The sequence below is a fragment of the Podarcis melisellensis genome (assembly GCF_964234715.1).
Source record: "Podarcis melisellensis genome assembly, chromosome: 6".
Classification (NCBI taxonomy): Eukaryota; Metazoa; Chordata; class Lepidosauria; order Squamata; family Lacertidae; genus Podarcis; species Podarcis melisellensis.
In genome coordinates, this window is record NC_138538.1 from 14,996,945 (window position 1) to 15,107,658 (window position 110,714).

A 110,714-nucleotide genomic window follows, 5' to 3' on the forward strand; every position below is an offset into this window, starting at 1 on the left:
ATTACAGAAAGGAGATAAATCCTAAAAAAATATGCATCTCAGGTGTCAAAAGCCAGGGTAAACAGGTGCCTCTTCAGCATTCACTGAAACCTGTACGGTGAAGATACCAGAGGCACCAATGTGGAGAGGGAGTTGCAGAACCTAGGAGCTGCTGCAGAGGAGCCCCTCCAAATGAGCATTTGGTAACTTCATCTTTAAATGCAAACAAAATTAAATTTCTCTCCCTTCCTCCATCCCTAATGATCCATGCGCTTGGCCAAAACTCAACAAGAGCCAGAGAATTGGAGACATCTTCTCCCACCCTTGCTTGAGAATCTTGCTCCTTTATTTTGCAAAGATTCTGCAGCTTCAACAGCAGCATAAATCAAACCCCACCGAATTTAAAGGATAGAGCAGGGTGATCTATAGGGTCTGGGCAATGCATTTGTCTTCCTGACCTGATACATGTTGAGCACCCTGGTTTTCTTCTTGTTGTTTTCGTTTCAATTATGCATATGCAAACGTCGGAAGCAAGCAACTGTTCCTCGAGTCATTACAAATGTCGTTCTGATCATATTCTTCTCACCAAGCAAATTCATAATGTCAAGCCCCTCGCAGAGCGATGTTGCTGATCATGCACAGCATCCTGATATGGAAAAAAAAAATCACCCCAAGTCATTAGCAATTAGTTAATTAATCCCAACATAAATTATTAGAACAAAGTCACTGGGCACCGCTCAGCCAGAAGCCATGTGGAACGGCGGGGGTGGGTGGGAGAGGCTTCTTTTCCAACTGCCCCCAAACAAGAAACCCATCAAGCAGAAGAAAAGACTGAAGTGGGAATGGAAATGGAAATTTTCAAGAAAGCAAGCATGTTGCTAAAGCATGGATGAGCTAAAAGGAACCCAAGGGTTGCATGAGGTCCTCCCTACTTTCCAGTTTGCCACAGTTGCCTGGGGGGTTCGTATGTTGCAGTCGTCCTCACAACAATAACATTTTCACTAAGGGAGATGAAACTAACCCACTTGAGGAGACAGAAGAAGAATCAACTTAACCACGGATGCATTGAAATACCCGAGAAGGCTTCCAGCAGGGATGCAAGGAGGCAGCAATTTCTTATCCTGTCCTGGGTTCATTGCAATCCACGCTATTTTCTTTCTGCTGCAATTCTGCTTCTGCTAAAACCTACACTGTTGGTGTGCTATGGACTATGTAATTAATTACACAATTAATTTCAACAAAAGGGAAACATTGAAAGCAATGCAGAAAACAATTATTTACACAACGTTTGCAGACTAGAACACAACGAAAGTATCGCTCCTATTTTGCTTGCACGTTTTCCAGGATTTTCTGCTCCCATTTCTGGAAAAATTCTTTAACATCCCTAGTATCCAGTATATAGTTTGGAAGAGACCTGATGCCTGGGCTTCAAATGTATTGTCATGCTCTCCCGACTACTTTGAGAAGTGAGAAGTTTCAGGAGTGACGGTACTAACCCAGGTGCCATTTCCTTTGGAAGGAGGGTCCACCCAAGACACTAAACACATTTCTGTAATATTTGGGTTTATTCACAGGTATGCAGGTTGAGCACAGAAGAAGGCACAGCTTAGCTGCCAAATCCAGTGCCTCACATCAGATCACCAAAGATACAGCACCACATAAACACTGTCCGATCTACCTCACAGGGTTGTTTTAAGGAAAGAATGGGAGAAGAACCATGCACACCTCCTTGGAGGAATGTCTCCTTTTGGAGGGGAAAAATGGGTTAGAAATGTGGTACATAATTTTTGGTTATTCCAATGAGACTTTCTTCATGTGTTTTTATTGCCTTTAAAAGGAAATGCACCAAGTTCTTTACTGAGATAAATGGGAGAGCCCTAACCCTGACCTGCCTCAGCACCTTGAGGACCAGATGTCATCCTGCAGGTATGTGGCTGTACATGTCTATTAAATGCCTTGCCAAAAAAAGAGGGGGGAATACACATGGCTTTGGGGAGCTGCTGTACAATAAATGTTAAACTGGCCATTATTTGCTCTATAGGTGTTATTGTAGTATAATCCCTTCCCCTGTGGGGTGATGAAAAGATTCCTACAATAACTCACTCTTGTCATTTCAAGTGCACTGTAATCATCCTCTCTCTCTCTCTCTCTCTCTCTCTCTCCCATGTTGCTCTCCTCTTTTTCTGAAGGATGGCAGCATTCCTTAAGATGCCCATAAATTTCAACATAAAGCCACGGTTCCAGCATTAATTATATTAGCTGCCGCAGAGATTTGCAGGTGTTCTTTTAGACACTCGAACCCGCTGTATTTATATCTGCCTGCCTCAGTTGTTGGACTGTTGTAAACTTTATATCATGCAAGGTATATAATTACACTCCGTCTTAAAACTCCTGCACAGCAAACAACTGCACACCTGGCCTGTTTGTAAAAAGCCACATTCTTGTCCAAAAGGATTGAGGCACTAGCAAATACTGCCTCTCCGGTAGCAAGAACGAAGTGAGGCCCTTTTGTCAGCAGCAGGGATCCCCAACTTTTCCAGGACCAGGGATACATTTGGAAACCCTAGAAACTGTCACAGACACCACAGAAATACCCATTTCACAGAAGGAAAAAAGTCTGAACTCCAGTAAGCAGGGAAGGATCACATAGCATAAGCCTGCTATCTAACTTCCAGGCTGTTAATATTTTGTTGTGGGATTCAATTGCATTTGGAAAATTCAGGTTCTGCCATTGTAGTTTATAAGCAACAGACCCACCTCCCTCCAAAGATCAGACTTTTTGCAATAAGGAAAGTGAGAGGGAAAGTGTGGATAGCACTTGCATTGACATAATGCCATCTAACCGCCCTGCAAACAACTCAGAGTGAATGTACTTTATTATGTTGCCCAATCACAACAAATTGAATTACTCACACCCAAAAACATATTTTTAAGATCCCTCACTGAAGAAATTTGCAAAACTTAAATTTCACCCCCAGCCCTAAAAAGGCATGCCCTAGCACATTAAATAACCAATCTTGTCTAATCTCCCTGCAAACAAATCAGAACGAATTCTCAGCTAGAAGTGCCCATAGTCTGAGAGTCCATGTTCCTATTTCTCAGCATCCCAGGCCTCTGAACACAACTATCCCCCAAACTAAGTCACATAATTAAAAAGTAGGCACGCAACACCCAAAACAAAGCAAACAAAAATCAGACAATGTTCTCATTTTTTCAGGGCTCCTGTTTGGACAGCCCTGCTCAAGGAAGCCCTGCGAGGCTGGAATCCTCTCGGAAAAGATCAAGAATAAGAATGGGGCTTCCCCTGCCAATATATGAAACAAAATGAAAAGATTCATATGCCGCCTCATTCAGCTTCCTAAGGTAAATACACATACCCTATCCCTCACTGTGGTAAGCAGGGGGTGTGAGATTATTGTCTAAGATCCTGGCCTTTCTCAACGATGCTTCAATGGAGATTTCCCTGGTTGGTTGCTGCATATGACGAAGGATGAGGGATGGTGCTTCATGTACACATAAAAGAGCCAAGCATATCTTGACTTGTTAAAGCAAGAAATTATCAGTCACATGTGGTCACTGTGTTCAGCTGAACAATATTTGTTGCACACACACACACACATCAAATATTGGTGTAAGAAAAAGTCTCAATTAAAAGCTGATATTGTAATACCTTCCCTACAACAAGGTGAAACCATTATTTACAGCAAGGTGAAACATTAAATCTACTCCTTTCCCCAAAAGCCTGAAAACACTTTGCCTAAGGACATTCCTTCACTGGAAACGTAAGCAACCAGCTATGGAGCGGCAAAAGAAAAGCTGTCTTTCACCTGAGAAATATAACAGTGGGCTCCATAATGAAATGTTTGATTCATACCAAATTATTCACATGGTTTCCATGCTGTTCTTGCAGACTGTATGGGACTGTAAGAAGAGGAAATGGTTTCAGACTAGTAAGTGTCTGCAATAACAAAGGGAAATGTCTTTCTTCTTCTTTAGAGATCTCCCATCCTTTTTTTCAGTTTCACGTTTACCTTTCTGAGAAAGACTGAAACACAGATCTGTGAAGCAGAAGCAGGAGTTCTGTTTTGGTACTAACAGATGGGGGGAAGGTAAAGGTGAAGGACCCCTGGACCATTAAGTCCAGTCAAAGGTGACTATAGGGTTGCCGCATTCATCTCGTTTCAGGCCGAGGGAGCTGGCGTTTGTCCACAGACAGCTTTCCGGATCATGTGGCCAGCACAGTGGCGTAGCGTGGGGGGTGCAGGGGGGGCCAGCCGCACCAGGCGCAACATCTGGGGGTTAGGGAAATCTACGGGTTAGGGGGCGCAAATCCACGGGTTAGGGGGCACAAATCCATGGGTTAGGGGGCGCAAATTACTTGCCTTGCCCCGGGTGCTGATATCCCACGCTACGCCGCTGGGCCAGCATAATGAAACCACTTCTGGTGCAACAGAACACAGTGACGGAAAGCAGAGCGCAGGGAAATGTTGTTTACCTTCCCACCACAGCGGTACCTATTTATCTACTTGCACTGGTGTGCTTTCAAGCCTCTAGGCTGGCAGGAGCTGGGACAGAGCAATGGGAGCTCACTCCATCATGGGGGTTTGAACTGCCGACCTTCCGATCAACAAGCCCAAGAGGCTCAGTGGTTTAGACCACAGCACCACCCGCATACCTTTTACCTAAACAGATGTACCAGAAAGGGATGGCCACTTATGCATCACCCCTCACAAAAACAGGACAAAGTAGGACACATTTTTGAATAAAGTTTGCATGTGCTCATTTAGCTACCTTGATGCAAATTTTAAAATAAATACTATAATTTAAGGAGAAAGACTAGACATCTCAGCATACTGAGGAAAACTGTGATCAGTTGACCTGATCTGCTGTCTAGGTGCAAAATTTTCTTTATCACAATTATAAGTAGTTTGTTGAAGGGTTTTCAAACCTGCTGCATGCAAAACTCGCAGAACCAAGATTCAAAGGCAGCGAAATCTGAGACTAGCTGATGGGCTTCAGGTATAAACATCACACCCTGAGGTGTCCTGGGAACAGACTCTGAAGCGGGGATCTCTTAGCCAAAACCTGAGGCCACTGAAGTGGTCAAATGATGCTTATAGCTGCTGAAGCTTAGCATGGAAGGAAACCACGGCCGACTCTGAATGTAGTAAGAACGCCAGCTACGAGCTAACTCTCCTCCTCCCCTGCATATTTTTCTGTCAGCTGGCCTTCCCCCAAAGTCCGTTGCAACTGTCAACGCTGCAGCTTGCAGAACTGCAACGCTGTTGAGTATTGACACAGCAAGTGCTGTAAAGATTACAATGCAGTGTCAGCAGGAGGTTCTGTGTGTCTCCCTGAGCCAACATCACTGCGAATGAAGCAGACATTGAAGGTCATAGAGCCGCCACAATAAGCAGGAGCAGACCTAGTGCTCTGTAGGAGAGTGCAAGTTGGGGTGTGTGTGGTGGAAGCTTTGTTGTTGCTGCTGCTGTTGCTGAAGACTCCTTTTGTTTCATCACATATTTGTTAAAACCACATTTGTGTGTTATTCCTCTGCTGCAATCTCTCTCTCTCCCTTCCTTCCTTCCTTCCTTCCTTCCTTCCTTCCTTCCTTCCTTCCTTCCTTCCTTCCTTCCTTCCCCTCTCTCTCTCTCTCTCTCTCTCTCTCTCTCTCTCTCTCTCTCTCTCTCTCTCTCTCTCTTTCTCCCTCCTCCTCCTCCTCCTCCTCCTCCTCCTCCTCCTCCTCCTCCTCCTCCTCTTCTTCTTCTTCTTCTTCTTCTTCTTCTTCTTCTTCTTCTTCTTCTTCTTCTTCTTCTTCTTCTTCTTCTTCTTCTTCTTCTTCTCTGCTTCCTGCAATGGCAGAAGAATTTATTTCATCAGCTGCTGCTTACCACCACCATTTTATTCTCCCCACATGCCTTGGATGTGCCTCTTCTCTGAACAGTACACAGGCAGGTTTTCAGACATCCGCAGAGGGGGAAATGTTTCCTTGGGAGAAAAAGGCTTGAATCCAGGCCACTTCCTTCAGATTATCTTCAGTGGGCCTTCAAGCCACCCTGAAGGCCTGCTCCCAGGGTCAACCACCTGAATGGTGCTGCAAGCACACCAGCTGATCAGCAGTTACAGTGACCTCCTTCAAACTTTGACAGGTGAATCTGTAGAACTGTCCTTTGTGAAGGGTGCTGGGAATCCCCAGGATCTTTGGGAAAATCCATGTGCTTTGAATGTGCTTTAAATGGATGGTGTGGGTGTGAACAAAAATGAAAGCATAGTCTCTGCAGACGTCCATGCTGGTGCCAGGGGGAGGAGTTTACTCTGCATGAATGACATCCATTTTCTAATTATTATTATCGATTCCATCCTTCATCCCAAAGGAGCCCAGGGCAGCATACAACAAGTGATAAAAACATTGCAATAAAATCATGCCAGGGGCCAAGATTCCAAACTTGTGATTGGGGGGGAAATTGATTCAGTTCACATTTCAAGGTGAACTTAGCTAATTCACACTTTCTTTTTTTAAAAAAATCAATTTAAAACATCAATTGTTCAGTCTTTGCATTTCTCAGAATTCTGAAATGCAATTCTCCAGCCAAACAATGTGCATAAAAATGCACCAGCTGGGGTTAAGCATCACAGAGCGATGCACAGAGTAGTGAAAACGAACATTCACAAATGCATTATATGGGGTGGGGGTGGGGAATTGCCATGCACAAATGTGTATGTCGGGCAAAACTGCATAGGAAAACATGTACATTCGTCCATAAAGGCAGATGAAGCTTTATGGGGACTTTTAAAAATTAAAAATTGCCAACTGATGTGGAAATTTAGAGAGCCAAACTTAAGACGAGAAAAGGATGAGAAACTGAGAAGTCACTGAAATTGCCATATTTGCCCATTCCTGTTCCAAACCCTGGAACATCAACACCTCTTGTTCATTGTCCATAGGTATGGGCTGATTGGACCAGACTGCTGTCCCAGATAGATGGCAGGGAAGGTCCACACACACACACACACACACACACATTGTTGTTGTTGTTGTTTTGGGGGGTGAGGTGAATTAGTGCTAAATAACCAAGGATGATACTGATTGAGGGGCATGAAAGGCAGGAGGCTGAGAGACGAACTGGATTGGCTCGTCCAACTTGTTTTCCATCCAAAGAGCAATCATCTTTCCTTCCTTTCTTTTTTTAAAGGAGGGGGTTAAGCTGCGCTTTTCAGTCTTCCTTTAATTTGTTTGACATGACCTTATCAGGACTCTGCTAGTTGCGTTCTGCTTCCCTTATGTAGTTGTTCTCAACAAAGTGAAGCTGCATATACTTGTCTCCTTCTGTTAGGCATTTGCTGTTGCCCAGCCGAAAAGCTAAAGCAGTTTGAAAGATATGACAGCAAAGTTCCTCAGTACAGTGAGCACACGGATTGATCGGTTTTGATTTTTTTTCTGGAGAGAACAAGACTCGTCAGCGCTCGGCTCGAAACACTGCCAAGTACATCATCATCAGGATGACCCAGGTGCTGTCAGCCCAAACTGAATGGTTTCCCACCCCCTTTAAAAGTGGGGAGGGGTCATAATCTTGGGGAAATTTCATAAATCTCTCTGGGGAGGTGTTGGTTAGCAAGTATTTTTTTAAAACGTAGAGTTTACCCTAAATCATATGAGTTCTACAGCAATTGTATGTTTCTGGGTTTTCCAGAGTACAATATGTTTCCATATTTCATTTTGGGATACACAAGAAAGGCTGTCCTTTGCATTTGCAAGTTTTCCATTTTTTTGCATAGTATTTACAGTGTTTTGCTTCATCGCCACACTGGGAGGAAGGTCACTGCTGTGCCCATTTCACAGATGGGAAAATAAGAGAAAGGGATGCTAATTTGCCCAAATCTCAATTACAGAAATCACGCTTGGGATATAAACATTGTACAAACTATAGCTCCCAAAGCAACTTGGAAATTGTTTGGAGAGGATGCTAGCAATAGAAACATATAGCTACCCCCCAATGTTTACTTGGAAGAGGAAATATGTAGATGTACCCTTAAAATGCAGTTTCTCATATCTGTGTACCATTCTCTAGCTGCAGTCCCAAGACCCCTTCAGACCCTCAAGGTGTCCCTATTTTCCAGGGACATCCCTGATTTAGAGAAGCCGTCCCAGTTTCTCATTTGAGCCCAGAATGTCCCACTTTTCCTTAGGATGTCCCTATTTTCATGGGAGAAATGTTGGAGGGTATGGAGTTATCTGACCCCTAAGCCATCTGAAGGCTCATATAGGGAAGTTTAAAAAATAGTTTTGTGTTTTATTATGTTTTTATATATGTTGGAAGCTGCCCAGAGTGGTCGGGGCAACCCAGTAAGAAGTGTGGGGTATAAATAGTAAAATTATCATGATGGAATAGGACGTCCCTATTTTCGCCAGAGACATGTTAGAGGGTGTGCACTTTAAAAAAGTCATCGTACCACTTTAAACATCATGGCTTCTCCCAAAGAATGATGGGAAGTCTAGTTTGTTAAAGATACTGAGAGTTGTGAAGAAAGTCCAGTTCCCCTTGGAGAACTGCAGTTCCCAGAGGGGTTTAACAGGCAATCCCTCTTCCCAGGGAGTTCTGGGGATTTTAGCTTTCTGGGGGAATTAGGGGCCTACACCTCAAAAAGGATATGGCAGAGTTGAAAACGTTTCAGAAAAGGGCAACCAAAATGATCAAGGGCTGGAACAAGTCCCCTGTGAGGAATGGTTACAGCATTTGGGCCTTCTTAGGAATGAAAAAAGAATGAGTAAAAGGGGAAATGACAAAGGTGTACAGTGGTACCCCGCAAGACGAACGCCTCGCGAGACGAAAAACTCGCAAAACGAAAGGTTTTTTCGTTTTCGAGTTGCCTCGCAAGACGAATTTCCCTATGGGCTTGCTTCGCAAAACGAAGCTTGCCCAGGGGACAGCGGGTCTTCTCTTTTGAAGCAAGGGGCAGCGGGGAGAAGCGATCTTCTCCCCGCAGCCCCAGGTCCGGGGACAGCGGGAAGCGCTTCGCGCTGCCCCCGGACCTCTTTTGAAGCAAGGGGCTGCGGGGAGATCGCTTCTCCCCACCGCCCCTTGCTTCAAAAGAGGTCCGGGGACAGCGGGAAGCGCTTCGCGCTGCCCCCGGACCTCTTTTGAAGCAAGGGGCTGCGGGGAGATCGCTTCTCCCGGTGCTCCGAAGCCGGGCGGGGGGGAGGGAACACCTGCCCCCACCGCCCGGCTTCGGAACGCTGCTCCGAAGTGGGGCGGGGGGGCGGGAACACCTGCCCCAGCCGCCCCGCTTCGGAACGCTGCTCCGAAGCGGGGCGGGAACACCTGCCCCCACCGCCCGGCTTCGGAACGCTGCTCCGAAGCGGGGCGGGGGGGCGGGAACACCTGCCCCCGCCGCCCGGCTTCGGAACGCTGCTCCGAAGCGGGGCGGGGGGGCGGGAACACCTGCCCCAGCCGCCCCGCTTCGGAACGCTGCTCCGAAGCGGGGCGGGGGGGCGGGAACACCTGCCCCAGCCGCCCCGCTTCGGAACGCTGCTCCGAAGCGGGGCGGGGGGCGGGAACACCTGCCCCAGCCGCCCCGCTTCGGAACGCTGCTCCGAAGCGGGGCGGGAACCTCGCACCCCGCCGCCGGGCATCGGAACGATGCCCCGATGCCGGGCGGTGGGGCGGGAACCTCTCCCCCCGCCGCCAGGCATCGGAACGAGGTCCTGGACCTCTTCTGAAGGCAGGCGGGGGCAAAAGTCTTTGCTCCCCCCGCCTGCCTTCCCGGGACAGCGGAGACTTCTCCGCTGCCCCGGGCGATCTTAAAATGCTGGCGGGCGGGAGCGAAGCGTTCGCTGCCGACCCCCAGCATTTTAAAATCTCCTCGGGGCAGCGGAGACTTCGCTCCCGCCCGCCAGCATTTTAAAATCGCCCCGGGACAGCAGGGGCTTTTAAAATGCTGGCGGTCGGCAGCAAAGCCCTCCTGTCCCCGGAGCTTGCGGGGCGGGAGGTGGGAAGAAGGGCTTTTCTTCCCACCGCCAGCCTTCAGAACAGCCTTCTGAAGGCTGGCAGTGGGAAGAAAAGCCCTTGTGTCCCCCCCCCCAGCCTTCAGAAGAGGTCGGGGGACAGACTGTCCCCGGACCTGGTCTGAAGGCGGTTTCCCTAGGAACGCATTAATTGATTTTCAATGCATTCCTATGGGAAACCGTGCATCGCAAGACGAAAAAACCGCAAGACGAAGAGACTTGCGGAACGAATTAATTTCGTCTTGCGAGGCACCACTGTATAAAATAATTCCCGGTGTGGACAAAGTAGATAGAGAAATTGGATCCTCCCTTAAAGAGGGCACGTATTGTGGTGAGATCTGGAAAACCAACACCCTGTGTTGTGGGTGGGTACGACTGGTCAGCCTCAACACCTGATTGGTAGGTCGCTCGAAGCTTTGTGAAATCTGGCCAATGGGATGCAGCCCAAATGGTTTGAGGGACCTATTTATGCCCATGCACATGATCCAGAGCTTCCTCTTTCGGTGCGTGCATTTGGAACACCCGCCCACCTCTCCCTACTTTTAGGGCTTTGTGCTTGACCTTGCTATGCCATTGTGTGTCGTCTGTCGGGACAGTGGCATGGCAGGAATTTTCCCCACTTGGCTGATTGGCTGTTGCCATTTGGGTTTTGCCTGCCACATAGCAAATCGTCAGAACTTGTAAGGTTGCGGATAGGCTCTGGTTCAGGTGATAGGGATGGGGGAACACTCTCGGTATCCCTAAGTGAAGGGTATTCTGTTAGAGGAATCCAGGGACTCGATGGTTTGGTCAACCCCTGAGAGGGGGTTGTGCCCGTGCCTGAGTCCAGGGGGGACATTTGGGTGGCAGAGTTAGCCCATTCCCAGCTTTCAACTTATCCAGGTGTTCATCCTTGGCTTACCTTAGCTGGAACCCTGGGTCAGAGCTACCTGCATGGCAGGGAGCTAGTCGAACCAGAGCCAATGCAACCAGTCACTTTCTGTAATCAATGATGTTGTGGCCTAAATTCTGCCGAAAACCAAAATTTTGAGTCAAGTGTGAATTTATTTAGGGGGAAGGTTTCTGGGTCTGAACACGCAATAATTGAAATTCCTCTCTCATAAGACTAGATCCTGGGGTCACCCAAGGAAGCTGAATGTTAGATGATTCAGAAAGAAGTACTTCTTCGCACGTTGCATAGTTAAATTGCGGGATTTGTTCCCACACAACCTGCATGGCTTTAAAAGGGATCTAGACAAATTCACAGAGGATAAAGCTATCAATGGCTACTAGACATGTTTTATGCTAGCTCCAGTATTGGAAGCAATTTGCCTCCGAATCACAATTGTTGCATTCATTTCCAGGATGTGGGCTTTCTATAGCCCTCTGGTTGACCACCATGAGAACAGGATACTGGACTAGATGGGCCTTTGATCTGATTCAGTGGCCCGACTCTTCTTATGGCTAGGTACTTCCTCCTCCCACACTGTCCTCCCATTCATGATTGCTCACTCGCCTGCTGCAGTGGGGAGTTTATGGGGTGGGAAAGAAAAATAAATCTGGATATAAAGACAATATGATCTGGAAAGGAAAGGGTTCGGGTGACAGAGCTGATTCCTAGAGAGAATATATGGCTCACGGAGAAGGAAATGGTGAGAGCAATTTACAGGACATAACCAGCCAAACAATCTACAGAACAGCGGTGTGATTATAGGTCCTGTCCATGTGGGGGGCCTTGTGCAGCTGTTCCGTTGTGTTTGTAGAAGTCACAATTTTCTACTCTCTGAAGGAAAATGGAAGTAGACCAGGGGAAACATGAGAGGAGTATGTTTCGATCACAACGTAGTGCAGATGTCCCTGTAAAAAAATGAGTGAACAAAGTGGGACAACTCCACAGTTAATGCCCAATATGGAAGCAGCACTAGTGGTGGGAGAACGGGTGAACAATTTCTCCCTGTCCACACTATCCATAATATTATAAACAGTGATTCTGTGCCCTCCCTCCTCCTCTGCCCTAACACAGGTGAGTCAAGAAGTCACATTCGAATGCTCAATTTGCTATGACTAGCAAAAAGAGGGGGATTAATGACGGCTAAAATGATAACATGGCTCAGAGAATGCCTTCATGCTATTCACCATTCATTATGATCATCATGAGGCTGCTCTCCATCACGAGCAGTTTGAGGGAAGCAAACCAAATAGAAAGCCCGCTCCATTCAAAGGATCTGCTCCTAAAGGGATTAAAGTGTACGGTTCATAGAGAACCTGCTGAATGATCTGATTTGTTCAGCTCATGTCTGTTTGTTTTCGGTCCAGGTTTTTGGTAGTAAACCTCATTATGCTGCAACGGGGACTTTTGTTGCTTTTAGCAGAAATGAAAGATATTTGTATAATACAAGGGGGTGCGGTGAGAAGCAGAAGAGACTGGGCTCTGTTACATTTTCTCCATCTTAAGGCAGATGGAATAGTTGCCCTCCCTAGCTAGTCTGAATATTGCACGTTTCACAGTGATTTCCACATTCGTTTGGAGCTAAGAGTTTGTAGATATGAAAACATACAAACATGTTTTAGCTGGGGCGGGTAGAGATTGAAGTAATTAAACAATTGCTTGAATTAATTCCTTGTACTAGCCCTTTCGAGCTCTGCTCAGGCTAGGTATAATAATAACACTATAACAGCAGCCATCTTGGTTGTTTTGAATGGACCTAGACTGTGGCTTCTTGCGGCGCCTTACAATCAAACACAGAACATTGCGTAAAATTGCTAACATGAGTCATAAATCTGTGTTGAAGGCGGAGGATGTGGATAATGTAACAAAACTGGAACAAGCAAACCAAAAGAACAATAATAAAAGCACAAACAATCCAAAGTAGCAGAATGAACACCACGAGTGTCTACTTTGTTAGGGTCTTGTTTTATATGTGTGCTTTTCACTGTTTTTATTTATATTGGGTATAAATCTCCTTGAGATGCTTGCTTAGAAGGTGTTTAATAAATCAGTGATAATTATAAAAATGAAATTAAAAACCTATATGGTCTCTGCAATCAAAAGCTCTCCTGATTTCCTAATTGGCAACAGGAAATTGACCAGGCATGTCTCTCTTCTGAAGGCAAGAGTATAACCATTTATATTACAACAGCCTTCTCTAAAAAATGGTCACAGACCCTCCAAGTGTCCTTATTTTCCAGGGATGTCCTTGATTTAGAGAAGCCATCTTGGTTTCTGATTTTATCCCGGAATGTCCCACTTTTCCTTAGGACGTCCCTATTTTCATGGGAGAAATGTTGGAGGGTAAGGAGTTATCCAACCCCCGAGCCGTCTGAAGGCAATCCTGTATAGGGAAGGGGTTTTCTTATTCGTTAATGTTTTGTTGTGTTTTTATATATGTTGGAAGCCGCCCAGAGTGGCTAGGGCAACCCAGTAAGATGTGTGGGGTATAAATAGTAAAATTATCATAATGGAATGGGACGTCCCTATTTTCATTGGGGAAATGTTGGAGGGTATGTGGTCACCTTAGGTAAAGGTAAAGGGACCCCTGACCATTACGTCCAGTCGTGGCCAACCCTGGGGTTGCGGCGCTCATCTCGCTTTACACCGAGGGAGCCGGTGTACAGCTTCTGGGTCATGTGACCAGCATGACTAAGCCACTTCTGGTGAACCAGAGCAGCGCACGGAAACACTGTTTATCTTCCCGCCAGAGCAGTACCTATTTATCTACTTGTACTTTGACATGCTTTCGAACTGCTAGGTTGGCAGGAGCAGGGAGGGAGCAATGGGAGCTCACCCCGTCCCGGGGATTCGAACCGCCAACCTTCTGATCGGCAAGTTCTAGGCCCTGTGGTTTAACCCACAGCGCCACCCGTGTCCCGTGGTCACCTTAGGTTACCTTTAAACATGAAGAGTAATCTTCAGCAGCTGATGTTCTTTTATACATTCTGCTCCCGGACTATTTGGGACTTGAAAGATCTAAACCAGGGGTAGGCAACCTAAGGCCCGTGGTCCAGATGCGGCCCAATCGCCTTCTCAATCCGGCCCATGGGTGGTCCGGGAATCACTGTGTTTTAAAATGAGCAGAATGTGTCCTTTTATTTAAAATGCATCTCTGGGTTATTTGTGGGGCATAGGAATTCATTCGTTTCCCCCCCCTCAAAAAAATATAATCCAGCCCACCACATGGTCTGAGGGATGGTGGACCGGCCCACGACTGAAAAAGGTTGCTGACCCCTGATCTAAAGTAACCAGTAAACTGCACATTGGTTCTTTAAGAATTTTATACTATACAGAATTGTATGATCTTAAATGGTCCCTACAGTTAAAAACCTAGCAGGCAGTGATGCAGTTTGGACTTGTTGCAGCTGCTGGGTGCTCTTCAAAGTCAACCGCATGTAGAGAACATCACAGTAGCCCAATTTCAAAGTTAATCCTGTCTGGTAGCCAAATCAATTTATTTCTGCCATGAAACATCAGAAAAAGTATTAGGCTTCTTTGGCCTGGTCCTAAGAGTTGACGAGAAGGAAACCCTCAGTTGTTCTGGATGGTATTAGTCTTTCATTTTCCTTAGATTCAATAGTCACATGGGAGGCAGACAGAGCCCAAGTGTGTGGATTATATACATCTGATTTGGCTTAGATTGTTTATCTTTTAAACACCATTAACCACAAATTAGCAGGCTCTTCTGTGGCCATAAATTAATAGATTCCATTAGCAAACAGTCAATTAAGGGATGATTACATTTCTGCAATGCATGTTTTAGGCCATTTGTGTGGCATTTACCTCTTTTGGTGCCCCCCCTTTCCCCCAGCGTCTGCTTTGTGGAGAAGGATGAAAACCATCGAAAGCTGAACATCTGGCACCTGATCATGCACTCATATAAAATGCAATAATACATGCCTGTACTTGGGAATGTGGGACAGAGGTGGCAATCCTGTACAGTGGTACCTCGGGCTACATACACTTCAGGTTACAGATGTTTCAGGTTACAGACTCCACTAACCCAGAAATAGTACCTTGGGTTAAGAACTTTGCTTCAGGGTGAGAACAGAAATTGCACAGCAGCAGCGCAGTGGCAGCGGGAGGCCCCATTAGCTAAAGTGGTGCTTCAGGTTAAGAACAGTTTCAGGTTAAGAACGGACCTCCAGAACGAATTAAGTTCTTAAACCGAGGTACCACTGTACATACTTTCCTGGGAGTAACCCCCACAAAATTCAATAAGACTTATTTCTGAGCAGACATGTCTCAGAATGCACTTTGCTAGCATCTCTCATTATACACATGGATATATTTATTAAATTACTCAGCTGATAGTCTGGACCTTTTTATTTATTTCTAAATACTAGACTGGATCTATGTGGGGCTTTTTCAGGTGGAACTCACCGGAACTCAGTTCTGGCACCTCTCAGGGGGGTACCATTGCATTATAAGAGAACGGGGGAGGCAGTCATGGTGTGTTCCAGCACCTCTTTTTCTAGAAAAATAGCACTGCATCCATGATTATTCCAGGAGTGACGGAGATCAAAGGCTTTTGGACACAGGTTGCTCCTCAGCATATGCAAGCATTATGAAAATCAGTACCCACTTTGCCTTTGCTTTTGGGGTGTAAGGGGCCATTGTGTGGTGAAGGGCTGCTAAGCCAGCCTCCAATATACTCTGCCAATGCTCAGTGAAGCCATGGCAGATGCTCAGGGGCTCCTTGGCAGAGATGTTGATATGGGAAGAGTTCCCTGGAGGTAGAGAAAGTTTGAAAACCGCCAATTGTGATAATTACCTTTAGTTACTGCTTAGTTAAGTTATAACCACTGTGGTGAGATGAAGCGTGTTTTCAATAGAAAAAAAAGGAATGAGATCAGCTGTTAGGCGATGGGATAAATCATCCACAAAACGCAACTTAAACATATACAGAAACTGGATCTCCCCCTGTCTGTGGCACAATTAGAAACGGCACAGGGTGTGCACAGATAAAGCTTCCTTAAATCTTTGCTTTTCAAGCATTTAATGGGTTGACAGCAACATTTTAATAACAGTCGACTAGGCCTGGTTTTGGCATGCAGCACACACGGAAATGGCTCCTGGAATCGGTCCATAAAACAGCAAATTCCATTTCTGTGGGCTAAAGGCTTAAGAAAACTTAACATTCATGTGGCAAAGCAGTGCTTTGCTGCAGGATGCCTAGAAAAACCCAGTGGTCTAGGATTGTACACCCTCCCACAGCAGAGTTAAAAGACTGCAGCAGTCATCTCTTTCTAAGAATTGGGACTTTGGAAGCTGCCTAGATGAGCCTTGTTGTCCCTGTAACCCAGTGTGGTCCACTCTGGCTGGCAGCAGCTTTCCAGGAGCTCTTCACAGAAGTCTTTCATATCATCTGCTACCAGATGCCCTCTTCACTGAAGATGCCAGAGATCCAACTTGGGACTTCTACATATGATCTGCCACTGAGGTACTGGTTCACAGAGCAACTGTTGAAGGACAGGCATTTCTGGGTGTAAGCCTCCCTTCATACGCTCTGAGCACTTTCAGTCCAAAGAATGCCAACTGAGATGATGCTCCAGGCACCACAGGACCTCGCTTTCCAAAGAACACTTTCTATGCTTCCTTTTTGGACTTCATGTATTTCCTGTGTGATCTAATTGTTCTACAGACAACAACCGATTTATGCGAGTCCAAATGACGCACAACCATGCAACCATGCATCGCGGCAACTTGAAAATGGCTGGAAAAAGGGGCAGGGGGCGGGGTGGAGTGGGTTTATGCATGCTCCACTAACACATGTAATGACCCAGAATGCAACCCCTGTGCAAATAACAGCCTGTACAGATAACAGTGAAACATTAGGAACTCTGGGATTCCACTCTCCTCAAGGCCAGATTACCAACTGGAGCAATTGCCCTAGGCCCCAGACAATGAACTTTCATTTTGAAAAAAGTATGACAATCAACCTCCTACTAATTAGGAAGTGAAAAGTTCAGACAGATGAGCCAGCCTGGCTTCCCTCACTTTTCACTGATTTTAGTCAATGAGTGAAGTCAGAGCTGTGATTGACAAACGAGTTGTTTCAATACTAGGAGATAGGAATCTCTGACTCCTATAGAGTTCATATTTTGTCCATGGAATCACCATAGTTTGCCCTGGCTCAGTGGCAATGGTCAGTCAGGTCAGAGAAAACCATACATTTGTAATGAAAGTAGTGCAGACTTATCTGTCCTAAATACTTTGGGTATCTACTCCCACACCAAGCAATCTAATAAACGGGGAATAAGTTTAGAGGTTTGGGGATAGGAAGTGATTGATACTGTTCTATGTGAACAAAGTTAAGAGTTTGGCTAAGTGTAATCTGAACAGGGTTAAGTCTTGGCATGCTAAGGTTTGTGTTCAACTTCTGTGCCAAGTGATAATGGCACTGGCAGAGGAAGAGGAGTGGGGGGGTGAGTGCACTGCCCCCAGCAGCACGATCCTGGTGGGGTGCCATTGTGGCTGCCCCCACACCCGCTGGGTGCCACGTCCCCACAGGTGGTGTGCCACGCCACAGGACGCGCGTCACATCCCTGTGGGTGGCGCGCCCCACCTGCTCTCTGCCCCCTGGTGCCAGAGCATGAAGTTCCGCCACTGGATAATGGTGAGAAGTCTGTGGAAAAGAGATGGATGGTTTTAAATACAGTCATACTTCGAGTTAGAGACGCTTCAGGTTGCGAGTTTTCGGGTTGCGCATCGTGCCGAACCCGGAAGTACCAGAACAGGTTACTTCCGGGTTTCAGCATTCGCGCATGCACAGAAGTGCTAAATTGCACTTTGCGCATGCACAGAAGGGCCAAATCATGACCCGCGTGTGTGCAGACACGGCGCTGTGGGTCACAAACACTGCGGGTTGCAAACGTGCCTCCTGCACGGATCACGGTCGCAACCCAAGCATCCACTGGAAATGTAAAGTTTTATCCTTGATTCTGATTTGTTTTATTACAGATATTTGGAAGCCACTCTGAAAGCCCCCCCTTTTTTGGCTTAAAAGTAGCGGGGGTGCTTCTGCCACTCGTATAGTATGCATAATAGAAATACTGTTGCTGCCAGAGAGTGGATTTTTGAAACAAGAAGATGTGTCCACAGATTAGTAAAACAGGAGACTCATGAAACCAGAAGCAACCATTTCTTTAAAAGCTGGGGGGGTCCCAACTTTCTACTTCCGTTCTGTGTACTTTTCAAGGGAGAAAAAGGTAACTACCCTCACCAAGGGGGCAGTGAGAGGGTGTCCACAGAGACCTCATGGGCACCACAGAAGACCTTAAGTGCCAATTGGCACCACATCAGTGACCCCTTTCTCTAACCGAGGCTGATAACCATGGATGAAGAAACCTGAAGGACTTACTGTACAGAGCCATTCTTTATTTGTTTAGATTGCAATGCAATGCATTTTGTGTCCTGCTCTTCATTTCTCCAGCAAACCATGCTTATCTGTCATCTGCTCGGCTGCTCTTCTCTTCTGGCTCATGCAGCAGGCGAGCAGCTGCCACTGGCCACAGCGAGCCATGCCAGCGAGGATTGGCTGCCAGGCCTGGTCTCTTGTGGGCCTTGAACGCCACGTCCACAACAAGCGCAGCCACCAGACTGAGTTTGAATTAGGAAATCTTCCTGATGAAACAAATGAGTAAATGATGGAAACGAAACAGCTGGACCTTCCACTGGCCTGACCTTGCCTGCGAGGATACAGCCCGTGAAAATGTGTAGCTTTCATAATGTTAGAATGAAAATACATTCAGCTGATGGTTTGGGGTTTCATGCTGTCAGATTCCTTCTTCTGGAAAGGTGAAAAACGGGGTTAACTGTTTGGAGATGGCAACAGTTCTAGCAGGGCCATCCTAAAGAGGCATGGGTAACAAACAAAGAAGAGGCAAGAACCTCACTGACTCAGGTTCCTCATAGGTGATGTCGCTGGACTACAATTGCCACTGTCAAAGCCATGATTCTTCAACAGCAACTTCATTGGACTGGTCATGTTGTGCGGATGCCAGATTATCATCTTTGAAAGCAACTGCTCTATTCTGAACTTAAAAATGGAAAGTGCAATGCTAGTGGTCAACAAATGAGGTTTAAAGACTCTCTCAAGGCAAACCTTTAAAAATGTAGTATGAACACCGACAACCGGGAAACACTGGCCTGCAAGTGCTCCAGTTGGAGAACAGCCTTTACCAAAGGTGTCATGGGCTTTGAAGATGCTTGAACTCAGGACGCAAGGGAGAAACATGCTAAGAGGAAGGCATGCCTGGCTAATTTTGACCGTGTTCAGCTCCTGCCCAGTATTGGCCTCCACAGTCACTTACGGACTCACTGTTAAAACCATGTTTATAGAAGACAGTCTTACTTGACTACGAGTGATTTCCAAAGAAGACAATTGCCATCATCCTTGACCCTTGGTCAAGCTTGCTGGAGCTGATGGGAACTGCAGTTCATCGGAATCTGGAGGTTCCCTGTTCCTGCTTTAATAGGTTAGGAAGAAGGGTACCCACAGTCCCTCTCCTCCAAATCAGTGCAATTAATTCCATGCATCAGTCATCAGCACATTAAAACACTTGTAAATAGCTTTTGGATGCAGAGGAAACTGTATTCATCTGCATACTGAGTCCAAAAAGAGCACCATGACATGTTCTTAAAAACTTAGTAAGTAGAAACGATGCCCTCCTAGAACATAGGAATCCTTAAAAACTGATGGGAAACATTTGAAGGGCACACCAGGATGTTTCCTGAGAAGCCCCCAGAGAGCCCCCTGCCCATGTTCCTGTCAAATCTGGTGATGACCCTGAACCCGAGTGAATGCACAGAGCAAAGAAACAAACTCACAAGAACGATCAGAACAGAGTGAACAAGCATCATTCTCTGAATAGTCTGTTGCTACCAGTGGGAAGTGATTGTGCATTTCATCTAGTCTTCAAGCTCCATTGCAGATGAAGGGGCACAGCTGTAATGAGCATTAACCTCTTCACTCCTTCCCTGGTGTCAAGAACCTGCTTTATATAAACACGTGAAGTGGGGACATCAGTTCAGTATCTGACCTTTCTTTCAACTCACAGCAGTACACTGGGGGACACTGCAGAGTGTAAAGGCCACATTATTTTGTACTAGGTTTATAAGCATGGGTCTTAACTGCATCCAGATTCTGCCATGTTCAATAGGCAAAGTGATGCCACTTACGCTGGGCTCAGTTTTGCCATCTCAGGACTATGTGGCTGTGCTATTGTTGTATTTTAGATGACATATGTAAGGTTTTCATTTTTGCTGTGTGTTCTCTTTTGCAGGTGTATCCAGTTTAGTGCTATATACATCATTTTGTTGGAGTGATGATTTCTGTCTGTGCAACAGAACTAAATCTGTTCCAGGAGTTCCCCTACCCATCCAGAGAAGATCTGAGGAGGTCACAGGTGGGAGAGACATTTCATTGAGCAAACATACATCCTTGCGTTTCCGAGCACAATTCAAAGTGTTGGTACTGACCTTTAAAACCCTAAACAGCCTCGGTCCAGTATATCTGAAGGAGCATCTCCTCCCCCATCGTTCTGTCCGGACACTGAGGTCCAGCTCCGAGGGCCTTCTGGCGGTTCCCTCACTGCGAGAGGCCAAGTTACAGGGAACCAGGCAGAGGGCCCTCTTGGTAGTGGCGCCCGCCCTGTGGAACGCCCTCCCATCAGATGTCAAAGCGATAAACATCTACCTGACATTCAGAAGACATCTGAAGGCAGCCCTGTTCAGGGAAGTTTTTAATATGTGACATTTTAGTGTATCTTTCATCTTTGTTGGAAGCCGCCCCCAGAGTGGCTGGGGAAACCCAGCCAGATGGGCGGGGTACAAATAATAAATTATTATTATTATATTATTATTATTGCATTGGTGGGGCACATTAGTTGGATACCAACCGTGGCTATTTGTAAACTGTTTACAAATTGTTACCATTTTGGTATTAAGTAGTACAGTGGTACCTCGGGTTCCATTTGCTTCAGGTTACACACTCCACTAACCTAGAAACAGTGCTTCAGGTTAAAAACTTTGCTTCAGGATAAGAACAGAAATCATGGTCTGGCGGTGCGGCGGCAGCAGGAGGCCCCATTAGCTAAAGTGGTGCTTCAGGTTAAGAACAGTTTCAGGTTAAGTACAGACCTCAGGAATGAATTAAGTACTTAACCTGAGGTACCACTGTATATATATATATATATACACTGTATATATATATACACTGTATATATGAAATAAGTAACTCATATATCTGGCTGCTTGAAGATTGCTTTCATTTAAGATGTTTTTGTTAAGACGTTTCCCCACTCTTAGGGTCAGATTCTTACATCCTTACATTGCCAAGGATGCAAACTTACATTGCCAAGGATGAGAGAAGGGGGAAGCTTCACTTCTCAAAATTATCCATGGTTTTCTTTTTCAAAGCCATGATAGCTAAATGGAACTCCCATGGCCAGAGGCACTATACCTCTGAATATCAGCTGCTGAGAACAAGGCCATCACATCCATGCCTACTTGGGGCTTTCAAAGGAATCATATTGGACAATGTTGGGAACAAACTCCTGGAGTATGTGTGCCTTTGGCCTAATCCGATTCATCAGGAATCACGGTGATTCTTGTATTCTGAAAAAGTACTTCTACCAATTAAATCCTTCAAGATGAAATTGGGTGCATCTGAAGACACTCGTTTCCTTTGTAAGATTGAGCCTATGGAGGAATGAAACAATTGGCTCTTGAAAACCTTTGAGTCTCGGAGTGCAGAATCCTAAATTCAGATGTTCTCTTGAATTAAAACAAAAATTAACCCCTCCGTTTTTCATTTGCAGCCATTCACTTCATTGACCCTTAAAGGAATCAACCTGACCTGCTTCTCCGTGGCCAAGTCAGAAAGCAGATGAGAGACTACGGAAAGAAGCAGACTTTTAGCCCCAGAGGCTGGCAAAGAAGGCAGAAAGGGCTTCATTTGCAAACTGTCTAGGTCAACCCCAGAAGTCCTTGGCTGTCACACAACATTCTTTCCATAAAACGAGTTGAATGGGGACATCCTGATAGAACCATGACAGCAAATGCTACACTCCTTGAAAGGCAAAAGTCACACCTACTGCATGTATATTGGTGTTGCCTTGGAAAGAGAGCTGCGGTTCTCAGGAGTGGTTTAACAATCAATTGCTCTTCCCAAAGAACTCCGGGAGTTGTAGCTCTGGGAGGAGAACAGGGCTCCCTTAACAACTATCAGCACCCTTAACAAACTACATTTCCCAGAATACTTCAGGGGAAGTCATCTCTGTTTAAAGTGCCGTCATAGTGCTTTAAATGCATGATTTGGATGTGGCCAAAAAGTGGGCAGTGTGAAGGGGACTTCGCATTACTTGGGGCCCAGGCAGCACCTTGCTTAGGGGCCACTCAAACCTGAGAGAACTTCTGCTCCAAGCTGGAGCAGGCCCTGGTTGGATTGTCCATGTAGAAGAAGGGATATGCAGCTCAATCGTGGGGCCTTTACTTTGATGCAGAAGGCCTCAGATTCAATCCTCAGCATCTCCAGCTAGGGCTGGGAGACCAACTACCTGTCTGGTATCCTGGAGAGCCACTGGCAGTCAGTGTAGACCAGAGGTGAGTGGGGAACTTGTGGTTCTCCAGACCCTGTTGCACTCCAACTCCCATCAGCCCTAGCCAGCAAGGCCAATAGTCAGGGATGATGGGAGTTGTAGTCCCTCAACATCTGGTTAATCACCCTTGGAGTACATGATATTGAGCTAGATGGACCAATAGGTTCTGGATTAATATAGGGCTGCTTCCTATATTCCTATGTGCATTCTCCATCTGTAAACCCATGGCAAACGTGATCAGACATGTGGTGCCACTTTTTCAGGGCGGGGGGTGGGATTGCAAGGGCAGAGCAAAACCAGGCAAGCGAGGGACCCAGGGAAATTAGTCAGGCAGTCCTGTTTCTATGTCACAAAGGGGGAAATCCTCCTCACCTTGCAGAATCAAATTCTTTGCAAGCTCCACCGAAGAATTAAACATTTACAAAAGCAGTGCAAAATAAACATATACTGGTATCTGAATCTCCCTGCTTGAAAGATAACAATGTTTGGAGCAATTTTTATTGAGGCAGACTTTGGCAAAATGACAAAAAAGAAAGAATGGCTCTGCTCCTCCCCCCCCTTGCAAAAGTTTTATATGCATAATGACAAAGCCGAATCCACTTTCGAAATGCACCTGTCAGAGTTGTCACTTATCAACGGCGCTCTTTTGTTGCCGAGTTCTGTCGTGGGGATATCTGATCATGTTTTCACAGAGAGTAAGAGGTGTAACTTCCATCTGAAAATGGCAGAGGCACAAAATAAGACTCTGGCACGGAAGCGTCTTGCAGGCATCGCACTTTGGAATGAGGCATAAGAGCCACAGAGACAATAAGTAATTGTAGACTTTCTTGAGTTCAACAAAGCAAGAGGCAGAGGTGGCTTTTAGCTCCTACAGAGTTGGATATTTGGGGTTTCTTCACTGCTGGGTTCCTCCCCCCCCCCAAGCTGAAGGTACCCTAGTTATATCTTCTGTGAAAGAGGAATTACCAGTTATGGTATGCATTTTCATCTCACAGTCATATCAAGTAAATAGGTTTCAAAGGGTTTTGAATTGGTTCAGAAAACCTGCAAGGTTAACAATGGGGCAAAAGCAATATCTTTGAGCAGCATAAAGAGGTGATGCCTCTTTATCAATCTACTTTAAACTCCCTTGGGTGGGGAAAATCTGCCAATGTGATGCATCTGAATCAAAACTTCTTTCTGCATTGGATGTGATGGCGAAGCTCGTGTTGGTGTTATGTCAGTTGATGTACATCTGGTGGGAGCTAGAGAGCCACTTCAGGCACATCCAAAAACCAACCTTGTGCATATTGCATGGGATTTAAGTATGGGATCCCCTTACCATATTACAAACTGGCCCCTGACTGCATTTTTTAAAAAAGGATCTGCAGGAAAAATGACCAATCATATGCCTAAAGGAAACCAATAGCTAAAGCCTGAGCACAACAATGCTCTTCTCACTTGTAATTCCCAGCAGCCTCCAAAACTAGAGAAAGTACAGAGCCATCATGACTGGGAGTAGATAGTGCTACTCTCCATCTATATGCCTAATCTTCTTGTTAAGCCCTCCAAAGTGGTGGTCATCCCCATCTCTTGAGGGAGCTAATTTCATAATTTAAGCAGTATGTGCTGTTTGAAAAAGTGCCTCCTATTCTCCACCTTAAATCTCCCAATACAGTTGTACCTTGGAAGTCAAACAAAAACTGTTCCGGAAGTCTGTTTGACTTCCAAAACATTTGAAAATCAAGGCACGGCTTCCCATTGGCTGCAGGAAACTCCTGCAGCCAATCGGAAGCCACGGAAGCCATGTCAGATGTTCAGGTTCCAAAGAATGTTCACAAACGGGAACACTCACTTCCTGTTCACCTCACAAGGCTTTTGTCAACCAAGGTACGACTGTATTCAGATTTGTTGGAGGATCCCATATTATAAGGGGGGTGGGAGGCAATCTTGTATCCTGAAAGAACTTCTCTCTATCCATTTTCTCCTGGGCAGTACCATGCTGGATCAGTATGGCACCACTGATGGGCCTCCAACCCCCCAATCCCCCCCCCAATGTGGCCACCATGTGTTTTTCTTTCTTTCTCTGCCACACAGTAGCAACACAACTTGTGAGTGTCCCTGTTGGACCCCAGGTGACCATTTCAATAGTGAGATGAGAGAGAGGAACAGGAAGTACTATATGTTCCTTCCTCTCCAGGAAACGAGGGGAAATGACATCACACAGAGCCCTCTCTATCAATTGTACTTCTTTGTGCTGAGTATCTGCCTGCCAACAATACAGCTCTGTGGTGTTGACCCCTTCTCATGCTAACTATCAAGAATATGCATTTGTTAGGTTTGGCTGCTGATCTCTCACACAGCAGTGTTTAGCCAGTGTGTGAGCTGGCTGACCGCTTGTGCTAGGCCTGACTTCCTCCACACTGGGCATAATTTTATATCCCCTTATTTTGCTTCCTTTACCCCCTCCTTTCCCTAAACTATAATGCTCCAAACATTGCAACGGATTCATTCCAGTTACAGTGGTACATCAGGTTACATACCCTTTAGGTTACATACGCTTCAGGTTACAGACTCCGCTAATCCAAAAATAGTACCTCGGGTTAAGAACTTTGCTTCAGATGAGAACAGAAATTGTGCTCCAGCGGTGCGGCAGCAGCAGGAGGCCCCATTAGCTAAAGTGGTGCTTCAGGTTAAGAACAGTTTCATGTTAAGAACGGACCTCCAGAATGAATTAAGTACTTAACCTGAGGTACCACTGTACAGTGTTTGTGGTTTTGCTTGCTCTTTTCTGCTCTTCATTTGTCGTTTGTGTGAACTAGGTCTGAGTATCCCCTCTAGTTAGAATTATGCAGCACATTATGAAGATGGGCACCCTTATACAAAACAGGGTATGAGGAATATGGAGGGGTCAGAAAGCCCTAGCCTACCTCAGGTGCGATGGATGTTGCTAGGCTCTTTCTGGAATTGCCAAGCATTCTCCACATCTTGCCTTAAAATGCTCTCACATCGTAGCCAATCTGTATGGTCATTTGTAGGGTATAAACTAGGCAGCTGCACCAGCCAAGTGCCAAATGTCTGTGCTTCTTTCCCCCCACTCTCCGTCATCAGTGAAGCCAACAATGGCATCTGGGTCTATGGGCAGAATTCCTTGTTGGCGTTAATTCAGCATTCCTTCTGCCTTGATTCCTGGTCACAGTTTTGCACAACAGTCTATAGATCAAGGAGATCTGCTGGGCTAATAGAGGCCATCCCCCCCCCTCTCTCTCTCTCTCCCTCTCTCTCTCTCCCTCTCCCTCTCCCTCTCTCTCTCCCTCTCCCTCTCCCTCTCCCTCTCTCTCCAGATCTGGGTTCTAAAGTGGCTTGATGGGACTCAAGATAGCTGGATCCCCTTGCAGTTGCTATTGTTACTGGATGTGTATCCATCACAAATGTTACTTCGGTCACACCCACACCATGCATTTAAAGCACATTTCCTTGTCCTGTCCGTACTGCGCCTCTTTCCCTTTGCATAGCTCGCTTCCAAGGAACAGGAGCACCAAAGCAAGGCACAACATATCTTTGCACCAGGTTTGGAGGCGTGAAACATTTCTCCCTATGACTCTAATACAGATGCACCCAGGAATGCCAGTATGCCGGACTCATGCAAGCTTGAGCAAGCCTGTTAAAACTTGTAGTTGAGTTTTCCAACTCAGCATAAGGTGTTTTAAGCCCATTTTCCCCCTGCAATGTCTAAAATGCAGTTTCTAAAGAGCAACTGGCCTTTGCTTCTCCCATCAGTGCTTCATTTCCATGTGCATTTTCTTTTACTCTAAACAATTAAGTATAAGTTCAGAGCAGTGCCATTTTTTGTAACTGGCAGTCAATTCTGGAAATCATATTCAGCTTTTGCTGCTGCCGCCGCCACCACACCTAGTACATTGCAAAAGCTTTTCCCTTTAGAAAGAAGACTGGATATTTTCTAGAATATGTGCAATGGGCAAACAACACCTCGTGTGAACTGAGGCTGCACCCTAGAAAATCTCCAAGAATCCTCTGCAAAATGCTAGGGTTCTGTGGGAGACATAGTGTTCCCTGCAGATAAAAACCCACCGATACCATTTCATGTCATAAATAAATGCTACACACCATTGCATGGCAACCCTAGCAAAAAATATCGACTCTTAGATAGAAAATATTTTGTGAATCTATCTGAAGACTATTCAACATCAAACTCGTAAAGGAGAGTTTGCAGGAACAAATTTGTCTGAGCTCCACGGCAGAATTTTGACTATTTTCTTTGTGTACGTACATACTGCCCTGCCTACAAATCAAACACTAGTCATGTGGGCAAGAAATACCCAGGAACTAGTACATAAAAATAATTTGATGACAGAAGCATGACTGAGCTAGGAAAGTGATTTTAATGAAGCCTTTTTAAAAGGTATGCTGTCAAAGCATCTGTCTGTTTCCCTTAATGACACAAGGGAATCATTCTACTTAAATTCTTTATCATTCTTGGCTTCTTCAGGCTTCATGGCACTTAGGCAAACACTGTGTGGTTTATGTAAATAGAAGTGAATGAATTTTCATCAGCTGCCACACCCAGGGATCCTAAACCACAGATGTGGAGCGGAGCAAACAACCTCTACTTTTGTGTATGAATAATTTTAAGTGCTCCAATCTGTAAGCCACTTCCAACAAGGGAAAGCAGTTCTTCGATAGGAAAGAGGTTAGCATTCGGTAAAGCTGCACGATATCTGGAAGTGCGGTGGTGATGCTATGAAACACTAATATTCCAAAGCAAAGTAGACTTTGAATTCCAAGTTGGTCATCTCCATGTTAATAACCCTAGGCTCATTTTGCAGGAAAGGTAACACATGTTAAAAGTACCACAGGTTCTCAAGTGGAGCAGGAGGAAGTGAAAGGATCTATGATACGTTGGGCCCAGGACCTGGAGTATAATATCTGCATGAGTCAGTGGGGGAAATTGTGGAGAGTTGAGATCAAATTTATGGTATGTACTAACCTAAGACATAATGTAATGAAAATGATATGCAGATGGCATTTAACACTAGCCAAGTTAGCCAAAATGTACAAGAGTAGATCAGAGCAGTGCTGGAGATGCAAAAAAGGGATTGGAACATAATTGCATATGTGGTGAGAGTGCAAAAAGATTAAAGAATTTTGGGATATCATTTATAATGTTCAAGTTCCCTTGAATGTTCAAGCTCCCTTTCACTAAAAGAACCGAGGTTTTCCCATTAGGAATCATGACAACAGAAATCAAGAAGGTTAGACCACTATTCATGTACTCCACAACTGCACCCAGGATTCTAATTGCGAAAAATTGGAAAAGTGAAACCGTCCCCTCAAAAATTGAATGGCAGGCCAAACTGATAGAATACCTACATTTAGCAAGGATAACCGGGTTAGTAAGAGGAAATTCGATACAAGATGTTAATAAAGAATAGATAGTAATCAAAGAATATCTCAAAGGTTACTGTGATAACAAAAGCTTTTTCGCAGATATTGAAGGAGTCTTGTAACATAAGGTGATATCGGAGGAAACTAGAATAAAAAAGGAGAAAAATATTTTTAGGAAACTGTGTAAAAAAATTAATTTCAAAATAGTACAAAGGGTATAGTCAGAAGGTTACCTTTTTATTGTAAATGAAATCTTCTATCTCTTTTTCTATTACTTTCACTTTTTCTTTTTCTTTCTTTTTCTGTGTATTTATAATTTGTAATTTCTGAAATGCAATGTCTATATTGTATGTATTTTAAGATTTCTGCATACTAAAGGAAACTTTAAAAATAAATAAAATAAAGTGCCAGATATTCTCAATGTGCAACAGTTCTGATGAAGAGTATGGTGAGGAATAAGGCATTAGGGGAAATGCCGCCAACTGTTCGGAGCCTTCCTGGTGACTTTGCCCACAGAAAGTCACAGCTTCAGTCCTCAGCATCTCCACCAATGCCCCACGTTGGGCAAAAGATTCCTGCATTGCAGGGGGTTGGGCTAGATGATCCTCATGGTCCCTTCCAACTTATAGATAGGTAGCCGTGTAGGTCTGCCATAGTCAAAACAAAAAAATTTCCTTCCAGTAGCACCTTAAAGACCAACTAAGTTAGTTCTTGGTATGAGCTTTCGTGTGCATGCACACTTCTTCAGATACACTGAAACAGAAGTCACCAGACCCTTCTATATAGTGAGAAGGTGGGGAGGGGTATTACTCAGAAGGGTGGTGGGAATGGGTGATTGGCAGATAGCTGTGATGAGCCTGTTGACGACTCTTAACGACTGCAATAGGTCTTACAGGAAAAAGCAAGGAGTGAGAAGGTGAAAAATGGCTTTGTCATGTATAATGAGATAAGAATCCAATGTCTTTGTTCAGACCAGGTCTCTCCATGGTTTTAAGTTTGGTAATAAGTTGCAATTCAGCAGCTTCTCTTTCCAGTCTATTTCTGAAATTCCTTTGTAGTAAAACAGCTACTTTGAGATCTTGTATAGAATGTCCTGGGAGATTGAAGTGTTCTCCTACTGGTCTTGTGATTTCTGATGTCAGATTTATGTCTGTTTATTCTTTGGCGTAAGGGTTGGCCTGTTTGTCCAATATAGAGAGCTGAAGGACACTGTTGGCATTTGATGGCATACACAATGTTAGATGATGAGCAATTAAATAGTCCCGAGATGGTATGTGTGATGTTGTTGGGGCCAGTAATGGTCCTTCCAACTTATATTTTCTTTGTAAGATGCAAGAAGATGTTGCATAAGAGAGTCAATTCCACTATTAAATTAGATATCCCTCGTTCGGTTGCTTTTTTTTAATGAATCATTCACATTTTAGGAACTGTCAGTAACGAGTACCAAATTTGATATGTGTGTGGAGACAAAATTGTATGTGCAAACAAACCTTTGCTAGTTTGCCTTCAGTTTCCAAAATACGTGTGCGTGAGAGAAAGAGAGACGGGAGATGAAGAATTTCTGAAGACAGCAAAGCCCAAAACCACAGTTGTAAAATAATGGAAGAAATGAGACCAGGCTGTTCTACAAAAGTATAATGCTATTGTGTTGTTTCGTACGCCGTCCCCACTCTGAAAACAGAAATTGCCCTGCAAGTATATTAAGAGGCTGTAATGACCATTAGGCTTGAGTAGCCTGCGTTCTCATCCCATCATTTACTAATTAAAATAATTAAAATACTGTGTCTAGATAACTGGTGATGATCCTTGGTTTCTAGTAACTAAGCCCCATGATGTCCTCTTTATTTTTCTACCTCCCCCACCGACTGATGCTGTGAACAGCTGGACTATTCATAATTTGCCAGGTTAAAAGGGGCTGAAAAACCAGCCTTTGCCAATCTGGTGTTCTCCAAAAGATTTTAGACTATGACTCCCATCAGCATGGAGTCAGAGATTCTTGTACTACTTCTGAAAATGCACCCTGGGAGAATGGCAAACCCATTCAAGACGGAGGCCCCTTTTTTAACATTAACTCAAAAGAGAGGGAGAGAAAGGAGGAATGAGAGAGAGAGAGAAGGTCCTTTAGTGGAAGCTTTTAACACACATACAAAAGAGGTTGACTTAGATATGTTGACTATTTCATGATGGAGGTTTCTGGTATGTAGCTACGCGATGGGGAGTTGGCACAAGATGGAAAACAATTGATGTGATACATAAATCCCCGCCATGCTGATTGAACACACCCAATTGAAAAATGTAAGTCAACAATAAATCCTGTTCTTTAAACACACACACACACACACACACATACACACATATATATGTCTAATGTATATGAGCACCCTCAAGCTGTAGCATGTCTTAATCCTCCATTTTATTTGGTATCATTTACCTTATCCAGCACATTATAAAGGATATGTTCTGACTCTCAGACTACACTAAACTTTCCGTGAAAGTAGCTTTAAGGAACAAGCCAATATTTGTACAGCAGATAATACCAAGACAACAGAACTAGCCTTTAAGTAAGCAAGGGAAAGGTGGAGGGAAGTCTCCATTTTATATGCTTAAATGGGCTGTATATTCAGAAACACAAGAGGATGCTTCTGTTAAGGAACAGGCACTGTAAAATTATTTTGTCTTGCAAACACTGAGATCTCTTTCTTCTTCTTCTTTTATGGTGCTTATTGTTTTATTTATAAAACATCCCCTACCCTAAATCATCACAGAGGGCGCCGTACAAAAGGTCACTCGGGAAAATGTTTATAAAACAGAAAGCATCATAAAGCTGAGCTCATAAAAGCTCGAGTGACGTCAGACAGATAGACTGATGTGGAAATTAAGGGGCAAAGGAGAAAAAGTGGGAGGGTTGATTAGAAGATGCTTGTTGGAACGGACTCATGGAGATAGATCAAGATTGTTAGGGTTGTTGTTGTTGTTGTTTAGTCATTTAGTCGTGTCTGACTCTTTGTGACCCCATGGACCAGAGCACGCCAGGCACTTCTGTCTTCCACTGCCTCCCGCAGTTTGGTCAGACTCATGTTTGTAGCTTCGAAGACACTATCCAACCATCTCGTCCTCTGTCGTCCCCTTCTCCTTGTGCCCTCCATCTTTCCCAACATCAGGGCCTTTTCCAGGGAGTCTTCTCTTCTCGTGAGGTGGCCAAAGTATTGGAGCCTCAGCTTCACGATCTGTCCTTCCAGTGAGCACTCATGGCTGATTTCCTTAAGAATGGATCGGTTTGTTCTTCTTGCAGTCCATGGGACTCTCAAGAGTCTCCTCCAGCACCATAATTCAAAAGCATCTATTCTTCGGCGATCTGCCTTCATTATGGTCCAGCTCTCACTTCCATATTGTTAGGGTACCTCCCCTAATATTGAAATTTATTTTATATGCAAGGGATGCCAGGATCACTTTGAAAAAAACTTTCTCTCAAATTAATGTGAAAGAAGGGTACCCCCAGAATGGTCAAGGTAGTAGAGGTAAAGTAAAGGGACCCCTGACCATTAAGTCCAGTCACGGATGACTCTGGGGTTGCGGTGCTCATCTCGCTTTAGTGGCCAAGGGAGCCGGCGTTTGTCCTCAGACAGCTTCCGGGTCATGTGGCCAGCATGACTAAGCCGCTTCTGGTGAACCAGACCAGCGTACGGAAACGCCGTTTACCTTCTCGCTGGAGCAGTACCTGTTTATCTACTTGCACTTTGATGTGCTTTCGAACTACTAGGTTGGCAGGAGCAGGGACCGAGAAACGGGAGCTCACCCCGCCGCGGGGATTCGAACCACCGACCTTCTGATCGGCAAGTCCTAGGCTCTGTGGTTTAACCCACAGCGCCACCTGCGTCTCCCACTGCCATCCTATAGCTGCTATGTGCATTAATTTTTAAGTGCAGCTTCTTGCATTTATGTCACAACCACTTTGGCCCTTAGCCAGAGTCTTTCCCATCACCTGCTACCCTTTACTGACTATGCCCAGGATTGATCCTGAGAGCATGTGCTCTACCACCCAGACACAGCTTCTCCCCTGTTGCCTGATGCTTCCTTGCCTGCCTACAACATTACCCCCCATCCTTTTTTTTTTGCTGTATCTAAGTGCAGAAATATCCCTTCCAATCAGATGAGCCTCTTTTCTGTTTGTAGCTGCAGAACAAGTCATTACATCAGGCTGCATTAGTGGAAGGATGAAAAAGTTTCACTCCACTTCTCATCCGGGAGACCAACTGCTTTTGCCTCCCCACCCTCCTTGATTTTTTTCCCATGCCAGCTAGTTATTAACTTATACGTGAGTTTGCTTATTTCCTTCTCCCTCCCGATCCATTTTCCTTTTGTGTCATGTATTTTTAGATTATAAGCCTGTGGGAAGGAATTGTCACCTTTTTAAGGGTTCTGTCAGCTGCTCCAGGAATCCTTTTTTGGAGGGGGCTGAAGTTTGGGATGGAAAGAATAAGCGCTCTCCCCTGCCACAAGCTCTTCTAGACAGCTACCCAAGGCTTAGCTGAGAGTTAAAGGTAAAGGTAAAGGTACCCCTGCCCGTACGGGCCAGTCTTGACAGACTCTGGGGTTGTGCGCCCATCTCACTTAAGAGGCCAGGGGCCAGCGCTGTCCGGAGACACTTCCGGGTCACGTGGCCAGCATGACGAAGCTGCTCTGGCGAGCCAGCACCAGCGCAGCACACGGAAACGCCGTTTACCTTCCCGCTATAAAGCGGTACCTATTTATCTACTTGCACTTAGGGGTGCTTTCGAACTGCTAGGTTGGCAGGCGCTGGGACCGAGCAGCGGGAGCGCACCCCGCCGCAGGGATTCGAACCACCGACCTTTCGATCGGCAAGTCCTAGGCGCTGAGGCTTTAACCCACAGCGCCACCTGCATCCTCCCTTTTCTCGGTTCTCCAGACCAGCACAATTCCTCTAAGCCCTTTTATGTTTGGACATGTGCTAGGAGTGTCCTGTGCCATGTGGAGTTAGCACAAATTGGTTTGCTTCCAAACAAAGCTACTGCCACCTTTCTTTCCTTTTCCCTTTTTTAACATGCCACCATTGTATAATTGTTCTTTGCTATGTCACAACAAATGCTGGCAATTGCTGCTTTATCAGAACCCCCTGGACTGTTTGCACTGAACCAGTTTATCATCCAGAAAACTGACATTTTCATATTTGCTAGCCTGGAGCGTCAGTAAAATTAAGATTGGCTGAGTACAGCTATAACTAATATCAATTTTCATTCTTGGATAACAGCTTGAAATTGCCTTCAGGAGAAGGAGGCTTCTGTTGCTTTGGATGAGAGAGAGAGAGAGAGAGAGAGAGAGAGAGAGAGAGAGAGAGAGAAACAAAATATATAATAATCAACTACTCCTTTGTCCTGAGGCTAAACATGTGGTTAGTCTCACAAAGAGCATTCAACAACTTTACAGGTTCCATCCCTGTTTGATTTAAGCTTTTAGGCAGCTAATAGTGTGTGAAAGACGGAAAAGGCTGTTGACTTGGCCCTGCTGCTCCCTTCTTGGAGGAAGTGCATTAAGTGCAAGGCACAGACACCTACAGAAGGGCCCTGCGCCACTGACAGCATGAGGAAAGTGCCTGGGAAAGCACAATCCAGGAGTCTGGACCAGAGCCTTCATCCACTGACTAGCATGCATTAACAGGAAGCAGATGGTTAAAGCTCCTCAACAACCATACCAGCACTCCAGTGTGTTTGTGAATGTGTGACACTGCAAACAGGTATCCTGATCCCAAATACATACCCTCCAACATTTCTCTGATGAAAGTAAGGACATCCTATTCAATAATAATAATAATAATAATAATAATTTTATTTATACCCCACCCGTCTGACTGGGTTGCTCCAGCCACTCTGGGCAGCTTCCAACATAGAGTGGTGCCCCGCAAGACGAATGCCTCGCAAGACGAAAAACTCGCTAGACGAAAGAGTTTTCCGTTTTTGAGGTGCTTCGCAAGACGAATTTCCCTATGGGCTTGCTTCGCAAGACGAAAACGTCTTGCGAGTTCTTGCGAGTTTTTTTCCTTTCCCTCCCTTTTTTCTAAGACGCTAATAGGGCTAATCCGCTAGGCCGCTAATGGCCGTGCTTCGCAAGACGAAAAAACCGCTAGACGAAGAAACTCGCGGAACGAATTATTTTCGTCTTGCGAGGCACCACTGTATATAAAATCATTATAAAACATTAAACATCAAAAAAAACCTTCCCTATGCTTCTCAGATGTCTTCTAAAGGTTGTACAGTGGCGCCTCGCAAGACGAAAATAATTCGTTCTGCGAGTCTCTTCGTCTAGCAGTTTTTTCGTCTTGCGAAGCACGGCCATTAGCGGCTTAGCAGATTAGCGCTATTAGCGGCTTAGCGGCTATTAGCGGCTTAGTGGCTTAGAAAAAGGGGGGGAAAGGGAAAAAACTCGCAAGAACTCGCAAGACGTTTTCATCTTGCGAAGCAGGCCCATAGGGAAATTCGTCTTGCGAAGCACCTCAGAAACGGAAAACTCTTTCATCTAGCGAGTTTTTCGTCTTGCGAGGCATTCGTCTTGCGGGGCACCACTGTATAGTTACTTATCTCCTTGGCTCAGGGATTGCACAACTCCATAGCCTCTCAACATTTCTCCAATGAAAATAGGCAGTGCTTTTTTTTCTTAAAAAAATATGTTTAGGGGTACTCTCATTTTCCTACTCATATTGAAATACTGCCCCTCAACGAGGCCAAACTTAGATTCACAAAATGTTTAGGGGTATGCGTACCCCCAGAAAAAAAGCACTGAAAATATGGACATCCTAAGGAAAAGCAGGACATTCCGAGATAAAATCAGAAACCCTTTAGATATGAAGAGTAAGCAGCGTTTAAGACAGTGAATTTTGGTTAGAGAGTAGACTTCATTTGCTGCAATCACACTCAGAGAGATATGCATGCAGGTAAGAATATAATCAAGTTATTTATACGAAATACATAACTTGGATAGAAAAGTTTCAGGTTCTAGTCTAACTAACTAGTCTAGAGAAGAACAAGGCAGCCATGCTTGCTCCTTTGTTCTCTCAGAGGATAGTTAAAGATGACATCACATCATGAAGTCCAAGGGAGAAGTGTGAGGAGGAGGACGTTATATAACAGAATGCAACTGGAGAGTATTGGTGTAAAGAAACGAGGATATAGAGAAGTCAGCTTATGAGGTTAAATTACAGGAATAGTCTGGGAATCTGGAGGTCCCTATCTGTCTTAACCCATGCAAACCCCTCTCCTGTAAGCTGAGTCGCATCCAAACTTCCAACATCAGAGCCGAGAGAGTTGAGTCATGTTTTGGTCTGATGCCTGTCCCCTGCCCCATGGGTCTGGTCATGACCACACCCAATTAACTAAGCTCCCTGGACAAAAGGTGCTTAGTTAATTGGGTGTGTTCAGGGGACCAAAAGTCATGCTCACCACAGAGTCTGCTAGGTGCTAGGGTTGTCATACGTCCAGATTTTCCAGGACATTACTGGGATTTCAAAGGTGGAATTGACGCCCAGGGGGCAATTTCCAAAAGGTGGCAATTAGTCCTGGATCTTCGGCAAGTCAATCTTGGTTTTTGGGGGGTGTTTTTGTAGGAAAAAGCTCGGCAACTTTCAGGTTTTCTTTTTAACAACTTCAGGGGTGTCCTGGTTTTTATTTTTTGAAATATGGCAACCCTACCTGCCGTTGCAATGATTTAGAGCTGCAGGGGGAAATAGCAGCTACTAATGTTTAATCCAAAGCCCCACTGGTTAGATCTGCACATTTGCTTGCCACAAATTCAAGGTTAGTACTTTCCTAATTGGATTAGGAATGTGTTCAGTGATGGATAATGCTGGGTTTTGGGGTGGGGCAGGGAAAAGGAGTGGATTTGGCAAGTTGACACTTGCCGCTGATCTTCTGCATCAGCAAGTCTTGTTCTTTTTTCCCCTTCTGACATTTATATCCCACTTGACTTAGCCTAGAAAAGAAGCTTGTACAGGGGATAAAACTATGGTTTATGATTCTTATTACTCAGTACCTCTCCATAGTCATTCCATAGCAGAAATCCTCAGGGCAACTCAAGAAACAAATGAATAAAAACACAACAGTAGCATATAAAACAATAAGACAATACAAAACTGCATAAGGAATCAATTTTTTTAAAAAACTGAAAATTGCATCAAAACTCAGTTTAAAACTGAGAGGCCCAGAATATGAAACATGAGTTGATAAAAAGCAAAATATCTGCAGCCGTGGTATTAAAATGTGGGGACCTGCAATATTCTAATGGGGAGGGTGGGCTCAATGCCTTTTCTGACAAAGGAAGGCTTTTGCAAGCTTGTTGAAACTCTGAAAGGAGACAGCCAGGTGGCATTGGTGCCAACAGGACTGAATTTTCGGGCAGCAGCCCTACTCAACAAAATGAACAAGGGAATCATCAAGTACAGGACAACCACGACACCATTTTTTGGTAGCATATGAAGTCATGCACATTATCATCTACTGAGGCCCACCTGGTGAGACCATCAAGGCCAGGGTCTCAAATGACTTAACTGCACCATGGCCAGATGGGATTTCTTGGGAAGGGCATTCAAAAGGGAGAATGCACCACCTGAGAAGGCCTTCGGTGTATTCCTTGTCCTCTAGGCACCCCAAAGTGAGGAAATGGACAAGAAGGCCTCCGCAACAGGCCTCAGGTCACATAGGAAAAGAGACATTTCTTTGTTTGAGTTTGAGGTTGTTTGAAGTTTTAAAGGTTCTACAATGTTTAGGCTTCAGTCTCATGCCCACAAGGATTAAACCCCAGTGAACTCAGTGGACTTACTTCTGAGAGAACATGAATGAGATCATACCACACAAAGCATCCAAAATATCTCTCAAAGTCTGGTTACGAAAGCAGAGGTTGAATGATGAATTTTTGCAAGGTTTTGTACCTTCACATTTTGTTTTTTTTTTAATGACCTGAGAGATGGCTTCATTTCTAATGTAGAAAAGGTGTCGCATTGTTTCAGCTGGTCTTTCAGCATATTGTCTGCACCACCTGCTCCCCCCAGCATATTTCCAGGGTTGTGGTTGCCCTCCATAATTCATCCCAGGTGGTGTCACAGCTGGGCTTTGTTACAGCGACGTTGGTGCTCGATTAAATAGAGTACTACTAATATGGGAGGGACGGTGCCTCCTGCAAGCTTGCTGAGAGGAATCATAGCTCAGTGGCAGGATACATGCTTTGTGTGCTAAAGGTCCCAGGTGTAGTTCTTGGGATCTCCACTTAAAAAGATCCCAGAGACAGGCAATTGGAAGGACCTGTGCGCAAGATCCTGGACAGCAACTACCAGTTAGAATAGATGCAATGCTGAGCTAGATGGTGGAGAAATAGTCTGACCAGTTGGCCAGCAGTTACCCAGATCAGGCACTAGCCAAGAGCCTTAGAGTCTCGAAAGGGTCCCTCACCAGTCCACTCCAAGTGTGCCAGCTGGGGCTGATGGGAATTGTAGTCCAACAACAGCTAGAAGGCACAAGGTTTGCATAGGTCGGTGTATGAAATTGCCCACATCCTTCTATAGCTTAAGTGGCACCATCTGTGCAGAAGGAGGAGGTCTTAGCAGCCCTGGAGAAAACTCCAGGGTTTGAAGGTTTGAAGAGGGGAGATTAGGGGGAAGAAACCCTAAATGGAGTATTCACAGTTGGCACATAATTCTGACTGACTGCTAGAGACAGGACAGAATGGAATGTCCTTGGGAAGGGCACAGTAGGCTGGCTAGAACTAAATGGGAGCACTCCGCACTGCGGCCTTTTCTTGCAAATCCCTTGTGTGCATGCTTGCATGTCATGGGTTAAACGAAATTCACGAAAAAAATCCAAAAGGAGAAAAGAGTGAGCTTTCCAAATTGCTTAACATCTTCTAAGGATGAAAGTTATAAAATGTCCTGCCCAATTCCAAGCTTGCTCAATTCTCATGAGATCACAGACTCTGAATTTGATACAAGTCGTGGTGTTAACAGTGCGTGGGAGCCATCTCTTCTGAGTAGGAGGTTAAAGGAGTTGACATCCTGTTCGGCTACATTTTCTAAGCCTGAGCTAAATGGGAGAACCAGATCAAAGGGAGCCAGGTGTGTCAAGGATTAATTTGCCAGCACAAGGAAAGACAAAGTGGCTTTGCTAGGAAAGATCAGCCTCCCTAGATAAGGAAATCAGAAGACATCAGTGACAGTAGAACTGCCCATGTCTTATTGCTAGAATACAAACAAATGAGTTTAGTCCCCCCCCCCGTATCCATCATTTTGACAGCTGCTCCTAGCCAAATAATGATTTGAATCTTAACCTTCAGTTCTAGCACTCTGGTTCACCAAGCATAGTTAAAGATGCTTCATTATGCCTTGGTGCACTATTTGAATTTACAAGCCATAGTTTCTCCTTCAGCAGCAAACCAGAATAAGAAACCATGGTTTGTGTTAACTATGATTTGGTTGATGGCTGTTGGTTTGTTCCTGGTGCTGTACCTAAAGATGGGAGTGCTCAGCTGACAGAAAACAAATGGGGAGAGGAAAAATAAACTATGGCTTGCTTGAATATTTGACAGCTCAAATCTTAGGTCGCAAACCATGGTTAGCACAAACAAACCATGGGCTGTTCTCTAAATCGAACATCATTCTCTTGTAACGGCTGTGATGCTGAGGATAAATCACTCACTACTGCCTATCCCTTCCCAGTTTTTGCTTATTTCTACTGGGAAGCAAAAGATAACAGGGGAGATTACAGAGAAGCTACATATTGAAGAGGGGATATGAGATGTCTATGCAGACCATAGCATTGGACATACCTAAACAGCACACTTCTAGCAGTGTTATATCAACTGCCAAGGTTTCCTCCAAAGAAACCTGGGAACTGCAGTTTGAGGAGCATACTGAGAATTCTAAGAGATCCCTAGCCTCCCTTTACAAAACTACAATTCCCATAATTCCTTGGAGAGAGGAGATGCTTATTACACAGAACCTGCATTGGTCATCTGAGGCCTTCCTTTGTGGGCCTTCCCTGAGAGGAGCGCGAAGTCTGGCAACACACAAATGGGCCTTTTCAGCGTTGGCTCCCCAACTGTGGAATAATTTCCCCTGAGAGGTGCACCTGATGCAATCATTCTTTTTTTCTTTTTTTAATTTTGTATTCATTTTTCTTTTTCATTCATTACATGCATCTCAAATTCTTAACATTCACTATATATTCCTCCCTCCCCTCCAGGGCTCCCCCCAACTTCTGATTCTGGTTTGTTTCTCTTTTCACCCACTTTATTAATAACATAACATCAAGCCTAAAAAAATAAAAGTAAATACACTATAATATTTCACTATTTTCTAAACATTTTCTAATACTAATGATGTGAGTGTTTATTTAAAGCCTGCCATCAAGTCAATTGACTTTCTTTGTTTCTGCAAATATAATATAAATGGCTGGTGCAATCATTCTTAACCTTTAGGCACCAGGCAATGACATTCCTGTTCACCCAGGTACTTGGTGCTTAACTGGGGTCCTATGCATATGATGATAGTCTGTACTGGTATTCATCTTTCAGTAAGGTTTGATAAGTCGCCTTGAGACATTTTATGCAGTAAGAATGTACTATAGATGGTTTTCTTTAAGAGATTGTGCCCTAAGAATCAAAGTAAGGATATGTGTTGTTCTACATCGGTAAGACCTGGCTAATACTGAGTGAGAACGGCAGTCACAATATTCACCACCTATGCACACACACACAGAAATTCCCTTTAAAGAAAATGATTAGGATAGCACCTCGAAAATTATTCATCAGGGAAGCTGCTAAGTTCTAGCCCAGCATGGGGTTCCATTCCATTCCAATCAAGAGGGTCAGATGGCAATTAAGACGCTAGTGAACAGCTGCTCTGGTCCTATTGATGCCCCCTTCATCCTGCTGCGGCTCCGATGCACATAACCCTTGCCGCAATTAACGAGGCACCAGGAGCTCATTTCCGAAACATCATGAACGGCGACTTCCCAAAAGGGATGTCACCTGGATTTGCTTTCAACAACAATAAACACAAAAGTCAGCAAGCTGGGAGGATTTCAGAGCGTGGGCAAGGAACCAGCCGTGGTAGACCAAGGCTGCAGGATTTGGGAACCGCCAAGCTGAATACAGAGGTCCCAATGCCATGAAGCGCCTACACAAAAAAAGCCACTCACATGTCGGTGTCCAAGTTGCAGGTGTCGTGGTGGGGCAGGCACAGTGTGTCTTCTTGGGAGCAGGGCAAAGAGGTGCAGTTCCTCTAGAAGAGTTTGGATTTGATATCCCGCTTTATCACTACCCTAAGGAGTCTCAAAGCAGCTAACAATCTCCTTTCCCTTCCTCCCCCACACTCTGTGAGGTGAGTGGGGCTGAGAGACTTCAGAGAAGTGTGACTAGCCCAAGGTCGCCCAGCAGCTGCATGTGGAGGAGCAGGGAATCGAACCCGGTTCACCAGATTACAAGTCCACTGCTCTTAACCACTACACCACACTGGCTCTCTCTCTACAACCTCGGTAAATTAGATGAACATGAGGAAGGGCATCTGAACAGGGCTCATATTCTGCACCATGCCGTCAGAGGTTCACCAGATGACTTCTACATCGCTCACCTGTGTTGAAGCAAGCGATGGGCAGATCTGCCCATTTTGGGGGGTTTTCTCATTTCTCCCTCTCTCTCTCCCCGCCCCCATGTTAAATTCAGATCCCAGCATTTCTGTAGCAATTTAAGATTTTGGAAAAATACTTGTTAAGATTTGTCGACATTTTAGGGTGGATTTCTCCTAATGCACACATTCTTGTATGCAATTTCCTCTAATATAATGTGGTTTTTGTATGTTATTCACCCTAACACATGTGTTGTTAAGCACACTTGAGAGCCAGTGTGGTGTAGTGGTTAAGAGCGGCAGTCTCGTAATCTGGGGAACCGGGTTCGCGTCTCCGTTCCTCCACATGCAGCTGCTGGGTGACCTTGGGACAGTCACACTTCTCTGAAGTCTCTCAGCCCCCCTCACCTCACAGAGTGTTTGTTGTGGAGGAGGAAGGGAAAGGAGAATGTTAGCCGCTTTGAGACTCCTTAAAAGGCGTGAAAGGCGGGATATCAAATCCAAACTCCTCTTCTTCTTCTCTTCTTAATACATGCATTTTGTGCACCTTTGCAGAAGTGCAGATTTTTGAAGAGTAATTGTGTTTAAGGTCATTTATTGGTCTGAGAAGTGTGGATTAGGTCGTTTTTCTTTAAAATACAGTAAAATCAGAATCAAATTTCTCCTCCATCCAGCTGCACACTTTAGTCACTTTGATTCGATCACTAATTAAAATTTTATAATAAGTCATTTATTCAGCTTCAAGGCATCAGGGATTCCCCATGTCTGACCCTATATCCCTGACATCACACTGGTACCCTGCCACTAACCTTACTTTTATATAGCTGCTCTCCTTTTACAATAGAAGGAAGACCCCTGTGCAGCTTTTTAGATAAACAGATTAATTGTGGTTCCATTACAATTCATTTGACACTCAGCCTACCCTTGAAGGGGAATTTCAGTGCCAACCATAGATGGCTATGGCTAGAGAGGTTCTGATAAAGCTAGCTAGTATCTTATCTAAAGGCAATTCTGGCTCAGCTATAGTGACATAAGTGATTACAACTTGTCTCTTACAATGCTACCTTATTAAAGAAAAGAGATTGGACCTGGTATCCTTGGGGCAATTGATTTTAATCTGTATGAGGATACAGGTTTTCTTGCTGACAAACTGGTGTGAAGGAGTGCCAAAAAGCCAGAGGCAGTTGACCTTCCTAGGAAGCAGAGTGAAAGCTGCTGTTGTTTTTTTACTATTGTTGTTGTTGAAGAGAGGATACTCACTCGGGCACACGATCTTTTCTAAGATAACCAGGCAGCCTGTGTTCACTCTCCCTAAATCCACTGGATTTAGGTTTACGGACTGTGAAGAAGCTGTGGCCATTTGAAGAATTACCTGCTTAGAGGACAGCAAACCTTTGCATAGGGCATGGGTAGGCAAACTAAGGCCCAGGGGCCGAATCCGTCCCAATCGCCTTCTAAATCCAGCCCACAGACGGTCCAGGAATCAGCGTGTTTTTACATGAGTAGAATGTGTCCTTTTATTTAAAATGCATCTCTAGGTTACTTGTGGGGCATAGGAATTCGTTCATTTATTAATTTTTTCAAAATACAGTGGTACCTTGGGTTACATATGCTTCAGGTTATATACGCTTCAGGTTACAGACTCCGCTAACCCAGAAATAGTGCTTCAGGTTAAGAACTTTGCTGCAGGATGAGAACAGAAATCGTGCTCCGGCGACATGACAGCAGCAGGAGGCCCCATTAGCTAAAGTGGTGCTTCAGGTTAAGAACAGTTTCAGGTTAAGTACAGACCTCCGGAATGAATTAAGTACTTAACCTGAGGTACCACTGTATAGTCCAGCTCCCCACAAGGTCTGAGGGACAATGGACCAGCCCCCTGCTGAAAAAGTTTGCTGACCCCTGGCATAGGGGAACATTTGCAAGCTCAGTAGGCTTGGTTTTTGCTTTTAAAGTCAACCATATTGGCCTAGGCAGAAATGCAAATTTGCTCCAATTGCACATGCAACTTGAGTTTTTGTTTATGGTTTCATTTTTTCCCCGCCCCCCTTTCCCTGGACAGATTCCAGATTTATCCAGGCAAGTACATGCATCCCACACATAAATGAGCCATATATGCATGTATCGGTCTGCGTGCCGTTGCATGACTAACCTTTGAAGTTCAAGCTGTAAAATGCCATCACTCTACAGGAAAGTTGGAAGGGGGCGAGTGGAAGAGTTGAAAAGCCAGGTCTTGTCAGAGCTGGGCGTCCTCCTCGCACACGCACACTTGCACATACAGACAGGTGCACGCACACAGAGCACACACAAGGCCTATTATATTTTCAGAAATAAATTATGGCCACCTACATAACTTGCACAATGTTATCCTGATTACAATATTTTCAACTGAGCACCAAAGAGGATTTTAGCTATTTCCCCCCTTCTCCTTTGATCCTTTGATCCATGGTTTGAACTGTGGAAAGGCGGCATACAAATAAAATTATGGATGGCTGTTTAAATGTATGGTGTGCCTGTGGCTCCAAGCCCAACTGGAGGAGCTCACCCCCATAATTCATAGAATCATAGCCTTTGAAGGGACAGTCCAATCGCCCGCATTGCAGGAATCTCAGCTACCTATTTGATTACACTGACTGTGAGTTTAGAAATCTCAGGAAAGCTTCCTTCTGGGATATGATTTCTCCAAAAAGACTGATTGCTCAAAAGCCCTACTTATTACTAAATACTTTAGAAACATCTTCCTTCTCCCTCCCTCCCTCCCTCCCTCCCTTTCTCCCTCCCTAGACTCCTTAGACAGTGGTTCTGAGATGGTTTGTTTGAGCAAAGTTGTCGCTTTGAATAATTGTACCAAACAGATCCAGTTTTTCTGGACATACTGCATTTTTTCTGACATTTTGCAAACAGGTTTGTTTTATGACATTTCAGCAGCTATTAAAGCCCCTCAGGCATTTTGCAAGGGGAGGTGGAAAGGAGTTCCTAGCCCACGGAAGCTGCCAGGGGGCCTCTGGGCTTGGCAGATGTGAGCTCTGCTCCCGTTCTTTGTATATGAGATTTCCTTTTACATTTTGTGCCAGCCACACGTCTCCAAACCACTTTCCCCCGACTTCAAAAGCCTCGCGGACCACTTCATTTCAAATTAGCCGTCACACATAGATACGTTTTAAGGTGCAACATAATTAACAGAAGTTTTGACTTTGTTTTCCTTCCTATTTATTGTGTTTGGGCATTCATAGAAAGACTCAGAGAACCACAAAATTGTCCTCGGTGGGTATAAATAAACACATCTCTCTGCTGGCACATTTGGAAGCTGATCTACTGAAAAAAATAAAGTAAAAGGACTAGGAGGAAAAATCTGAGCAGAATACATAAGACTAAGTGGGTGTCAAAGCAGCTCTTGTGCATCTGGTAAATGTGAGAATTATGCAGAAGATCCACGGTGCAATCATAGAATCACAGAATAGCAAACCCTCCAAGAGTCCCTATTTTCCAAGGAAAGTCCTGGATTTACAGTTTCTGATTTGATCCTGGAATGTTCTGCTTTTCCTTGGGACATCCCTATTTTCCATCAGGAAAATGTTCCAATTCCCTGCAATGCAGCTGTCCCTTATCGAACCTGCAACCTTGACATCATCAGCACCATGCTCTAACCAACGGAGCTATCTAGGAAGCTGCCTCATATCGAGTCCATCTAATGCAGGACCTCCCACACTAAGTGGCAGCAGCTCTCCAGGGTTTCAGATAGGGCTGTCTCTACTGGGAGATGCCAGGGACTGAACCTTCTGCATGCAAAGCAGTTGCTCAGCCTCAGAGCTATGGCCCTTCTCCCGAAATACACACGCCGTGTCAAGAGAAGATGAGCCGTGCAAAATCATGGCAATCACAACACACAAGATTCCCCATCTATCCAACTGAACTATCCAGGCTATGCGAGTTACTCAGAAGTGAGTCCCATTAAGTTCCATAGAGCTTCTTCCCAGTGGCATAGCGTGGGTTTTTGGCACCCGGGACACACGCATGCACATGAGGGGTGGGGTGCAGAGGATGAACGGAGTCCTCTGAAACTGATGCCGCTGGATTCTGAGAAGGCGCAAGAGGGTGCAGTCAGGTGCCCCCAGTAGCATGGCAAAGGGGGTGGGGTCTAGAGATGGACAATGAACCCCCTTCTATGCTGTGGAGCTAAGGAACGCCCAAGGCTCTGTGGCAGATCAAATGCTTTGTAAACAAAAGGTCCCAGGTTCTCCAGGGTTGGGAATTCCTCCAGCCTAAAACCCTGGAGAGTCACTGACAGTCAGGGTGAACAATACTGAGTTTGATGGATCAATTATCTGACTCACTAGAAGGCAGCTTCCTAGGTTCCTAACTCTTGTCATGGGGAAGAACTGTGGCTCAAGGATACAGCATCTGTTCTGCATGCAGAAGGTCCTAGGTTCAATCCCCAGCATTTGCAGGTAGGGCTGGGAGCATCCCCTGCCTGAAAGATTAGAGATCCGCTACTATGTCAGCACAGGCAGTATTGAGTTCAATGGGCCCAGTGATCTGACTCAGTAGAAGGCAGTTTCCGGCATTCCCAACTGCCCCCAGACATCAGTCCCATGCAGTTGCATAGCAGAAGCAGAAAGTAGTTCCAACACAAACCAGAGTTGACCCTAGGATAAGGCTGCTGTGGATGAACTATGGATCTGCTTATTCGTCTTTTTAGAAGAGATCCCCCTCCTCCCGCTGCTTGCCTAAAGCATGGGATGGGAGCACATTGAGAATAAATATAATTATAAATTATGCTAACCTGTGGGAGCTTTTCTGTGACCTGATAAGTTCATCCCCAAAAAATGCACCATGGGAAAAAAAGAAGAATGAGTGGGAAGACAATTAAGTCTGCAATGGAGATAAAATTTGCACAATTGTGCGTAGGGAGGCGGGGAGTGCAATTTACAATAGCAGTCCTTACCCTGAAAGCTTGCGAAAGCTTTCACTCTCCAAATGTACTCCCTGAGAAGAAGCATAGCCTGGCTGCACTTCGCACTGGGCTACAGCTCTGGGTCTTCAATTGCCTCCAAGGGAAGAAGCCCTCTCTCAACAGAACAAAACAGTTCCCCTTCCCTGGGCAACACTGATTGGAGATGATTCTCCAGGGTCTCAGGAGACTTCAGGCTGGAGACATTGGATATTTAACTTGGGACTTCCTGCATTCAAGCCAGATGCTCTTCCGCTGAGCATTGTCCCTTCCCCTTTTATTATTACATGAGTCAACAGTGTGAAACCGCAGCAAAAAAAAGGGCTAATGTTCTTCTAGGCTCTTCTAGGCTGCATCAACAGAAGTATAGGGTCCTGTTCAAGGGAAGTAATAGTGCCATGCTATTCTACCTTGGTCAGACCACATCTGGAATACTGTGTCCAGTTCTCAGCACCACAGTTTAAGGATAGTGACAAACTGGTATGTGTGCAAAAAAGGGCAACCAGGATGATCAAGAGTCTGGAAACAATTCTTTGATCCCCTGATTCTATGAATTTACTTGAAAAGGATTGTGCTGTAGATTTCTCACAACCAAATTATCATCATCATCATCATCATCATCACCATTACACATCATTGTCGGTAAAGATGATTGGAATGTGCAATGTAGGAATTGCAGGCCAATCCGTGCATTGCTCACACGTTCAAAGCAAAAATAAACCCACGCACACGAACCCAGCTGCATCATGTAAAATAAGATATATAATATCATATTTTAAGAAGGATTGCAAGAAGTGACTGGATATCGCCTGCGGCAAGAGGGTCTCCTTTTCAGCAACACTCCAAAACAAATCACAGAGAGGCCTTGCGCTTTCTTGATTTTCCATTCCGTTCCCCGCGTTCTGCCAGCAAGCTTTTTGTTGTTGCAAGGGCTCATGTTGGAAACCCCACTCTCTGCACTTTGACATGTGCACACACAAGGCCCTTTTTCCCACCCAGAGCTGTCAAGACCACATACACTCCATGCGTTGCCTCAGGGGTGTAGTAGAGTTATCTTTACCTCTGCTTTACAGACGCAAGTGAAACAGCAGCAGAAGTTAAATCACACGTGCACCCTTTGGGACATCTCCAGCAGTTAAGCGCAGCAAATGTAGAGCTTCTAAGACACAGAAGCAAAGCATAAATTTGCAGGCAACCTGCGGCCACAATGCAAGATGTTCTTGAACAAAGGCAAGGGGGAATAGGGAGCCCTTTATGAGATCTGCAAGCCCCACACCTCGCTACTCCTCATTTTAGACATATTATGGTTTCTCACAACCCTCTAAAAAAATTACAACAGCTGAGGTGTCCAAAAGATAAGTTCATTTTGCAATGTAAGCACTGATATAAGACAAGCAGAGTTGAGATCATTACATCCCAGGAATGGATCCCTGCTCAACATTTGCCACAGCTGCTAGAACTGGTTGTATTTAGCCAGACTTTTCTCACTGATTCCGTTTCAGATTATTAAATTCTACAGCTTTATACTAATGCAGGCTTAGTCCTGCTTTTCAGGGCTGTTGTAAAGATAAAAGGGCTAGTTCACTGAACTCCTTCCAGGATATCAAAGGATTTTTAATGTATCTTATGGAAAAGTATTCTCTCTATCCTATGGTTACCAGATGTCCTCGTTTCCCGGGGACAGTCCCCAGATTTACAAATCTGTCCCCGGACAAAAATCCGTCCCCGGAATGTCCCCGGATTTCATTTAATGTCCCCGGATTTACACTGTAAGTGTTGTAGATTTATTAGTAGGGAATGAATGTTGTGCGATTAGTTCAACGGCACAAGACACATCATATGGGGACTTACAGCGAGGCAAAATGGCGGGTGCCATGGCAGCAAGCAACTCCTGAAGCCAGCCAGAGCCAACTGCGCTACCAGGCTGGCTCTGGGCTGCTGAGACTGCCGTCACCACCACCACTGCCAAGGGGGAACCGCTGACACACACCCCTGAGACCCAAATTGAGCTGGGAGCCAGAGCGCCCGGCCACCTAGCTGACTGCCCAGCGGCACTCTAGGGTCAGGAAAACCCCAGAGCAGACGCAGGGAGAAGGAGGAGAGTAGAAGGAGAAGTAAGAGAGAGAAAGAGGAAGGGGGAAAAAGAGGGGAGCCCCAATCTTGTCGTGCCACTGCTGCCGCCGCCGCTGAGGAGGAGAGGTAGGAGAGCACCAGGAGGGCAAGGACATGTAGCCGAGCCCAGGTCCGACCCGAGCCTACTCCATGGTGGCTAGCGCTCCAAGAGAGCAGGCCAGGGCCCAGAGGAAGGCTGCGTGACAGAGGAGACCACAGAAGAGAAGATCTTACTTTTTAATATATATTTTTTTAATAACTTTTAAAATAACTTTTTATTATCTTTTCCAAAAAAAAGTGTCCCTGGATTCATTGAAAAAAATCTGGTAACCTTACTCCATCCATATAACAAATAAATTTGCTTTCTCCTGCTCTGGAGGGTAGGACTCAAACTAATGGCTTCAAGTTACAAAAAAGAAGATTCAGGAAGACCTTTCTGGCTGTAAGAGTTATTAGACAGTGAACAGACTTCCTCGGGACGTGGTGGGCTCTCCTTCCTTGGAGGTTTTTAAGCAGAGGTTGGATGGTTGTCTGTCATGAATGCTTTAGATGAGATTCCTGCATTGCAGGGGGATTGGATGAGATGACGGTTGGGATCCCTCCCAACTCTATGATTCTATGAAACTCACAGTTCCATCATATAACACGTGCTGCATTTTATTCCCATGACGTTTATCACAATTGGTAACTACCCTTAGGGGGTCTTGCTGACAGCCAGAAGGGGTTAAAAACAAACAAACGACTAAGACTCTAAGTGCTCTGGGAACTTAGTGGTGAACCACAGAAAGGCTGTTTGGATAATTCCACAGCATCAGAGACTCTAATTTGGCTAGCACCTTCTTCTGGAGTTTGCTTCATGTGTTGGTTATGCCTGCTGTGCCAATGCATTTTTTTAAAAAAAGACTCAAACACTATGTGGAAAGCATCCTGCAAGTTTCACCTACTTGGCTCATGAATAGTTGCAAAATCAGTTTTAAAAGCTGTTGAATAACCACCCAGCCATTTCCTGTCTTTTGAATTGTTGCTCTATGTACGGCACTAAAGTTTTAGTATCTTTACCCCGGGGATCGCGTTTACAAGGAGCTTACAGTATCTCTGCGTCGCTCACAGCCATTCATTTTATCCTCAGTACTGGGAGCTGTAGGGAATGTTTTGGAGTCAGGTTTGCCTCGGCAAATTAACTAGACGTGGTGCAGACACCCAAAGCCATTTGGTTTCAAATGTACAGTAACGAGATAGGGAGAGAGAGAGGGAGAGAGAAAGAGTTCAAATCAAGGTACTGGTGATTATCATTGATTAAAGCCCTAAATAACTTGGGGCTGAAAGGAATGCCTTTCCCCATACCAACTTGCCTGTGTGCTAAGATTGCTGGAGGAGGCTGTTCTTCATGTTCCATCTTTGGCAGAAGTATCATCTATGTGCAGAAGACAGGGCCTTCTCTGTGGTGGCACCCTGATTGTGACGTGCCCTCCTAAGAGAGGTACACCTGACATTGAAACTGTCTTCGTTTTGGGGTTGGTTATTTGCCCAGGCATTTTAGATTATGGTGTTTGACCTGGTTGGATGGTTTTATTCCTCTTAATTTCTTTGAATTGCTGGTTGATCTGTCTTACAATGTTTTTGTGATGTTAAAGTTCTTTGTACAGTACACCATTTGGGGGGAAAGGAAGCCCTATGAGGAAGCTTAGGCTGAGAAAACAGCGACTGGCCTAAAGTCACTTTCCCTTAGCATCCACCACACAGAACTTCCTCCTGCGGAAACGATAGCACCACCTCGAAAGCTATGTTTCTTCCGTGTTGCAAGTCTGAAATTGCCTCCAGAACATCGTCTCCGCTGCTAGATCCAATGTTTGCTGCCCTTGACTTGGTGACATTGATAGCTATATTTCGGGTGCCACTGGGGATAGATGCCCTCTTGCAAATAGATGAATCTGAAGTGGCACCCAGGGAATGATTGACACACCATGTAAGTTCTTATTCTGTCAAAGCTTTTACAGTGTTGCTAGTTGTCAAATCTAGCCGGCCTGCCATCGCGTAGCCAGCATCCTGCTTGATTTCCAGTGTCTATTGGGCTTTTCATTGCTTCTCAAGGACAGCTGCTCAGGAACATCTACCTAGCCTAAAGTCAGGAAGTCTCCCCAGTGCTTCCATTCCTTTTCCCATTTGATGTAAGCAGCTTTTTCTGCTTCTTTCAGTGGTTAGTATATTATGTCAATGAATACGGAATATTAAGTGGTACTCAGGATATCACTCAAGAAATCACTCAGGATATCCCTCAAGTAATTAAGGAACAAAAGAAGAAAAGGCACACTAGCCTGGGAACTTCCTCTCTGCCCAGAACATTGGAGGCTATACACCACACCCCCTCAACAGTATTTATAGGAACTCAAACACTGAGATCCTGCTCTGTTCCAGTAACAAGAAGCCGAAAGCACCAGCCTGAAGATGACGAGTGAGACCTCGTCGAAACGTCGCCTAGACACCCCAACTTCTACACGGGAAGACACCCGAGGACACCAAAACCTGCATTCCTGTACCCGTGAAAATCTACGAAAGCATATATATATATATATATATATATATATATATATATATATATATATATAAGATTTGACTGAGGCTCACTAACCTACCAACATTTATTTATCATATAGCTGAAGGACTGCCTCGCCCTATATCAACCGACCCATATCTTGAGATTTTGGGGAAAAGCTTTTCTCTGCATTGCCCCACCAGGAAGCGCAGGCACCTCTCAACCTCAGGTTGTGCAACTAGTGAAGGTGCTCTGACACACCTGACAAGCCACTTCTGCCTTGATCTTCAGATTTATTTATTTTGGGGGGTCAAAATGAAGCAGAGGAATGCATTCCATACACGTATAGTTCTCTGCCTATGGTCTTTTTCTGTTAAGAAATTTCCATTAGTTTATGGAATGGGGAACAGGAGAAGAATATATATATTATGATGTATATTTATATGTATATACATATACAATCATGAGATTGGCAAGAGAGGTCTGCTTGACCTGAGTTTTGTTGTTGTTTTTTTGTTTTTCCCCCCAGTCGGAAATCAAAATGCACGTCTTGCATGCCTGTCACTCAGAAATGACTTCTGCTTCTGACAGTGTGAACTGAACCATTCGTCCTCCTTGCTCAGGCGTAAATTTGCACTCGGGGCTGGCAGAGCAAAGGATTCCAAAGTTGTTCAAGGCCACAGAAAGTACAGTTGTGTGAATCACCCCTTCTGTGGGAGAGGGCTTCATAATAACTAATTAAAGGCATTTATACCCAAGCCCTTTAGCCAAAAAGACCCTTAGAGTGGCGTATAATAATAATAAAAAAAAGTAGTGGACACTGATGGTCACATTCTAAAAAGACAGGACATGTGAGGGGAAAGGGACTGGGAGGGAGGAGGAAAAAGCAAGCTCAAATCAAGTTCTTCCAGTGACAGTTCTTTGAAACACGGTTATATAGTTCCACCTATTCAGAGTCCAGTTGTCTAGAGAAGCTCCTTAGTGGTGTCAGAAGGAGCTCTTCCTGTCTTGCGCTTGATAAAGAGCCATCCTTCTACAAAGCTGGCCCCCATCCATGTGTGATCCAGGAGCAGAGCAGGGGACAATGCCCAGGCTAGGAGGACAAGACACACGACCCTTCCCTCAGACAGCTGCCTTGGTGTCAGTTAGACTTCGCACAGGAGGAGGCTTGATGGATTTGCCCTCCTCCCTCACTGATGCCAGTGGTGGTTCTAGCTATCTTGCCCTCTCTGGAAGCTTGCTGCCTCCCAGTTCAGATCAGGAGCAGACCCAGAGCAGGAGGACAGGACAGCTCCTGCTACCTGGTTCTTCTCCGCCCCCGCCCCCCCCCCAAATAGCTGGCTGACAGGCAGGCAGAGTGGGAAAGTTTGTGGCTGTTCATAGATCCCAAGTTTGCCACCTGTCCTGATCTCTGTATATAGCAGTGTTCTGTAGAAGTGTGCTTGGGTGTCCATGGTATAGAATGGTAAGAGGGACCACAAGCGTTATCTAGTCCAGCCCCCTGCAATGCAGGAATCTTTTGCCCAGTGCTTTTTTTTCTAAAAAAAAAATATGTTTAGGGGTACTCTCAATTTGACTCAAGAAAAGCACCATTTTATAGTTCGAATCGGGGAAAATAAGTACAGTAAATGGACAAAAGTACAAATATTCACAAAATGCGTACCTGCCAGAAAAAAAGCACTGATTTTGCCCAACATGAGGCTTGAACCCATGAACCTGAGATTAAGAGCCTCATCATCAACTGACTGAGCTGTCCCAGCTGGATGCAGATTTGGAGGTTGCAGGGGTACTGGATGCAGAGACAGGTCCTACATGCGTGGGGCTTGTCTGTGCATTCAGGGGCCACGCTTATTCAAGGATAGGCTATGACACAAACAACACCCTACACACGCAGAATGTGTGCATGCGTCATTGTTCATAGGCCAGGCTACTCATAGGCACACGTGTTCACTGTAAAGAATGAAACATGCATAGTGAAATGTTAAGAAAAAGAAGTCACCGTGGTTTCATCAACCACAGTGTGAGAGCAGCGTCCTATGGGTTTTGTAATCTCATAGAATCACACAGTTAAAAGACCTGGAAAGCACTTTGGAGTTCGCCTAGTTCAGGCCCATGCTCAGTGCAGAATCTAAAATACAGAAAGATGCATCATCCCCCTAGAGAGCTTCCCACCTCATGAGGCGCACTGTTTCGCGGCTGAACAGCACTTACCATTGGAATGACTGCTCCATCTTCTACTTGACAGCCCTTTAGATATTTTGAAGACAGATAGCATGTCTCCCCTTAAGCACCCATTCTCTAGGGTAAACATGCTCAGCTATTTCATAACAAAGCCTGACAGACGAACATTCCAGTCAAACACTAGGTAAGGCATCAGGCTCACCCCTCCCATCCTGTTTCAGCTGGGCTGTTCACCTTTTTAAAACTGCCATCTATGCAGACCCATCTATTTATATGTTCATTCTTTAACAGGGAAAAGGAGGTTGTTGGGAAAGTTGTGGGGTTGTGGGTTTTTTTTTTTTTTTTTGTAAAACTGATCTTAAAAAATTGGAGTTGTGTTGGTAACATCATAGGTACTAGCCAATGAGTGCCACCCACAGCCAAGGTTTCCTACAAACACAGAGGTGCTTTTTTGTTGTTCGGTGGTTTATTCTGAATAATGTGTTTAGATTAGTTGCTGTCTGAGTAATGCCAAAGCAGTCTCAGTGCTCTACAAATGTTACGTCTGTCTTCAACCTAACAAGCATCTTTTTTTGTCTCATAAGATCCTGATGACTGCCTCTTGGCGATATGAAGTCCAGCCTCCCCGTAATCACACCTGTTGCCCCCGTACCCACTCCCCACCACCACCACCCGGCTCCAGGATATGATTTTCTAGCCAACCTATCTTTTGAAAAAGCCAAGCTTGTCTGCTATGGAGAATAATAAACAAATTGTCAAGCTGCTGCAGTTCATCATCACCTGCTTGCATCTGCTAGTCAAAACTGCAGCAGTCAGACACAACAACCCATCACATTTCTGCCTACGGCTGTTTTCTAATAAAGCCAACACAGCCGTAGCATTGAAATATGTCATAGTGAAATTGGTGGTTTTAGAAAAATCCTGCTTTCCTTGACAGAAATGAGATGCATGTTCACTCTTACCTCGGAACCATCCCTTAAGTAGCATGCAACAGCAAGCTGAACCTGCAACAAGGTGTTGTAGTGTGATTGTGGAGGACTCCTGCTCAGGAATCCCTCCAACCACTCCTTGCTCTAGGACCAGGATACGCCGTTGCACTCCCCTCCTGGTTTTTGGTTCTCTGCTCTTCCACACAATTCTATGCCCCCTATGCCCCCCCCCCGATACGGAGCTCTGAGCAAGGACAAAATCTGGCATGCCCCTCGATAAAATTAATAGGTTTTATTCTTCTTATTCAAAACAATTTTTTAAAAAAATCCTTCCAGTAGCACCTTAGAGACCAACTAAGTTTGTTATTGGTATGAGCTTTCGTGTGCATGCACACTTCTTCAGATACACTGAAACAGAAGTTTCCAGACCCTCATAGTCAGAAGGGTGGTGGGAATGGGTGAGTGGCTGATAGGTGTGGTAAACCTGTTGACAACTGTTAACGATTGCAATTGGTCTTACAGGAAAAAGCAAGGGGTGAGATGGCTAAAAATAGCTTTATCAGCTTTTACCCAGCTTTCCCCAGCTTTATCGTCTGCGGAGGGTGGGATATTATTTATTATTAATAATAAGAATAAGAATCCAATGTCTCTATTCAGACCAGGTCTCTCCATGTTTTTAAGTCTGGTAATAAGTTGCAATTCAGCAACTTCTCTTTCCAGTCTATTTCTGAAATTCTTTTCTAATAAGACAGTTATATTCTGAGTTTCAACATTTTCAACATATACAATCAAAGCACAATTTTGTCTTTTCTCTCTCTCTGTTTATTGAATTCCCACCCCTTTTCCCATGGAGTTGCTGTTTCTACCCCTCTGCTGCACCCTATCTATTAAATCATAGCAACAGTATTGCAATCTAATTACTTCTGCTGCTCAGAACTCAAATCCTGCTCACGAGTTCATCATACTATAAATTATTACTGTGCATCCCCTCGGCTCACCACCCTGTGCCCATACCACCTTACATTCGGTGCTGCCCCTGAGCTTGTTCAGTCCTCAGCGAGTGGTTTTCTTTCAAGCGGGAGCCTGTCCCCCCTCCAAAAAAACCCCAATGTCTTGCAGTTTTCTAAATTCTGGGCTTCCCCATTCCTGCTAATACACCTTTCTTCTGCAGCAACAGTGTCGTTTTGACAACCTAAAGACCCAAATTTGGAGAATGAGTTCACTCTTAATATATGGTGATAGCTTTGAGTGGTTATCTCCATAATCCTGACTGGCAAAGCTTGTATAGTAGGAGAGTATGATTCACTCTATACTGTGGATGTGGGGCAGAGGCCAGGAAGACAGTGTCTTGCCTGAAATTGCCAAGTGAGTAGGCCAGGCAAGGCTTAGGCTAGGGATATCCCAGTTCAGCTTTGTAGGCACAGCATTACATCATGGCAACAGCAAGGAGGTCAAAGCCTGCTGAGACGTGTACACCAGCCTCGCTTACATTTTGTTAGCTGCCCTTCATGTATACTCCTTTGACCTACACATAGAGAGGGACAAAGCTGTCAGTTTTAGTCTCTCTCAGTTTCTTGTCTTTCCATCCAACCTTCAGTTCAGTTTCCTGCTGAATTTAAGGAGCAGACCAGCGCATTTTCTGCATTTCAAGTTACCTCTTCTGAGCAAGGCTGCTCTCTCACCCAGGATCCTTTGGAAGCTGCAAGAGACCCGGCAGGACTCACCACAAAGGATAGCAGAGGCATGTGGCTCAGTCCACCTTTTAAGCCAAATTTATCACATTCAGGCTTTCCAAAAAGAACCGAAACTGTGTCTACCCTCAGAGTTCACACTTATCTGAAACTTGCACAAAATATTTCAAAAGGCTATTTTTAAAAAAAATAAAAAATCAGAGTTTGCTGCTGTAATGGTTGTGAGGGGTTACTTGTGCGTAACCTTACTTCAGTTCAGTTAGTTTGCTTGCCCCAACCGTGCCCAGGGTCGGAGCTCGCCCTCCGTGACCTGTTAGTCACTTGCAGAATCCGAGAGTGGGCGTCTCTTGAACCTCTTCCAGCATAAAAGCTGTTTGACCCCGAGTCTCCTCCTATGTTCTCTGCATGGAATGCGTCTGCGCAAGTAAGGGGAAGGCAGGGGCGTTCCAGCGCTCTCTCCACTAGTGTCGGGGGAAGGGTCTTGGAGCCCTGTCACCAATTCCTCCATCTCCCTCTCTTCTCTATGGGTGTTATGCTGAAATCCTTCCCCCCCTGCTCGTCCCCCCTCCGGCATCACTGGGTAGCCCTGCCTCCGTTTCTCGTTCTGATGGCAGTTCCCTGACAGCTGCAAAATGTGACAAACTGGATTTAAGATTGGAAGAATGAGGAAATGTGAGAACCAAAATAGACATTAATCCTTCTAACCCATCCCTGGGCCTCCCTTTAGATTTTTATCCCAGATGGGCACTAGGTGCCATTTAAATTGCCCTTAAGAATTGATGCTGCTGTCAGGTAAGGCCACCAGAGGTTATCAATAGATACTAATACTAATAATTTATTGGGTAAATGTCACCCTCCTGACTAGAAGAGTTTGGAAGAGTTTAGATTTGATATCTTGCTTTATCACTACCCTTGGGAGTCTCAAAGTGTCTAACATTCTCCTTTTCCTTCCTCCCCCACAACAAACACTCTGTGAGGTGAGTGAGGCTGAGAGACTTCAGAGAAGTGTGACTGGCCCAAGGTCACCCAGCAGCTGCATGTGGAGAAGCGGGGAATCGAACCCGGTTCACCAAATTACGAGACTATCGCTCTTAACCACTACACCACACTGACTAGGATATCCCGGCCACTCTGGGCGGCTTCCAACAAATTAAAACACAGTAAGACACCAGACAGGATGCAGGTGGCACTGTGGGTTAAACAACAGAGACTAGGACTTGCCAACCAGAAGGTCGGCGGTTCGAATCCCCACGATGGGGTGAGCTAGGAGTTTGAAAGCACGTCAAAGTGCAAGTAGATAAATAGGTACTGCTCTGATGGGAAGGTAAACGGCGTTTCCGTGCGCTGCTTTGGTTCACCAGAAGTGGCTTAGTCATGCTGGCCACATGACCCGGAAGCTGTACACCGGCTCCCTCGGCCAATAAAGCAAGATGAGCGCTGCAACCCCAGAGTCGGTCACAACTGGACTTAATGGTCAGGGGTCCCTTTAAGACATCAGACATTAAAAACTCCCTTATACAGGACAATGGAGGAGAGACCCCCTCAAATTTGGAGCCAGCCCTGGCTCTAAGTGTGCCTCACTAGTTGTACAGGCCTCTGGGTAGAAGCCTCCTTCTTTTAATCTTTCCCTGGCAACATCCGATCGCTAACCCTTTTATCCTGCTTGAGCATAGATCATATTTCTCCAATCCCTTGTGCTAAGAAAGCCAACAAATAATAGACACAAACTCCTATTATTAAAGATTAAACCCTTTGGTGCGCTCTGGAGTGCGTACCGATCTGTTGTGCTCCCAACGTTCTGCTAGTAAATCTAAACAGTCTATAAAACAGTTGTAGCAGTGACTCACAGCCAGCAGACATGTAGCCACAGCTGCCTCGCTGATTGTTTCGTGTCTAAACCTAACTATGAATAAGTTAAGCACCTTAATAGAAGTGGAATAATAAATACAGTCCAAATATAGGCAGCAACCCAACTCCAAGCATCTCGCAGCCTCCTCCTTTAAACCCTCTGTCTTTCATCAACACAAGCTGCTTGAGCTCTTAGCATTGTAAAACAAGTAGGAAACACCCCCATCCCACGAAATGGACTTAATGTAACAGGCATGGACACACACACACACACACACACACACACACACACATCATTGGCAAGCTTCTCTTTTGTCCCTTGTATTCCATAACCGAGCATATGCAAACATTCTCAGATGCTTTTCGTTTTCCGCCACGAGAGAGATTTAAGTAAGTGACAACAGAGAGTGGTTAACGGGGACGGAGTAAAATCAGGTGTTCATTGTGGGTCACCGTCAGTTTCGATTTCAGTTTCCGCATCATTTCCACTGCAAACGTAGGACTCAGCTACATTAGTCCAAAAACTACATTTTGAATGCGTTATAAACATGCAACACTAGATGGTGCTGGAGAGCAAAAATAAAATTTCTAAGAGATTTCCCAGAGCATTTTTTTCCTTTTGTTATAGCATCGTCATCATCCCCCCCCCCATGTGTAGATTCACCCGCAGATGGCTGTCATCACACTCCTGCTGCTGTGCTCTCTGTTTGTGTCTCTCCTTGAAAATATGTCCAAATGTGAAGAAAGGTCCACATAAATCTCCTGAGCCTGAGGTTCCACAGAAATTATGCACTGTCATAGTTCTCCATCAAATGGAGTATCTATGCACATACAGCTGTAGTATACAGGTACAGTGGTACCTCAGGTTAAGAACTTAATTCGTTCTAGAGGTTCATTCTTAACTTGAAACTGTTCTTAACCTGAAGCACCACTTTAGCTAATTGGGGCTCCCGCTGCTGCCGCACCATTGCTGTGTGATTTCTGTTCTCATCCTGAAGCAAAGTTCTTAACCCAAGGTAGTTTCTGAGTTACCGGAGTCTGTAACCTGAAGCGTCTGTAACCCAAGGTACCACTGTACCTCTTTCCAGAAGTCATGCTGAAGCCACAGAGTCTAGCTGGTGTGGTCCCATTCTGCTCCATGAATTTCAGTCTATGTGCAAAGGCAAATGCGGTAGATAAATAAAACTAATAATAAACCAAAAGCAGAATTACCACTCTGGATCCACACCTAACAAAGTGCTTTATGGTCGTTGCAGTTTTGCAAGGCTGCATCTCCCACAGCAAAGCAGAAGTGGGTGGGCATGACTCAGCCGTGGTTGGCAAAACAAGTCCCAAGTTTCTTAAATACGTTCATTTATAAGTAAATCTCATTTCTCAAGCAGAACCTTCCGTCAGCCGGAGCTTTCCCCTTGAGAGAGCTGGACTTTAAAATGTCCCAGCCTCACTGCTACGTCCTTGAAATTCATTTCAACGGGGAACTGAGCATGAAAAAGATAGAAGAAGAGTGGTAAAGAAATCTGCAGCTAGGGAGATTCTGCTACTGTTCTGCTCTTTTGTAAATAAATAAACAAACAAAAAGCCAGTTTTTAATCCCATCTTTTTAAAAAATAAAAATAAAAATGGAAGGAACAAGGAGAAGACACAGGAAGACTATGATTTGATCACCATAGGCTGATCACCCTCCACTGTGCTACATAGTTAGAAAAGGGTGACTGAAAAAAGCAGTTTTGATTAATTCCAGAATCCCTAATACGGCAAAACCTTTATTAGCTCAATCAAAACATACAGCAGTTTATTGTAGAATCAGCACATGCAAGTTTTCCACCATGTTCACATGACATCCTCATCAAAATCAGATTTAAATCAGATTGCTAGGCCTATGCAGGCAATTAAGAGTCTACTCCCCACAAAGGTTTATCAATGTTTGGTTTTAATTTATTTTTGCTTTTAACTTTTTATGATTTTATGGTTTAGTTTTATGTTTTCATATCGTTGTAAACCGCTCCAATATATCTTTACGATACAGTGGTATATGATTTTTTATAATAAATAAATAAATAAAATTAAAAATTAAATCCAGTTTCCACCAGTTTTTCTTCATATCGGAATTTCCGCAGGATCGCTAAATCTGGATTAGAACGGGAAATAATATGGGTTAGAAATTAGAAGTCCCTTTAACTCCAAGCATAACTGTGGGGCAACTTTCAGCCAAATAAATAAATAAATAAATTCTTAACGAAGAGAGCAATCCCAGAGCAGATTTTTAAGAGTACAGATGGCTTGCTATGTCTTCATGCAATAATTCTCATTGTTCCCAAAATCATCATTTAAGTCTTAGAAACTAATAGCCGAACTGTGAATCTATTAATCTTTAGGTGCCAGGCGAAAATGTTTCTCTTTAATTTGGCCTGTGGCTGATTAACATTTTACGTTCTTTTAAATGCATTGGGTTTTGGCTTTTATTATGTATTTTGTCTTCTCAATTTTCATTTTTAAGTTGTGAAGCACCCTGTAACTTCAGATTCAGGACGGTGTACAAATTTAATAAATAATAACTATTATTATTCCACGTGACATCTCATCAGATATTTGAGGGTGGCTATCATATCCCTTCTTAGCCTTCTCTTTTCCAGGCTAAACATACCCAACCCCCTTATGGTCTCATGTTCCTTCTCGCCATGGAACAACCTCAACCAGACCTCTCGCTTCCACCCACAGCTGTGCTCTGCATCTGGGCTTTGACTTGAACTTCAGAATGCAGACTGAGTGCCAGGACCTCCCATTTTTAGAAATTAAGCTCTGCCCCCCTCAGGGAATCAGGTGCCCCACTTTGGAAGACCCTGTTGCATAAATTGCAGTCTAGATAATTGAGGGGTTTCCCCCGGGATCAGCTATTTTTAATAAAAATCAGACAACAGTCTGTCTACTCCTGTTATGCCAGATGCAATAGGTTTGTCATCTTCTGCCTAAGAGACCTCCATGCCTGGGCTCTGAAACCTGATGGGTCATGTTTTACAGGCCAATTATCCTGCACTTCCAGAATATTGGAAGACATCAAACTCAAAGGTGAATGCCATGGGTTGCATGACTCATTATTAATGGCCCCCAATAAACAATTGGTTGCAAATTTGATTGTGAGTATAACACTGTTCTTTCTTTCTTTCTTTCTTTCTTTCTTTCTTTCTTTCTTTCTTTCTTTCTTTCTTTCTTTCTTTCTTTCTTTCTTTCTTTCTTTCTTTCTTTCTCTGTTCTTCAGCAAACTCTTCCATTATACTGGCAGCCAGGCACTGGTGGCACAATGTTTAAATTTGAAACAAAGCCACACCTCTACTTCTTAGAGAGACTTCCTGGAGGCAACCATCAATTGCATTTACTGCTTTACAGGCAAGGGCAAACAAATACACATTTGCAGCTAGTGTAGTTTGCCGGACAACAGGAAGTGGGTGAAACCACAAGCTCTCAATCTTTTGTCGGCCAAATCCTTTTGAAATAGAATCATGGCCGCAGGCTGACCTCTCCCAACTCAAGAGGATCAGTTCCGGAAATCAAGACCTGATACACTGTGCATTTTGTCTCGTGTATGACTTCTTAGCATATGTAACGTGATTGTTTTTGTTGTATTTAAGACGTTTGCATCCTGTCTTTCCATTTAATACAGTTTCCAACCTAAAAGAAGCAATGTCAACGTAAACACCATGCAAAACATAATCAAAATCAATACCAAATTCATAAAACAGCAGGTCAATAAGGCAGCAGGCCACAGCTGCCGTAGAACCACATAGCTGTGAAATTCAGTGGCAGAAGGGGGTCAAACAGTAATCAACAACCACTCAAAGTGTGGCCAGATAAAATTGTCTAAAACCTGGCATCTAAAACTCAACAAGGGCTTTCAAGGGGCATGGGCACCCAGGAAGGCTGCAGAGTGTAGGTGACCAGGTAAGTATGATGAAAGCTACAATGCTACAGGGAACTGGACTCTAGGGTGGCTCTATCACAGGAATGTATGAAGCAGTTCTCTCCATCTATCCAGGAGCTGACAGCAGCATTCCAAGGACAGTAGCTCAATGGTAAAGTACTTGCTTTGCATGCAGAAGGTCCCAGGTTTGATCCTCAGCATCTCCAGGTAGTTGCCAGAAATGTCACCTGCCTGAATTCCTGGAGAGCCACTGAAAGACCATGTGGACAACATTGAGCTAGATAGACCAATGGTCTGACTCAGTGCAGAGCAGCTTCCTATGTTCCTATATTCCCAGGTTCAGTGTGTTGGAGAGAGGGTATTTCACATCACCTAACACCTGGTCCTTTTAGCTGGAGACACTGAGGGTCTTCTGCCACTGAGTTAGGGTCCTGCAGGACACAGTGCTCCACATTATGTATATCAGTATCGTGCAATTTGCAAGGTTTCTGCTAGGGCAATGGCATGGCTTCCTGCAGCCAGTAATAATATGACAGTAATATTGGTGTGATAAATTAATGCGATGCACAATTAAAATCCAAACACTGTGCTAACTCTGACTCATTCCTGCCAAGTGCACCCTGCCTCTACTGAGTTAGAAAATGTCAATCTATATACTTTTTATGTTGCTGTTTGTTTTAAAAAAAATATAAATAAATAATAATAAATCTGAGATGTCCCATCTCTGTAGCTGAAAAATGGAGAGCTGGCAGCTTTGAATGCTGAATGGCCGACAGTTTTTGGCAGTGGCTTCAACTGTCTTGTTGGGTTAATCAGATTAATCAACCTCTTTGGAACAGTGAAGAGACTGCTGGAAAATGCCTTCAGACCAATATGTGTGGGGATTTTAAAAGGCATTTACAATAACAGAAAATAAAAACCGTTGCTAACAAGAATAGAAATGTGCAGGTGAAAATTCTTATCCGGAATAGAAGTGCTGTAACTCTGGCACTGTACTGTTAAAAGGCAAAAGCTGGCTTTGCACAATTGGGGTGGCAGAATTCAGATGTCCCATGTAAAAACAACTTCCTGCAGATGAAGAGTTAATGCATAGGTGAATATGCCGATTTGTTTGTTGTCAGATAAGAGCGCAGAAATGTCCTCTCTTCACACATTTGCTCATTGTCAAGACCTTTTCTTTGCAATAATGTGGAACAGGGTCTTCCTCCCACCCTTTAAGAAGAGAATTAGTGGTAGTGGTGGATGAACGACATGCCACAGATTTGTATAAATATGGCACAGTGGTACCTCTAGTTGCGGAATTAATCCATTTAGAGTGCCTCTTCTGTGCATGTGCGCGGTGTGATCGAGTGCTTCTGCACATGCATGAAGCGCGCAGATCGCTTCTGCGCATGCACGGACGGCGAACTCGGAAGTAAACACTTCCAGGATTGCTGCATTCGTAAGCTGAAAGTCCGTAACAAGAGCAAAATGCAACACAAAGTATGACTGTATTTGCATAGGAAAGTGGTGGCTGGGGCTGCACAGAGCTAACACATAAGCAAATAAATTTTACATTTATTTATAGGACTCCTCCAAATGAGCATATATCCTGATTTGCTTGCACAAAGCTTACAGACAGGTTAGACTATATGTCCTGTCTTCACTGAACATTTCTTCTGATATGTTTGCCGGGAAGTTATATGACAATGCACATTCATCCTGCGTTCATCCTGATTCACTTGCAGGGTGTTAATGCATCTTCTCATTGATCATTTGTTCATTCCACCCTTTCCCATGCATTCTCCATCACTTTCTTAACTACAAAAACTCTGTTTCTTCTCTCTCTCTCTCTCTCTCTCTCTCTCTCTCTCTCTCTCTCTCTCTCTCTAAAGTGGATCTGTTGTGCTGGCAACAAGGCACTTTAATCCACTTGAATAATGCAAAACTACATTTCCCAGTGTGCTCTTGAATATCTCCCACAAAATGCTGACAGAACGGAGGCGCGTGTGGAGTATTTCTTCGTTTTGAATATGAGTGGGACTTGCGAGAAAATGCTGCGTGTGTTGTGTGCTCTGCTTCTGCTTTGCGGTGCAAAGAAGAAGAAGAAGAAGAGTTTGGATTTGATATCCCACTTTATCACAAGCCAAAGGAGTCTCAAAGCGGCTAACACTCTCCTTTCCCTTCCTCCCCCACAACAAACACTCTGTCAGGTGAGTGGGGCTGAGAGACTTCAGAGAAGTGTGACTAGCCCAAGGTCACCCAGCAGCTGCATGTGGAGGAGCGGGGAATCAAACCCAGTTCACCAGATTACAAGACTACCGCTCTTACCCACTACACCACACTGGCAGGAAGACAGGAAGGCAGCTATTGTAACTCTGCAGTCTCCTGCAACCTCTGGGTGTTGCATTCTCTCTTTCCAAGCACTGCTCTTGCTTCTGACACTGAGTAAACATGCCCAGACCTCACTGATCAGCCATGCTGAGCTTTGCCTTTCACTCTCCAGTCAGTGGGGATCATGACTCTTTGTGCCTTTGCAAGCTAGAAGTGTGTTGGCTTCTGGAGAAGAAAAATTGACATGTGCACATGAATTCCCAGCACAGAGCAGAGGGGATGGTTGCAATTCTCAAGCAACGCAAAGCTGTGACACGCAAGCACATTTATCAATTGGGGGTGGGTTGTCTGCCTTTTGGGGGCGTAGATTTGAAGGTCATGTCCTTATGTGAACCTCCATGGTTCCACTGGGATTGGTGAAGCCTATGTTTCGTTTGTGGGCGTCCCTGTTTTGCTTCCTAAACAATCAGCACAGGCCACTTGTGTTTGGTATTAAAGGGAACGACATTAATGGAGGCATTAATCAGATACTGCTGGAGAGGTTACATCGAGGTTTCAACTGCTGTCTGCTTTTCCATTCTGAAAGAATAATTATGAAAGCACTTTTAGTATTGGTCTTAAGCTTGATAAAGAATTGTGAGTGTGTTTTATTTTATTTTTATTTTATTTATTTATTTTTTAAAAAAGATTCAAACAAGGGACCAAATTTAAGATGACAGCGTCTCTTTCAATGATTCTTGTTTATGACAGTCTGATGCAGAAGCACAAAAAGTCAGAGGTCACTGGCTTTCCTTTATAGGCAGCCGCACTTGGCTATGCAAGACGTCGGCGTGTGTTGCATCAGCGGTACAAGACCAAGCCGTCCCCTCCCTCTCATGAGTGTCAAGGGGTGAATTCTCATTGTAAAAATTGCTCATGAGCCAAAATATGCTTGCAATGCTATGCAGAAGAGTCTGGTCTGGATGAACCAATAAATTAAATCATGAGCTATACTAAAGGCATGTGCTACAGAACCTTTGTCTTTGACTAGTGGGCTTAAGATGTGACCCCCAAAACTGGGCCGTATCCTTATGTCACTTGGATGACACCTGCAGCATAATAATAATAATAATAATAATAATAATTTATTATTTTTACCCCGCCCATCCGGCAAGGTTTCCACAGCCACCCTGGGCGGCTCCCAACAGAATATTAAAAACACGATAAAACATCAAACATAAAAAACTTCCCTAAAGAGGGCTGCCTTCAGATGTCTTCTAAAAGTCAGATAGTTGACATCTGGTGGGAAGGCGTTCCACAGGGTGGGTGCCACTACTGAGAAGGCCCTCTGCCTGGTTCCCTGCAACCTCACTCCTCACTGTCAGGGAACTTCCAGAAGGCCCTCGGCGCAGGATCTCAGTGTCCAGGCTGAACGATGGGGGTGGAGACGCTCCTTCAGGTATACAGGACCGAGGCCGTTTAGGGCTTTAAAGGTCAGCGTCAACACTTTGAATTGTGCCTGGAAACGTACTGGGAGCCAATGGAGATTTTTCAGGACCTGTGTTATATGGTCTCAGCAGCCACTCCCAATCATCAGTCTAGCTGCCACATTCTGTCACCAGGTGTGGTGTAGATGTAATGATGTTCAGGTTTGCTCCATTCCATGCACTGCTGTCAGGCTCCTTATTTTAGTTGTGTTAGGACACCAAAACCTGCATATATATATATATATATATATATATATAATCTCCTAATGGACAAGATGGTTGGACAGTGTTCTCAAAGCTACTAACATGAGTTTGACCAAACTGCGGGAGGCAGTGGAAGACAGGAGTGCCTGGCGTGCTCTGGTCCATGGGGTCACGAAGAGCCAGACACGATTAAACAACAACAACAACAATATATCCTAATATAGATGTGTGTTAGGGTAAAGTGTACATTAAAATATCCACGAAAACAACACAGAAATGAATTGTATTGGGGAGCTGCTTGCAAAATTTGTACTGTATATTTGCACTCAAATGTTGGGATGAGTTTCATGAAAACTTTAAATAAATAAATCATGCAGTAATGGAAGCATGTCAAGAACAGAACTTAAGACTGGGGAGGAGGGGAACGGGAAACTGAAAGAAAGTGAAATCAACAGTTATCTCCACCCCTCGCACTATGGGTGGCCCCATTTTTAAGGGCTTGCGCAATAACTTTTTATCATAATTGCTTGGCTGCTCAACCATGACTCCCTCTGGTCTTCACCAGATTCCACAACCCACCTCTTTTAGATTATATCAAATTAAGGCTCTCTCTTCTCTTTTCATTTTGGGAAGAGGGGAATCCCATCTTTGGGTAAAATATTTATTAAACTATCATGTTTCCTACCTCTGTAAGTGAGCCAGGGGATGAGGTTTACTACCCTTTCCTCCCTGAAGGATTCTTCAGGTGGAGGTGAGAAATTTGATTTGGTTCACATTTAAAGGAGGACCTACCTAATTCGCACTTTCTGAAACAATGTTTGAACTGAAACTCAGCCATCTTTTGAAATTCTCACTTCTTTGAATTTTTGCAAGGCAGTTCTCCAGCCAAGCAATGTGTACAACCATGCATATACTAGGGGGAAAATGTGTATTAAAATGCAAATGCTAGGATTTTTTTAAGCATACAAAATGCAATATATTGGGCAAAATTGCATAAAACAATGTGCATATTGGGATAAATTTGCACCCAAATGTCGATGAGGATTTTTCATAAAAAATAAAAAAATTACAAACTCATGTGGAAATATGGAGGACTGAACTTTAGATTCTAAAAATGTGAAATTGACAGAACCAAAATTGGCAGATTCTTCCATCCCTGAGAGGAGCCTCCAGTTTTCTAGATGCAAATGTGGCAACCTTTCAGCTGTGCTCTCAAAACTGTGCACAACCCCATGTGCAGTTTTGTTAGCTGAAGAGAAAGCGCCCACACCATTGTTGACCAGCGAAAGGGTGAGGGGAATATTTTTACTGGAGAGCTTCCCATCGGAGTCATTCGTGACTGAAAATGCCGTCGCAGGCTGGAGGTGCAGCTGTGTTCCAACTTGACCAAACAGAAAGCCGGGCTGCCCACAAAGCTTATTTTGCAGTGTTTGCTTAAGAGACATTTATTGTTGCCACACCGACTGCTTTGCCTTGGTAAATACATTCTATTCCTTCAAATGATCGTATCTGGGGCACGCTGTTAAATGTGACTGGGAAACAGGGTGTCTGTGTGTCCTGCACTCAGCAGAAGACTCAGCCCTCTGCTTGAAGGAATGCCCAGTCCAGGTCCGATTTCAGGATAAAGGGCCAAGTGAAAGGGAGAGCAGGGACCTTGAAGTTGACCATCCACAGTCCACAGCACATGGAGAGCAGGCTGTGAGCAGGCCCAAAGGCAGTAGCACACAGGTGAAGCAGGGCTGCACAGCTCAGATGGCTTCCCAATGCCAGGGCCACTGCCAGATACCAAGATGGAGAGGGGCAAGGCTGTGGGGACGTTGGTGTGGAGCAGGCACTGTGGTAGAGCCCATCTGATGCTTTCCCCCACTACATCCACACCATACCGAGCTCCCTGTCCACTTTCCCTTTGGGGAACCTGCAGCGCCCCTAGTATTGAGAAGCCAGGTAAGCAACACAGGTCCACCTATCCTGCCTCACCAACTGCTCATAATTGCCTCATTATTGTGTGTGTGTGTGTGTGTGTGTGTGTTTTCAGATCAAGGTTTTACAATCACATATCCAATATACAACATAAAAACAAGATTCCAAAGAATCTCCTGGACTTCCCTCCTTCCCTTTGTGGGTCCTATTGTTAATCATTTCCTCCTGCATCCTTTATGAAAGTCCAATTCTTTTACATCTCCATTGTGTCCAAAATTCACCATCAAACTACAAGTGTTATTCCAGTCCTACTAATCGTTTTAACTGTTTACAATGGTTTTTAAGATGAATTATAAATTTTCCCCATTCCTTATTAAAATTCTGGTCTTCATGATTCCTGATTCTTCCAGTCATGTTTGCCAATTCGGCATAATCCAGCAACTTAATCTGCTCGCCTCATTATAATCTGGTCATGGCTTTCCCCGTGAAGGAGAGATGTAGTACAGTTGCACCTCGGGTTAAGTACTTAATTCGTTCCGGAGGTTCGTACTTAACCTGAAACTTTAGCTAATGGGGCCTCCTGCTGCCGCTGCACCATCAGAGCACGATTTCTGTTCTCATCCAGAAGCAAAGTTCTTAACCTGAAGCACTATTTCTGAGTTAACGGAGTCTGTAACCTGAAGCGTATGTAACCTGAAGCGTATGTAACCCGAGGTACCACTGTATATCCCTATTTAACTTACAGTCATTCCTCTCTTTTTTGTAGAAAATACAGTGCCAGTACTCACCATGAAGTCGTTACGGTAAGTGCCACACTTTTAGCATTTGGGGACCAGTACTGTGTATCCTTGAATACTCCCAGAAAAAAGCACTGCTTACAGTAATTATTTCTAAATTTGCCTCTGTACATATAAATCAGAGTTGAGAGTGACCTTAAGAGTCATCAAACCCAACATCCCTTCTTCAATGCAGGCTTTGCAAGTGAGGCATCCATGAGAGATGACCACCCAATGCCTGAAGAATAATAAATAAAAAAAAGCACTGGCTATCGTACAGAGCATGACTTATTATCTCTTTCTCCAGAGGGAAAGAATAGAAAGCCACTCCCGATCTCAGGAGGGGGGGGGTTGCGGGGCTCACGACCCCACCCACACTCTCGCGGGGCTAGCTCCAGCCCCGCGGGACTCAGGTACTCATTATTATTCAGTGTCGGCGCCAGCCAATGGGTGGCGTCGGGGGGCGGATCTTCTGGAGGGCACTTAAGGTCAGGGTAGCCTGCTCGTGTGGCGGTTAGGCATTGGCCGGGGTATTGTTATGCAAATTGAGGTCGGGGGGGAGGAACGCCATCACCTCCCCCAATCCTTGAAGGGTGGTTCATTAAAGGACTCCGAGGGGCGTCGCCTCGTCCGAAACCTATGGAGGCTAGGGCCTAAAGCGCGCTCCCGAGCGGTAACTCCTCGGGGAGCGCCTATGGATGTGCATCTCGGGGGGCTCCCCCTGCTGGTGTTTAACCCTTCCCGGTTAGAACCGGATAGTCTGTTAGGGCCAATGCCTAAGGCCAATACCGCTCTTACCTGTAATCAATAAAGTTGTGGCCATTTTTCGCCCATTAACCTAAATTCTGTTGTCCGTGTCTTTATTTACCCATCTGTGGGAGGGGGCGGGTATTGCCACGCAACTGATGGATGGGAAAGAAGAATTTGGCAAGACAGAAGGAGAAGCCTTGTAATGGTCAGCCAGCTCTTTGAACCATTCCTAACTGGTCTTGGTTTCCAAAGCCATCACCATCATGGCTCTCAGTCACCTCTGGACATGCTCAAGAATGTCCACTTCTAAAGTGGTGTGTGCTATCTGCATTTTTCATAAGCACCTATATTTACAAATAATTTTCTTTTTACTCAACTTTACTCATCTTTATTCTAAGCATCACTGCATTCAGTGAGGGTTTCTCCCTAGTAAGCAAGCTTATTTTGGGTGAACTTCAGTGAAACATTGCCCCAAGCAGCCTTTTTCCTTGAAATTTTCTACAGCTGATATCAATGATTGCTCCATTGCAATTTATTATACAGGTTCATCTCTTTTTACAAAGCAATTTATTGATCCTCTCCATTTGCATTAAAGGTTGCGGCCCCTATGATAATGGCATTTTATCCAATGCCATTGGCAGCAACCCAGAAAAGTGGCGTAAAAATATCTTAAATATGGAAAAACGCTGGGAAATGGTGGTTTCAATGCACACAGCAAACCATCAGCACAAAAGCCAGGCTCACCAGCTGAACAGTCTCATTGCTGTATTTATGATGTATTGTGAGCTTTAACTTGGGGTTTGACACTCCAGATAAATTAATGGTGTGTTAAAAGTTAGGATTGGGGGTATTGTTGTTTTAGAAGATAGAATAATCTCCTATAATTGTAAATTGTTTCTCACAATGATGAGAGGAGCAGAAACAGTACCCTCCCCCGCCACCCCTAGTCTGTATGTCTGCTACCCAAACAGATGTCACCCAGTTAATCCTTTCCAAGCTACTCAGTTCTCAGTCACATAAAATCAGGGCAGGTTTGTTCAGGATGATTGACAGCTCAGGCTCTGTCAGAAGAGCAGACATCTGTGCCAGAACAATATTCTGTTCAGTTCAGATTGTGAGGAGGACCTTGAGTGTACTGAGTTTACAAATCAAAAATTCTCAAAATTATATTCTGATTATTCCAATGAATTCTCTGATTATCCAAATTATTTCCTGCTGACCTAAATAAAAGGACATAACCTGAAACAGAAAAGGATGGGCATGGGATCTTATTAGATGGGCAGAAAACAGCAAAAAAAAAAAAAAAACCTCAGTGGAAGTCATTGAATATGTTTGGAAGAAATTTCATATATCGAATTTAATTTTAGGTGAGCGAAAGCAGATTCTCAGTACTATCCATGCAAATTGGAGGGGGCATTTTGCTAAAGATTTGCTCAGGGTGGAGAATACAGTGAAATTCTCAGAATAATTCTCTGCTGAGAAATTTGGCTCCCTTAAAGATGAATGAAAACTCTATTGTTAGTTTATATTGGTGGATGAAGGAAGCCACTGACTATAAGAGAGGAAGACTGGAGGTCACAGGAGCCCAGATTGCTTCAACAATATTAAAATAATATTAAAACATATTAGTAGTGGATCCATAGTTGCATCCAAAATTCATGGGTAGGGAGGTCATCTTGCTGAATATTCTCCAGGGAAGGTTTGAAATTTTCCAAAAGTTTAAGAGCAGCTCAAAAATGAAAGTATTCAAAAACTGGTCAGAAAATTATATTCGGAGGAATTTTAGCTCCATGCTAATTTTAGTATATTTTAGTATAGTTAAAAATAAGAGCCTTGCAAATCTTGTGGAGTTTTATTCCAATAGAAAAGGACAGATCCAGAGGCTTCCCAGAGAGTTTTATTACGGTACATTCATGTGGTTAAAATGAGAAACAACAATTGTTCCATAGTCAATTGTCAACTTGTTTTTAGCACTTCATTTTACCAGCATTTTTAATGACTACTTTATCTTGTTTTATGTAAGCCAATATGAAGTTTTTGTTGATTAAGCAGTATATAAAACTTGTCAAATAAAATAATCAGTCACCAAAAATTGATGTCTTTTCCTCAATGACGAATCCAGGTGGTTAAGTGCTGACAAAATTGGAGAAAAAACAGGGCTACTGAGAAAGAAGGGGCAGGTACTGGCCTGCTGGGATGAATCGCCATATATAGAAAATTATAGATTTATTTTTTTAAAAGAAAATAAAGGAAGAAAATAAAGAAAGACACACACACAAAAATTGCAAGAAAGGGAGCAAAACACACACACTGTCAAATGAAGATTATTGAAGGGGAAATGAAAAACTAGGGAGAAAGAGGAAGGATGAATTGGCTTGAGTCCCTTTCCAGTTATGGTATCCTTGAGGAAGACATGGTAGACTGACTTGCTAAAACCCTGTTTGAGAGGGGAAATGCACTGCAGCATTTTGTTGCAGACTCCATTTCTTCTTCCTGTTGTTAGCTAAATAAGCAATTGCAAGAACATGGGAATCCAGCATTTGAGAGGCTCCTCCACACTGGTGATGTTTGCAGCTGTGTTCTGCAACAAGTCATTAACACAAAGATAGTGCACTAGAAGTGGATTCATACTGGACCATCTTGCCACTTTATGAGTTGTTTTGTGATGTTTCCTCCAAGTTATTGCATTATTGCCATCTGGAGGGGCACTCTTCCACTATAGTGCAACGAAAGCAGGACATGCACCACTGGAACATTTCTGGTAATAAAAGTTACAGGAGTCCAGCAGGAAGTTACAGAAATGGGTTGGTAAACTAAGGTCCGCGGGCCGGATCAGGCCCAATTGCCTTCTAGATCCGGCCCGCGGATGGTCCGGGAATCCGGGCAGCTGGCATAGCACATGCGCGCGATGGTTTTTGTGACTCAGCCAGGCTTGGGGGTCAAAAGTGAGGCGGGCGGCTGCTCAAGACAAGCCCCTTCTCCATCTGTTGCGCGTGCGCAACAATCTTTTCTTCCAGGGTGGGGGGGTGGGAAAGAGAGAAAAGGAGCCGCAGTTCAGATTTCCACCATGGACCTCAGGAAGGGCAGTTGCGGCAGCAGGGGCTTGGAGGTGCCTTCCGCCAGTGTCTGTGGTGGCAGTGCTCCCTGCCAGAAAATGCGGAGAGTGCCTGGGCAGCTGCACTCCAAAGCAGTTCTGCACTCTGCTGGGGAGGCCACTTATTAGCTACATGGTGCAAGCCATTGAAAGGTAAACAGCCGCCGCCTCGTCTTCCCTCACGCGGGGAAAAGAACATTTTTGCTTGAGCAGCACCGGCCTGACTTAGCGTGCTCAATAAAAACACGAGACGTAACCAGCTGTGTTTTTAGGAAAATAAGGTATACTATTCATTGTATCAAATTGTAAATTTCAACACATAACTCATAAAGTTCAACAAACGAACCAAAGCAGAAGACCCAATGGATCAGATCATTCTCTAGTCAATTCATGCATAAGGTCCATCGGTGTAATGGTGTCTATTCCACCTGTCTGTTCATAGAGTCCAAACAATCCACATGAAAGGTTGTTACAGTTCCACAAAATCCTTTCACAGAATCTAGACAAGGATTTCCGGAATATAGGCCTTGTTTGGCTGTCCTGGGCTTCTTCAGTAGTTAAAGCACATATGTGATATTACAAGACGGTGGATCTTATGGCATAGCAGTAGCTGTGGCTTTTCCCTTCACCCACGCATGCACACACGCTCTCCAGGACTGACAGGAATGGTGCGCTTACCTCAGCCCCCCACCCCCTGCCTTACGAGAGAAATAATAACTGTCAACACGCAAAACGCAAATGAAACAGCATGGGTGTATGAGGGAACACCCTCCCCCCCCAAAAAAAATCACATTTGGGCAACGTTGGGGTTGGTTCCAATAAGGGTTTTTGCCAAAAATGCGGGTCATAATCATGGCAACATATAGTCTGCCCCCCCACAAGGTCTAAGGGACAGTGGACTAGCCCCCTGCTGAAAAAGTTTGCTGACCCCTGTTACAGAACAAGCACTGAATGGAAACAAAGAAATATGTCCACGTCACAACCTTTGCAGGCACAAACAGTATTGAAAGTGTATTATTGCCAGCATATCACCAAGAGTACAAATTATCTTGAATGCATGAAAAAAGGGCATCTGGAAGGGTCCTTCCGAAGTTTAAGTGCTTCTTCTCTGTGAAGTACAAGGTTAGCATTCTCCTGGGAAGAGGAATTTATTGTTCAACAACTCTGAGAATTACAGTGATGCCTCGCAAGACGAAATTAATTCGTTTCGCAAGTTTTTTCTTCTTGCGAGTTTTTTGTCTTGCGAAGCACAGTTTCCCATAGGAATGCATTGAAAATCAATCAATGCGTTCCTATGGAGACCGTCTGGGGACAGAGGGGAAGCGCCGCGCGCCTTCTCCTCTGTCCCCGGACCTGTTTTAAAGCAAGGGAAGGGGCAGCGGGGAGAATCGCTTCTCCCCGTTGCTGCCCCTTGGTTCAAAAGGGGTCCGGGGACAGAGGGGAAGGCACGCGCGCCTTCCCCTCTGTCCCCGGAGATTGCGGGGCTGGCAACGGGGAGAAGTGATCTTCTCCCCGCCGCCCCTTGCTTCAAAAGAGGTCCGGGGACAGCGGGGAAGACGCGCTGCGCTTCCCCGCTATCCCCAGAGCTTGCGGGGCAAGCTTCGTTTTGCGAAGCAAGCCCATAGGGAAATGCATCTTGCGAAGCGGCTAAGAAAACGAAAAACTCCTTCGTCTAGCGAGTTTTTCATCTTCCGAGGCGTTCGTCTTGCGGGGTACCACTGTATAGCTCTGTGAGGGGGAATTGGGGTTTCCTAACAACTCTCAGCATCCTTAACAAACTACAGTACCTGTGATTTTTTTGGGAGGGGGAGCTGTGACTGTTTAAAGTGGAATGATACTGCTTTAAATGTATAGTATAGATGCGGACCTCTGTCCAGGCTTAATGGAGCATTTGTTCTGATTTGTTTATGGGACAGTTCCAATACAATGAGCATTCATCTTTATTTGCTTGTGGGAAATTCCATGCCTTAATTATGTGTTCATCAAAGACTTTTCAATGCATTTCCTCACCACTTTCCAAACTTCAAATGTGTGCATTTTATTTATTTTTTAAAGCAGATTTCTTGCACTGGGACAACAGTGCATTTTAATCCACTTCAATGGGACAAACCTAAAGTTCTAGGATTGGCAGTCTGGAGTTCCTGAAGTCAATAAGGATTTCTCACCCCAAACCACCTTCCAGGATTGTTGTGGTGACAAAACAGGGAAAACCCATGTAGGGTGCCTTCAGCTCCTCAGAGAAAGGATGGAATACAGATTAACCAAGCAGTGACTTTGCTGTTCCCTGGCAGGATCCTAGTAATGAGATCGACCAATGCATCACTGAATAATGTTCAGTACAGAGGGCATGAGATTTAAATTTAGGACAGTTTTCCTTGGAACCGCTAACATCTGTCACGTACTGCATGGATGCAGTAATTGCTAAAGCTGCTACCCAGAGGATGATGTCCCATTTGCAATCTGTAGTCTCAGAGATGCTTACAGCAACAGACAACAACATTCCCACGGAATCAGGCACACACAGCTGACTTGCCCAGACCATCCCTCCCCGCACCAGGAGCTATGAATTGCCTCCATCCATTCTGGTTCATGAAGCTCAGCAAGCAACGAAGTGTGTTACTATCAATTCCTTGAATGCAAGACTAGCTATTGTAGGACAGTCCTATACCTTTGCTTGCTCCCCACCCTCGCCTCGGATTATCAGATTTCACATCCAGTTCCATTCTCTTCTCCTTCCGTGTCTTAAAAAGGTAAAGGTAAAGGACCCCTGACAGTTAAGTCCATTCGCAGATGACTCTGGGGTTGCAGCGCTCATCTCGCTTTACAGGCCGAGAGAGCTGGCGTTTGTCTGCAGACAGTTTTTCCAGGTCATGTGGCCAGCATGATAAAGCCATTTCTGGCAAAACCAGAGCAGCACATGGAAACACTGTTTACCTTCCCTCCGGAGCAGTACCTATTTATCTACTTGCACTGGCATGCTTTCAAACTGCTAGGTTGGCAGGAGCTGGGACAGAGCAACGGGAGCTCACCCCGTTACGGGGATTCGAACCGCTGACCTTCTGATCAGCAAGCCCAAGAGGCTCAGTGGTTCAGACCACAGTGCCACCCTTTCCCCTCTATAAAGGATTACCAAATAATAATCATTCCCTGTCACTTCGATGGATATTACTTTTCTTAGACTAAGGTATGTTGGAGGCAGAGCATAGCCTAAAAGGTAAAGGACCCCTGACAGTTAAGTCCAGTCACAGATGACTTTGGGGTTGCAGCTCTCATCTCGCTTTATTGGCCGAGGGAGCTGACGTACAGCTTCCGGGTCATGTGGCCAGCATCACTAAGCCGCTTCTGGTGTACCAGAGCAGCGCACGGAAACGCCATTTACCTTCCTGCCAGAGCGGTACCTATTTATCTACTGGCACTGGCATGCTTTTGAACTGCTAGGTTGGCAGGAGCTGGGACTGAGCAACGGGAGCTCACCCCATCGTGGGGATTCAAACTGCTGACCTTCTGATCGGCAAGCCCAAGAGGCTCAGTGGTTTAGACCACAGCGCCACCCTTTCCCCTAAAATTAATGGTTCACATGCTGAGCTGTGATGTTGCTGCCCCGTGCAGAACTTTGGCTTCCATATGCAGCCAGAAACAATAGGGGCAGGATGCACACATGCACCTCAGTGCATTGCCATCACAGCTTGGAGTCAGCAGGCCTTGGCTCAGAAACCTGACCTCTACGCTTCTCAAGCAGATTGTGAACCCCAGCTTCTCTCCCTCTCTTTCTATGTGTCTGTCTCTGCAAACAGACTACTCTATTTAAAAAAAAATAATATTTATTGACAGTTTAAAAACTATAAAAGAAAGAAAAAGAGTTCAACAAAACAATACAATACAAAAACAAAAACACTACATTACACTAACACTAAAACATTAAATTAACAACACAAAACAAACACAATTTAAAACACATCCAATAATTTCAGTATCTTATCTTTCATTCACTTGTTTCCACGACCTCCTCACACCTCCCTTTTTGTATTCCACTTCAATTAACTGTTTCAGCAATTCCTTTCCATCTTCCTCTGTTTTCTGTCCTGTAATTTATCTTAACTTATTCTAACCTTATTTTTTTCTCTTTAATACATTAAAGATCTATTTGTGCTTAATTCCTTATAACATTTCTGCTAAAGCCATATAACTTCATTCCAACATTTTTCTAACATTCATTAATTTTACAGTGTTTCTGTAAATAATGCAAACAGACTACTCTAGAGCAGGCAGAAGGAAGACCAGAGTCCATGAAGATCTCTGGGCGACTGGCAGTTGATTGACAGGGCTTTTCTGACTCTCTATTGCTTAACAATAGCAAGGGCAAAATGACTTTCGCCACTTGACTTTGGCTACTGAAATGAAGAAAGCAACCCTGGAGAGGACATTTGTGTGAAAGGACTGTGAATGTAAAAACAAATTCCTGGGCGCAGTCTGTGCTGAGAGTGGGGGAGAGGAGAAAAATTCAGTTCAGTAAATATATATTAGGGTGAAGCACGCATAAAAAATGGCAAAGGCATGTATGTTAGGCAAAATTGCCTAGAAAAAAATGTGCATGTTGTTGTTGTTTATTGAGTTTCTATACTGCCCTATACCCGGAGGTCTCACAGGGTGGTTCACAGAAAAGATCACAACCTATATAATGAGAATAAAAACAACAACCCAATAACACACACACACACCCCAAAAAGAGCCACATTTAAAAGGGTATGGGATATTAGAAGAAATTCACACTAAAATTCTAATGAATTTTCATGTGGACTTTAAGGAAATTCACAAAATGAAGTGGAAATGTTGGGAACTGAACCTGAGAGTGGGAAAATGAGAAGCAGAGAGGGCCTGAACTTGGCAGACTTGCCGATCCCTCGCTCAGAGGCACCCTTGCTCTTCTAACACCTGTTGCACCCACCTGGCTCTGGCTGGCAGTTACCTTGGGGTTCTGGCAACTGAGGCTGTTGTGGTGCAGCAGAACCAGAGAGCTACCCTTTTAGTGCCATCATCACTGCAGCGCATCTGCATAGGGCTATGATGAGAGCCAATGTGGTGTAGTGGTTCAGAGCGGTAGACTTATAATCTGGGGAACCGGGTTCGCGTCTTCGCTCCTCCACATGCAGCTGCTGGGTGACCTTGGGCCAGTCACACTTCTCTGAAGTCTCTCAGCCCTACTCACCTCACAGAGTGTTTGTTGTGGGGGAGTATAGGAAAGGAGAATGTTAGCTGCTTTGAGACTCCTTCGGGTAGTGATAAAGCGGGATATCAAATCCAAACTCCTCTGGGTAGAAAAGTGACAATGGGACTGTGAGGAAGCTCTAGTGGGGCCAATCCGGAGCTCCCACAGGTGCAACCGTAAAGCCCTGACCCCATCGCTGCCTGCCCCAGTCTAGCATGCTATCCAAGTATGCTGTAGTGATGCCAGCTTCGAGAGGGCAGCGTCACAATTCTGCCCCACTGCCCCACTGGTTGCTGCTGGGTTCTAATGGAATAAAACCAACAGAGTAGATGCAAGAAGCCTGAAGGCAGTTGGGTTTTGCTCTAGTGTGTCTAGTCTGCTTCAGGGTTTTTTAGACAATGGGATCATCAATTAAATACAAATCCCTATTAGGAAAACGTGGAGCTGCGGCAGACCAGAATGTTTTTGTATCTGTACTTGTTTCAGTTTTAAAAAGAACATTTCAGCTGCTTAGCCAAAAAGTTTGAGAGATTTAGAGATTAAGACTTTGGTCTAGGCACGTTCTTATTTTAGAAACAACCTTTGATTTTGTACACTTGGCAACCTTTAGACACCATGTAACGCTCTTCGGTTTTTTTAATAGGCTACAGCCCAGTTAACGTCTCTTACAGGAATGAAACTAATAAAAGAAATCTCTCCCTTCAGATCAAAACATATGTAACTGCTGAGTTCAGGTCCTTGTAAAAAGTATCTGTTTTTCCCGATCATTAACAAATAAAAATTACACATTTGTAAAACTGCCTGAATTAGCCCAGGATTGCATATTAAGGCCTAGTGCCGGACGTTTAAGAATCACAAACCGTTTTGCCGCTTCTGCGCATGCGCGTGACATCATTTTGAGCGTCTGCGCATGCGCAAGCAGCGAAACCTAGAAGTAATGCGCTCTGTTACTTCCGGGTTGCCACGGAGCGCAACACCAAAATACTTAACTTGAAGTTTTTTCAACCCGAGGTATGACTGTATTGTCCTACAATCCCTAACAGAAACGCTTCTGGTTTGTTAACAAATGTCATTTTAAACATTAGTCGAATCCTCTTTTAAAGCCATTGGTTGGTGGCCCATCACGGCCTCCTGGGGAAGCGAGTGTCATAGTTTAACAACATGCTGCATGAATAAGTACTTCCTGAAGTACTTATTAATAAGTACTGTCCTGAATCTTCTAACATTAAGCTTCACTGAACATCTAGTGTTAAGAGTCCTGGTGTTTTCTGTATCCACCTCCTCCATGCCATGTATGGTTTTTATAAATGTCTATCACATCACCTATTACTTGCCTTTTCTCTAAACTGAAAAGTCCCCAAGGCTGCGACCTTTCCTTGTGGGAGATTTGCTCGATCCCCTTGATCCACAGCACAGAGGTAGAATATCTGCTTTGCTAGAAGGTCCCTGGTTCAATCCCTGTCAAGCCCAGTTAGGAACAGAGGAAGCTGCCCTATACCAAGTCAGGTCAGTTGTCTACATTGTCCTATCCTACACCAACTAGCAGTGTTCTATCTTCCACTTGAATCTGCTTTTATTCAAATGAGCAGGCACGTGCAAAATCATATTTAAATAGACCTTTAAATGCAAAGTTCAGAAGGTATTCGAAACGTGAACCAAAATCTGCAATGGAAATTTGAATGCTGAAACTGGAGGAAAAAATTGTCATATTTCGAGTATTTGTAAAAACTTATTTCAGCTCAGGATTATGCCATTTTTAGTACGGAGAAATATGGTCATGTTTTCCTCCTGCTTGCTGTGTTCTAATTGTCATTTAATAGTTTTTATATGATTGATATTTTAACTGCTTCTTTCATTTTCGAGTTTCCACGAGCTGCTGCATGAGATACCAAGCATAGCATGGGAGGATGAAAAAGTAAAATGGAATATACATTACACACCTCTGGGCATTGATGGAGACGAGGACTGACAATTTTCCCACATAAGGTTGAGCTGAAGCTTGAGCATCAGTAGAAATTATGACTAGAGGGACCACGGCCAATCAGATGGAGCCAAACTTCTCCCACAGATTTTTGAAACTTGGGGAACAGGTAAAGGCAAAACAAAACATGATGCTCTGAGCTAGTTCACACTGCAAGATTAGTCCTAGGTCTTGCATAAGGCCTGGAGGACAGGAACTAATTTTAGTTCTCTGCCTTATTACAAATCACACACACTTTAACAAATAATCACATTGGAAAGCAGGCATCTTTCAGCAAGCAAATCCCCCTCCAAAAAAACAAAATACTTTCCTCAGCAGATGTTTGGGATTCCCACCCTTCCCTAAGCTTTGAAGGCATGTGGATTAGATATTCCCCTTCGTGCTCTTCTGCTACAGTGCAGAAAAACCCAAAGTAAAACTGCTCAGCTAAGAAACTCATATTTCAAAATTTTGAATTCACTTCGTGAATGTGCTCTCTCTGGGCTACCCCCCCCCAAAAAAAACACTTCAGGATGCTGTCATGGCAGGGATGTACCTATAGGACAGGTTAAAAGGTAAAAGTAAAGGGACCCCTGACCATTAGGTCCAGTCGTGGCCGACTCTGGGGTTGCGGCGCTCATCTCACTTTATTGGTCGAGGGAGCCAGGGTACAGCTTCCGGGTCATGTGGCCAGCATGACTAAGCTGCTTCTGGCGAACCAGAGCAGCATATGGAAATGCCATTTACCTTCCTGCCGGAGTGGTACCTATTTATCTACTTGCACTTTGACGTGCTTTCGAACTGCTAGGTTGGCAGGAGCAGGGACCAAGCAATGGGAGCTCACCCCGTCATGGGGATTTGAACCGCTGAGCTTCTGATCAGCAAGTCCCAGGCTCTGTGGTTTAACCCACAGCGCCACCCACATCCCTGCATAGGAAAGGTTAAAAGGTAAAGGTAAAGGGCCCCCTGACCATTAGGTCCTGTCATGGCCGACTCTGGGGTTGCGGTGCTCATCTCGCTTTATTGCCCGAGGAAGCCGGCATACAGCCTCCAGGTCATGTGGCCAGCATGACTAGGAAAGGTTACGTTCCACTAAACAGTCCGTAATAGGGTTGCCATATTTTGAAGAGCAAAAAAGAAGACCCTATGATGAATACCCATATTATATGTAGGCTATAGAAGCTGTGATATATTACAGGGGAGGGGGCAGGAAAAGAGAAAAGGAAAGCAAGTCGTCAGCCATCCATTTTGTTTATGTGTCATCCAGAAAATATACCTAGAGACATTTTGGCAAATTTAAAAAATCCACTTGGACAGAAATTTTACCCCTGCAAAAGAGGACATGTCCTGGAAAAAGAGGATACACAGCAACATTACTGGAGTGATTAACCTCTCTCACACACACAAAGATAGCAACTCTGAGTTCCTGAGTACAGGCTCAAGTTTGAATGCTTAGTATCCTGGCTTGAAGCCTACCAAGGCAATAGGATAGTTGTAAACTGAATCAGCCATTTTTAAACATTTCCTTTCTTTCTTTATTTGCAGACCTGAACAAATTTCTGAAGGATGAAGGTATCAATGACTATTAGCCCCAAATGGTTATGTTCTCCCTCCACAGCAAAATGCCTCAGAATGCCCATTGCACTCAAGACTTCAAATAAGCATCTGGTTGGCCATTGTGATGAGTGATTTTGCTGGACTAGATGTGCCTTTTGCCTGATTCAGCAGGGCTTCCCCACCCCCACATCTTGGGAAATTGGCTTCTATTTCCTCTGGACTGACATCACTTGCCCTTGATTTCAGTTGTCCTCAGTTGCCCTTGAAAGATAAGGACAATCTGACAAGCTTGGTTTACATGGTCAGGTCATGGTGATGCTATCCCGCTCAATACATAATTCAGATTGGGTTGTATCACTCATGTAACTAGTTCAGGATGGAAGAAGAAGCAACACAGGTGGGGGTAGGATGGCGCAAGAGAAGATGACCCCCAAGAAGGAACCCTGAGGATCATCTAATCCAACCCCCTGCAGTGTAGGAATATACAGTTGTCCCTTACTGGCATCGAACCTGCAACCTTGGCGTTACCAGCACCACGCTCTACCCAACTGAGATATCATGCAATAGTGCTGAACGTAACTTTTTAAAAGCTGGGCATTCTCATGATCTTCTGGGAGATAAATGTCCACCCACCTGCAATTGCAAACGTTGACATGAATGTTGAAATTAGTAGATATTCAGCATAGCCCTAGTTTTCTGTCACTTGAAACACAGTATTTGCAAGCCAACAACTCAGGAAAGCGACATGGTGAAATTCACAAGCTGACAGAATATAGACCTGACTCTTCAAATCTCACCTCACTGACAAGCAGCCCCATGTCTTGCTGTTACCAAATCTCTTGGCATCTGGAGATTTGCGAGAGGACACTTCAAAGCACCTCCGAGTAATCGCTTTGTGCTTTTTGCCTTGGAAATGTCAATATTTTGAGGCAGGTTTAAGCAACAATCTGCTTTGCAGGTGAAGCGGGTTACTCAACCGAGTGCTGGCTGTGGCAACCTTGCATAATTATCCATTTTTTAAAAAAACAATAATCTCAGCCTTCCTGTCCTGACTTTAGTCACACCTGTTTGTTTGTAATCAATTAAGAGACCTTAATCATCCCAGTTTCTACTACTCCGTCCCACAGGTTTGGGCCTGTTTCTTATATTGCAAAAGGTTTTCACTCTGCCTCTCTTTCTTTCCCCCCAGAAATATATGTATGTATATGTATATGAACTGTATATATATATTAGCACTGCAATTATAAATTGCTAAAGTCTGGCACAATGCAGGTATTGGCATTCCGGGACAAGTACAAATTAAAGCAAATCCTGCGATTTTTAATCAGTTCATTCATTCCTGGTTTAATTGCTACCTGTAGAATCTCCATGATATCCCGTGTTGAGCCATCTTGGTCGAGTTACGGGTTTTTTGTTACAGTCGTACCCCACCCTCCCTTCAAGGACTTGAGGATGACACTTTAACCTCAGAATAACCTTATGAGATAAGCAAGACTGAGCGAGAGTGGTCAGCCTAAGGCCCAATTGGGTGGATGGGGCTGAGGGCAATTGTTGTGCAAAACATCTGGAGGGCACCAGGTTGGGGAAGGCTGGCCTAAGGGCTCCTAATGATGGATGCTTCACACATGATCTTTTTGGCTGCTGATCATTAGGATGCCTCTCCAGGTGTTTTTAATAGGTTGGTGGCAGCATGAACTTGAGTTCATGGTTATATCCTATATATCACAGGTACATTTGAGTTATGGAGGTATGGAGGACTTGTGGTCCTTTAGAGTCTTCACAGGAGTCAATTTCTCATTAGCTCCAGCCAGCAAGGCCCATGATCAGGAATGATGAGAGTCCAGCACCACCTGAACTATAGTGTTCCCTTTGGATGGGGGAAGCCTAGGTTTAAAGAATTGCTTAGACAGTTCACGCAGCAGCAAATCTGAGTTTGCCATACATTGGGATTTGGTTAGATGCCAGGAGAGGCATTTAGTATTTATAATCCAGGACCTTAAATAAAATTGCACACTGAATTATAATGCCTCAGGCTTTAAAACCTGGGGTTCCAGATTTATCCCATTCTTCTTGTTAAAGCTGGTCCTTTCTCCTTGCTGTAGATAGAGAGCCAGTGTGGTGTAGTGGTTAAGAGTGGTAGTCTCGTAATCTGGGGAACCAGATTCGAGTCTCCGCTCCTCCACATGCAGCTGCTGGGTGACCTTGGGCCAGTCACACTTCTTTGAAGTCTCTCAGCCCCACTCACCTCACAGAGTGTTTGTTGTGGGGGAGGAAGGGAAAGGAGAATGTTAGCTGCTTTAAGACTCCTTCGGCTAGTGATAAAGCGGGGTATCAAATCCAAACTCTTAGATAAGAGCTGTCTCGTTTCCAAAACCTGGTACCCTCTGCTTCTGGACTATAATTCCCATCAGCCCCAGCTGCCAGGGTTCAAGGTCAGGGAAGAAGGAAGCAGCAGCACCTGGAAGTAACTGGGTTGAGGCAAGCTTTTCCACACAAGAGTTGCCACTAAGCTTCTTCCATCCCCATCCAGACCCATACCTGCCCTTTTTTCTCTTCGCTCCAGAGATTGCACAGGAAGAGTTAATAAGAAGGGGTGGGGCAGACACCAGAGAGCCACCCTTGCTCCACTTTTTTTCTAACCACTCCCAACCCTTTCCCTTTTTCTCTTGCTCATACCTCCGCAACCAAGTTGGAGCCTGCAAAACCTACTTACTGCAAACCCAGTGAGTCCAGACCCAGCCCAATTGAGGAGGAAGAAACAAAACTGTACGCTGCTTCCCGGGCAACTTGCAAGGAAGGAGGCAAGAGAAGGGGCATCCCTGGGCAGCATGTGGTCTCCACAGCCCTGCCCTGTATTTGCATAACTCTACCCACTTCTTGGTCACATAAAAACGGGACCAAGAGAACCTTAAAATAAAATAAAAAAGATATAGCTTTAGGCAAAATCCCCATTATTTTGATGAGCGGAATGTATGTGTGGAAGGAGCGTTGTACTCTGCAAAAGACCCGGGCCATGAGCTGTGTAGAGAACTTGCTTTTGTTTATTATCTAGGAAGGGGATCATTTCCAGCTTGGGGTGGGGGGCATTCACTTCTGGGCAATCTTCTGAGGGCCGCATGCCAAAGAGGCCAAAGTGGGTGGGGCAAGAAATATAAATTTTGCCTTTGTATAACAGGCTGGTTCCTACAGCCACACACCCCTCTCTGTTCCCCATCCCGTCACGCAAGGTGAATTATTGAGGTCGAAGGACACAGTCTAGCCAGAGGGAAAAGCCCAGGGTGCAAACCAGGGTCAATGAAGCAAAGGGCCTGGGGAGAATTCTGAGGGCCAGGCAGAAAGGCCTGGAGGGCCACATTTGGCCCCTGAGGCTGAGGTTCTCCACTCCTGTTACTATTGTAGTGTATCAGAACCAGCTCCAGAACTGAGGCGTCCCTGGGAAATGTGGCCTCTGGCGAGCCCTTTCCCCATCAATGGACCCTGGTGGATTGACCTGTCGTGACCTGAGCAGCACCAGGTGACTGAGTGAAGTCACCATTTGAATTCTACACAGTGCCTCCCTCCAACAAAGCAGCATTTAAAGCCATTCTGGGAAGCGAAAAGGGTGACCAGACAGCGCTTATCCAGCCAGAAGAATATAGTCTAGCACAGACATCTGCAGTGGGCCCTGACATCTGTCCGAGGATATCAGGGGTGCCCACGGGGCACCATGGCAATCCGCCCAGGGGGGCACCGCAGAGATCCGACCAGGGTGGCGCCACAGTGAGCTGCCCACGGAGTTCGCCTGGCAGACGCAAGCTCACATTGCCATTTCAGGCAGTGCAGGGCCCCGAGTCACTGCATCACTTCCAGGAGAGTAAGTGCCACCCCCTCGGCATGCCATTTTATCACCAACTCAGGGATAACACCCAGGGCAGCCCACACCCCTTCCTATGCCCCTGGGGGTGTCACCATTCCTGCATTGTTATAAGCAGAGATTTGGTTACCTACGATAAAGTGTTCCCTCTCTTCTTCTTTTTGTGGAGATGTGATGTTCTAATCTAGAACAAGGGGTCATTCTTTAAGGCGACACAGACTTTCCCCCAAGCCTCCCTAGAAGTTATCTTATCTTGCTGTGCTAAACAAGAATACAGTCCCCTCGTCTGCGTTTTGCTGGATCCCGTCTTCTCGGGCTCATGAGTCATCTTTATAAACCGTTGAGTTACTTGGTGCACAAGGAACGTTGTAAAAGAACAAAATTAGTGTTTGGAAAAGATGAAACCAAAGTGGAAGCTGGATTTCATGCAAGAAGTTTTATAAGTGTACATGCCACAACAGCAGCACAAGCAATCTGGCCTCTTGGAACTCTGAGACTGGCGGTGGTGTTCAAGATCACTTTTACGGAACAAGACAGACAAAGAAGAAAGATGATTTGATTTTTGACAGGAACATCTTCCTTTAAAAAACCCTGTTCATTCTGGAGGAGCCCTAGTCTACATGCATCTCAAGGCAATTGACTAATACACCATTAAAACAACTAGGAGTCTGCTTTAAAAGATATGTAGGCTCAGTTGTGGATCTACTACAACAGAAGTGTCTCCCTTTCACAAGAGCGAAGCCTCAGTCCTCTGCACATTATTTATATTTATATTGGACTACTATTCCCATCATTCCTGACCACTGGTCTGGCTAGCTAGGGATGGTGGAAGTTGTAATCCAAAAACAGCTGGAGACTCAAGTTTGGGAAAACCTGATATAGTTGGACAATTCTACCTTGATCCTGCAGAATGATCTGAAAAGGAGCAGAGAGGAGAGAGACTGTATTAACCACTTTGGCCTTTTTGACTTGGTTTTGTTTCTGTTTGCGCTGTTTGTTCAATAAGGCCATTCATATTTTTTTATTGTTGATTAAATTATATGAACTTTCATTGATTCCTTGATGGACTAATGAAATCTGCCTAAGTTTGCATGTTATAAGGTACCTGTAACATTGTCTGAGGCAGACAGTTGAGTGGGCATAAAGGTGGTAAGTTGATTTCACAGGTGAAATGGTCCCAAGATGTTAAGGGCTTTATATATTCATATATTCAACACAATGCAACTTCTGCATTGAGTGGAAGGGAAGCCCCACCTAGAATGCCTTGCAGTAGTCCAATCTGCAGTAATACAATAAAATACATTTTATTACATGTTGTGCACCGTCTTGATGTTTAATATGACTGGGTGGCATGTGCTTATTTTTAAATGAATGAATAAAATGCCTGACCTTTTATTCCTCAGTGCAAATTTCCCCTAGTGCATTGCAAGTTAAACTAGAATGCATTATACAGGATAAATGGGAAGCCTGACATTGCAATGCAATTTTGGCCACAGAGGCACAAGCAAAGACTTGTCCGCCCCACGAAGGCTAAAGTAGAGTTTTTTGCAACCTATGTATTGGTGGAGATCCCTGCAGTCAAACCAAGGAGCAGCAAAATACACTCCATGTTTGGCTTTTGTTTCACAAATATTGGTTTTGCCTCCTAATTGGTAGGCAGACGCATAATAACAGGCTTTATTATATTTTTTCATTTGGATTAAGATTCCGACAGCCACAATTTGTGTAAACATTATTCATTCTCCCTCCCTCTCCCTCTCTCTCTCTTGCTCTCATATAATTCCTTTAATCAGCAGACACTATATTTTGCAACAGCTTCAGCCACAAATCACAAAGCAAATAAGCCGGCAATTGGATTTTAAGCTGCATGGTTATTATGCAGCTTGTGGACTGCAGGGCTCATAAGATGGTGTGTGTGTTTATGAGGAAAGAGATCGCCCTGGTACCTGGCTTGCCAATGCCGCCTTGTTCACAAAGAGGGGTGAATTGGGGGCAGGGGGGAGAGGCGGCTGAAGAGCTGATATTTAACCACTCGTGAAGAAAAGAGCTGAGCGGAGCACTTAAGAGCAACCTCTCTCCAAATCTGCATCCACAATAATGAGCGAGAGCGGGTGACATTTAATTGGATATCAATGGAATCTCAGAGGATAAGTGGGATTAGCAAGCAAATCTCGGTGAATTTTGATCCTTTTCACAGGACTGGATTGATTGGCAAACGGCAATGAGAAGGGAAGCATTTTCCTCGGGGATATGTTTGCAAGAACCTTAGGGGTGCTGTTTCTATGTGCTTGGAGGATTGTGTAGATATTTATTAGGATCAGGTGCACATAAAGCAAGAAGTCAACGCTTGCCAGTATTCACAGAGGGAGAGGCCAATGGTGAATGCCGCTGGGGAGTAACTCAGCTCTATTCTTTGAAAAGTCTCTATTGGGTCCATCCAGTGCAATATTGCTACAATGACTGGCAGATACCCTCCAAAGGTTTCAGGCAGAGAATCTTACTCAACCCTACCTGGAGATGCCAGGGATCAAACATGGGGTCTTCTGCGTGAAAATTGGTGGCCCAGTCTATAGTGTATCCCTGTTCCGGGTGGCACTGTGGTCTAAACCACAGAGCCTAGGACTTGTCGATCAGAAGGTCGGCGGTTCGAATCCCCGCAACAGGGTGAGCTCCCCTTGTTCAGTCCCAGCTCCTGCCAACCTAGCAGTTCGGAGGACGTCAAAGTGCAAGTAGATGAATAGGTACCACTCTGACGGGAAGGTAAACGATGTTTCTGTGCGCTGCTCTGGTTCGCCTGAAGTGGCTTAGTCATGCTGGCCACACAACCCGGAAGCTCCCTCAATCAATAAAACAAGATGAGTGTCGCAACCCCAGAGTCGCTCACGACTGGACCTAATGGTCAGGGGTCCCTTTACCTTTACCTTATCCCCACCCCAGATAGAAAGCTGATGCCAGAGAACACAGGGATTACATTTGCACATGACAACAAAGACTGTATTTCCAGAAGACAAGAACACACTATCTGTTGACTCCTTCTGTGCGTGAGAGGGAGAAGCAAACCAGAAGCCAGAAGCTTGGCTTCCCACTACATGCAAACCCAGGATTACTCCTTAATAAGTCAGGGCTGCTAGCCAGCCTTAAACCGTGGAAAGCAGTTGCCTTACAGATCTTGACTTCTTAGGGAGCAGCAATTCACAGCCCTGGGTTCCAGTGGAAAAGCAAGCTAAGGTTAATGGCACCTTCCTGGGTTTTCCCCCTCCTGCTTGCACCAGGGGAGGAGTGATGCCAGAGCAATTGTGCCAAGGGCACCAGCACGGCTGCTTGTGCACAATAGCCATGATATGAGAATGCAACCAATATTATTCGCCTCCAAATAATTTCTAGCACTTTAATAGAACAACAATATTGGTCACACACACACACACACAAACTTCCCCGTCATTCTATATTTCTCAACTCTCTGTGCCCAGCTGCCTATTGATCTGAGTCATTCTGAATTCTGTAAGTCTGGGCCCGTTAGCTGTCCTGCTTACAGCCAATTCTGTGCGCTTCCCCACCCCCATCAGAAGAAGACATCTCAGTTAACATTAGTATCAAGTCTTTTCAGACTCATCAAACAACCCCTTAAGAAAAGGAAAGAGAGGAGTGGGGCAGTTTTTTGGGGACTGTGTTGCAGGAAAAATAGGAGAAACAATAAATTTCCTTCCTAGCTGTTTTGATTCAAAATGATGCATCGAGATTTCACCAGAAGCATCATTTGGCTGTGTGTGTGTGTGTGTGTGTGTGTGTGTGTGTGTGTGTGTGTGTGCAGTGCTCAAGGGTTCCTTCCTTCCTTGGCCTCCTTTAATTGCAGGAACCTCCAGAAACATGGCTTGAACAAACAAACAAAAAAAAAGGAAAGAGAAAGTTGCAAGAACCGTCTCGCATGATCTTGATGTACAAGATGTCAGAACCATTATAAACCCTTTTATTTCAGAGCATTCTCTTTTGTGCTTGGAGGCATGCTTGCTATTCATAGATCTACAGCTCAGCTGTTCCAGTTTTTAGTTCTGCATAAATGCCCAATCATTATGTCCAGAGGGTTTTGCCTGTAGCTTTGTATTCACAGCCTTGAGGCAAATGTCTTGATTGCTTAGAGATCTCCAAGCGAATGGCCAAATAACATCGGATTTTCCACAGCAACGAAGCTATTATGGGGCAGCATTTCTCTGGAACAGCACCCTTCAGAATCCAATCATTATAACTAAGGATTTAAAGCAGGCTCTGGGGAACTAACAAAATCTCTTTGAAGCCTAAATAGGCCATGTAGAAAAGGTAAGGATCAGATTGTTATTGGGGGGTGGGGCGGTTAGATCTATGAACCAGACCGCCTTCACGTTCTCCAACATTTGGTGGGAAAACAGAATATTTTTGGATCATTGCAATAGAATATTTGCATCAGGCCAAATGTAGAGCCTTCTGCTTCTCCATCAGTTGTTAACCAGATGCCTCCTGCTAGCAAGACGGGATAAAGCTAGCCATATTTTTTTCCCCAGCACCATACTACTCCCGACTAAAGAAGTTATATTTACAGTGGTACCTCGGGTGAAGTACTTAATTCGTTCCGGAGGTCCGTACTTAACCTGAAACTGTTCTTAACCTGAAGCACCACTTTAGCTAATGGGGCCTCCTGCTGCAGCTGCGCCGCCGGAGCACAATTTCTGTTCTCATCCTGAAGCAAAGTTCTTAACCTGAAGCACTATTTCTGGGTTAGCGCAGTCTGTAACCTAAAGCGTATGTAACCTGAGGTACCACTGCATAGCTATTAAGGATTTCCCATTTTTGTGTGTATATGTGTGTACATAAGTTTCAAGCTTTTCACCAACAAGCAACATTTAAATTCCCATTGCACTAAAGGTCACAAGCAAATACAGGCTTGTAACAGGCCAAGACAGGGAACCGAACTCAACATGCCAGCTGCCTCTCCTGAGTGTTTTCTATCTCTAAAGGTAAAGGGACCCCTGACCATTAGGTCCAGTTGTGGCCGACTCTGGGGTTGCGGCGCTCATCTCGCTTTATTGGCCGAGGGAGCCGGCGTACAGCTTCCGGGTCATGTGGCGAGCATGACTAAGCCGCTTCTGGCGAACCAAAGCAGCGCATGGGAACACCGTTTACCTTCCCACCGGAGTGGTACCTATTTATCTACTTGCACTTGGACGTGCTTTCGAACTGCTATGTTGGCAGGAGCTGGGACTGAGGAACGGGAGCTCACCCTGTCGTGAGGATTCAAACCGCTGACCTTCTAATCGGCAAGTCCTAGGCTCTGTGGTTTAACCCACAGCGCCACCTGCATCCCTTCTATCTCTAGATCCAGCATAAAACACGGAATGGATGTATCTGTCACTATCATTAGTCTGGGAACTCTTTGGTGGGGTAGAGACGACAGCACACAATTCAGACATGAAAGAGGGCTTGAGGAAGTGCTTAACCAGGGTTTGTGGGTATCTGGCCACAAAGACTGATATAAAAAAATGTAAAACACCGCTTAAACTTTTATTATAGCCAAAACCCTTTTCAATGAACTTGCGCCCTCGTTAACTTAAAAAAAAAAAAGGCTAGAAAAATGAGTCACGACTTTAAAAGTCACAAGCGACGACTGACTTTGGCAATTTCAAGGACGCCACAAGGGCACTGAAGCCTTTGTCTGCTTTGGAGACCCAACAAAGGCCTGTACTGAAGATCTAAGAGTCACCAGGCTGAGTCAGAAGACTTCGTGCCTATCTGGCATCCGGTACTGTACTGCCAACTTCATAGCTTAGGAAAGCACACACACAAAAATCCAGAGATGAGCCTACAGGCTGTAGTCCAAAAAATGCCTTTTATAGCTGATAGGGATGAGCAGGAGTCCCACATGATACATCTGTTACTGAGTTACAGATGGATGGAGCTTTCCTTTATTGAGTCAGTCTATTGGTCTGTCTGGTCCAACATGATCTGACCAGGAGCAGCTCTTCAGGGACCATTCTTATTTAATTATCAGTAATATTTATATGCTGCCCAATAGCAAATGTTCTCTTGGTGTCAGCTTGCAAACAAGGCCACAAGAATGCCTATATTACGCAAATTCGATTGAAAGAACATGTAAACGTAATAGGCTGTATAGTAACAATTGTAAAGTTATTTACTAGAAACTACTTCTCAAAATTAAATCCAGTTTCTCATGATGTCAAAATCAACATCGTGACATAATATATTAAAATTTTAAAATGTAGCTTATTCAGTTAACCACCAAGTCCAGTAGGTACAAAATGCAATTCCAACTTTGCCAGTCCCGTAGTACATTCATTTTAAATTTCTTCATCTTCTCTTGCATATTTCTATCTGACGGAGAGTACCATGGAATAGTCTTCTAAGTGTCTAATGATGATGATAAGTTGGTAGACGTAAGAAACTGGCACTGGTAGATGCTGGCACAGGCAAGCAAGACAAGGATTCCTGGATATTCCCCTGTTTCGCCCCAAGGGGCTTCATCAGCTGTGTGTAGTTCTAAATCATATAAACATAGACGCTTAGTAATATATTGGCTGCACAAATTTCAAAGAAACATACAAGGATATAACAAAGTAAATGCCGTTACTGTATATAACAGCTACATGGAACTTATTCATGATAGATTTTCAGTCGTGGTATGGTCCTCCAGAGGTTGCTGAACTACAACTCCCATCATCCCTGACCATTAGCCATGGGCTGTCTGGTGCAAATGGGAGTTTGAGTCCACTGATATCTGAAGGGCCACAGGTTCCCCTCCCTTGACCTACAACAATGATTATATATATATATATATGAATGTAAACCATAAACACAAAGAAATTGGTGCTGCATAAAAAGTCTAGCAGTGAAGAATAAATGGGTAAAAACAAGTGCTCAAGTAACACAAGAAATATTTTGAACAATTTTTTTTAGCATAAATAGTGCTGGGAAGTGCAAAGCAAGCCCCATACAGAGTGCATGGAGGTCATCCAGCCTTGAGGGCGACTAAGGAAGGATTTGCAAAAGTTCTATGTTAAAGTACATAGGGAGAGATTTTTCTCCCTGTCTCACAATACCAGAATCTGGGGTCAGCCAATGAATCTAAATGTTGGAGGTGAATGTTCTGAACAGCCAAAAAAAGAAGTAGTTCTCCACAAAGTGCATAGTGAAAGTCACTGCCACAAGATACAGCGATAACCACGAACGTGGCTTCAAAAGAAGATTGGACACATTTATGGTTAGGAAGGTTACAGTGACTACTAGCCACAAAATGGGTGCTGAGGCTGAAATGGTGTTTGGGCTTCTAAGGGATCACTGTGGAGGTTTTCAACCTTTTTGCGTCCATGGCTCCCTTGACCAACTACATTCTTTCTGCCACACCCTGTGGGGCTCAGGAGCCCAGTTATGTCACCCCTTGACTGCAGAGCTGGCAGCCTCTCACCCCTTTTTCAAACGCCCTCTCTTGTGGAATGTTCCTTCAGCCTCCTCTCCTGTCTCTCTCCTCTTCTTGGGAGTCCTCTGGGCAGCCACAGCTGTTGCCCCTGGTCTCTCAGCTGCCCCCAGCCCCAAAGAGAGGTGCCTCATCACACTGCCCCACTAGGGTCTGGGAAGCACAGGGCCGTCTTACCCATAGGCACTAGGGGGGCTGGGCACCTGGGCGCTGGGCTCTCAGGGGCTCCAGGCTGAGAGTCCGGGGCCCGAGAGTTGAGTCTGAGGAAGAGTCCGCCCATCGGTCGGAGCACCACGGCAGGCTCTTCTGCTGCAGGTGGCTCTGCGCCACAAGTTCAGGGGTGACTGAGCCAGCAAGATGCTGAGGCGGCCGGCCGGCTCTGCCCTCCTGCACGCTTGGGACTGGGCAACCTGGGAGGGGGGCGTTGAGTGGATTTTTGCACCCTGGCGCAGCATATGCTTAAGATAGCCCTGGTCCCAGAGACACCATTCGCTTGGGGAGCTTGTAGCCTGGGCTGCTGCAATGAACAGCTGTGCAAGCCTTTGGGAGGCAGAGATGCAAGAGGGCATCAGAGAAGGGAGAGAAGGAAAGAGGGACAGAGGCCAGTGTTGCCGGTGGCACCCCTGACCATCATTCAAGAAATCCCAGGATGTCACAGCACACTAGTTGAAAACCACCAACTTAAAGAGACGGTAATACTAATTCAAGCACAATAAATCTATTAATGCTACCAGCCATGATGGCTACATGGCTATTACAGTTGCTGAGAATCAGAAGTGCAGACAGCACTGTTACACTCAGGGCTTCTCAAAGGCACCTAGCATGCCACTGTGAGAACAGGATGCTGGACTAGATAGGTCTTTGGCCTGATCCAGCAAGCTCGTCTTGTGTTCTTATGTTAACACACCATGGGTTATGTGGCAAAAATGACACAGGGGCAACCAATTTAACTGCTTCTGAATCAGAGCCAGGTTCATCCACTAATTATTACCCTTTAGTGGAACAGACAGATTGTATTGTTCCATTTGCTGGAAAATGCTGCACTAGTTGCAGATCCCACGAAATATTAAATAAAAGTTGTGACTCACCCTTGCTCCAAAGCTTGTGTCTACCTCATTATTCGACACATGTAAGTCAAAAGAGAAAGTGAAGCGAAGACAAATACTTCAGCTAAAGCACACTGATCTATTTCATTTTAAATGAAGACTTCATAAATGTCTGCCAATGCTACTGCAGGAAATTTCCATTTGCATTTTATGGCTTTCGCCAGAGGGTTGGAGGACCCTCCAGAGTGGATTTTAGGGGTGCGCGGGGGGGGGGGAGAAAGGAACGGGAAGTTGTGTTGCATGGATAGAATTCTGCATGTGCAGATTTGGATACAACCCAATGACATAAAAGTCTTCAACATTTTAAGAGGTAAACCACCACATTGAGAGAATCATTTCTCTTGAAAGGCAGTTTAAAAATCCATTAATTAAATAAATACAAATACACATTCAGAACGAGATGTCGCAGTTCAGACTAAAAGTGGGGAATTATTCCTCCATGTTAAAACAAAGACCCTACCTTAGGCTCAAGTCTTTCTCCCTAATGGCATAATTTCTAAAAGTTGAGATGTTTCTGTTTCATTTTATTTCTATTAAGACAGGTGCATTAAAGCATGCAATGGCGTATCCACAGTTGAAAATCACAAGGACCCATCTGATTATTTTGAATGTGTAACCTGCCTCTTAGAACTGTCCCATTGGGACTGTACCATGTGCATATTCTGAACATGTAAATCTTTTTTAGTTCTTATAACTAACTGAAAAGCAGTGCTCATACCACCATAAAGCGAAGCAGGGAATATTTGCCCTCTATCTATTTTGGGCTTTACTTTGGATTTGGTCAACTTTACATTACTCCATCTCTCTTATTTATTCACCTGTCTGATGTTTACTCTAAGAATTATTTTTGTTGGTTCATTCTAATCCAGGAGTGCCTAGCCATTTAAATATAGGAGCAGAGTCTTGTTTCAATAGCCTCGGTATGGACAGGTGTCCTGATGTCATCAGTAAAGCATATCACACGACTCTTTGCAAAGGTCACTGGAGATACCACAGTCCACACTGAGAAATCTGTCTTCGGCTGCGTATACATGAAGCTACTGGTAGCACAGAAAAGTGATTTTTCCTCAATCTAGAATCGTTCATGCTTCTCCTCAACTTGCTTCTTTCAATCCAGATTGACTATAGTTACTTCCCATCCACAAGAGTGGTTATGGTTACCTGAGATGCATCTGAAAACCCTCCCCTTGATTATGTTCTCTTTAAAAAAAAATAAAAAAATATTGCATTTTCAGTTTACAAAGTCAGAAATATAAAATCTTAGAGAAAACAGGTAGAAAATAGAAACAAACAAGAAAAAAAAGAAGAAAGAAGAAACAATCCAACTTTCAAATACACTTTTACATTACTAGATGGACTTCCTCACATCTCCCCCACCTTGCGTTCTTTACAATAAAGTATATCAGCAAAGATATACTTGCATATATCAGCAAATATATACTGGGACGCAGGTGGTGCTGTGGGTTAAAGCCTCAGCGCCTAGGACTTGCCGATCGAAAGGTCGGTGGTTCGAATCCCTGCGGCGGGGTGCGCTCCCGCTGCTCGGTCCCAGCGCCTGCCAACCTAGCAGTTCGAAAGCACCTCCGGGTGCAAGTAGATAAATAGGGACCGCTTACCAGCGGGAAGGTAAACGGCGTTTCCGTGTGCGGCTCTGGCTCGCCAGAGCAGCGATGTCACGCTGGCCACGTGACCCGGAAGTGTCTCCGGACAGCGCTGGCCCCTGGCCTCTTAAGTGAGATGGGCGCACAACCCCAGAGTCTGTCAAGACTGGCCCGTACGGGCAGGGGTACCTTTACCTTTTATATCAGCAAATTGTTACCTTGTTTCATACCTTATTTGTATCTTTCGAAATATCTTGTTTCTAAATTTAAAGTGTTTTTGTCAATTATTTGTACCTTAAAATAATATATAAAATAGCTTTAAATTCCGACTCTTTCTTATTTATCACTTAATTTTCTACTTTCCCAATCTAGTTGCGGGAGCTAAAATTTCCGAATCATGCACATTCTTAACATTCATACAACTTGTAATATTTTTGTAGATAGTCCTACCCTTGATTATGTTCTCCATGCCTTTTCTTCTCTGCACATGCCCAAGGTGAATGAAGAAGGAAGTGGTGGTCGCAATCTTAGCATACACCCAGCCACAATGCCACTGTGGATTTGGTCTCCTTTATTAGTTTTTCCATGATGCCTTCCCAGTGGCGCCACACTATTGTTGTTGCAGGTGGCGGGGGGGGAGCAGCTGAGCAGAAGGCGGGGGGACAGGACAAGAATATTTGTGGGATGAAAAGCTGCAGAACTTCCGCAAGAATGTACAGGACATGCACTGAGGGGAAACGAAACAGCATGGCCACCAAACATTTTGCTGACGCAAACAGTATATTTACAGGAGGGTCCCATATGTCTGCCCTGATTGCAACATGAGCTCAAATCATCGTGGGTTGCCAGACCTCCTACAAGGTCTCAGCCAAAGTCTCCAGGTTTGCCTGATGTTAAGGACCAGCAGAGTTTCAAAGAGTGTGTGGTGGAGGCAGGGGACCAGGGGAGGGACCCAGGCAAGGGAACCAGTGATTTATGGGTGTGCAAGGGATGCGGGTGGCGCTGTGGGTTAAACCACAGAGCCTAGGACTTGCCGATCAGAAGGTCAGTGGTTCAAATCCCCACGATGAGGTGAGCTCCCGTTGCACGGTCCCTGCTCCTGCCAACCTAGCAGCTCGAAAGCACGTCAAAGTGCAAGTAGATAAATAGGTACCGCTCCAGTGGGAAGGTAAGCGGTGTTTCCGTGCCCTGCTCTGGTTAGCCAGAAGTGGCTTAGTCATGCTGGCCACATGACCCGGAAGCTGTACGCTGGCTCCCTCGGCCAATAAAGCGAGATGAGCGCCGCAAACCCAGAGTTGTCCGCGACTGGACCTAATGGTCAGGGGTCCCTTTACCTTTACCTAAGGCAGGAGCCAGGGGAGGAGGGAGAGCCAGGGCAGTCTGAGGCGGAGGAAGATGCACAGGACATAGTGGAGGAAGAAGAATGGTTTAGGCAAGGAGCAGGCCAGTAGATTCCCCACCTTCCCCTGCCCCACCCTCTCCTAGAACCTGGAGGGGCTTGAAAAGGGAAGAGAAGTAACAACTTCCATGCGGGATAAGTCTCCAGTTGCAAGCATGCAACCCATCAGAGGAGGGTACATAAGCTGGGAGAAGGGCAGGCCCCCACTGCTCAGACTGTGGACGCTGTTGTGTTTATTTTGCAAATAAAGAGTTAACTATCAGATGTGTGCTTCTTCCTTATCTGGGATGGACCGTGATGCCTGCCCCATTCCAGGTGGCAGGTGGAGGGCTTCGATCTCTTGTGGGTGAGAGTGCCTTTAATTTTAAACAACTACAGTGGTACCTCGGGTTAAGTACTTAATTCGTTCTGGAGGTCCGTTCTTAACCTGAAACTGTTCTTAACCTGAAGCACCACTTTAACTAATGGGGCCTCCCGCTGCTGCCGCGCCGCCGGAGCACGATTTCTGTTCTCATCCTGAAGCAAAGTTCTTAACCCGAGGTACTATTTCTGGGTTAGCGGAGTCTGTAACCTGAAGCATATGTAACCCGAGGTACCACTGTATTAAGAAGACTGTGCATGTAGCTTGCAAGGTTCAGTCCAGCCACAGCTGGCTGCAGACACTGTGAGGGGAGCTCTCCCAATTAACTTCCATTTCCAGGGCTCTCTCCAAGACCTCACCTGGGACTCAGGGATGCTCCAGACCAGACAACCTTAATCATGAATGTGTGTGATAAAAATGACAACTGGAGGCACCCTTAGTGCAGCGGCGGGGGGCGGAGAGCAGGCTGGGGTGGGGCTGATGCGTTCCCGGGGGTGGTGCGCCACCCACAGGGGCGTGGCACGATGCCCATGGGGGCATGGCACCCAGTGCAGGCGGGGGGCAGCCGCAATTGCACCCCACCGGATCATGCTGCCAGGGGCGGTGCGCTCTCCCTGCGCTCCTCTTCCTCCGCCAGTGCCTTAGTTTGGAAAGAAAGAAAGAAAGAAAGAATGAAAGTCAAATAGGTAAGTTATACGAAAGGCTTCACTGGGCTTGACCAATTAGTCTCCCTCTTTCAAATTGGTTGGTTGAGCCTTTGAAGCTGGATCCCATGTGCTCAGATTGTGCAAGGCTCTGGCCACAAACATGCCATTATTATTTTTTTCATTCCCCCGCTGACGTCCAGCCTCTGTAGCTGAGAATCCTGGAAAATTTTGTTGTTGTTTCTCCGTGCGTGTGGTTTTTGTATGTGTGTTGGTGTGTGTGTGTTTTTGCTCACCGAGCACACCATGGCACATTCTTTTCATGACTTCTCTGATGAACACAAGGCCAGCCCAGAAATCTAAACCACATCACTCTAGACATGCTGTACCAATCTGCAAGACAGCTTGTCCATTTTGTTTACAAATAAATCAGAATGTTCTTCTGAGGAGCATGAAAAGAAAGCAAGTCCTTAAGAATGGGAACTTTTTCTGGTAAGCATCACAAGCCATATTTTTATAATTTGGATGTCTAGTACGATAGCAATAGAGGCACCACAGGGGGGAAAGGTGTAAGTGGTAAAAAACACAATTGTTTAATGTTGCCTGAAAGATGGTTCACAACCTTTATATAAGATACATATAACTAAACATGTTTCATTTCATTTCATTTCATACCAGGTTTTCTCCTGGAGATATTGTTTCACAGTAGTTCTTCAGCGTCCCTGTGCTGGCCACACCTCCCACCCCAAAAAAGGATTGAAACATGGAATGTACAATTGTGCCCACAACAAATGAAGGATTTAGACATATTTGGTGGTCTTGTGAACAAACAGTAATCTTGACTGTGATGATTAAAGAAATTATAGATCTGCTATCCATGAAACCAGAAGATATTCTGCTAGGGTTATTTGGGCAGCATGTTAAAAACAAACAAAAAAAGAGCATCAACATACAGTAAGGAATTTCATGAGTCCATATTTGGATGGCAGGAAAAGGTCAACATTTTGCCTGCTGTAGAAGACTGGTTGCAAAACGCCTGGCAAACTATGGAATGGCGAGCACCACTTTGTATAAAAAGACTTTGGGGGAATACGTTAGAAAGTATGGGGGGGTTGGAATTGTGTTGAGGGGTTTAATTGGGTTTATAGCCTGCCTTTCTTCCAAAGAACTCGAGGTGGCATATATGATTTCCTTTCCTCCCCAAACTTTATCCTCACAACAGTCCTTCAAAGCAGATTAGGCAGAGAGATACTGTGGTCCAAGATCACCCAATGAGTTTCATGGCTGAGTGGAGTCTCCCCAAACCTAATCCAACACTCTAACCCACTGGTGGCCAATATAGCTCCTTCCAGATCTTGGTAGACTACCTCTTCCCTGATCGTTGGTCAGATTATCCGGGGCTGATGGGAGCTGGAGTCCAGCAACATCAGGAAGGTTTCACATCAACTGTCTGTGCTCACTACTAGTTCTTATATGAAAGAGATTTCCAAGAAATGTACACTGAGGTTCATTTCGTGGTGTTCACTGGGCTGGGTATCCTTTTTTGGAATATTCCTTGTACTTTTCTTTTCTCTTAATGAAAATGAAAATGGCAAAATCCATATTCGTCTCTCATGCCTCCTTTATTCCCAACACGGCATTTCACATTTCTGGTCATGCAATGTGTCTTGCACCAAATTCCACATTCCCTTTGGGTTTTTTCCTGGTTGTTAACCCTCCGGCTCCTTCTTTCTGTCTACACAGCAGATTCCCATAGATCAGACTGCTCTTTTTCTTCCTTCACCGTCTCATTTATCATTTCCTACACAGGGTTACGCAGCATGCCGAAGACAACTTTGCACCATTACTCACCTTCAAAGGTTTATGATGCTGTCGGGTTGTGGGATCTCGGTCTGACCGCACATTGTCGAGACCTGGGGATCGACGTGCCTGGGGGAACCATCCATTGCCCCGATAGTGCTGTGTTCGTGCCCCTGTACTGCTTGCAGCATTTTCGCTGACTTGGGCAGATGGCAGGTGGCGAGGGATTCTTACCTGAAATGCTTAGCAGCCCTGCTCCCAGCAGCATCCGAATCTCCCTTGGAAGTCTCCTAGCCAAGTAGTCAGCAGGCCAGAGCTTGTTTAGCTAGAGAGAGCTGAAGATCAAACCAGAGGAAGGATGGCTGCAAGCCATCTTATTCTTTAGAAATATAGATATATTACAACAAAATGGATACACCTTTTTTTTAAAGTGTTGTCTCAAGTACAAAAAAGTAGGTGAAAGTGCTTTTCTCCTGGGGCACTCACAATCCAGGCGTACAAGAAAGAGCTGAACGGGGGCCTTCCATTCTCTCTCTCTGGCCCTCAGAATTCTCCACAGGCCACACCCCTTCTCTTTAGTCCCCGCCCCCTCAATGACCCTGATTTCTCCTGCTAATGTTTTTTTGCCTGGCTGGAAGTTGTCCCTTGATGTCTGGGTGGAGGATAGAGGTGGCATTTCAGTTTGAAGAAACTAGCCTACTGCACATTGGTAGAATTTACATTTATTCCTCTGCCTGCTTGTTCCCGTGGCTCCGTCCCCCCCATGGCATGTGGCCCTGGAAGGATGCCCAGAAAAGAATCAGGCCCTCAGGCTGAAGGATGTTCCCCACCCTTGTGCCAAAGCTAGCACACTTCCCTAAAATCCAAACACACTTTATGTAATTGCTGGGTCAGCAGTCAATAAAGCAGATGAGGCTCTGCCTTTGGATCCCAGTCTAGCAGCTGCTGACTTCTGCCTTAGCAGTCATAGAATCATAGAGTTGGAAGAGACCCAAGGGTCATCTAGTCCAACCCCCTGCAATGCAGGAAACTCGGCTAACGCATCCATGACAGATGGCCGTCCAACCTCTGCTTAAAAACCTCCAGGGCAGGAGAGTCAAACAGCTCTTACTGTCAGAAAGTTTTTCCATATGTTTAGTCGGAATCTCCATTCTTGTAACTTGAAGCTGTTGGTTCGAGTCCTACCCTCCAGAGCAGGCAGAAACAAGCTTGCGCCATCTTCCATGCGACAGCCCTTGAGATATTTAAAGATGTCCTCATCATGTCACAATGTGTAGGCATCCAAAAGCTGATCAACGGATTCGGATAAATGTCATGGTGCATCTGTATCTTGGTGTAACTGTATCATTTCGCACTTCTGAGGATAGAGCATTGCATGTTTGGATGTTCTCAAGCATTGGGAAACCTCTTTGACTACAGAACGCTAGTATGTCAGGGAGCAACGTCTCCCAGAGGTGTTAGATTTCTACCAGCAAGGAATTTTTTAACTTGGGAGGGGGGTGGGGAGAGTATGCATTCCTCATCTACAGCATGAGATGGCATAGTCCCAGGACCATGATTTAACTGCATGCATAGACTGGGTCTCAAGAGTTTCATCTGAAAGCAGGGTTTCGCAAGTGCCAGTCATTCTGAATCAGCAGGCTGACGCACAAAATGCACAGGGGGACTGGGCTAACCCCGAAAACTATTTTTATTATGGTTTGTGTGTGTGTGTGTGTGTGTGTGTTTATACAGTCATACCTCAGGTTACAGATGCTTCAGGTTGTGGGTTTTCAGGTTGCACACTGTGCCGAACCCGGAAGTACTGGAACAGGTTGCTTCCGGGTTTTGGCGCTTGCACATGCGCAGAAGCACTAAATTGCGCTTTGCGCGTGCACAGAAGCGCCAAATCGCAACCTGCACGTGCGCAGACACGGTGCTATGGATTACGAACGCTGTGGGATGCGAACGTGCCTCCCTCACAGATCACGTTCGCAACCCAAGCATCCACTGTACAGCTGTGAGCATGCAAGAAGGCAGGTAGCTAGTAATTATAAATAATAAATAATATGTCCCTTTTGTTGCTTGCTGTGCATGGCTCCTTACTGGCTCGGCTCACGTTATTCCATTGACAAGCTTGCTTAGCAGATGGAAAAGGGTGAGTCCCGTTTCTTGATCGCTCCATGCTAAAGGTCTTTCATTCTCAGCTGCAATATTTTTCATACTTTTTCATTTTTGTCAGCTTTCATTAGCGAGAGGACAGGAGGAGTGTGTGACCCCGTAACTTCTTTGTGAACTTCCTGCACTTTTCATTATCACAGCTGAATCCACTCTTTGAGTTGATACTTGATACTGGCAGCTCCTGTGTTCCAGAAAGGGGCATTGGGAGACTGGCCCTTGGTGCCCTGGTCAAGGGTGGTCTCACAATAAGGCAGAGTGAGGCAGTTACCTCAGGTAGCAGGTGCTGAGGTGCGGGGCTTGGCCAGAGCTGTGAATGTCATGTGGCTGGCCCTGTACCCCTACGTAAGCCAGTTGCCCTCAGCAGTGGAAGACACTGTCCTCGGAGTAAGAGTCAACTACCAGACAAATTGGCTTCTGTATGTGCTTTGGGAGATGGTGCCATCTTTTCCTTTGCCTCAGGCAGCAATATTTCTTGAGCTGTGGGGGGGAATAAGGTGATGTCGCTGACACATAAAGCCATATACATCTCAAATATCCAGGCCCAGGGTTGTATAAGGTTTTATGTGTCAGCAAGAGCCTTCGCTGTGGGTTAAACCACTGACCCTAGGGCTTGCCGATCAGAAGGTTGGCGGTTCGAATCCCCACGATGGGGTGAGCTCCCGTTGCTCGGTCCCTGCTCCTGCCAACCTAGCAGTTCAAAAGTACAAAAAGTGCAAGTAGATAAATAGGTACCGCTCCGGCGGGAAAGTAAGCGGTGTTTCCGTGCCCTGCTCTGGTTAGCCAGAAGTGGCTTGGTCATGCTGGCCACATGACCCGGAAGCTGTACGCTGGCTCCCTCAGCCAATAAAGCGAGATGAGCGCCGCAAGCCCAGAGTCGTCCGCGACTGGACCTAATGGTCAGGGGTCCTTTTACCTTTTAAGAGCCTTCAAGCCCTGCTTCAGATTTACCTGTCTACCTTTGCTATCTCTTAATTCCCAAACGGGTGGCATTGTGGTCTAAACCACTGAGCCTAGGGCTTGCCGATTAGAAGGTTGGCGGTTCGAATCGCTGTGATGGGGTGAGCTCCTGTTGCTCAGTCCCGGCTCCTGCCAACCTAGCAGTTCAAAAGCACGCCCCAAAAAGTGCAAGTAGATAAATAGGTACCACTCCGGAGGGAAGGTAAACGGCGTTTCTGTGCACTGCTCTGGTTTCGCCAGAAGCGGCTTAGTCATGCTGGCCACATGACCTGGAAAAACTGTCTGTAGACAAACATTGGCTCTCTCATCCAGTAAAGCGAGAAGAGCGCCGCAACCCCAGAGTCGTTCATGACTGGACTTAACAGTCAGGGGTCCTTTAGCTTTACCTTTAATTCCCAAACTGGAATTGGTGGCTGTGGTGGGTGGCATTTTATAATAGTTTAAAAATCTAATTCATCCTATTGGGTTATATCCAACAAAGTCATCCTGTTAGCAAAAGGACTTCCACCTGCACAATGGAATTGCCTCTTCCCAGGTGCCCAGCACCTGCTTCCAATATGCTCCAGAGGATTGAGGAACACTCTGGAATATATAGGTGGGATGCGTGAAGAATGTGTGGTGAAAGAGAGGAAGTTTTGTTATGCAGATGGATGTCCTTTGCTAACAGGATGTCGTGGACTGGTTGGACACAGAGGAATGGTGGGAGGAACCAAGTGAAGAAAGCTCAGAGTGGTGGTGGGACAACACTGACTGGTCAGAAGGGGGAGACTGGGAAGAGAAGGTGTTGGAAGCAGAAGAGGTAACAGGGCTTCGTGAGCTGGGAGAGTCTGTGGCAGAGAGCAGTCAAGGATCAGAGGCAGAAACTGCAGCTGGCAAGTGGGATGAAGAGGCAGAGATGAGTCAGGCTGGTCTCCCAGAACCAAAAGAGGCATGAAAAGGGTGAAAGAGAAGTTGGTTGCACACAAGCACACTCTCCAGTTGCTTGGGGAAAGCCCTGAAAAGGTGGCTTTCAGTCTTGGGAACTGATTTTCATGGAGGAAAACCACCAGGAATGAGCTGCTCTGCTCATTAAGCATGACACTCAATCAAGTCTGTGGAGATTGTGTTTTTGCTTATAATGAGTTAGCTCCATCTTTTAAGTGTGTTGCTACTGCTCCTGTGACACAGGGCAACTTCACTGAATGCACCCCATTGTATTTACTTGGTTTTTTTGGGAACCTCCCTGGAATTACTTAGATGAAAAATGGCATACACATATTTAAAGATAAATAATCTCCATATTTGGGGGGGGAGAGAGAGAGATGTATCTTTGTGGGATGTAAACAATTCCGAATGGTTTCCTAATGCTTTACTTGATGGTAAAGGAAAACCAGCTTCTTTATGGGATGTGCTTGTTTTGGTTTCTATCTGCATCACCCCGAAACCTAAGCCTCGCTGAGATTGGCAAGAGTTAAGGGCTCCTGGTGCGTCAACAAGCCCTTCCAGTCAGAAATGTGGTTTACGCTCATTATCTCATCATCATGTATCTGGATCCCATAGTATATCCTCTCCCAGGAATTTAATAAACTGCAGCCCAGTAACAGGTCAAGCAAGAGAGTTTCTCTCTTTTTTTTAATCTAGCTGGGCGTGTGAGTGTAGAAAACCAGATCTAATGAATTTGCTGTCACCCGATAAAAATCTCACAGCCTGTGCTTCACTTAGGTTTCCATTATGTAAGACACATACACATGTCTACATGGGGAGGGGGGAAAGCTGCAACAGGGAAAGTAGTTAGATTATTACTGTTTTATTGTAAATAAATCAGAATATCAAAAAAAACTTTTTTTTTTTTGCCTTCAAGATTCACTGAGACTTTTAAAATTAGCTTTTTGAAAGAATATACACCAAAGGTCAATTTCAAAAAATAGGATCTGAACATATTTTGGAAATGAAAATTATAGTTCACAGATTTCAAAATTGTTTTGAAACCAGATTCTTTCCATAGGCCATGTCTTAAGCGTCAAGAGTTACATGCACAAATAGGACTCTCAAAATAGGTGTTCAACCTTTGGAAGTTGATTTTGAATTCTGATAAACTGTTCTAGCATCATATTTCTCTCCCTCTCTTTCTCTTTGTTTGCCTGCTGGTGGGGGTTTTGTGTATGCCTAAAGATATGCGGCAAGAGATTCAAATATCAACATGATATCAATATATTTGAATTTGTTAATATTTGAATTGCAACATTTTCCAGCTTCAGAAACTTGAATCAGTGTACTGTTCTGTTGCAACCTCTTCATGCTGGAAGGGAAGTCCCTGTTTGGGGAGTGCTGTGGTTACTTTATGTCTCTAAAAAGCAGAGACATCACCTTGCCAACAAAGGTCTGTATAGTTAAAGCTATGGTTTTCCCAGTAGTGATGTATGGAAGTGAGAGCTGGACCATAAAGAAGGATGATTGCCGAAGAATTGATGCTTTTGAATTATGGTGCTGGAGGAGACTCCTGAGAGTCCCATGGACTGCAAGAAGATCAAACCTATCGATTCTGAAGGAAATCAGCCCTGAGTGCTCACTGGAAAGACAGATCCTGAAGCTGAGGCTCCAATACTTTGGCCACCTCATGAGAAGAGAAGACTCCCTGGAAAAGACCCTGATGTTGGGAAATATGGAGGGCACAAGGAGAAGGGGACGACAGAGGACGAGATGGTTGGACAGTGTTCTTGAAGCTACCAGCATGAGTTTGACCAAACTGCGGGAGGGAGTGGAAGACAGGAGTGCCTGGCGTGCTCTGGTCCATGGGGTCACGAAGAGTCGGACACGACTAAATGACTAAACAACAACAACAAAAAAGTGGTTACCTCCAAGTCATCCTCCTCACTGACAATGATATTGATGGACAAAGCATATTGTTGCTTTAGAGCAGTGTTTCCCAAACTGGGTCTCCAGCTGTTGTTGGACTACAACACCCATCATCCCTGACCACTGGTCCTGCTAGCTAGGGGTGATATAGTGCAACAACAGCAGGAGACCCAAGTTTGGGAAACACTGCTTTAGACCATAAGAAATGCCCTGCTCAACCAGGCCAGCAGCCCATTTAGTCCAACATCCTTTTCTCACAGTGGCCAATCAGGTGCCCATGGGAAGCCTGCAAACAGAACCTGAGCACAACACTCTCCCCAGTGTGGTGTAGTGGTTAAGAGCGGTAGTCTCGTAATCTGGTGAACTGGGTTCGCGTCTCTGCTCCTCCGCATGCTGGGTGACCTTGGGCCAGTCACACTTCTCTGAAGTCTCTCAGCCCCACTCACCTCACAGAGTTTTTGTTGTGGGGGAGGAAGGGAAAGGAGAATGTTAGCCACTTTGAGACTCCTCCGGGTTGTGATAAAGCAGGATATCAAATCCAAACTCTTCTTCTTCCTGCAGTTTCCTGCAACTTGTATGCAGAGGCATATGGCTGCTGACTGTGGCTGGTAGCCACTAGTAGACTTATCCTCCTTGAATTCATCTAATAGCCTTTATCCATCCACCCAAGTGGTCCTCACGATATATTCCACTTTAGGGTGAACAAAGGATGGCATCAAAATATTTTAAGGGGGGGACAGAGGTTTCCCCCCCCCTGTTCCTTAGTGTGGCTTTTTGCTTGAGGACGCTTGTTGAAACCTGTTCTGTTGGTCTGCTTCTTCATACTATATTTGCTTGGAAAGAATGTGCTAAGGGATCTATTTTTTCCCCGCTCATAAAAAAGGGGATGGTTGTGGACGATGTCATGGCATGGCATTGTTCCATAAAGTCATCTCATTACATGAGCAAGTTTTGGCTCTTGGGAAGAAAATGGGAGACTATTAAACTGGTCATCAAAAGTGGCTCATGCAGGACCAAATTAGCTTTGGAAATACAAATGCTGTTACTCTTTTTTTAAAAGAAAGAAAGAAAGAAAGAAATGAAAATCAGCCTTAAAGCTGTGATCAGGAGTGGTGGGGGAAGCCATAGCATAACGCTTCTCCCAATTCCCCTCTTGCCATTAACTATATTGCCCCCCTAGCAGTGTGGCTAGGATCCTGAGGATCAAGTCCACCCCCTGAAATGCAGGAATATGCCACTGTCCCATACAGGGATTGAACCTGCAACCTTGGTGTTAACAGCACCATGCTGTAACCAGCTGAGCTATCCAGGCTCAAATGCGCAAGACAGTGTCACAGTAAAAGGTCTTCCTGCTGATGCCCAGCTTGTGCCACAAGCTTATCATTTCTCCAAAGTTTCCTATCTCCACCTGGGAGACACCAAGACTTTCTTTGCACAGAGCATGTGCTCTACCATGAGTTACAGTCAATGGAGGAGGGGGACTGTACCCTGCTCCTAATGTTGCTGTACCCCACAGGGTTAGCACCACTGCAATCCATTTGCGACAGACTTCTTCGCGTTAGCCGGAAGCCATGAAGTAAGCAGCTATGTGTGTTTAGCTGCTCAAGTGCAGGTGTATCTTCCAGGCCTTGTGGCTAGTGTGGGGAGATTTGGGAGCCTTGCTGGTGGGGTGTGGCAATGTCCAGGCAGGATTAGCAGGTGCAGTAGGACTTTCTCTCGCCATGCATTTAGTGAGTGTGTTCTCCCTCTCTGTGCTTGGATGTAACTGTATTCATGTACATCAGCCTGAGTTCTTTGGAAGAGAGATGGCAGCATCTCAACAAATACATTTTCAGTACAACTGGGTTTTTTTGTGGTAGCAACGACACTTGAATGAGATGCTGTTGATCTAATGCAAGGAAAACAATTATTATAACAGAAAGCGATTAAAGGAAGGAAGGAAACAGTTCATACCAAGATCACCAAGAGAGGTCTATTCAGACACATCCAGAAACCTCGAAGTCTACACCTTGTGAACCCATGCTGAGAATTATGTGACTAAAACATGGTCAAATGTGACCATTTGATTCACTCTTCCCAAACCTAACAAACCTTGAAAAGCTGATTTGTATATACTACATCCCCATTTCTTTGAAGTAATGTTTCTCAAACTCCTCTTAGCAGAAATACACCCTTCTCCCCCTTAATTAAAATTAAGGCACACCTCAGTCTTAATGCCTGAAAAGATTTACTGTTAGGCTGCGTAATTGCAACAATGACTCACCATCTCTGTTGCTGCTGAAGTCACCTTTCTGGGCGTACCTCCCAGCTGGAAGGATCTCAACCCAGGGCATTAACTCGTGCAGAGACACAATATGCAGCCTCTTTTTAATGTGGGTAATTCCACTACATCTCTACAATAGAAGGTGGATGAGCAGAATGGCAGAACTGTTGAAAGTGCAACAGCAGGGATAATAAGTTTGTAACTAAGGAGTTAATTTTGTTGTCAGCAACACTGAGCCAAACCATGGCTTAGCCCTGCAGGACCCATGGAAGAGTACCACAGCCATTATCTTCACTCTAGAAACCCAAATCCTTGCTCATTCACACAAAGCCATGGTTTGGATTAGCTTTACATGCAACTGGTCCATGGCAGTTGCTAATATCTTATCTCCTACATGGACTATTCCTGGTGGTAACAACATTATTTAATTACGTAACTGTGGCCATGTTTGGACATCACCAACAGCCCTTCTCCTCCTCAGGTACAACTGCAAGGAAGAGATGAGACACTTGATCTTCCATCTCCGATTAACCACGGCTTGTTGTGTCTCCCGTACCAAACTATGGTTAATCTTCACCAGGGTTATCTTGAGATCAGTTGCCTTCAAACCATGGTGTAGGAATTTGGCTTGTTTCAACAAATCATAGTTAAGACTAACCACAGTTTAGAGTTTGGAAATAATGCTAAATTGCTGTTAATCAGAAAAGGAAACAAAAGCCTCCAATCTCCTCCTTGTGACTGTGCCAGAGGACTCATGCACCAGTGTATGAGTCTGGGCTAGACTTGTCCCTGTCACAATAAACCATTGTTTACTGTGACATCCGAAGGCAACATTAAAGAAAGAGTGGGAACTTGAATTTGTTTCTTTTCCTAGTTCTTCCCTGGCTCATTTTTCTACATGGCAAGCCATTATTACAGAATTGCTTTGAGAGTAAGGCAAAACTGGAGGCGGGGGGGGGGGAGGCTGCTTGAAAAATCCCTTTACAGCAGTGCTGTAAGAAATACAATTTCTTTTTTTAAAAAATTAGCAGAGTATTTCCGTTTCCTCTTCTTCTATTATTATTACTTTTAAGGAAAACAGAATAAAGATGAAGCCTCTAAAGTATGAGAGTAGACATGGTTGTGCTATAATCTATAACATTAGCACAGTCATGCATATTAAGACGGGGGAGGGGGGAATCTCATCTATACAATGCACCAGTAAGTCCCACTAGATTATCCACTGGCTTGGCGTGGGTACATCCTGAAATAAATGGAAACAAGCCTATTCCTCCTGCCAGACGGCAACCACAGTGTCTAGCTTGATACACTAATAAAAAGCAAGCTTTTTCTGTTCAGCTAATTTAAAATATTGTACTACAGTATGATCAAAGTCTGCTCCTCTCTCTCTCTCTCTCTTTCTCTCTGCACAAAAGAAAGCAGCACACAGCAATTTGAAGAGGGACAGAAGTTCCTTCTTAATCTTTCCATGATGCTCGGTTTTCCTTATGGCCAGCATTTCTCACTCTGAATGAGAATGCCTGTTCCTCAAGCAAGATTTGAATGTCTTCCTTTTATGTAAATCTACAAAAAGAAGTTAGAATCTCATCCTTCTTTTTCCATCCTTCATCACTGACCTACTACAAAATATTAACTAATGGAACTTCTTGGCAGTTCATAAGTGTTTTAATTGATCAACTATACAATCCTTTACATGTCTGCTCAGAAAAAAGGATCCATTGAGTGTGTACAGGACTGCAGCCTAAATTTTCAGCCTTTGGGGGTGGGGGAGTGCAGGGAACATATACCTGTTTGATGATTTATGCACTTGCCACAGGTGACATCACCTTTCAAGGGGTATTCCTTTAGCCTCCTGTGTGAGAGAAGGGACTATACCTCTGCCTGTTGAAGATAATTAGCCTTTAAGGTAGCTTCACCTAGGAGAACTATGTCATAGGTCTAAAAAAAACACACAAGGTAAAGGACCCCTGACAATTAAGTCCAGTTGCAGACGATTCTGGGTTGTGGTGCTCATCTCACTTTACAGGCCGAGGGAGCCGTTTGTCCGCAGACGGTTTTTCCTGGTCGTGTGGTCAGCATGACTAAGCTGCTTCTGGCTCAACGAAACACTGAAACCAGAGCACCGCACAGAAATGCCATTTACCTTCCCGCCGGAGCAGTACCTATTTATCTACTTGCACTTTTTGGCATGCTTTCGAACTGCTAGGTTGGCAGGAGCAGGGACTAAGCAACGAGAGCTCACTCCATCGCGGGGATTTGAACCGCCGACCTTCTGATCGGCAAGCCCAAGAGGCTCTGTGGTTTAGACCACCCACATCCCTTATCATAGGCCATATGGGTCTACTTCTTGTCATAGGTCTACTTCTGTGTAAATCCTGCAGTGAAAAGTGTACCTGGAGTGCAATTTTCCCTCTAATGATCTTGCTTAGTGTGAAGCTTTCAGAACACACATCTTTTTAGTATCAGTTTCATCTTTCAGTTTAAAAGCAATTTTCAAGGTTGAATTCTAGAGGAGGCATGTCTTGCAGTCATCTGGCTGCAGCTGCTAAAAATGGAACCTGGAACCCTCTGCATGCAAGGCACTAAGCTCTACCACTGAGCCATGGACCCATTTGGAAAGAGAGGAAGTCGTACCCAGAGAGCAGGTGGAGTCAGGCTACCTGGTGAGTGCTCTCTTGCAAACCTTCCTTGCCACAAAGGTACGCTGCCCAGAGCACACCCTCCATAAAGATGGCAGCAGGATACGGGGAGAGGAGGTAGCGCAGGCTGAAGATTTTTACGAGCTTAAGATCAGCACCTTGGATCCAGGAGGGCAAACTGGTTTGGTTTCAGCTATGACACGTCAAGCAAACAACCCCGTTGAGTTAGAAAGCTCCTCCTGCAATCCCCCACAAATCAGGTCACCAATTTGCACTGCACTCATCAGGCACTAAAACAGGTGAACCAACTCACATGGCTTTGGAAAATTACAATTCGGGTTCCACTTTAAGGGAAAGTGAAACGCTTCCTTTTGGCCTGATCTGCGGAACCAGCACTGAAAACTAGACAGAACCAAACCTCTGTACTCCAAACTCTTTCCCCTCCCCCCCCCCTGAGAAGGATGTGTGACAGAAAGACGTATCCACCTAGCAGGAGCCAGATCTCTGTATTTTTGTGAGATATAGTGTTCCTGCTGTGCCTCCTTAATGGAAGTTGGTCAGGCCAGAGCAGTAACTCAGAGAGAGTTGCGACAGAAAACAGAAGACAATTCCTGGTGTGTCTTCGCAGCAGGAACAATTCAATGAGCACTTTCAGTGCCAAGGAAATGGCTTCTGCCAGGTTAACAGTTAGCTAGAAGGGGGAGGGGGGAGAGGAGGGACAGTTAATCCTCCAGAGGAACTGAAGGCAATCTGGTACTTGGTTTGCTGCGGGAACTGAATTGATGTAACTAGGCCTTTTCCCTCCCTTGCAGACATTCAGCCACCTCTGTATCTTCCCCTTCCCCATCTTTACTGGGATTGCAGTTCCCCTCTCCCAGTCCTTGGCCCAGACACTTAATTCCCGAAACCCGCCTCTCTAATCACTGATCCGAACATCTCAACCCAAAGCTACCCCACCTCTAACCTGGACTGATGCAAACACTTCCCCATGTCTAGGGTGGCCATATTTCAAAAAGTAAAAACCAGGACTCCCCAAAAGTTGCTGAGCTTTTCAAACAGCTGATAGCCAGTGTGGTGTAGTGGTTAAGAGCGGTAGTCACGTAATCTGGGGAACCAGGTTCGCGTCTCCGCTCCTCCACATGCAGCTGCTGGGTGACCTTGGGCCAGTCACACTTCTTTGAAGTCTCTCAGCCCCACTCACCTCACAGAGTGATTGTTGTGGGGGAGGAAGGGAAAGGAGATTGTTAGCCGCTTTGAGACTCCTGAAGGGGAGTGAAAGGCGGGATATCAAATCCAAACTCCTCTTCTTCTTCTTCTTCTTCTTGGACCAATCCTTCCAGAGTCCCAAGGTGATGTACAAAATATAATAAAAGCAGCTAAAAGGAGCACAAAGAACCAAAGATGGATTTTTAAGGAAAGACGAAGTGGGTGCCCATGGCAGAGACCTATAAAGTATGGATCGTGGGCACCTGACATATCTCATCAGAAATATTATTCCATGGAGCAGGGGCAGCCACTGTGAAGGCCCTGCTCTGAGTTGCTGTAGAGTGGGAAACTTAAACGAGACCCAGTGCCTTACTGGGGATGTAAGAAATAAAACAGTCTCTCAGGTAAGCAGACCCCAAGCGGTGCAGGGCCTTATAGGTCAGTTGGTGGTAGTTTGACCCCACAAGC

The 110,714-nt window shown here is 45.0% G+C and overlaps 2 long non-coding RNA genes across 2 annotated transcripts; both read right to left on the reverse strand.

Annotated features, from left to right (window-relative positions):
• Nucleotides 1-8,769: 8,769 nt before the first annotated feature.
• Nucleotides 8,770-9,128, reverse strand: LOC309371752. Its single transcript, XR_014169275.1, has 2 exons — nt 9,011-9,128; nt 8,770-8,916 (listed from the first exon to the last, which is right to left on the reverse strand). It is a non-coding gene; the product is annotated as an uncharacterized lncRNA (long non-coding RNA).
• Nucleotides 9,129-42,683: 33,555 nt separating this feature from the next.
• LOC309373273 lies at nt 42,684-98,459 on the reverse strand. Its single transcript, XR_014169929.1, has 3 exons — nt 98,238-98,459; nt 57,880-57,951; nt 42,684-42,824 (listed from the first exon to the last, which is right to left on the reverse strand). It is a non-coding gene; the product is annotated as an uncharacterized lncRNA (long non-coding RNA).
• Between the last annotated feature and the right edge of the window lie 12,255 nt (nt 98,460-110,714).